Source organism: Hyperoodon ampullatus (assembly GCF_949752795.1).
Source record: "Hyperoodon ampullatus genome assembly, chromosome: 19".
Lineage (NCBI taxonomy): Eukaryota > Metazoa > Chordata > Mammalia > Artiodactyla > Ziphiidae > Hyperoodon > Hyperoodon ampullatus.
Window position 1 is genome coordinate 7,416,441 of NC_136932.1, and position 132,479 is coordinate 7,548,919.

The 132,479-nt window shown below is 45.4% G+C and overlaps 4 protein-coding genes and 2 pseudogenes across 7 annotated transcripts in view; 4 read left to right on the top strand and 2 right to left on the bottom strand.

Annotated features, from left to right (window-relative positions):
- The window catches only part of RND2 (Rho family GTPase 2), a gene marked incomplete at its 5' end in the record, with an annotated part of 3,341 nt that extends 2,961 nt beyond the window's left edge, over positions 1–380 (top strand). The window contains one exon of the mRNA XM_079726133.1: positions 1–380. This exon is cut by the window's left edge and continues 387 nt beyond it.
- A 13,160-nt stretch (positions 381–13,540) lies between these two features.
- On the bottom strand, positions 13,541–73,543 carry BRCA1 (BRCA1 DNA repair associated; the record flags this gene model as incomplete). Its single annotated transcript, XM_079725929.1, has 22 exons — positions 13,541–13,665; positions 14,524–14,584; positions 14,970–15,043; positions 16,599–16,653; positions 20,593–20,676; positions 23,450–23,490; positions 23,983–24,060; positions 26,713–26,800; positions 29,101–29,411; positions 31,616–31,803; positions 33,442–33,568; positions 39,839–40,010; positions 46,387–46,475; positions 46,888–50,337; positions 51,473–51,549; positions 52,904–52,949; positions 53,896–54,001; positions 55,629–55,768; positions 56,582–56,670; positions 57,883–57,960; positions 66,542–66,595; positions 73,464–73,543. The coding sequence occupies 22 exons, from the start codon at positions 73,541–73,543 to the stop codon at positions 13,541–13,543; spliced, it is 5,613 nt and encodes a 1,870-aa protein (XP_079582055.1).
- LOC307067371 (NADH dehydrogenase [ubiquinone] 1 alpha subcomplex subunit 6-like) lies at positions 34,338–34,858 on the top strand (annotated as a pseudogene). The gene has a single exon. The product of its transcript is annotated as an NADH dehydrogenase [ubiquinone] 1 alpha subcomplex subunit 6-like (transcript).
- A 4,791-nt stretch (positions 73,544–78,334) lies between the features above and the next one.
- Positions 78,335–102,685, top strand: NBR1 (NBR1 autophagy cargo receptor; the record flags this gene model as incomplete). Of its 2 annotated transcripts, XM_079726373.1 has the most annotated exons (21): positions 78,335–78,436; positions 81,031–81,093; positions 81,810–81,828; positions 82,615–82,637; positions 89,002–89,196; positions 89,525–89,602; positions 90,105–90,319; positions 90,804–90,971; positions 91,629–91,838; positions 92,478–92,637; positions 92,732–93,022; positions 93,845–93,994; positions 94,487–94,562; positions 95,088–95,198; positions 95,455–95,619; positions 95,848–95,925; positions 96,868–97,288; positions 98,056–98,150; positions 98,841–98,898; positions 99,658–99,763; positions 100,875–102,685. In XM_079726373.1, the coding sequence occupies 21 exons, from the start codon at positions 78,335–78,337 to the stop codon at positions 101,046–101,048; spliced, it is 2,958 nt and encodes a 985-aa protein (XP_079582499.1). In that variant the 3' UTR covers positions 101,049–102,685. The 2 variants fall into 2 exon arrangements, with proteins under 2 accessions (XP_079582499.1, XP_079582500.1); XM_079726374.1 differs by lacking the exon at positions 95,848–95,925.
- On the bottom strand, positions 87,013–87,646 carry LOC307067372 (thyroid transcription factor 1-associated protein 26-like; annotated as a pseudogene). The gene has a single exon. The product of its transcript is annotated as a thyroid transcription factor 1-associated protein 26-like (transcript).
- Positions 102,686–104,141: 1,456 nt separating the features above from the next.
- Positions 104,142–108,360, top strand: TMEM106A (transmembrane protein 106A; the record flags this gene model as incomplete). The annotated part of the gene is made up of 7 exons (XM_079724636.1): positions 104,142–104,349; positions 104,886–104,949; positions 106,132–106,285; positions 106,799–106,939; positions 107,031–107,074; positions 107,595–107,648; positions 108,240–108,360. The coding sequence occupies 7 exons, from the start codon at positions 104,142–104,144 to the stop codon at positions 108,358–108,360; spliced, it is 786 nt and encodes a 261-aa protein (XP_079580762.1).
- Positions 108,361–132,479: the final 24,119 nt, after the last annotated feature.

Consider the following 132,479-nt stretch of genomic DNA (forward strand, 5'->3'; position numbering starts at 1 on the left):
CTGGGCAGGGAAGCTGGAGGCAGAAGGGTACCGCCATTCCCCACATGCTCATTCAGCTCCTCTCCAAGGCAAGTTGAGGGAACTAGCAGAACAGGCGTCTGGGCTGGGAGCTGGGATGGGGCCAGGGGGTTGGGGAAGCTGGCATCAAGCAGTGACCTTGGTTGAGTCTCCGTATAGGCAGGGTGCCTTCCCTCCCCACCTTCAGTTCCCATATCCTGGTCCCGGCTTCCTTCCCCAAGGAAAGTGTCCATTCTCTGACCTTCCCTCTTCCTCCCCTCTCACTTCTACAGCCGGTCTCACTCATCCTAACCTCCAGGCAACATGCACTAAATTAAAAAGCAAGTTGAGAAGCCTCTCCCCCGATTTACCCACCAGTCTTAGCTCCCTCCCTCCCTTCCCCCAAGAGTCCCCAAATAAAGCCCATGTCCATGGAAAACGACTGTGGCTTTAGTTTTGTTGCTTTCTAAAAAACCAATCTGCCAGTCTCTAGCAGCAGGAGGGAAAGTTAGACTTCAGTAAGAACTTCCCTGTCGACGCCCACAGATGGCGCAGAGGAAAAAGCTATGGGTTGGATCGGCAGTGTCCTTTTAGGAGCCAGAGGCGGGAGAGAGAGAGAGAGATCTTGGGAATATTCATGTCAGTTAATGAGCCAGACAATCCTAAAGCCGTTAGGGGGTTTTAAAGTGGACTGATGTGCAATTCATTACTCAGCCCAACTGGGGCCCCCTGCTAATGTGGGAAGGGTCCTGCTGAAGTGGTCCAGGCCCCTTGCTCACCGTGTCCAGCCCCAACTTGGAATCTGCTGGTGCCCTGGGAGCTGTGGGTGTAGGGAGGGCATCAGAAGCCTCCACATCAGGGTGACCCTGTACAGAGTGGTTTCCCAAGGGAACAGTAGTTGGATTCTGGGGTCTCCTTGGAGGCCGGGGCAGGGGCTCTCTCCCTCTTTCCATCCTGAGCTCCTTGATGATTTTGGAGGGAGCACAAGGTGTGAGTTGAGGGTCACACCTCCCCAACCCCCTACAGAAGGAAAGACGGTGGAGGGGCCGGCCAGAGCACTTGTTGTCAGGAAAGACAGTGCTGGTCTGTTTTCTCCGGAGTCTGGTTTCACATTGTCCTGTATTCCCTCCCTGGCTCTGATCCCACTGGCCTCTTTTCGGTGACATTCTCCCCCAGGATCCGTCCGTGGCTCTCCCCTCCCCCAGCCCCAGCCAGTTCTTCAGACACAGTCTGGGAGAGAACACAGACCTTACCCTCCCATCTGCTGGGATCCCCACCTAATTCACAGCCCATCTTTCCCTCATTCATTCAGCAAATGTGTACTGAGCACCAACTGTGTGCCAGACACTGGCTGGGGATTCTGAAAGGACCCGTCTCTGTGCTCTGGAGGCCAGCCCGGTGGGGAAGAGAGGTACCCCAGGTGTGATGGTTCCTTGGTTGTGGAAGCTCCTTACAGCCTCAGAAGCCCATCCTCTGAGCCAGGTCCTTGAGGGTTGAAGAGGAGTTTGCCAGGCAGGGAAGGGGTAGGACAGGCACTGTGAGCAGAGGGTACAGCATGTGCGAACACGTGGAGATGAGGAAGAGCACGGCACGACTGGGGCTGCCATGGCAGGGAGGGCGGAAGACAAGGCTAGGAAGGTACAGGGAGGCCGCTGCAGGGCCCACAAAGGAACCAGGGCTTCACTCAGAGGGTGTGAGGCAGCACGAGGGATTTCAAGCAGAGAATGAAGGGACCAGATTTGGTTTTTGCGTAGATGGTTATCCGGATGAGGTGATGGGGGGCTGGGGTGGGGGTGGGGTGGGGGGGCGCAGGGAGGGCGTCTAGGGGGTTTGGCTCTGTGATGTGTCATTTAAAATAGCTTCTCCCTCGGGACTTCCCTGGCGGTTCGGTGGTTAAGACTCTGCGCTTCCACTGCAGGGGGCACGGGTTCAGTCCCTGGTCAGGTTAACTAAGATCCTGCATGCCAGGCAGTGTGGCCAAAAAATAAACAAATAAAATAGCTTCTCCCTTCCCTGTGCCAGGGCCCAGTCTTGAGAGGAAAGGAAATCCCCACCCACTCCTGGCTCATCAAACACTCCTTATCCTCCCTCTTCCTCCAAGACCCTGTCCTGGTCCATCTCAGCCAATCTTTTCAAGGATTCTGGGACAGCTTCAAGGGCACCAGGCACCCTACCCTCTTAAACTGAGACCTGGTTAGGGGCTGACTCCAAGATCTTCTGCAAGGATACTGAGTCCTGGATTGAGGGTGCCGGGGAGCGCTGGGGCTCAGCTAGGCGGACCTCGGTCTGGTCCCAGAGGCCTGACCCTTCCCCCACAGGGGCCTGTCTTGGGATTTTTGTCTGTGGCTTCTCATCTGCACTTTGGACTTTGGTACAAACCAGGCTCAAAGTACGGAGTGTTTGCACTCCCCCCTCTTCTCCCAACCTCCCTCTCCTGCCAGGCTCAGGGAATGCAAACACATTTCAATATTTGCCTAAAAGAAACATAATTAGGAAGATAAATCAGCTGGAGGAACCCCTCAAGTTTAATACATTTCCAGTACCACCGGGAACAGATTTTGGTCCCCTCTGCACGTCTGGGTTGCCAGACGTTTTATTTCCACAGAGGGGTCTGTGCCTCTGGGCTGAGGAGCCCAAAGGGTGAGAGGAGGGAATATGGGGGCTGTTCCTAGATCCTCAAAGGCCCCTGCAGGCTGGAAGGAGGGGACCTTCCCCCCACCCCAGATGCAGGAGTCAGACCCAGCTTCCTCCTCTGCAGCTGCTTCCCCCACAAATTGGACACCCCTTTGGGAAAAAATGTAGCCTCGTTAATCATGTAATGAAATAAACAACTGATCACATTGTGATGCTGCCAGTGTTTCTTAACCTCAGCAATCGGCCGGCCCTGGAGGGAGGAGGGGGAAGTGGGGGGGCTTGGTCTAAACCTGAAACGCTTCAGCTGAGGGAGGGTCGTCATCCCCGTATGACGCCAGCCTTTCCGGGAGGGTCAGTCATGAAAAGCGCTTGATGTTTGGAGGCAGAGGTCCGAGGGCCTGGGTCCTAGCTCTGCTGCTTCCTCCCTGGGGAGCCTTTAGTGAGGCCCTGCAGGCGTCTGAACCTCAGTTTTCACACTTGGAAAAGGGAGCTGAGTGCCACGTCTGCCTCACTGTGTTGCTGAGGAGGATTCAGAGAGGAGAGAGGATGTACAAAAGCTGTTTGACCCCTTAAAGGGGCTGAACTGATACCCACCTTTATTCTTTACACCTTGCACATCCAGGCTTGAGCGCCTCTGAACTGGGCCTGATGGAATAAGGAAAGGCTTCTCGGAGAGGGCCCCTCGTGCTGGGATTCAGACTGGAGGAAGGCCAGGACACAGGAAGGAGCCGGTCAGGTGTCTCGTCCCCATACCTATCCCGAGGGCTCGAGAGAGAGGTCTGGTGACTCCTCCAAGGGACGTCCTTTGGTCCCCATTGTTCTGAACTCCCCCCATTACCTTTTCTGAAGTCGGGGTGAGGGCACCAGGTGGCCATGGTGACCCCACTCCAGGTACACGCAGGCTGGTCCTGCGGGCTGAGGGAGGTGGGGGGGAGGGGTCATGTCCCGCAGGTTCCCGGTGGACACCAGGACCGTGGCAGGCAGTCCTGGTACAGCTGTCCCCTACACTACCCTCTCTTCCCCAGGAAAGGGGTTCAGCTCTTCTGAGAGTCCCCCCCTCCGTCTCTGCCAACAAAGGGGTTTCTTCTACACAGTGCAGCCCCCTCCCCGCTTTCCTCCCCCGTTCCCCCGGGTTCCCGGGTCTCTCGCCACGTCTAGCCAGTCCCCTACTCCCTCTCCTCAAGGCCGGGGGTGAGGGTCAGACAGAGGGGAGGCACCAGGTCCAGGCATGTGGGGTGATTCCCAAGCAGCTACCCCTGCCAGCAGCCAAAGAGACCAGAGGGACACGTACATAAGTGCCCCTCCCCCCCAAGAAAATGCCTCTGCTGTTGACTCCTAAATAACAGACGTCTGTCTGCATATTAATGAGATTGGACGAATAATTGGGGAGTTTTTCATTCAGTGTCAGAATGAACCCAGAGGCCTTATGTTCATGCACACAGACACCCACTCACGGACTCTCCCCTTCCCCCAGCGCACAATGAGACAGAGGCAGCTGCTGGCAAGCTTGAACCACAAAGGGGAGGAGCAGACAGGGAAGTGGGCGGGGCGTCAGCAGGAGGGAGACTGCCACCGTCCGGGTCCGTCAGGCTTCTCCCTCTTGACTGCTATCTCCCCAGTCCCCCACTCCCACCAGGGGCAAAAGCTTGCATTTGTGAGATTTCACCACCGTGCAGAAGGGGCCCAGAGGAAGGTGGGAGCCTGAAGGTAGGGAGCGGGGAGGCAGGTGCTGCCCAGAGGGGAGCAACAAAGCAGTGGCCTCCTTCGGCAAGGTTGTTACCTCCCGTGAGCCTGGAATCAGGGGGCCCTTACCCTGCTTAGCCCCTGTGCCAGGGTGTGAGGTGATGTTTGAGTCCGATAGCTGCCATCTGCCAGCTGGGTGCTCTTGTGCAAATTACCCGACCTCTCTGAGCCTCTCATTTTCCCGTCTCCAAGAACACCATCTTGCAAGACTGAAAGGAAGAAATGAGATAAAATGTGTCATGTGTCTGTCTTAGTGCCTGGTTTACAATGGGCCCCCACACATATGTGTTTTCTCCCCACCTATCCCTAAAACACACCAAGACAGTTTCAAAATGGCTGCCTCTCCTGCCAGACACACGCTTGTTAGGGCAGGGGCGAATGAGAAGGTTAGTAATTATCCTGGCTGCCTAGAAACCTGGGGGTAAAGATACAGAGAGGAGCAGGAACAGAGAAAGAGATTAGATAGACACAGGAGAGAGAAGTGATGGAACCCAAGGCCTGGAACAGAAGGATAGACCACAGAGATACAGAGCCGCAAGCTGGGAATGGAGAAGGTACTGCAAGCAGTGGAGTGAGCCCTGGAGTGAGAGTCTAGAATCTACACTGTAAATTCCAGAAGCCCTGGCTCCGCCATGCTCACTGTTTGACCTTAGCAAGTCTCATCCCCTCTTAGCATCTTAGTCTCCTCATCAGTAAAATGAGGGCTTGAGTTGCTCTCTGGGTCCCTTCGCACTGTGTGAGAACAGGAGCCCCAGCGGCAGCGGGTTGGTTGGGGGGGGCGCAGGGGAGAGGCGGCATTGCCCCCGCACCCCCCCCCCAGCAACTTACTATGGCCCATCGGTCACTCTTGCTCTGTGTCCTCCCTCCCTTGGTAAATAGATCTGCTGCGCCAGCAAACAACTGTCCATTGTGTCCTAATGAGGGCCGAGCAGGGAAAACCAATCACTTATGATGCAAATGAGCGGCGGCTGCGGCCTCGTCGCTCTCACTGAGCGCCTCTCTTCAGCGCTGCCCCAGTTGGGCCTTTCTCCTTGGCCCCAGTTCCCATCTGGTCCTGGAGGAGGAGGGTCAGGCCCAGACCGCCCTTCCCATTGTCCTTCATTGCCACTCCCGGCAAGGGGGCTCTAGCCTCACAGCTTCCGCGAGGCCCCGCTTCTCTCCCCACCCCCAAAGAGCTCCCAGGGCAGCTCGGTTTTTGTTTTTATTAAGGTGAAATTCACATAACATAAAAGTAACCATTTTAAGGTGTACAGTTCCGTGGCATTTAGTGCATTGACACTGTTGTGCAACCACCACCCCTCTGGGCATGGGTGTCATGCGCCTCTGCCCATCTCCACACCCTACAAGCTCCAGTGGCACAGGGAAGCTGCGGAGGCCTCAGCAACGGGTCGAGAAGCAATGGAGGTTGGTGTTGGGCTAAAGGCTGAGAAAAGCCCAGAGCTGGCCTGGGCTGAAGAGGACAAGGCCTGCTCTTTAGAATGGAGCCCAGGGAGAAAGCTCGGGCTTTGGCGGGAAGGGAGAGATCGTCACTGCTTTCCCCAGCACAGCCCTGGGGCCACATCTTTAGGAAATGGCCTCTTGAATCGCTGTAGAGATTTTTTTCCTTAATTTTTCCGACATCTGGTTGGAAACCAGAGGAGGTTCCAGCACAAATCTTGGCTTTCATGGCTTTCAGAGTCTCTGGGCACTTGGGGATGGCCCCACCAGCAGGCGTCTCACCTCGGCAGCTGTGGAGCGCCGTGAGACGGCCCCCAAAGCCCTCTGCCTCCAGGAGAGACCTCTCCTCACCAAGACCCAGGCTTCACCAAGGGAAGATTTTCTACCCACTTGGCACTAGTTTATGGCAGAAGTCCTATAGCCTAAGAGCTGGGAAGACCCACGTAAGTTGTAATTTGAGTTTCTCTTGCCATTTGGTTTTAGATTGTTTTCAAAAGATGGCAAACATCTGATTACCTGTGTGTCTGTGTTACCTTTGGATTCACCTCTTTTTCCCTCTTCCCTGATCTGGGACATGTAGTAATGCTTTAAACAAACAAACAAACAAAAAAACCCACAAAAACTCTTCTGGAATTAACCAGTGCCAACTGCTGCAGCGTTGCAGAGAAAAAACTTTACAGGGTCACAAACTTTCTTTTATCTTCCCTGGCCCCTACCCCCCACTCAACTGGAGTCCACAATCCCTCTCTCAGACAAGACACAGCCCAGACACCATAATGAGAGCATTTTCATCTGTGTTCTAACGAATAGGGAGTCCTGGGCTAGTCAGCTCCAGGTCTGCCATCAATTCACTGGGTGACCTTTGACCAGGCCCTGGACCTCAGTTTTGTTTTTGCTTTTGTTTTTTTTTTTTGCTGTGCGGCTCAGCTCGCGGGATCTTAGTTCCCCAAACAGGAACTGGACCCAGGCCCTTGGCAGTGGAAAGCATGCCAAGTCCCAACCACTGGACTGCCAGGGAATTCCCATGGGCCTCAGTTTTATTACCTATAAAGTGGGGATAACAATCTCTACCCTAGTGATCTCCTAGGGAACAAGCAAGGAGAGAGAAATAATGGTTGTGCCAGGGCTTTGAACTTGCAAAGAGATTATCATGAGCATCCTAATTATTTCTCCAGTGATGGCGGCATAGCAGTTTATCTATCTTGAGTATCTAGCCTGGAGGAGGCCCTGCTGGAGGACACATGGAGAGGAGATTTCCTTCTCTGTCTGCGTGGGTGTTGGTTTGATTCATCACAAAGCAGTAGGCTTCATGATAGGCAAAAGAGAATCAAGGAGGAAATCTGTAGGTGTGGACTTAGAAGAGGAAGAGTGATTCTTGGACGTTTAGATCTCTCGTACGTACTGGTTTTGGAGTAAATTTGGGTACTAGAAAAATGGGTGGGAGGGATTGAAGGGAATTAGCACTCTCAGTGGCAGAACATGGCTTGTTTTCCAGGACTAAAGTTCTTGAGGGTGGGGCTAGCAGCTGGATAAGGCCTTTACTCAATGAGTCCATTCATTCATTCTTTAACTCTTGCATTCAGCAAATATTCATTGAGTACCCAACAGGGTGTCTGTCAGGAACAGAGCTGGGTTATAACAAAGATAAAATGATACTAATCCTACCCATAAGGGCCTTCTAGTCAAATAGAGACAATAGAGTATGTGCAAAATAACTTACTGAGGGAAGAAAGTATCATAAATAAAGCAAAGCTTCTGGGATGCTCAGAGCGGGGAGATTCTGGCCTGGAAGTGGAGAGGGCTCTGTGGAGGAGGTGGGCTGGGCAGTATTTGGGCCTGCAGAGTGGGCAGAGCAGGACTCACTGAGGACAAGACAGAGTGTGAGCAAAATCTGTGGGTCCCCATATCTGGTGGCCAGGGTGCCTGAAAGGAAACGGCAGGTGAGGCACTGGTGGGTATGGATCTCAGCTTAGAAGGGAAGCCTGAGGAGACTGGGTGGGTCAGAGAAATAGGTCCTTAGAAGATTCTCCCAAATCTTCTTCTGGATCCTCCCCCTAATTCTGCTACTTGGGGGCTCTTAACTGGGACTTCTGGAATCTCCTGGCTTTTCACCTGGCCAAATCCTACCCAAGAGCCAGCTTGAGATGCTTTGCCCCTTATACTAAGCCAGTGGTTCTCCAACTTGAGCTTGTTTCGGAATCACAGATTGCTGGCCCCACGTCCAGTTTCTGATTCAGTAGGTCCGAAGTGAGGCCCTGGAATTTGCTATCTAACAAGTTCCTAGACCATGTCGTTAGCCCCCACTCCCATTCCCCATCCGGGGACCATGCTTCGAGAATCCCTGCATTAAGCTGCACGTCAAAACTGCCTTCGCATTCTGGGTGCCGACACTAAGTCTCAAAGCTCTTGTTTGTTGGCCCCCATAATGTGGAGGCGTGAGGTGCCTCCACAGCAGGCGGAGCCCACCACACAGCCCACAAGGGGCTTCTGAACCAGAAGACACAATTCTGCAAGGGTTATCGGTGGCCTCCTTGCTCCACCCATTGAATAGTAAGCTCCTCCTCCCTCCCTTCCACAACCCTAGCATACACAGAGTCCACTACGAAACCGGGCACGCAGTGGCCCCCTCAGTCATCAACCTTGCTGTTATCACCTCCTAGGACTGGTTCCCAGCACAGTTCAGCCTCACACACATCTTTGTTTGCATCAAAGTTTTGCCACCTCCTTTTGTGGTGTGATCTTGGGCAAGCTGCTTGACCTCTCAAAGTGCCATTTTCCTTACTGGTAAGTTGGGAGTAGTGCCTGGAGCTGAGGAGTGTGGCACGTGACAGTCGCTTATGATTATTATTGTTGTTGCTCCTGAGAGCATGCAAGACCGATGGTCCACAGACCCCATTTCTCTTCCTTTTTAATTGAATCATCTCCCACCTGCCTCCCGTTCTGCCCTCCCTGGGCCTTTCCTGTCATCACTCTGTCTCCCTGCCTTTCTCCCTCCAGGCCAGCTTTCCCTTCTCCCCTCGCAGGGCCCGCTGGAGGCGGACTCTTGCTGGGTAAGGGTTGTCCGTACCTTGATCTCCATCAGTCAATAAAGGTAAATTACAAAATCATTTGTTTTACTTGTTCTCATTACCTGGAGGGCTGTCTGAAATTGCCTTTCTTTGGAAAGCCACATGTGCATATCTCTATGCTGGAGTCAAAAGCTGCAGCTGTGGTTTCACTGCAATTTAAATATTAATAAAACCTCCTAAACCTCTAGCTGTTGTTTTAAGCAGTCTGGCTCTTCTCCGAGGTTGCTAATATAATTTAATCTTTGTCCTTTGCTTTGTATTTGTTTAAAGAGCCATTCTGGAGTCAACTGGAGCTAGCTGCTGCAACTTTGTAGATAAGAACCACTCACCAGCGTGGGAACCTTAGTTTTCCTTAACAGGCCCAAGATCTTCCTAGGGACGAAAGAATAGACAGTAGGTAACATTTTATACCAATTAGCAGCCCCTTACACTAAGCCACTGGTTCTCAAACCTGAGCTTGCTTCAGCATCACAGACTGCTGGGCTCTTCCCCTAGTTGTGACTCAGTAGGTCTGGAGTGAGGCCCTGGAATCTGCATATCTAACAGGTTTTGCCTGCCCCCGCCCCCTCCACCCCATTCCCCATCAGGGGACCATGGTTTGAGAATCACTGTCCTAACCTGCATGTTAAACTGCATTATCCTTCTGGGTCCCTGAAACTAGGTCTCCAGAGCTCTTGTTTGCGGGCCCCCATAATGTGTGGGAGTCTCTCCTGTTTCCCATTTCTTCTAGCCCCTCAAACCATTACTTAGATTTTCCTCATCGTTGAGACTCATTTCAGGATCTGCTTCCTCCTGCACCTCCCCAATCCCTGCTCTCCACAGCTCTCCTTAATTTTCTATTTGCCTAGATCCATTTCTTTAATTTTCTCCTTGGTCTGGGCAGATTTAAAGCCTGTTGGAGGGAGCTAGGCATCCCTGGAGTACGGTACAGGGGCCTCCGCCTCAGCCATTTTACAGCCGTTGATAAGCAAGCTCCCACAGCCCCTGGGCAGTGAGCCCCATTCTCTCTCAGGTTCTGCGGGTAGATCTGCACTTCCCCCTCACCCTGCCCTGCTCTCCTCACTGCCTGCCTCTGGGGCTGCCCTTATCTGCTCCTCGCAGCCTTCACAGGATACACTCTGGGCAGCCTGGCCCCTTCCACTCCAACCCCCCAACACTGATTCCTTTCTTCTCCCCCTGCATGTTTTTGAGCCGATACTTTGTGGATGATCCTGGTTGCATTTTCGGGGAGGGACATTATCTATGAGCTCTTCTCTGGGCCCCCCTCCCTGCGTCTGCATGATCATCCCTCCTCTTCTCCTTCTTTCCAGCTTCTTTGCAGAAGTTCATTTCGTGAAATGAGATAAAGGCAGTACAGGAACTAGTTCCCAAAATGCAGCTGTGCCCAGAAAGGGCTGAAGACTGTGGGATGGAAAAGTGGGAGGATATCTTAAAGCCAGAGGTCAAAAAAGCAGGTAGCTTTACTCCATCTTCAGATAAGACTCTTAAGCTCTGCCAAGCATCCTGAGGCCAGGGCCAGAAGCTGACTTCCGGGAGAGGTTATGCAGAGCTGGAAAGACAGACTGGGTGGACATTTGTTGGGAGACCTTGAGAGACAATTACAGAAAACTTCTAAATGTGTCTTACTTGTCTCTGCTTTCACCCAGGATTCCTGGGAAGGCAGGATGTACTACACAGATGTTGCTTTTTCTATTAACCCATCAGTGACGGGGGCAGCAGGATGAGGCCTAGCTTACCCCCAGGGTCCAGTAAGCCATGGCTTGTCACTGGAAATGAGACATTTTTGACCGAAGACTGGGAAGCACTTGCTTCTTGCCTGCCTTTACGCACTCCCTGCCAGGTGGACAGGAAGCTGGCGTGGGCCCGAGAGAGGTCACACAGTGGGCAAGGCTGAACTGGCAGGTCCTGACAGCTGAAAGATAAGAAACCCTAAGCTGGGAAGCTGGATGGGAGTGGACAAAACAAGTAGCCGTGATCCAAGCCTGTAAATCCCCGTGCCCAGGGCTGCTTTCCCAGGGAGAGCTGCCACTTGGAGGCAGGAACTTTCTACCGCCTCCCACCACAGGCCATAAAGCCAGAGTGCTAGTTCCCCTCCCGGTCCGCTCCTCTCCCCAAATTCCCTTGAGGCTTGAACCAGTGCCTTCTGACCTGGGGTCAGTGACTGATGCAGGTGGAAAGCTGAATGATGGGATGGAAAGGGCATGGGTTGGAATCTTCGCGTTGTCATTTATTAGCTGTGCAAACTCTGAGCAAAATCCTGTATTTCCAGTTCCTATTCTTCAAATGAGGTGACAAATACCCACTTCACAGAGCTGTGATGAAGACTAAATGAGATAAAAATGTAATAATGGCAGTTAGTTCCATTTTCTCTACTTCTCCCCTCACCTACCCACCACCCTCCTTACAAACAAGGCAGCATTGCATCCTCTTTGCCTCAAAGAGAATTCCAATCTCTGAACAGGGTAAAGACCAACAAAAGATGAGACAGACTGTTTTCAGTGGATTAAGCATGTTAAACAGGAGTGGTTGTCAGAATTCCAAAGATGTCCTCCCTAGATTTCTGGCCCCGGCGTTAGTTATTCAATCAAACACTAAGCTAGGTAATGCTGTGAAGGGACTTTGCAACTGTAATTATGGTTCTGGACCTTATGATAGGGAGATCATCCTGGATTACCTGGTGGGCACAATCTCACCACTTGAGCCCTTAAAAACAGAAATTTCTTTGGCAGGAGTTAGAGAGATGAGGCAGAAGGGGAAGTCAGAGAGATTCCAAAAGTGAGACGGATTTGATCAGCCATTGCTGGCTTTGAAGATGGAGGTATGGGGTCATGAGTCCAGAATGTGGGTGGCCTCTAGAAGCTAAGGATGACCTCTGGCCGGCAGCCAGCAAGGAAACAGAGAGCTTAGTCCTAGGAGTGCAAGGAACAATTCGGACAACATGAAATGAGCTTGGAAACAGATTCATCCCCAGAGCCTCCAAGAAGGAACACAGCCCTGCCCTGCTGGCACCTTGATTTTGGTCTTATGAGACCTGAAACAAAGAAACCAGTTGAGTCAACTTGGACTTTGGACCTACAGAACTGTGAGATAATAAATGGGTGTAGTTTTAAGCCACTAGATTTGTGACAATTTGTTATGGCAGCAGTAGAAAACAAATATAAGGTGTTTTTTTTTGTTTTTTTTGTTTTTTTTTTTGCGGTACGCGGGCCTCTCACTGTTGTGGCCTCTCACATTGCGGAGCACAGGCTCCGGACGCACAGGCTCAGAGGCCATGGCTCACGGGCCCAGCTGCTCCACGGCATGTGGGATCTTCCCGGACTAGGCACGAACCCGTGTCCCCTGCATCGGCAGGCGGACTCTCAACCACTGCGCCACCAGGGAAGCCCTATAATAAGGTTTTGAAGTCCCCTTGATAATCCTAGGAGGTAGGTACTATTATTATCCCCGTTTTACAGACGAGGAGATGAAAGTACAGTGAGAAAAGGCTCTGAGAAAGTCTGCAGGTGTGAGCCTTCAGAACAGTCATACTTGGTGGAAGTGTTTGCTACCAAGTTTATTTCCAGGTGAAAAGCACATTTACAAAACATATTTTGTACAATCAAGACTTTACTGCCCGCACACACTGGGGGGCTAAGGAAGACCTCGTCCTTCCAACAGCTACAAACAGTCCTGGATAATGAGTTTATGAAAAACACTTTCTCTTCCTTCAGCAAACAAAATTATTTATGAATCTGTACAGTTCAGTAATAGGGAGCAAAGGGAAAAAAATTACCTCAAGGAAAGCAAACAGCTCCTTTTCTGGTGGGATCCATCATCTTACAGACATGAAATATTCATATCAGAGATCTTATATTTCAAGAGGAATGGGTTACGTATCAGAGCTACAACAATAAACATTTTATTTGTCACTAATGGGGAATTAGAAGATTCTCTTTGGACACCAGAATTCTTGAAAAGATTCTGCTGTTTCAGAGCACATCAGTGCTAAGAAATTCTTTAGAAGCCCAGCAACTATAGCCCAGACTTTTGGAGATCAGGGTCAGCAAGACTCCCCTCTCCTCTAATTAACCCTCAAATTTCATATTATATCCATTACCGCCTCTGGATTTCCTCCCCAATGCTCCACTCCAACACTTGAGAGCTGTCCAAGGACTGTTCTGATTTTAAGTCACGGCACAGATCCCCAAGTACTCACCGTCCATTGAAGGATCTGACTCCTGGACTTTAAGAACACAAGGGTTTTGAGAAACAAATGTAGGGAAACCAGCTATTCTCCTGAGACCAACCACTCTGTGCCTCCAGCTCGAAGCCTACAGCCCTAGGACAGCCCCAGGACGAGGAATAAGGCTGATAAATAATGAATCAGCATCTTGCTCAATTGGTGGGGTTTAAATGGTTTTAAATTCTTTTCAGGTGAAAAATTACCACAATTTTGTGCTCGTGGCAGATTTCAAAGGGAGACTTGAAGCAGAAAATCTTTAAGGGACCCTTGCAGAGCCAGAAGTTCTTTTCAGGCTGATGTACATAAAATATTTAGGAATCGGGGCTGAGGAAGGACTGAAGAGGCCTTTCCCTGGGCCTGGAAAAAGGTCATTTCTTAAGCTCATTCTTGAGGTCCTGCAGAGACGGGCCCTATCCCCTATATACATGGCTGGCTGGAATCAGCAGCAGCTCTGGGGGACCTGGGGTATCAGGTAGGTGTCCAGCTCCTGGCACTGGTAGAGGGCTACGCTGTCCAATACCCACTCTCGGGTCACCACAGGTGCTTCACACATCTGCCCGATGACTGGGGACAGAGAACACAAGCAGAGATTAGTGTCAATTCGCATTTCCGCAGACCAGACTCTAGTCAATCTACTCGGGGCAACTGGTTGGATGAGTTCTTAGAGTGACTTAGGCAGGAGCAATATCACTGATCTTCAGCATTGCTTCAGGACATAGAACCTTACTCAAAAGCCTGAGGACTGACTGCTGGTGAAAGCCTACAGCCTCTGGCAACTTTATTAACATGAGCTCCAATCTGTTAAAGGAAAAGTCACCAGAGAGAGCAAAACAGCATTGCAATTTAATGACGTGGAAACATGTTTGCCACATCTTAAGTGAAAAAGCAAAACAGTATGATGAGCATGACCACATTTGTATAAAACATATGTGTGTGCATACATACACACCCAGGCCTGGAAGAATTTTCTGGTGATCATCTCCAGGTGGTGGGATTGCTGGGATTATTTTGTTGTGTTTGTGCTCATTTATATTTTATGTGATGACTTTTCATATTTAAGCACCCCCCCACCGGAAACAGTTCATGCACTACTTTTATAATGCCAAATAAACAAACAACAAAAGTTTTAAAAGGACATTTTAGCCATTCATTCGTTCATTCAACAAATATTTATTGAGCACCTAGAATGTGCTGAGAACTATGTTAATCAAGCACTGGGTGACCTGTGTTGAATCAAACTCTTCCCACCCCATATGACGCAGGTACATGCCTATGGGCTTCCGGAGCCCCACACAGGTGCACCATCCACTCCAGTTGATCTAAACAGGACATTTAGACCTAAAATCACCACAGTAATCTGCACACTTAACCTGGGCCCTCTATCCCATAGTCCTCTGGATGAAGGCTTACAGCAAGACTCACCATGGAAGCCACCGCCCTCTGTCCAGGCATCCGGCTGCACGACCACAATGGGTTGAGTACCCTGCACCCCCAGAAAGGAAACAGCATTGAGGGTATCAGAGCAGGACTTTTGCGACAGTCACTTCACCATTTCTTGATAGTTTGCTGAAGCAGACTACTCTGGGGGCAACCACACAAAGGAGGGGGATGGGAACATGTCAAAAAGGAAGGGTCAGAGGGAAGGAGCCTTCCCTGGGTCTGTTTAGTGTTTGTAGCTCTCAAGTCCCTACTTATCCCTTACAGATGGAGTCTTCTGGCACAGGTACGTGGTCAGAGAAGCATCAGGGTGAAGTGAGGCTTCTAAGGCTACACTGGGGGGTGCATAGGGACTGAAAGGTGCTGCCTTGCTCAATCTCAGGACAGGATATTGTGTCTCCCCCCCCGCCGACAGGACACCAAACACTTACCTGGCTGAGCGTGAATGATGAGGGCTCCTTCACCACAGAAGCTCCACACAGATGCACCATCCACTCTAGTTGATCTAAATAAGACATTTAGACCTAAAGTCACCTCAGTAATCTACATATTAAACTGGGCTCTCTACCCCACACTCCTCTGGATGAAGGCTTACAGCAAGACTTCTCAGTGGGAGAGTCCCTGTTTCTCTGCTCCAAAGGGACGGAAAGGCCTTAAACTACAAATTCTAAGTCAATTTGCTACAGATATGCTACCTACTTTGGTTATCAGTCCCCGTAAGGCCACTTGGTAGATAAGGTCTGAAAGTCAAATGAAACACTTGGAAAGAAAGAAAGAAAAAAAAAATCGAAGATCTCTTTTCCATTAATTTGCTAAACTGCTGGCTAAGACACTGTGAAAAAATACCTACCCGCCATCCCTCCTTCCTTGCCTAATTCTGTTGGTAATTGATAATCACAGCCACTGACAGCACCATACTTGGTGGTAATTACTGTAAATGTCAAGAGATGGGAAGATAATTCATTCAGTCAAGAAAAAATAAAAGTCATCCTGGACAGAGACTCAGCACATCAGTGGGGAAAGGCTATACACTGAGCTGGAATCAAATCACTTGAAAAAATCAGAAGAGATCTTAGAGATGTTCCACTTGGACCTGGAAAAGCAGCAGAAATGACCACTGGGTGGCTCCTGGTCACCTCTGGGTTCTCTTTACCATCAGCCCATTTCTGAGGATTGCTGAGGTGCTCCTGTTTGGCTGAGTGAACCGAGGTCAATTAACTTACCTCCAAAATGATAGCTGCTAGAGACCCTCTTTTCATTATACAAAAGTACAAAAACACTGAGAAAGCTTTGAGTGGCACTTGGAAATTTCATGACCACCCAATCAATAACCAATAAAGACAGAAGCAAAATTACTTTGCCAGGTTCTCTTGCTGCCACTCATCTGTCCCAGATCAGATGCCAAGGCTGACTTCGGGGGAGTAAGAGGACCCGATACTGGGGGCAGAAGTGGGTACAGCGGCAAAGGTGGGTAGCCTTTGTTTGGAAAAGAACGAACCAAATCTAGACACACCCCAGGGCCTCAGGGCCTCACAACTTCTGAGCTGAGCCACATAGCACTCCTCAACATAACATCACATTCAGTGTCAAATTTAATTAGAAAATGTTCATCAAGGGTCTTCCGCTGCTCTGGGCCTATGTGGGGCCCCAGGCCCACAGGGCTTATGCAGCTGTTGTGCTTTCACCTCTGTATCAAATGAAGATGGCTTAGGAGGAGCAGAATTCTTTCTTGACATTTACAACCCCAAAAGGTGTCTTCTCCCTAACTTATTATTCCCCCCCTTTCTTAGACCAAAGGGCAGTAAGAGCAGCTCTACCCTACTGAGCACAGAACATATCGTGTCCTAGATCCTAACTCTTCACTGCCTTCTAGCTCTTGAGAAGGGGCACAGGGCTAGTTTTTTTGCCATGGGCTAATATTTTGGGGCAGTTCTGTCTGATGAGTGGCAGAGAAATAGAATAACCTCTGGAATATCTCACCCATATGAGGGAACCCCAATTAAGATGATGACGTAGGGGAAAGGCTGGTGCTGGATTCGGCAGTTCTCCCAGTCTCTTACCTGTGGGCATATTGGTAAAGGGTCCATAGCAACAGATTTCTAAGCCCTTGAAGATCTGGGAGAAGAGAGGGACAGAGGGGTGGAGAGAAAGAAACATTAGTTATAAAAGATATGGTTTTTATTAAAAGCAACATAGAGACTCTCAAAAATGAAGAACATTCCTTTTTTAAAAAAAATTTTAAAATTTTATTGGATTATAGTTGAGTTACAGTGTTGTGTTAGTTTCAGGTGTACAGCAAAGCGAATCAGTTATACATTTATATATAGCCATACTTTTTTTTTTTTTTTAAGATTCTTTTCCCATATAGGCCATTACAGAGTATTGAGTAGAGTTCCCTGGGCTATACAGCAGGTTCTTATTAGCTGTCTATTTTATATATAGTCGTGTGTGTATGTCAGTCCCAATCTCCCAGTTTATCCTTCCCCCGACTTACCCCCTGATAACCATAAGTTTGTTTTCTACATCTGTGACTACTTCTGTTTTGTAAATAGTTCATTTGTACACCCCTCCCTTTTTTTACGATTCTACATATAAGCGATACCATAAGAACTTTCCTTTTCTTTTCTTTACCACCTGATAATTTCTGCTGCTACTTCCCAGAGACAATCAGCCCAATGTCCAAAACACTGATGGATTTTAGACTTTTTTCATGTGTGTATGTATTTGATCTACTCTATAGTCATTCTTTGTCATTCAAGGGCTGGGCATCCCACCTTGCCACCAATCAGGTCAAGGCTCTTCCCTGATGACCTCTGCAGGTAATTTTACTTCTCGTTAGAGACAAGAAGAAAAAAACTGGTCCTCCTTTATGTTTAATAAAAGGCTTGGATGGCAAGAGATTCAAACTATCAGCTGAAGTTTGATGTTTATCCAGATTTGATATACACATCAATACTGACCCTGACCCTAACTGGCAGAGAGGTCTATGTTTATTTTATGTGTACCCGCTCCTTTTCTCCTGGTCCCAGAACATCTGTTCCTGCCTTCACACTGCTCTACGAATGGCCCTTGTTCCTTCAGCAACCTAAGTCGTTTTTCATCGAGAAGGGAAGCCTGGTTCTGCTTCTCCTCACTGAGCTTACTGCCTAATTTCCAGGAGACACAGATCACACTGCACCTTGCAGGTACCTCTTCCACCTACAGTGCTCAATAGACTGTCCAAAAGAACTTTCTGTTTTGGTGGAAATATTCTATATTTGCCTTAATAAGGTGGCCATGAGTCACATGTGGCTAATGAGCACCTGAAAGGTGGTTAGGGTGAGTGAGGAACTAAACTTCCTATTTTATTTAATTTTAGTTAATTACAATGTAAACAGCTTTGTGGCTGGTGGCCACTCTGTTAGACAGGCAAATTCTTACACATGCTTTGGCACCAATTCTTAGGGAAGGACTTAGGTATCATTTCAAAGAACAAATCTAAATTTGTGTCAGTTGGCTGGATACATACCATTTAGGTAACCTTTGTTCTCTTGACCCTTTTTCTTTCTCCCCATTCCACTACAATGAAAATTGTCTAGGCCTAGAACTCACCTCCCTTCAAAGAAGAGAGACTGGGGTAGAGAAAAATCAGGAAACTAAAAACACATGATGGCCTTTTAGGAAATGCCCACTCCCCACCCCCCACCCCATTTCAATCTCAGTCAGAGGAACAAGGACAGACAGCAGGACAAGTCTGTTTCTGTTGTACGTGACAGCCTCCATCTGTGCCATTCTCTCTATCTGTATGAATAAACTCCATCTCCAACCTGTTGGCAGGATCTAGATGCTCATAATGCTAAAAGTTCTCCCCAGGTGGCCAGCTGGAGCCAAATGTTGACACAAAAAGTACAAAAGATTAGGAATTAAAAAAAATTTATTTATTGTATTTATTTTTGGCTGCATTGGGTCTTCGTTGCTGCGCGGGCTTTTCTCTGGTTGCAGCGAGCGGGGGCTACTCTTCGTTGTGGTGTGCGGGCTTCTCATTGCGGTGGCTTCTCTTGTTGCGGGGCATGGGCTCTAGGCATGCGGGCTACCGTAGTTGTGGCTTGTGGGCTCTAGAGCTCAGGCTCAGTAGTTGTGGCGCACAGGCTTAGTTGCTCCACAGCGTGTGGGATCTTCCCGGACCAGGGCTCGAACCCGTGTCCCCTGCACTGGCAAGCAGATTCTTAACCACTGTGCCACCAGGGAAGCCCAAGATTAGGAATTTTTACATTCAGGCTGACACTCACTGATGAGGATGTCTAGTTTTGAGATTAGAAATTTGAAGTTTCACCTCTACAAATACATTTCTCTTCCACAAGAAAACACTACAGTGACACGTGGTATCTTCAGAATGACACTACTTTGACCAGGCACGTTCCACAATTGCCACCCCAAATGCAGGGCAAAACTCCAAATGCTGGAATTTCCTTTCAAGGAGGGAAGAATCTGGTGCTGATTCTGCCTTGTATCCAGTGGAATAAAACATATGACTGGCTCACACGAGCTCCCCTCAGGTGCAGGCAGAAAGAGAAACAGGGCCAGCAGCTTTTCTTGGCATCTGGAAGTTACTTGATAGGCTCAGAGGGTGAGGGTGGGCTGACCCCAAGGGTTCAGAGCTCCAGGGCTTGATTTGTGATCATCTCCCAAAGCAGTTTTCCTTAGAAAATCATCTCTGTTGGTTCTCTCTCAAGTTCTATAAAGGAACAGGAGGTGCTCCGTATGTGGATGTTCTGACATGCCCAGTGGTACACACTTGAAAAAGGAAGAAATGCAGACCAGGAGCATAAGCACTCAGCCAGTGACCCAAGAGCAGCCAGCTCAGGCCTGACAGGCTGGTGTGAAATCTTGCCTGGATTTCTCCTTGAGAGAACGACATAATTTTGGCTACATCATCTGTTACAGTATGATCTGGGGAAGAAAGTCACTGAATCTTCCTGGGCCTCTAGTCTTTCATTTGTAAAGCTGTTAGAATAATCAATTTTTCTCCTGAGTGAAAACTTCTATAATGTGTCAGGAAACTATGGTATTGTCATTAAGAGCTCAGATTCTGGAGGGAGACTGGTTCTAGTAGGGTTCAGCTTCTAGTTGGGTTCACAACTAGCTGTGTGAGCTTGGGCAATTTACTCAACCTCTTTGAGCCTTAATTTTCTCATCTATAAAATAGGCATAATTATAGTACACGCTTCCCAGGGTTGCTGTAAAATTGTTAATTAGTTAAGATAGTGTCGAGTGTTTGGAGCAGTCCCTGGATATAGTGAACATTACACAGATGTCAGCTATTGATTATCAATCACTTTCTCTTCTGTGCTTCCACAGACAGCCTGGGTACATCCCCCTCACAGCACTTACCACACTGCTGTAGAGAAAGACACCACCGTGAAGTAGAAAGAGCAAAGGTTTTAGATTCACATCTGTCTCAAATCCCAGCTCTGCCATTTATCAGCTAAGATTTGCACCCTAGAATGAAACCCAAATTATATAACTTCTCTAAATCTCTAAGCTCCCTCATTCATAAATCGGATAACAGAGTTGGCCCACTGGCCTACTGTATTCAGCAAGTTCCGCGTCCACAGATTCAACTAAACTGCCAATGGAAAATATTTGAAAAAATTTTTCTTCCAGAAAGTTCCAAAAAGCAAAACTTGAATCTACTTTTTGCAACTATTTACATAGCATTTATACTGTACTAGGTCTTAGAAGTAATCTAGAGTTGATTTAAAGTATATGGGATGATGTTACATGCAAATGCTATACCATTTTATAAAAGGGACCTGAGCATCTTTGGATTTTGGTATCTGCAGGGGGTCCTGGTACCAATCCCCCAAGGGTACTGAGGAATGACTGTACTTATTTACTCTGCTGGGCCGGAACAACTAAAAAAACCTAAATGAATGCACCTACTTGGTATTCTAGCCGGGTAAGGGGCCATCTTGTAAGGCCCCTTACAAGATGAATGAGACCATCTCCACGAAGTAGGCAGGAATGCAGAGGGGTGGGTAGGTTTTTTGCCAACATGGGGGAGGAGGGCTTTACCTTCCTGTCCTGGGATTCTCTTGCTCGCTTTGGGCCTTGATGGTTTCTTCCATTGACAACATCACCTCTGACTTCAAAATCATGCTGAAAGAAACCAAGCCCAAACCACAGGGGTCAGAGAAAGAGAAGCTTCCTTCAATGGAAACAGAGGAGATATGTCATATTTAAGGAATCAAATATTGCCAGGCAGTTTTGAACCCTACCTCCCCCAAAATCATCTTTTCTGGTGGACTGCATGAAATGACCAGCATCTCAGCTGCTGAAATCAATTCACTGAAGCAAATCTTTGTGGGCAGAAACTAACAACTGGCTTTTCACCTCACTGGGACTTAACATATTTTAATTTGCAACATCTATCTCCTCTCAGAACATTCACTTAGCATTTAAACTGCTAATACTGTGCCGTTATAAAGATAACTGGAGAATTCCTGATCTCTTAAATCAATGTGTATTACCACCTAAAGAAATGAGGGCTTCTCAGATTTCCATTGAGAGATTTACGGTTAATGAAACCAATATAATAAAATATACATTTAATACTGAAGAAAGTAAGAGGCTTTTCATAATCACTATTTGGACTGGTCAAGGCTGGGGGAATGAAGAAAAATAGGATTAGGGAGGTTAGAGGTTTGGGGAGAATTCTGGGGAAGAATGCTTAGAAACAATTCTTACTGAAACTCAGATTGCAGGGGAGACCACATCTGTTGCCAAGAGAATTATGAAGAATAATAAAGTCATGGGTATAACCACAGGTTGGTATTAGGTGAAAGAGCTCTTAATATTTCCTAGTCACGTGAGTGAGAAGAGTCTAGTGATAAACATGTCACCTATTTGAAGATGACCCTCAAATTTATAGTCCTGATTTGTACCCCTGTGCCTACTAACCTCTCTACCCGGAGGTCTCATATAAATCCCCAAATCCATGCACCTAAAACAGAGCTCTTGATTCTACTCCTGCCTCCTGCTCTCCGGCCTCCCAGGATGCTCCTCCCCCATGTCTTCCTTATCTACTTTTTTTTTTTTTTTTTTTTTTGTGGTACGCGGGCCTCTCACTGTTGTGGCCTCTCCCGTTGCGGAGCACAGGCTCCGGATGCACAGGCTCAGCAGCCATGGCTCACGGGCCCAGCCGCTCCGCGGCATATGGGATCCTCCCAGACCGGGGCACGAACCCGTATCCCCTGCATCGGCAGGCGGACTCTCAACCACTGCGCCACCAGGGAGGCCCTTCCTTATCTACTTAACATCACTAACATCCACTTCATTGTTCAGGCCAAAAATCTAAGCGTTACCCCAATTCCTGTCTTTACCTCATCTTCCAATTTAACCTATTAGTAGGTCCTATATCTTCCAAACATCTCAAACCAAACTCTTCTTACCATCTCCAGGTCTCATTACCCTGTGAATAAAATTCAAATTCCTTACCACGACTTACACCAAATCCCACCTGATCTGGCCCTTGTCTATGACCTTCTCCAACCCCTTGTCTAACCTCTACTGCCTACATATGATTCACCAATTACAACTCTCCAGCTATACTGGCCTGTTTTTCTTTAATAAACCAAGCTCATTCCCATCTTAAGACCTTTATGCTTGCTGCTATTCTGCCTATAACATTTGTTCCCTACGTTTTTCTCTTTTTTTTTCGTTTTTTAAAAAATTTATTTATTATTTTTATTTATTTATTTATTTTACTTTTGGTTGCGTTGGGTCTTTGTTGCTGCACGCGGGCTTTCTCTAGTTGCTGAGAGCAGGGGCTACTCTTCATTGCGGTGTGCAGGCTTCTCATTGCGGTGGCTTCTCTTGTTGCGGAGCATGGGCTCTAGGCGCGCAGGCTCAGTAGCTCCGCAGCATGTGGGATCTTCCCGGACCAGGGCTCGAACCCGTGTCCCCTGCATTGGCAGGCGGACTCTCAACCACTGCGCCCCAGGGAAGCCCCCTACATTTGAAGGCCAATTCTTTCTTGTCTTTTTGGTCTCAGCTCAAGCTTTTCAGAAAGCCTTCTTGGGTCTCCTTACCTAAATAGTCAACCTCTGTCCCCAGTCAACCGCCAGTCTGTTGTTCTGTATATTTCTTCATAGTGTTTACTGGTATTTTAAACACATCTTTATTTATTATGCATCTCTCCTCCACAGTACATGAATCCCACCACAGCAGGGACCTATCAATCTTATTTACTGCTGTATCCCTGGTGCCCAGCACATAGTAGGCTCCCAATAATATAAGTCACTGAATGAAAGTTAAAACCAACAGAAACATCAATTAATTAATTATGAATACGCTGAATAGTGCATAATAGTTTAAAACTGCTTTCGCTAATTTTATTTTGCCTGATCTGTTGTCACCAGCAGCTCTAAGATGGCTGTTCTGAAATTATTCCTCCTCCTACGCTCTATCTTATTTACCTCTCACTGTTCTCAGTATCAAAGAGCAAAATAAAATCTCTTTGAAGGAATCGGGTTTCTAAACAGATACATTTACATATTAATTTGAAGGATTCTTTTCAACTGTGAAAGAGTTTTCTATAAAGGTGTATGCATGTAAGATTTAGGTGGGCCTGTTTCTCTCTAGTTGTGGTGCTCAGGCTCACTAGTTGCAGTACACAGGCTAAGTTGCCCCGCCGCACGTGGGATCTTAGTTCCCCAACCAGGGGTCGAACCTGCATCCCCTGTACTGGAAGGCGGATTCTTAACCACTGGACCACCTGGGAAGTCCCTGCTTGCATAACGCTTGATGATCCACATCATCAAGGAAAATCTTCAGAAAGTAGTGCAAGGCAGGAAGCAGATAAATTTTCATGACTCAGTATGACTCAATGGCACCAAGTTTTTCTGATTAGTTTGTAAAACAGAGTACCTACCTCATCCAGCATCTTTCTTTCTTTAATCGACTGAGTCACCCCTAAAGAGATCACAGAAAAGACAGGTCACACAAGAGCAGAAGACCTCCTTTCATGGGGGTAGATGGTAAAGTGATTCACATAAGAGTGTGGGAGAAATAACACTGAATAGAGGTCCTCTCCCTATAAAGCCACAGCTCCTTAATAGATTTCCTTCTGGAGACACCATTGATGCTTAATTTAAACATTATAAAAGTGCCTGCTGCACATGGATTTCTGCCTACAATTAAATAAATCCCTAGTTCATATGCTAACATTACCAGGAGCAGATTAGGTCCTATTAGTTATAAAAAGAAATACATTTTCCCCCACATCACCAGCTATCTGAACAAAGAGCTATGCATTAAAGATAAAGCTAGTTTAGTGTTACCACTAAAGACCTTTTCGTAATTCAGATTCAGCATCAGCAAAAATCTTGGGTGTTAAAATGTTAGGTGTCAAAATGCAATTCTGAGGTGTTAAAGGGAGGATGGGAGAAATTATATGGTACTTACAAAAATAGCTAACTACCCATTTTCCTCCTGCAATTCCCAGAAAATATTTCAGCGTCCGTTCACACACAAACTCAGCATCTGCAGAATGGAAAACATCCAAAGGATTAGAAGTTGAAAACAAAATCAGGAAGGGCTTCCATAAGAAGCTAAAGTGCCCCAGCTCCTTATGCTACTTGAGATCAATCTGGATTGATGATTCCAACACCCCTGGTGATAGACTCAGAGGCTGGAAGCACCCCTAATTCTAACCAGCAGGTGTGGATCTTTGGAAGTCTGGAGAAGGCTGATATGAAGTTAAGACCACAGGAAATGTCTGCCCTATCTTCTAGATGCCAAGGCCAGCTAAAGATGTCTGTCATTGTGCTCAGGGAATTACCCATGTCGGTAGTATTGATACACGTGGACGGGGAAGATCTATTTTACTGGATGACGATATGTGAAAGGAAAAGAAAACAGTATTGTTGAAATCCTAAATGTGAAATGTCAATGATGAATTTTCACCCCCAGAACTTCTACTTGGGGGATCCTAACCCCCAATTCTTAATTCCTCTGTAAGGCAGAAAAATATAGTATTTTCATAGTTTTTCTCTTTTCAACGTATTTCAGAAAGCAGTAGCTGAAGTATCACTTCTGCTTATTTTTTAGTGTTTTAAAGGCCCGTTTGAAGGACTAAGCAAACTCAGTAAAGAACACTTAGTTTTAAACAGGAGAAATGTATTTAACTAAATCCTAAACACAGCAGGCCATCTGCCAGTAGTAGCAACAGCCATTCTCCCTAACCGAATTCTTCACACATTAAAAAAAAATCTTTTCTCTTTCTTCACAAATTTTTTTTTTTTTTTTTTTTTTTGCGGTACGTGGGCCTCTCACTGCCATGGCCTCTCCCGTTGCGGAGCACAAGCTCCAGACGCACAGGCTCAGTGGCCATGGCTCACGGGCCCAGCCGCTCCGCGGCATGTGGGTGGGATCTTCCCGGACCAGGGCACGAACCTGTGTCCCCTGCATCGGCAGGCGGACTCTCAACCACTGCGCCACCAGGGAAGCCCCTCTTCACAATTTTTAAAGCTTTTTGTTGAACTGTTGTGAAGGTTGACTTAATAATATGTTTTAAACTCAGAAATCTTAGCTCATTTTTAGTTTAAAAGTAGCAAATGTATTGCCTTTGAGTTTAAACACTGAACTACTTTAGATTTAATTTGCATTTTAAAGTTTTCTTTTCACCTATCAGCAGCCTTGATCCAAACCCATAGCTTAAGATATATTCAAGTTTAATGACATTCATCTCTAAAACAGTTTAGTTCATGGTAACTTGTTTTGGCATCAGATTCCTGTGAGCATTATCCTCTGACCCTGTAGTATGATCTTTACACAGTAGAAACCTAAGCTCTTAGAGGTTCTAGGGTAGCATGTCCCTGCCAAGGAGTCTGGACCCTATGCTCAAGAACCTTCAGCTGTATGAACAGAAACACCCTGGAGAGGACCAGAGAGTCCATTTTGTTAGGAAGGTTTTAAGAGTTGAGCTTCACTCTGCATCTTCCGTGTGCCATAGGCACCAGTCTTTGCCTTCTGGAGCCCATAAGTGAACCTAACTCCTCCTCCAGATAAGAACTCTTCAGATATTTCAAGACACTTGTCTTGTTCCCTTAAGTCTGCCCATTCCTTCATTTGTCCTTCAAATGACATTGCTTTGAATTCCTTTTCCCCATTCTCTTCATCTACCTCTGGATAAACACTCTCCAGTTGTCAGGGACCAGCATGAAAAGAAAGCATGGTGCTCAAAACAGAGCACACACCTTCCAGGTGTTCGCTCCAGTGCGGGTGGGATGGGGTGTCGGGATCATCACCTCACTTGCTCTGGACATCAGGCTTGTATCAATAAGGCCCAATTTCAAATGAGCTTTGTTAGCAGTCCTGAAATGTTTACTCAGATTTAGCTTCCAGTCAACTAAAAGCCTCCGAGGTCTCCCTTGTCATCACACAAGTTATACTTAAGATTTTTTTTTTTTTTTTTTTTTTGCGGTACGCGGGCCTCTCACTGTTGTGGCCTCTCCCGTTGCGGAGCACAGGCCCCGGACGCGCAGGCTCAGCGGCCATGGCTCACGGGCCCAGCCGCTCCACAGCATGTGGGATCTTCCCGGACCGGGGCACGAACCCATGTCCCCTGCATCGGCAAAAGGACTCTCAATCACTGCGCCACCAGGGAAGCCCCATACTTAAGATTTAAAAAGGGGAAGGTGTGGGACAAATGAATTTTTCCCTTCACTGTTTTCTTTTTCACATGCTAGGCTATCTCAGAGCTGATAACTGGACTTGTTTCCTGTAAAACTCTCAACCACACTCAAACTAGGTGTTGGAGTGGAGTGAGGACATGGGGCTAGGGTTTCCAACCACCCAGATTTTGAGTGAAGACTCACTTCTGCTCATTCCCCTCTTGGCCCCGTTTGTTCCTCCAGGACTCGGGCTCTGCCTTCCCAGAAAGCCCTCACCCAGTGTAGTCCAGGCCGGGTGGACTAGGAGAAGTGATTCATCGTTCTGGCTCACCACTCTCCAATCTTAACCCAAAATAAAAGGGGGTCAGGAAACAGCAAAACTATTATTTTTCTTTCATCAAACAATAACTGATTGACTATTGGAAGACGGTCACCCATGCTATGCTTAACAAACATGCCCATTTCTTCATGTAGTTTTATGCAACAGATGCAGCATATTCTGTAAAGGTTCTTGGTGTACCTGTTTTCATAATGACATGAGTAGTCTCTTCAGTAATTAGATTAGTTAAAGTGATGTGATGTTTTCTGGCAAACTTGTGCACAAGCACCTGAAATCAAATCAAATATTACATTATAATAAATTACATCTAGAACACAGCTTGAGTATTACTTATCCCAGCTTTGAACCTCCATTTTTCTCACAAAAGGTACATCCTTTTTATTCTAATATGAAGTTTCAAAATAAATAGTAATTTAATAAAAATTATGTACAAATCAGAGGAAGAAACTCTAAAATAGTCTGTGCTAACAGACATGGAATTATAACCAAGGATTCAAAATAATATTAATTTTCCTTTTATAACAGAAATCATTTGATTCCCTAAGACAGTTTCTTTGCAGAGTGACACCCTACTATGCTGTAATTTAGATTTATCAGCCTACACTTTATAAGCTGAGAGGTAACTTGCCTATACAGAAAGTTATGCTCAGATATGTGGCTTAAGAACTAGATTCAACCTGCTGACAGTTTTAAAACGTTCAAGTCAAGATGCTTCTAAAGGTCAGTACAAAAACTATCAATTCCTCTTAAGGAGAAGGATTGGAAGAGACTCATATTCTTCCCAAAAGAAATCTAGAGCCTTCTAGCTATTATCTATCAACCAAATAAAAAATCAATAGGCAGTAAAAGAAATTAACCAGATCCATTATAGACACATTTGACATAATCAGCAGCTACTGCTTGGTAAATAACTTTGTTTACCAAGGGCCATCATTTGCTAGCCATCACCACCCACGCCAGTATTTCCATCATTTACTAGTCATCACCACCCACACCAGTATTTATGTGCCTCACGAGATTGCAATGGAGGGTGGGCTGTCTTTCTTTCATGCTGCCTCACTCCATACTGCCACAGGGCACTGAAAAAGGCAAGCTGGAGAAGCTAATGACATCCTCCTCCTTTTGCCACTGCCCTTTGCCAGGATCATTAGCAATTCTGAACTGATTAATTGCTGAAATCCCAGCCTTGAAACAGCATTCAGTTAGAAGAGCAACTGCTGAAAAGATCATCTTAATATGGGCTTCGGAATTAATCATGTGCAATACAGTCAGCAGCTTTCATAATAAATTTACCACACTTCGGCAAGTCTGAATAGAGCTGAAAAGTTTTCTTCTTTGCTTGTTTAGAGACAATATGTACCCAAACCACTTAGAGTCTCATTTGCAGTTCAGGATTGCCCATGGCAAGAAAGATTAGATCATTTTAGCCTTCTCGGAAAAGCTGATCTCACAAAACAAAGGAATAAGGAATGCTAATTTTCAGTGAATAAATGGGTATTTTAGATGTGTTGACAAAAGATCAAGAGCAATATAAACAGACATAGGTATGAATTTTTAGAGCAAATAGCTGTTCTGGGCACATGGTTGTGAGATGAGAATTCTGGCATTATTGATGAGAATTTATTCATTGTATCTACTAGGGCAGACACAGCTTACTTTGCCCTTTTAGTAGTGGGACACATCTGGTCACAGAGGTCATGCTGAGCTGCTAACCTATGGAGAAGCTAGGATGAGAAATGGTTTCTATTCCAGGAAGGATATATTAAGAAAGATACTTAAGAATGACTGAATCATTTCTCAGTGTGCAATAAATAGCATCCACTATTGAATCTGTTTGATACTCTGGTGTGTTATCATGGTTTTAAAGAAATCTTCGCTCAATTAATGATTAATTGATGGTGATTAATTAAGGGGAGATAAATTTCCTATGATGTCTGAAATCTATGCTCAATCCAAGTAGAAACAAAGTTTCAGTGGTCTTAATACTTTAATGGGTATTTTTCCACAGCACAAAACAATTCCTGTTTCTAGCAGGAGATGTCAAAACCCTAACAGGGATGGGTTATTGTAGGGTAGAACTGACAGGGCAAGCTATTGGATAACAGTGTTACAAGCCAGGATAAAGATAAATAAACACTGGAGAAATGCCACTATCTGGCCATGTACTTGGAACCAGTTTAAATTTAGTTAATCATGTTGGTAAGTTCACTCAGATGTGAACAAAGGTGGGGAAAAGATGCCTTCTGCGGAGTACAGCCATACCTCCTTGCTTTTTTAGACAGAAAGGAAATTAAAATTAAAAAGCTCTGTATTATACTCAAAACCATAACCTTTCTGCTAATATTTAATAATTATTTCCTTTACTAAATACATACAAAATAATCCATGCTATAGCTTTATCTAGGTATTAAGTTTTCAGAAATTAGTAATGGAAATGAAATTACATAGTAATGAGCTTGTTTGCCAGATTTCTTCCTATAGGTTATTCACAGCTAGTACCCATTTAAAGCCATTGCGGTATGTTAATGAAGGCTCAGTCATTAGGGAAATACATATGGATACACTCACAAATTCTTTTGGGGTCAAGCCTGATGCCACCATAGAAATTCTTCTGTTGCTTCTTTGTGTTGAAGATATCAACTCTGGCTTCTCCCTGCTCACACTTTCTTCCCTCACATTATACCCTGCAGTATTAGTAGTATGAGCAGCAGCCGGACTCCTGGAAGATTCTTCTACTTGAAATTGGGGTAATTTCAGTGCAGAGGCTGAGCGTGGCATGCTGCAAACATGAGCTGGCTCTGGGGCTCTGTCTTCAGAGGGATCAGACTCAGGGTCATCAGAGAAGAGGCTGATTCCAGATTCTAGGTGAGGGGTTCCCTCTGAAAGGAATGAGGAAAGAAATTTAATCTATATGACAGTGAATTTTGAATTATAACATCTAGTCTCTGCTAAGAATTAAAAAGACAGATTAAGTTAGGTTAAGAGAAAAATGGGTACATTAATAACACTGTTGGTAGATGTGCAAAGCAGCTTAACTTTTCTAAAGGAAATTTGGCATTATGTAGCAATAGCCTTGTGTGTTTATACTTGCAGTCAACAATTCTAGTTTTAGAAATGTATCCTAAGGACATAAAAGAGGTCTGTAAGTATAGTCATAGGAATGTTCACTGCAACATTGTTTATAACAGTAAGGTTTTAGAAACAAACTAAATGTACAATGAGATTAAATAAATTATGCCACATCCATTCCAATGAACTACTCTTCACCTATTACATTTAATTACAATAAAATGGAGAAATGCACACACTCATGTTTGTTGTAGCATTACTCACAATAGCCAAGAGGTGAAAGCAACCCAAATGTCTATCATTGGATAAATGGATGAAGAAAATGTGAGATACGTATGTATCTATATCTATCTACACACACAATGGTTTTAAAAAAGCTACAAACATGGATGAACCTTGAGGACAGTATGCTATATGAAAAAAGTCAGTCACAAAAGGACAAATACTGCATGATTCCACTTACATGAGTTATCTAGAGTATCTAAACTCTTAGAAAGTAGAATGCTGACTCCCACGGGATAGGGGAAGGGGGAAATGGGGAGCTGCTATTTAATGGGTACAGAATTTCAGTTTTATAGGATGAACAAATTTTAGAGATCTATTGCACAATAATGGGAGTATACTTAACATTACTGAGCTCTTAAAAATGGTTGAGGTAGGGCCTCCCTGGTGGCGCAGTGGTTGAGAGTCCGCCTGCTGATGCAGGGGATACGGGTTCGTGCCCCGGTCTGGGAGGATCCCATATGCCGCGGAGCGGCTGGGCCCGTGAGCCATGGCCGCTGAGCCTGCGCATCCAGAGCCTGTGCTCCGCAACGGGAGAGGCCACAACAGTGAGAGGCCCGCGTACCGCAAAAAAAAAAAAAAAAAAAAAAAAAAAAAAAATGGTTGAGGTAAATTTTATGTTTTTTTTACCACAATTAAAAATAAAATTAAAAATTAAAGAAAGATACCATTGATTTTTAAGATGCTACCCTATTTCAGTTTTAACATGAAATATGTTTGCACCTTAGATATTAAATGCAATATTATAAGAAAGCCTGCTTTCTATAATTTCTGTCATTTATCAGTTTAGTTCTTAGGGGATGGTTTTGATTCAAATGTATACTTCTTTAAAAAATTTTTATTTTATATTGGAGTATAGTTGATTTACAACGTTGTGTTAGTTTCAGGTGTACAGCAAAGTGATTCAGTTATATTCAAATGTATACTTAAATCTTTGGGCTGCTTGTGAATATTTTGGCACTTCCTATATCACTGAAACTTAAAAAAAAAATACCAAATACAAATAGTTGACTAAATACAATCAAAATGATTTTTGTTTCTTCATCCATGATGATATCATTAACTTTTTCACTTAATAAATCATCAGATATCATTACCAAATTAAAAACAGACCATCCCTGAAACATTTCAGAAAATGTCACTCCATCAGCAAGTAAGCACAGCTAAGTAGAATGTATGAGGTTCCTAAAATGACCCTAGTGAACATGGCGAAAAACATTTAGATGTCCAAGAGCACCTTTTATGATAATGTGTTTTTCAGGATTAATTTAAAACTTTCTTTACTGATTAAAACCTTGATTTACAAGCCATAAAACACACCATTCAGTTACAGTGATTTATAAGGCATATAATATATAGCAATTTATATTCATTAATTCATAAAACAAGAGCTTACTTTAGAGATCTGACTCATTTTTCAATAAAGGACAAGCCTAAAACTTTACCCTAGGACCCTAGAACTCTCATCTAACAGTTGAAGTAAAATATTTAGAGAGCACCAAGACTATCCCATCCTCAAAACTGTTAGAGTTAAACCAATATAGACTGATTAACAGTGGCAATAATGTTCAACTTGGATTAACATTCAAGCTATTTTTCTAATGGGTTTAAGTATAACAGATGCATTCATGATAGACTACCACATTTGAAAGCTGATTCATCAGAATATCTTTAGGTTAATACTCGGAGTAAAATAAAAGTGTTTTCTCCATCAGAGCAGATGAAATATTACCTAGATCTTGTCTTGGCAGAGAAGACAGCTCCATTAAATCCTGGGCCTCAGACTCCGTCAGCTGTTGCTCCTCCACATCAACAACCTCAAGCTCCTTTTGAGGTGGGCAGTTTCCGTTCTGAAGACTCCTTGAGTGGCTGTGCATATACCGACTATTATCTGACAACTGCGATTTAGAAGGGGAAGACCTAGAAAAAAGGATGAAAGGAGAAAACCATCACTGTAGCTTGTGAAAGGACTAATCATACTTCCCAGGCAGCCAAGGCATAAGTGAAAGAGCTCACTGTCAGAGATCGGGAATGACTAGCAAGAGGGAACACGAGAGATGGCTAGGAGTCTGGGTTCACGATGTCTGCCAACATGTCAGGGCTGACATATAACATCTCTCCTTAGGGTCTGGCCTGAGGCAGTATATCTCCTAGCCATTTAAAAGCATGTCAGCAAATTTCACCAAATTATCCACTGCCACTCACTCAAATTCTATACACTATTTCAAATGAATGTATGAGAATCAGCTCTCTCATGAAAATAAGCTGATTAATTTTGACATTGCTACACTCATTCTTTCTACCCAGTTTTAGCAGAATTCATAGAATCATCCCTACCTCCTACCTTTTCAATGCCCAGAGTCATTCTAAAAATAAAAGCCAGCTATAATATATTGTTAGAAGAGCATATGCACACAGTAATTCCTCTACTCTTTCAGGTGTTTAGAACTTTGCTGAATACGATACTTATCAGCAGATTTAAAGGACCTCAGAGATCAGATAACTGATGCAAACAATTATTGGGTATTTAGTATGAGTCAGGTACTAAAGCTAGACTCCATGGATTAAAGATGAGCAAGACCTGAACTGTTCCTCAAGCAGTCTAGTAGAGGAAGTTCAATCAATGTGTAGGTTTTTTAATAGGAGTCTCTATAGGGTATACTGGGGTGGGGGTGGAGGAAGAGGAATATTTCATCTGAGTATTAAACGGGTGGTTAGCTCAATCGGTTAAAGCACAGCAATGAGGTCATTACCTCTAATCATGGGTTTAGGGCCTATGGAGGTCAAATCTTTTCATTCTCTATCACAGCCATCAGGCCATTATCACAGCCTCAAAAATATATCCTCAGTCCAATCCAAGATGCTTGGAAAAGATGGTGTGATTAGATTATTGACAACTTGTCACTATTCCCAGAGAGATAAGTGAAAATATACATACACTTGGTAGAAACTCAATAAATATGAATTCCTTTTCCTTTCTAGAGTCATGAGATGTGTGACTCTATCAGTTCTGAGACTCTTATCCTGAACTATCAATTTGGAATAATAGTCCAGAACTTGTCCTTTTACTTTCACTGTGTTTTTATAAAGATCAAATGAAGAAGTAGATAAAGTATTTTTAAAACTATAAAGTGTTATATTGTCTTATATCAATAGTGATGTGAACAACATCCCTGGAAGATATTCTGAATATTTACTGGGGTAAATTAATAGCTAAACTTTTTCTAGGAAGGCAAAAACTTCAATTAGGGCAAGGGCGGCCTTGGAGAAGTCTACCATCAGCCTCCAGGCCTGTTGAGGTTTTAGTTCTGTATTTTATTCTGACCTTGAAAAGGGACAGATCTACTGTGAATTTCTCATGTTGTAGCTCATGCCTTGTACAGGTCCAAAGAGCCTACATACAATTAAACAAAAGAAGTGTCCTAGGGCAATGAGAGGTTAGATATGTCTGTGTACAAAAAACTAGAGAAAGTATGGTGAAAAAAAAATTAACACTAAAAGTTTAACGTAAGTACAGGTGTTACTTAGCTACCAAACTTGACATTTATTACTTCTTACCTTTCCATTCTTGGTTCTTTATTTTTACTGGTGGAACAATCCGGAGATACTTGAAACTTGTCAGCAGAAAGGCTTTCTGGATTCTGGCTTATAGGATATTCACTACTTTTCTTTGAAGTTAATACTGCTGTAGATGGAATGAGAAAACAAAGAAATCTACTTTACTGCTTTGTCCTGGTGGTGATAATTCAGGTGAGAATATCAATTTTTTCAAAAGCAGCAATCTGTGACAATCAAATTGGTTTTTTTTTTTTTTTTTTTTTTTTTTTTGTGGTACGCGGGCCTCTCACTGTTGTGGCCTCTCCCGTTGCGGAGCACAGGCTCCGGATGCACAGGCTCAGCAGCCATGGCTCACGGGCCCAGCCGCTCCGCGGTATATGGGATCCTCCCAGACCGGGGCACGAACCCGTATCCCCTGCATCGGCAGGCGGACTCTCAACCACTGCGCCACCAGGGAGGCCCTCAAATTGGTTTTTTAAAAAATTAATTAATTAATTAATTTTTGGCTGAGTTGGGTCTTGTTGCTGCGCGCAGGGTTTCTCTCCTTGCGGCACAGTCTCGGTAGCTGTGGCACCCGGGCCTAGTTGCTCTGCGGAATGTGGGATCTTCCCGGATCGGGGCTTGAACCCGTGTCCCTTGAATTGGCAGGCAAATTCTTAACCACTGCACCACCAGGGAAGTCCCCATCAGATTGGTTTTTAAACAGGTATATCAGACAGAATTCTATAAACACAAGTGATACAGCACCAAATGGAACTCAATGACTAAAAAATAGTAACAACAATAAAAGGAACACTTTAAAACTGGGTAAATAAAGATACCCAGCTGAGACAAGGCTGAAAAAATAATATATTTATATTTTTTGGCCCTGAATGATAAAGACATAAGAATAGGAAATGAATTTTTATCTCTGCAGCAAACTAAATCGTACTCAAATCACCTCAGACAATAGGGAAGAGAAAGTACTAGAAAGCACAAAGCGCACTCTCTTCTCCATCCCTATCACCTCCACATCAAAGACTGTACAGGGCTTTAGCACGACGAGCGGCCTCCGCCAGGCTGCTGCTGCAGCCAGCACCTCGGTGAAGCCCATTTTCAATCGGGACATGAACGAGGCTAAGCGAAGGCTGCGTGAGCTCTACCGCGCCTGGTATCGGGAGGTGCCGAACACGGTGCATTTATTCCAGCTAGACATCTTTGTGAAACAGGGACCGGATAAAGTCCGAGAAATGTTTATGAAGAATGCCCACGCCATAGACACCAGGGTGGCTGATCTTCTGGTCATTAAGGGAAAGATGGAGCTGGAAGAAACAAAGTGTGGAAGCAGCAGACACAGGTCATGCGGTTTTTCCATGAAACAGAAGCACCAAGGCCAAAGGATTTCCTGTCCAAGTTCTGTGTTGGGCACGACCCGTGAAATCACTCAATGTTAAGGTGCATGTTGATATTTAAATATTTTAGAGCACAAATAAACTCAATATATGATTAAAAAAAAAGATTGTATAGGATGGGGGTTTGAGTTTTTGCATGTGTGTGGAAACGAGGGAGGGGTCAGATGAGAAAGAAAACAGAGGTGACATTTTGCTTCACATTTTCAATTACTAAGAAAATAATAAACCGAAAAACCAATACAAACAAAAAAACAAGGTGCCAACTGATAAGGAACCTGGAAGTAATACATGGAACTAATGATGAACTGGCACAAGAAAGGAAAAAACACAGGACAGACCCAAGGCACAGTTCTGGCACGTTAGTACATCCTTTTTATTCATTAATTCCTCCAAATGTATTAGTGTGTCACTGCTTCCTAGGAAGTGGCTTAAAGGCAGAAATATTTAAAAAGCAAAAACAAATACTTAAAAATTACAAATGTCTTCTATCCATTACAAAGTCACTGATGACTATAATTTATTTTGAGCTTTTATTAGAAAAGCCAAAATCCATAAATAAAGGCAGGAAAATTTAAACAAAGAGCTGTATTAATTAAACTATTTTTTTAAGACACTGGGTAGCCTGGGGGGAAATAATCATTGATTTCCTGAGTTAATCCTCAAATACATTATTTATAGTTTCCTTTATAGTCTTCTTTTCTGGCCCTGTGAGTTTCTAGGAACACAAGAACCCTGCCTGGAGCTACTGTAAGGTGCTGAAACAAAGAAGGGTCTAACCATGAACCAGCAGGTTTTTCTTCCAACTGGAATGTAAAGTTTTTAATATAGGCATCATTTCCCCCCTAAATACAAGGTGATCACTGATAAAAGGTAATGTGCAATGTCTAAGGAATCACACCAAACAGAATTAATTATTTTTTTAATAAAAAAAAAACTTATTGAAGTATAGTTGATTTACAATGTTGTGTTAGTTTCCGGTGTACAGCAAAGTGACAGAATGAACTATTGGAAAGGGCTTTTTTATTTTTTTAAGTGAAAGGGTGGGGAGGGAAAGGCCTCAGACACAAAAATAGATATTAAAAAGTCATTCCACCATCTGGACATTTAACATACAAGTTCCCCTTTTCATTACAATGGGGCCCAAGCTACAAAGAAAATAAGCTAACCTGAGTTAGGATTCAATAACTCAATAGTACCTAAAAAATACAGGGAAAAACTTTTCTGCTCTTCTTTTTCCTTAATCCTTATTTCATAGATGCAGTGATCCAGAGCCCAAGTACTGGAACAGTACTGTAGTCCCCCCTGAAATCATTCCTTCATCTGTGGGTCTTAATATGTTATATTCTTCATGGGTAGGAAATATGGGCCAGACCAAACATTTAATAAATTTACTGACTGCCTATTAGGTGCTAATAAGCATTGTTGAAAAGTATTGGGAAGAATCAAAGAGAAAGACATTGAAAAGGAGGAAAGAGATATTGAGAAATGATAAACTATAAGCTTTCAGGAATGAACGTACTGTAGCGCAGAAAAGCTCAGATGTGTCTGAAAATCATTTCAGCTGTAATGGACTACGATGTTACAAATGTTAATGTTTGCTTTATGAATGACAGGTAATTCAGGAGGAAAAAAACAAAACAAAAATAAAAACAAAGTGCCTGATATGAAATAGCTTTACCTGCAGAGGGAGGTACACATCATTCATAATGGGTAAGAATACACGTTTGCACAAAAATATTATGCAGGCTTGGGAATGACCCTTAGGTAAACAGTAGGGCAGATCTAGGCTGAGGGCAGGACATTTGATGTAAAGATCCTGGAAAAGGAGCTTTCATCATCATTAAGAATACGGATTCTTAAAAAATAAAAACTGGGGTTTCCCTGGTGGCGCAATGGTTGAGAGTCTGTCTGCCAATGCGGGGGACACGGGTTCGAGCCCTGGTCTGGGAAGATCCCACATGCCGCAGAGCAACTTGGCCCGTGAGCCACAACTACTGAGCCTGCGCGTCTGGAGCCTGTGCTCCACAACAAGAGAGGCCGCGATAGTGAGAGGCCCACGCACCGAAATGAAGAGTGGCCCCCGCTTGCTGCAACTAGAGAAGGCCCTCGCACAGAAACGAAGACCCAACACAGCTAAAAATAAAATAATAATAAAAAAATAAAAATAAATAAAAATAAAAACTGGTGAAATATGATTAAGTCTAGAGTTTCGCTCATTACTAGCAATGCGCCAATGTTGGTTTCTTCGTTCTGACAAAAGTACCATGGTAATGGAAGATGACAACATTAGGGGAAACTGAAACTAGGTAAGGGGTAGAGTTCCTGTAGGAACTCTCTGTACTATCATTGCTGCTTTTCTGTAAATCTAAAGTTATTCAAAAATAAAACATTTATTTAAAGAATAAGTCATTTTAGTACAGCTGAAGGTAAACAAAACTGCTTTTCTCAGGATTAAGAAGTTTGCTTGAATTTCAGTTAGACTCACACCAATTTAAGAGGGAAAAAGGCACAAAACTTGAGCTGCTATTAAGTTGATGCTCAAAATGTTTCAGAAATAAAGCCACAAAATTCCAGAATCCATACCCAGAAATTTTCTTTCAGTAACTCTATAGAGTGGGCTTCAGAGTTTTAATCATGTGAATTAAAATATTTATTGAGCACCTACTGTGATCCAGGCTCAGGTGTAAGGGTTCTCTGCCCAGATGGAGACTACATTCTAGTGGGAGGTAAGGAGGAACTCTAAACAATATGCAAAACAAATTAGATATTGTTAAAAGTTAAGGGCCTTCCCTGGTGGCGCAGTGGTTAAGAATCCGCCTGCCAATGCAGGGCACACAGGTTCAAGCCCTGGTCCGGGAAGATCCCACAAGCTGTGGAGCAACTAAGCCCATGTGCCACAACTACTGAGCCTGTGCTCTAGAGCCTGTGAGCCACAACTAGTGAAGCCTGTGCGCCTACAGCCTGGGCTCTGCAACAAGAGACACCATCGCAATGTGAAGCCCGCACCCCAACAAAGAGTAGCCTCCGCTCACCGCAACTAGAGAAAGCTCGAGCGCAGCAACGAAGACCCAACGCAGCCAAAAAAAAAAAAAAGGTTAATAAGGGCTATTGAAAAAATCTAACAGTATAACAGGGTAAAGTGGGGCCGGAAAAGTCAGAGACTTAAAAATTACAATAAAAAATACCGTGGTTGGGCTTCCCTGGTGGCGCAGTGGCTGAGAGTGAGCCTGACGATGCAGGGGACACGGATTCGTGCCCTGGTCCGGAAGGATTCCACATGCCGCGGAGCGGCTGGGCCCGTGAGCCATGGCCGCTGAGCCTGCGCTCCGCAATGGGAGAGGCCACAACAGTGAGAGGCCCGCGTACCGCAAAGGAAAAAAACAAATACTGTGCTTAAAGGTGATCTCCTTGAGAAGTAGCATTTGAGCAATTTGAACAACATATTCAAGTTGTGCAAATATAAGTGGGCATGGCAGACACTCTCTGTGGAGTTGGGAGAGGAGACACTTCTTTTTAAATGGAGAAATTCTCATAAGCCTCTCTTCCCTCCTCTCAACATTTACCCACCTACTTCAAAACTCTGAGGATATTATAATTTCATGAGAAAGTACACCAATGAATAAGTTTACCACAAAGGATAGAGTAAAAGCTCTTTCATTAAAAAAAATGTTTTATATAGAAATTCAGAAGAAGTTTTCAGTTTTTCAAATCCATAGTAAAATAGAATACATAAAAGTATAGCACTTATGAAAAAAAAAAGCCACAAAGAAACATTTTGTGTACAGATCTTCAGGAAAATATACCCCCCCACAACAAAGATGAGATAGTAGATTCACACACATATTCAAAGCCAGACAATAAAATTTTATATCTGGTGCATTCAAATTGAAAGTCTAGTCTGTTTTTAGATTGAAGGTGGTGAAAGCACCAACGAGAATTGTGATGGTGACGAGACTTGGGGCTACATTATCTGGGAGATGAACTAAATGAAGATAGTTACAAAGAATGCATTTAAGGAAATACATTTTGAACCACTGCCATAGCAACAGAGTTCCTAGCTTCTCATGCATGAGCTACTTACTGTTTCTCTCTGAACATAAAAACACTACAAGGCACACACTCCGGGACCAACGCCACTCTCCTGAATAATTAAGAGTAGAGTTCCTAGAAAGACTCAAAGGAAGGCCCTTTGGCCCCCTGTAGGCCTGAGGAAGGGAGAACGAAGAAGGACTTTAACACTAAGTTAGCTGGGTAGCTAGCACCAGCTCCCCCCTGGAACCCAGGCCTATGCCTAGCCTCTCACTGCGTGTCTGTGTATTTGCCCCTGTTTAAAACCCTGCCTGATGTGTTGTTTTTCACAGGCTTTTTCCAGTTAAAACTCAAATTTTCATCTCACTTTCCTTCCTTTATGCCAGGTTATTTCTCAGCTTGGTGCTCACTTCTTATAGGGAGTCAGCTCAGAGCAGCTCCCCCTGCCCAGTTACTCCAAATGCCTCGTCTTGTTGATAACAATCATGCTGTTATAAAGCACCTGTCTCTGCCACATAATTGGGCTTTCTGTGGATCAAGGTGCAGTTCCTGAAGTATATATAGACGTCTCTGTCTATAAACCAGAAAGTAGATTAAATAGGGCTTTGTGATCTGACACCAGTGCTATAAGAAACATGTCTGAGTGGTTTTTTTATAAACTTTCTAAAATGATGGGGTTACCTATTTCCAATCTGCCCCATGACACTCAGCTTCCTGTGGGTGCCCCATAGCATTTCCTTACTGTGGGTACTCAGATGACGATGCTTACTGACTGTCTTGGGCCCGCTGAATGGTAAATTAGTTGTAAGCAGAGACTAGAAGAAAGGCTCTAAGATTTCCCACGGAGTGACTCAGCAAATATATGCTGAGCAAAGATCATAAAATGTTGGAGCTGGGTCCATACTTTTCAGAAAGAGATAAAGGCTTAGGGAAGGAAGAATTTTGCTTAAGGTAACAGTTTGGCCAATATTACAAACCTTTTTCTGATGTGTTTTGTTCCAGATTTAGCAGGTCCTCAGGGGCACAAGAATCAGCTATGAGGGAAAGGGAGGTGTGAGAAGCCTGGCTCCCGTGCTGCTCTAACACAGCTTCCAGTTCGGCCATTTCCTGCTGGATCTTTAGCAGGTTATCTTGCATGGTATCCCTCTGCTGCAGACACAAGAAACAACACCAAGAAAGTTATACTCTTTTAGAAACTTGCCAGAAATCAAGAACATGTTACACCAATTAATTTTACCACAGGACTTGAAATCACCTGGTATGGAATTATAAGTTCTGCCTGAGCACCTTTTTAAATTTTTATTTATTTATTTATCTATTTATTTATTTGTCTATGGCTGCGTTGGGTCTTCTTTGCTGCGCGTGGTCTTTCTTTAGTTGCGTTGAGCAGGGGCTACTCTTCCTTGTGGTGAGTGGGCTTCTCATTGTTGCAGCTTCTCTTGCTGCAGAGCACGGGCTCTAAGCGCGTGGGCTTCAGTAGTTGTGGCACGTGGGCTCAGTAGTTTTGGCACGTGGGCTCTGGAGCGCAGGCTCAGTCGTTGTGGTGCATGGGCTTAGTTGCTCCGCGGTATGTGGGATCTTCACGGACCAGGGCTCAAACCCGTGTCCCCTGCATTGGCAGGCAGATTCTTAACCACTGCGCCACCAGGGAAGCCCTGAGCACCTTTTAATCTGACCATATTCATGCAATTAATGCCCATGAAATTATTTCAGAAAGATGTTAGAGGGGGAGAAAAAATTCCTCAAACTCTCCCAAATAGGCTTGTTTTATTGTGATGTCCTTTTGAAGTTGGTTATTTTCTTTTAAAGCTAGGGAGTGAAAAAATAACGTACTCAAAACACTTTCGGTATTTAAAATTAGCATGATTCTGTTAACATCTTCCACAGGCTGCATTTCAAAAATTTGGTATTGTGGCACTCATAAGAGATTTGGGTTAGTCCATATAAAAATGTCTAATCTCTGGCTTGTGAGGTCTCTTCCTTTTCTGGGATTCTTTGAACATTTAGTTTCTAACAGAATAAGCAAAGAGCTAATTCATTAATTTATCTATTTATTCATTCAACAACTATTTGTTGACCACCTATTATGTGTTAGGCACTGGGGATACAGCCCTAGAATGGTGCTGCCATTCTAGATGGGGACGGGGTACCTAGAGATGGCTGCAGAGAAGAACCGGCTATATGGAAGGATCCAGCAGAAAGAGCCCTCAGAAAGCCTGTAAGGTCAGTTATTGTTTTCAATTCAAGATAATGGGCTCCTCTTGCTTATGAGGCTCCTGATGTTTATTTCTCCATATGAAGAAGAAATCTGCTAAGTCTAAGGCTTTTTTTGTTTTGTTTTGTTTTTTTAGTGTTTATTTATTTTTACTTGTTGACAGTTTGCTTTATTTATTTATTTACTTATGGCTGTGTTGGGTCTTCGTTTCTGTGCGAGGGCTTTCTCTAGTTGCGGCAAGCGGGGGCCACTCTTCATCGCGGTGCGTGGGCCTCTCACTATCGCGGCCTCTCTTGTTGCGGAGCACAGGCTCCAGACACGCAGGCTCAGTAGTTGTGGCTCACGGGCCAAGTTGCCCTGCAGCATATGGGATCTTCCCAGACCAGGGCTCGAACCCGTGTCCCCTGCATTGGCAGGCAGATTCTCAACCACTGCGCCACCAGGGAAGCCCAGTCTAAGGGTTTTGATAAGTGAAGTATTTTGTAAGTAAGGAGCTCTCCAAAATATACATTTCTTCATTACTTTTAGAAGGAGCATGTATGGTTGCCAGCAAACCCTGGGGAAACAGATTGTTTCACCCTGTGTCTTCTGATCCTCGCAAATGACTTTGCCCTCTACTAAAAACAAGCCATCTACTTTCTCCTGTTCACAGTTTTTAGGAGGTTTTTATGACTGGGAAATGCATTCCCTGCTCCACTAAGGCTTCCACTGCACCCTGAGGCTGCTCTGCTGCCAATGGCCACAGCAGCACCATTGCCACCACGTGGTGTCTTGTGAGTAGTTCCATCACTGATCAAATCCTAGCCAAGGGCTCACCTCAGTAAATCTGGAATGAAACCAGGATACCTGATAAGCTTCAAGGAGCTCTATCAGTCACTACTGCCACAACCATCACATCTAACTTCTGCGGCCATTAAATAGGTAAGAAAATCAGAAAAGTAATGGGAGAATTATAGGTAGATAACTTTCCTTTGGGTTTTCCCAAAGCAGTTACTTTATAACTTGGACAAATTCCCCTGCAGGCAATTGGCCTGATACATTTGGGAGACTAAACCCAAATTGGTTACCAAGTTTTCTTGATTCTAATTCTTGTGTTTCTTGAATTAGTCCTACTTTTCTTTTCTATTCCCACTGTGCTACTCTGATATCTACTTTTAATACAGCTAAAGTTCCCTAAAAGCCATGTTCATCATGTCTCTTTTTTCCATTAGGAGCTTAGTTGTATACAACTGCTCATATAAAATGTTAACACTTTCTGAATACTGTATAATTATTACTCGTTATTGATCTCATGATAAATTCCAAATTCCTAAGCACAGCATTCAAAAGGGCCTTCACGGGCTTCGCTGGTGGCGCAGTGGTTAAGAATTCGCCTGCCAATGCAGGGGACATGGGTTCGAGCCCTGGTCCGGGAAGATCCCACATGCCGCGGAGCAAGTAAGCCTGTGTGCCACAACTACTGAGCCTGCACTCTAGAGCCTGTGAGCCACAACTACTGAAGCCCGCATGCCAGAACTACTGAAGCCTGCACACCTAGAGCCTGTGCTCTGCAATAAGAGAAGCCACCACAATGAGAAGCCCACGCACTGCAACGAAGAGTAGCCCCCGCTCGCCGCAACTAGAGAAAGCCCGCGCGCAGCAACGAAGACCCAACTCAGCCCAAAATCAGTCAGTCAGTCAATCAAAAGGGCCTACACACTCTAATCTTATCTCGTTTCTCCCCAAAACCACCATGCATGCCCTGTTTTCCAGTCACATGGGACAACTTTGTGTTTCCTGGTCATGACTTCACACCTCTGTGCCATTGCCTCGATTTACTGCCTTTCTTCTCTTTCCACCTGGAAAAAATTCTCATCTTTTAAGGTCCAGCTTGAATATCTCCTTCAGAAGTCCCCACCAATAATACATCTCCTGTCAGGAACAGATGACCCTTCAGTGCTTCATTTATACTGCTAGTGCATTAGTATACCGAAGTGGAATACCTGTTCCTCCTAGATGGATAGAATCCTTCCTTAATCATTTTTGTATCCCTAACATCCAGCAGGCAGTAAGCATTTAGTAAATGTTTAATGCAGAAATGAATTAATGAATAAATATAGTTAATCAGTCTTTGATAAAGAACAGATACTAATGATACCAAATTAGGATTTATCTCCTATATATGTCTCCCCAGTTCTGTATAAACAGACCTTGGGAAAAGATCCCACTTCAATCATTTTGCTTGTTGGAGCTACTCTAGATTTAAGTTAGCCCTGAAATCTGACTTTGGCTCTGTTTTGGGTAGATGCTTGATAAAAACAGGTTACAAAATGAATCTTGAACAAATAAGACATATATCTCTGGGAACAAGATCAGAAATATAGAAAACAAGGAGGTAGTTTATTGAATGTCAAATATCATACAATATGGCTAAGGCAGATGGAATCAGAAACCGAACACTACAACTCTAAAACACAAGGGATAAAAAGGTGAAAGTCATGTTGACAGAGCCCCAAATCCACACTGAGAAAGGATCATAGTAATTGCAAACAGAGAAAAGGCCTCCTAGGGAATTCCCTGGCGGTCTAGTGGTTAGGACTCTGCACTTCTGCCGCAGGAGGCACAGGTTCGATCCCTGGCTGGGGAACTAAGATCCTGCAAGCTGTGCAGCACAGCCAAAAAAGAAAAAAAAAAGAAAAGGACTCCAAAATCTTTTCATTAATTTAGTCACCATGGCAATCCTGCAGAAGTGGAGGATACAGGTGACAATTCAGGCACAGAACAGGCAGTGGTCTCAGAGGTTTCTTCCTGACTCCAGCAGGCTTCAGTCCTAGAGTGGTTTGCTGTGTTGAAAACAGGCAGTAGAAGACAAGCCCTCTATCTATAGTCCTCATAGCAATGCCAAGACTCAGAAGTTTAGAACTGGATACTACCCAGTGTTGGCAAAGGTATAGGAAAATGGGAGCTACCAAGTACCACAGGGACTGGAAGAGCACAGCTTGGTTCAGTCTTTCTAAAGGACAATTTAATAACATGTATCAAACAGAAAAATTCCAGTCCTAGGAATTTATACTAAGGAAGTCATTGGGGATGTGGGCAAATATCTAGCTATCAAGATAATACTACAGGGACTTCCCTAGTGGCACAGTGGATAAGACTCTGCACTTCCAATGCAGGGGTCCTGGGTTCGATCCCTCGTCAGAGAACTAGATCCCACATGCATGCCGCAAATAAGAGTTCGCACGCCACAACTAAGGAGCCCGTGTGCTGCAACTAAGGAGTCGGAGAGCTGCAACTAAGGAGACCGCCTGCTGCAACTAAGACCCAGTGCAACCAAATAAATAAATAATTTTTTAAAAGACAATAATACAGTGCTGTACATGATAGCAAACTGTGTCTCTTGCCCTGAAACCCTCATACTCAGCAATAGGTTGAATAAATCATGGTGTACACAAGGAAAGAATACTATATAGTAGTTAAAAATAAATTCATTGAAGAAAATTTGGTGACAGAGTAAAAACAATGTAAGTATGTAGAGTACCATCTGAATGTTTTTTAAAGATAAGGTACACACACACACACACACCACTGTGTACAACAGGAAGAAGAAAGAATATATACCAATAAGTTAATAGTAATGATTTTTAATGCATAGAATTTAATTTTAAAAATAATTAATACAAGTTCATGGTATAAAATTCAAGGCACAAAAGGATATTCAGAGAAAAGGCTTCCTCCTTCTCTTTCTCCCAATCATCTATTTCCCCACCTGAAGGCAACAACTATTACCTATCTTTTGTATATCATACCAGAGATAAATGTTAATATTTACCAAACCAATCTCTCTCTTTTTTTTTTGTTTTAAGTTTTGGCTGCGTTGGGTCTTAGTTGGGGCATGCAGGATCTTTCATTGTGGCAAGTGGGCTCTCTAGCTGTGGTGCACAAGCTCAGTGGTAGCGGTGCACAGGCTTAGTTGCCCTGCGGCATGTGGGATCTTAGTTCCCCAACAGGGATGGAACCCGTGCCCCTGCAGTGGAAGCACGGAGTCTTAACCACTGGACTGTCAGGGATGATTTTTATTTATCTGTATTTTCTAAGTTTTTTATGATGCACATATACAATATTATAAGACTATCGGTTTTTCTCAGTTTTATCTAATCTGGCATTTCAGGAAGTTCAGAAAAAAATGTCATTTTTTGCTAGCAGCGGAAGGTGTATTTAAGGTTTAGGTGAGAAAAAGAAGTCATGGCAGGATGATTCAAGGTGGTCCAGATATCTCCATTTTAAGAATGTACATACTATAGTTCAGAGATGATAAGTAAATTGCCTAGAGTAACACAGCCAGGTACAGAACTCTCACCAATATTACCACCAGCAACCACTGTGTCCATATTCTAAAAAAATAAGTTGAGGGTCTTCCCTGGTGGTCCAGTGGTTAAGACTCTGCGCTCCCAATGCAGGGGGCCCGGTTTGATCCCTGGTCAGGGAACTAGATCCCGCATGCTGCAACTAAAAAATCCCACATGGCACAACCTGGCGCAGCGGAAGGAAGGAAGGAAGGAAGGAAGGGAGAAAAAAGAGCTGAATGAGCCTGAAGTTTTGAATGTGAGAACTTAGAAAATTTTGGTGCCACTCCTACAAAATAAAAATTAGGAGACAGAGCCAGGTTCTGTGAGGAATATGATGTTAATTTTTAGATGCTGTGGTAGAGAATGCTTTTTCTAGGAGACTCTTCTGCCTGGAGTACTGAAATATTCATGTTACCAAATGTTGTAGATATGACAAAGCTGTTACCCCCCTCACAAGTCACCAAAATATTGGATATTGACCACTAGGAACAAGAAGTAAAATTGTGTACTTTTTAAAGAAAAAAGATGACGTACAGGCACTGAGGAACAAATAACTATACGATTTAAAAAGAAAAAACAAAAAGAAGTATCCACCAAACAGTGAAAGGCTAGATAGTGTCTAACAGGAAGAGAACTCTAGGTGTCAGTTTGGTACTGAGAAGAAACACACCCCTCTATTTGATACAGTAGTGCTTTCATATATGTTTTTGCTATAGGGCAAATGGGTTTTGAAGGTTTCACTTATTCATTAAATTCAGTATTTAGTGTTCTGCAGTGAGCATGTTGGTACGTACGTGTGTGTGTGTGTGTATGAAATAGGAGGTAATGTGTTCCATCTCGGTGCTTACAATCCAATTTGAGGAGAAAAGGTCCCACACACAACTGTTACACCATTAATTCTAAGAGGTGATATAAGCAAATGTAAGAACGCGGGATGCATAGCACTGAGAACACCACACACACATCCCCATGTGCTTTTTACCTGAGTGGTTAAGATATCGCTCTGAGAGGACAGCCCCAAACAGTCTTCAGAGAGGCTTGTTTCACTCTCATACTCGGATGCTGCTTCACCTTAAATGATAATAAAAATAGAGATTCAGATGTAAAAACAGACAGGCAATACTCCAACTTGCAGTACCTGTTTCTCCTCATTGACAGGACAAACTTCACTTTCATGTCACACAAAATGATTATACTCTTTGTTTGGGGACACTGGATTTCCTCTCAGGAATCGTAAGGATGAAAACCAGAAGCAAGTCCACCAATAATGAGGGCATTAAATCTCATTCAAATAGAAAAGATGTTCTAGCTGAGTAAAGGACTTTTGAGGAAAAGCACCTTGGGAAGAACATGTTTAAAGTTTAAGAAGCAGTTACTTTCATTGTACTTGGAAACTCGTAAAATGTGCTCCCCCAAAGGCATAAACATTTAGCTCATTTCTATAAAATAGACGGGGGCAAACACAAAAACCTGGTTCCAATACCTAAGTCTGAATCCACACTCTGCTCTTCTTGGCGATTATCCTCTTCCAAGCCAGTTTCCCGCTCATCATCATCTGAAACCAATTCCTTGTCACTCAGAACTTCTTGGTTTTCAGACAGATGCCCCACTTGTTTGGAAAGAGGATCCAACATCAATAAAGGATCCTGGGTGTTAGTATTAGCAGTGAAGTCTTCCACTGCACTGCACCGTGAAGAAAATAAGCTATCAGAACATCTCACTTCCTCATGAAGGTGATGTTCCTGGGATGCCTTTGCCGATGTTACCTGGTCACTGCAGTCATTTAAGCTATTCTTCAATGATATTAGGTTCTCTTTTGTTTCCTTAGATAGACCCTCTGTGGCAACAGCATTATGTCTGGTAGATGGAGACAGTGTATTGGTGGTTACTTTACCAAGTAAGTGTTGGAAGCAGGGAAGCTCTTCATCCTCACTAGACACATTCTCTTCTGAGGACTCAGCCCCTCTTTCGTGACCCTGAGCCAAACATGTATGATGGGCTAAAGGGCCAGGGCTCCTTCTGAATTCTCCTTTTTGGACACTTTGGCTAAAAACAGCAGATCTTTCCTTAATGTCACTTTCAGCAAAGTTGCTATTTTCCTTTATTTTGTCATCATTTAACAAATCATCAGGTGTCTCAGAACAAACCTGAGAAGCCTGGCTTCTTCCCATAGGTTGTTCTAGGTTATCTGAAATTGGACATGGGGAGAAATCTGCATTAACGGCCTGAAATGTGCCTTCATTTTCTCCTTGCCTTTTTATTTCAGGAAGTTGACAGTTACTTACAGGAAGACGACAGTTACTTACAGGAAGACTTTGCTTATAGACTTCGGGTTGCATAAGACCTAATCTGAGCAAAGCACTTAATTTAGGTCCTCTGTTTCTATCTAGTTTTGCTTGAATGTTTTCACCACTGGAACCTACTTCATTACTACTGGAACCTACTTCATTACTACTGGAACCTACTTCATTAATACTGCTTGAGCTGACTTCTTTAAAAGTGCTTTCTCGAATGTTATTTTGGCTAATTGTGCTCACTGTACTTTGAATGATGCTCTCGTTTTCCACTGCTCTTTCAGGTGACATTACAGGCTCCTCAAACTTTTCCTCTGACAGGTTTTTCTTACATATAGTTTTAACAGATGACCTGATGGGAGAAAGTGATGGTATAAGATATGGGTTTTGTGAAATCCCGTGTTTATTTGCAATAAGGAGCTCAGTTTTGTTGCCTCTGAACTGTGATGACTGACAAAGCCTAGTTACTCTTTTTGGGCTATGTTTGGCATGATCGCTCGGCTTCTTATCTTTTTGATCAGCCACAGGGAAGTCCACAGTTGTATTAGTTGCCCGCACATGCTTGATTTTAGACTCACTCTTTCCCTGATTTTCTTCTTTTTGTCTGCATTCAAGAGGGACTGTTGGACTTTGTTCCCTTAAGGACCCAGGGTGGGCACAGACTGTTGCACGTTCCTTTTCTGGATTTTCTGGATTTGAAAACAGAGCAAACGTCTGACGCTTTGAAACCTTGAACATATTCTGCAAATACTGCGTATCAAGTTCACTATCTTCCATTTCTATGCTCGCCTTCTCAATGTGGTTAACGTCATGTCCCAGTGGATCCTGAAAGTCCTCTGTGTCGTTCCTAATATCTTTAGAACAACCAGGGATAAGTTCCTTGGGGCTTTCAATTGCTGCACACAGACCCACATGTTGATTTGGTGCTGTCTTTGTCTTCCCTAGGGTGTCAGCTTCCAGTAATGAGATACTATCCTGAGTGCCATAATCAGTATCAGGTACCAAGGAAATACTGGTACTCTCTACAGGTCTTTCAATTTGCAAACCTTTTCCTCCACTTAATGTCAGATCTTTGGGGTCTTTGGTACTATTCGACACTTGAATTGTTCCTAGGCTCTCCTCTCTTTGAAGGCTAGGATGAACAAACTCTTGAAGTTTATTAGAACTGGAACAGTGAGTAAAAAAAACAGGTATGTTTGTTAAATTTAGTTCTGGATAAGTGTCACTGGCAAGTCTTTTATTTATTTGTTCGTGTGGCTTGTTACTCTTCTTGGCTCCAGTTGTAGGTTCTTTGTCTCCCATGAATTGAAGCTTTTTGCCGTGCCTGACTGGCATTTGGCTGGAATGTTTTTTCTGCATCTCTTCACTGCTAGAAAAACTATCAATTTGTAGTTCAGTATGAGTAGGTGGGCTTGGGTTTCTACTGACTACTACTAGTTCAAGTGCATGAATCTTCCTGGTAGAGGACTTCCTCCTCAGCCTATTTTTAGGTGCTTTTGAACTATGGATATTCAATTCTAGTTCCATATTCCTTATACTGCTGCTTATAGGTTCAGCCTTAGTTCTGAAAGCAGATTCTTTTTCCAATGACTCTGTTAGGTTAGCATTTTTCTCTTTCTGAACATAACCACCTTTCATTTCAGTCTCATGACCATTACTAGTAATATTCATCCCACGACCATTCTGCTCTGTTTGGTCAGTTCCCTCAATTATTTTTTCAGGAGTCTTTGGAATAACTGGCAAATCGACTTTCTTGATAAAATCCTCAGGATGAAGGCCTGATGTACTTCTCCTTTTACGCTTTAGTTTATTTGTGAGGGGGTGCTCTTGTGTTATCTGAGGTTCTACAGTAGATGCTCCTATAATTAGATCTTCAGCTATGCGGCTCAAGTTACGGAGGCTCGCCTTCCTCTGATAGGTTTTCCCAAATATTTTATCTTCAATATTATTCTCTACTGGTTTGGAGTGGACTCTTTCACTTTCACGTATTAAAGCACCATGAGGATCACTGGCCATTAAGTCTATTTTCTCTGAAGAACCCAAATATCCATCAACTTCCTTTGGAACTTCCACTGCATGAGCTACTTCAGTGTTTGATTCAAATCTCCCATCACGTGAGTCGTTAGAAGTTAACATTTCATCACTTCTGGAAAACCATTCATTAACTTTCTGTATGCTACTATTCACTGTTATCCAAGGAGACTCTTGGGAATCTCTAGGACTGTCAGAGCATGCAGGTTTCTGCTTATTCAGTTCTTTTCTCCCATATAGGGGATCAGCATTCAGAACCACCTTTTTCTCTGTACTGGGAGTCTGCCTATCATTACATGTGTCCTTACTTTCAGCCCATCTGCTCTGTTGGCTCTTTGCTAAGACAGGCTGTTTGCTTTTATTACAGAATTCAGCCTTTTCTACATTCATTCTGTCTTTAGTGAGTAATAAACTGCTGTTTTCATGCTGTAATGAGCTGGCATGAGTATCTGTGCCACATGGCTCCACATGCAAGTTTGAAACAAAAATACCCTGATACTTTTCTGGATGCTTCTCAGTTTCATGCTTCCCAGTGGTGGTCAAATCTTTATTACTGAATTGATGATGTTCAACCTTTGTTATGTCCTTCTCAGAAAACTCACAAGCAGCTAGAAAAAAAAAAAAAAAAACCCAAGGTGTTTAAAAACGGAATTATTATGAAAAAAATATGTACTTAATACAACTTTGTTGAGGGGGAATGAAGGAACTGGCTATTCTTAGAGAAACCTCAACTATCAAGTATACTGAAGATGTAGCTCATACTCTTCTGCTTAATTCCTATTTATCTAGATTCTCATTATTTCCACTCAAAATAGAATTTTAATTTCAGAATTCTCCCTACTCATAAACCATACCTCCTATTTCGCTAAACTCTAACAGTGCATTAAAAGCACAGTTTGAGACTCACAGACATGGAGAACAGACATGTGGTTGATAAGGGGGAGGGAAGGTGGGGGAGAGATGAAGGGGGAGTTTGGGGTTAGCAGATGCAAACTAGTATATATAGAATGGATAAATAATGAGATCCTACTGTATAGCACAGGGAACTATATTCAATATCCTGTGATAAACCATAGTGGAAAATATTACAAAACATGTATATATGTGTAAAACTGAATCACTTTGCTGCAGCAGAAATTAACACAATATTGTAAATCAACTCTACTTCAATCAAAAAAAAAAAATGCACAGTTTGGGCATCAGACATATAGTGCTTCTGTTCTATCTTCAGACTCATACTCCCTCTATCTAAATACCAGTATGCAAAGTATGAAATAAAAACACAGCAGTTAAAAGTAAAGGCAACATGGGCTTCCCTGGTGGCACAGTGGTTGAGAGTCCGCCTGCCGATGCAGGGGACACGGGTTCGTGCCCCGGTCCGGGAAGATCCCACATGCCGCGGAGCAGCTGGGCCCGTGAGCCATGGCCACTGAGCCTGCGCGTCCGGAGCCTGTGCTCCACAATGGGAGAGGCCACAACAGTGAGAGGCCTGCGTACCACAAAGAAAAAAAAAAAAAAAAGTAAAGGCAACAACCAATTACATAGGGTACTATTATAACCATATCAGTCTAGTGCCATTGTCAGGCTGTACCATGACATCTGAGAAAGAACGATATTCTAACTCTGCCAAGAAATGTTGTGAATTATAAACGTCCCACATGGTTCTTCAGAATAATCTAATTACAGTACCACAACTACCTATTCTTTCTTTAGTGCTTGTTAAGTTGGAAGACTTGCCATTACCCTTTTTTGCAGGATTCAAACTGGCTTCAGCCTTGGCTCCTTGAGGGGTGATTTCTAACAATTCATGGTCTCTTACACTATAGGGAAAAGACAGAAGCCTTAGTGAGAAACAGTAGTTTATATGCGCAAATAGTTGTCACATGATCAAGTATTTTAGCTCCTCTAGGTAGGGTTGCAATAAGGGTGATCAATCTGATTCACTTTTTGAAATCTGCGCTCTCCTTTGGTAACTTCTAGTCAAAATGAAATGGTCAAAGACTGAGAACATACAGTCACAAAAATCACAGCAGTAGTATAGAACATTGCTTTATGGACATACAAATGAGAACTAAAATTTAAATGATGGCCAAATAATAGCTAAAAGATAGTAAAGAGAAAACCAACAAAACTTAAAATATATCTTAATGAGAATACAAGTACAAAGTTATCTAAACAAAGAGAGCACTGGGATGCAACAGACATTCCAATAGAATGCAAAAGCTACCACTTTGCAGCACTGCCTTCTGTGCTTCTTTTCAGGCTAAAAACCATTTTCTCCCAATTGAGAGATCAGGAAAAAGTCATTTGCAAACAAAATCTGATTGGCAATGACACCATCACAGATCTTAGGGTCAAGCAATAATTCCTAACGAAAGCAATTTGACAACCCAGTTGGGGGCTGCTTGTAGATTATGGTTTAATTTATGTAGACAAAGTTTGAGTTACAGACAGAATTAAGGAACAGAGGAAGGAAAGAATTGAAAACTGAGTACTCTAATGTTTTCAACGGCCACAATTATCACTGAGTGAACACTACCATACACGAGGAACTAAGCTAGGGCACAACCATCTGCTGGAAGCAAGTCTGTGCATAGTTCTACTGTTACCTTAAACTCTTTCAAACTCTTTACTAAGAAACCAACCAACGAAGCAAAAAGGATGTTTTCTGGACTTCCCTGGCGGCGCAGTGGTTAAGAATCCGCCTGCCAATGCAGGGGACACGGGTTCGAGCCCTGGTCCGGGAAGATCCCACATGCCGCTGAGCAGCTAAGCCTGTGTGCCATAACTGTTGAGTCTGTGCTCTAGAGCCTGCGAGCCACAACTACTGAACCCGTATGCCACAACTACTGAAGCCCGCGCACCTAGAGCCCGTGCTCTGCAACAAGAGAAGCCACCGCCATGAGAAGCCCACGCACTGCACTGAAGAGTAGCCTCCGCTTGCAGCAACTAGAGAAAGTCCGCATGCAGCAACGAAGAACCAATGCAACCAAAAACAAATAAATAAATATGTTTTAAAAGGATATTTTCTCAGCTATAAAATGAGGAGATTAAAGTAGATGGTCTTTAAGGTCTATTCCAATGCCATGATTCTAACCTAAAGAAATACCAATCCTTAATATTAACTAGATACAAAAATGCCAGCTTCATAGAAAAAGGCTCTCTTTGACTCACCTGAAATAACTGGCCTTAGTAATTGTATCTTCAGAAGAATCAGATCCTAAAAAAATTCCCCCAATACCCCCAAATAACAAATCAATAAAAGGATTTTTATTGAGGGTTAAACTCAAAAAATACACTTGTTGCAAAACATATCTTCAAGAAATATTTACTGAGCACCCACTACTTGGCAGACACAATGATACATATGTCAGGCAATACAGAGAAGTGGTCATAAGCACAGGTTTGAATCATGACTCTGTCACTTACTAGCTTTACGACCTTGGCAAAATTTCTTAACCTCTCTGTGCCTTAATTCCCTCATCTGTAAAATAAGTATAATAGTAGTAATCATCTCAGGTTTGTCATGCATCTTAAATGAGTTACACAAGTAAAACACACCAGTGCGTGCACTACAGTAGGTGCTCCTAAATATTCTCTATTATAATTATTTTGATTATTTTTATGAGGCAATACCTGTTGTCTAGGAACTTATGATCTTAAAAGGGAAAAAGACAAAAGAAATTTCGAAAGAATATGATAAGTGCTATGTCAAACATTAGTGCTTGGGAGCTCAAAGGAGGGCCATTCTTTCCAATTATAAATATACTCTAAAGGATAAGACATAGAGAGACCTGTTTGAACTGAGCTCAGCTGTTCTTAAAAGTCTTTCTAGTCTAGTACAAGTCATCTTAGATCCCTCCAATGCTGTAGCCCACTCATCACATTCTTCCTCAGCCCTACTCTCCATATTTCCAAAGTATATTTACACATACTTATAACCAGACATCCTTTCTTTTGCTCTCTTTACAAAGGAAGGTTCTTTAAGGTGAGACCTGCATCTTTTACATTATTTATAACACATCATAAGGCTAGTAAAATTATTTTATTTTCACTTCCTAGAGCTCCCTGTCACTGTGTAAATTGTGACCAAGGTTTTTGGTAAAACTCTTAGACAAGGAATCCAGCAACTATTATTCTAAACTTACAAAATCTGAGACTCTTACCCAAGTCAATGTAGACGGACTTATTCTGAGGTTGTATCTGCTGCTTTGTCCTCAGAGATCTCACAATTCCAAGGTCAGAGAGCTGGACACTAAGACTGGTTTCCTGCTAAGCAGTAAAGAATGATCAACAAATTGTTGGCCAGTCCTGTGCTTTTTTTTTTCTTAACAGAAACTCAAAGCCATGGACAAAACAAATAGATCATTATCAATTAGCTAACATTTATGACATCTCAAAAAAAACACTTCGCAGACTACACACCAGAATGTATGAGCTTTGTGTGCTTTGAATACTTTTCCCCTCTCTCTGTTGTTCTAAATTTTTCTAAAATAAATATGTATTATCTGTGTAATATTTTTAAAGATAAGGAAAGCATTTTTTTTTCTTTTTGGTTTTGTTTTTGTCTTTCTTTTTTCATTATTTATTTATTTATTTATTTTTGGCTGCATTGGGTCTTCGTTGCTGCACTCGGGCTTTCTCTAGTTGCGGCGAGCGGGGGCTACATGGGCTACTCTTCGTTGCGTGTGCAGGCTTCTCATTGTGGTGGCTTCTGTTGAGGAGCACGGGCTCTACGTGCGGGGGCTTCAGTAGTTGCGACATGTGGGCTCAGTAGTTGTGGCACATGGGCTCAGTAGTTGTGGCTCATGGGCTCTAGAGAGCAGGCTCAGTAGTGGTGCACCAACTTAGTTGCTCCGCGGCATGTGGGATCTTCCCGGACCAGGGCTCAAACCCGTGTCCCCTGCGTCGGCAGGTGGGTTCTTAACCACCGCACCACCAGGGAAGCCCCAAAGTAAATTTTTAAAAAGGATAAATGAAAATAAAGAAAACCCAGCAAGCCTAAGAATATTCAGTACAGGAGAGAATATTTAGAAACGGGACCTTGCTCTGATGAAGCTTTCCTTCTTCTTTTTAAGCCCTTCAACATCTACCGAAAAATGAATGCTGGTACTATGAGAACTATTTTTTTTTAATTAATTAATTTATTTATTTATTTTTGGCTGCGTTGGGTCTTTGCTGCGCATGGGCTTTCTTTAGTTGTGGTGAGTGGGGGCCACTCTTCGCTGTGGTGCGCTGGCTCCTCATTGCGGTGGCTTCTCCTGTTGCAGAGCACAGGCTCTAGGTTTGCGGGCTCTAGAGTGCAGGCTCAGTAGTTGTGGCTCACTGGCTTAGTTGCTCCGTGGCATGTGGGATCTTCCTGGACCAGGGCTCGAACCCATGTCCCCTGCATTGACAGGCAGACTCATACCCACTGCGCCACCAGGGAAACCAGAGAACTATTATTTTTAAGATCTTCATTATTCATTCACATATGAATAACAACAGTGCAAATCTCTGCATTTTCTTTGACAATTGCACTTTTAACTTGAAGCAATTTTCAAATGTTAAAAACCAATTTTTTTTTTTCCAGGCAACTTTTCAGAGGAAATAAAATAGAAGATATTTCCTTGTCCCTGGAGAACTGCCATAAGACGGTTATTTTAAAAACTAGCAAGCTGACCACCAGTGTCCTTGTGTCTACCTTAGACAGATATGAACAAAAATATGTTCATCAGAATGAACAAAGCACTAAAACCGGGGACCTTCTCTTGTCTCCTCTAACTCTTGTTTGGCCACTTAATTTACCATCTTCCCTTGTTTACTGACTTTTTATGTAAATCCATAAGCATATAGCACACTCACCAACTCACAGTGCTCAATAAAGAGATGTTATCAGAATACACAAAAATGGCCTTACCAAGGTAGGATTTTCAGGTTCACTCTGTTGAAGTCTTTTGGCCCGGTTTCGGTAGCCCATAGTTTGAATGATAGAAACTTCCTCCTTTAGATGCTCAGGAGAGTTATTTTCCTTTTTTGAAAAGTTATAACTGTTTGCAACTGTGAATTACAAAGGAAAACATTATTTTTGCAGTTAGAAAAAAATGTATTAATTGTAAGCAAAGAACCAAGAGAAAGCCTGTGTATGCTCTTCGTTGTACAATATTAAAACAATGCATTAAAGGTTGCCTATACTTTTTTTAAAAATGAACTTCAGAAGTTCTACTCCTAGGAAACGAACACACAGACCAAAGTTATTTCTACTCCTTTTTTTCCCACCTTAATACTAACAAATTTGCCTATTAATACCATATTTCACTGAAACTAAAATACCAGTGATATAAAATGCACCATTATTTTCTGTACCACTAAGAAAGAAAACACTAAATTAAACAATGACACACCATTGATGGTAAATTGCTCCCAATTTTGGAGATGTGCAAATAAAAAACGTGCATCTTAGTATGGATAAAATAAGGTGTGAGACCAGTGGGAATGATTTAAAAAATAGATTACAGGGGCTTCCCTGGTGGTGCAGTGGTTGAGAGTCCACCTGCCGATGCAGGGGACACGGGTTCGTGCCCCGGTCCGGGGAGATCCCATATGCGGCGGAGCGGCTGGGCCCGTGAGCCATGGCCGCTGAGCCTGCACGTCCGGTGCCTGTGCTCCGCAACAGGAGAGGCCACAACAGTGAGAGGCCCGCGTACCGCAAAAAAAAAAAAAAAAAAAAAAAAAAAAAAGATTACAGATAAAGAGCTAAAGTTAACCTAGACCAAAAGGTCTTACCACATATTCATATAAAATAATTCCACAAACTTCCATTTTAATAGATGGCCACTTGAGCATTGGCCCCTGGGGTCATGCAACACTTACTCTGCAATCCTGTGTCAAGCTCAAAAGCATGAATAATCTTCAATAGCTCTTCAACAAGCTGACTAAATCTTGTACTTTCTTGTAGGCTTCTGAAAGTAAATTGTTTGAAAGACACACTTAGCAAGTGATTACCAACTTTTTAAGGACACTAAAATAAGGAAAGACATGTAAACAAATAAAAAAAGAAGTAGCAACAGTTAAAAAAATAACTATATGAAAAGAACAGAGCTATTAGTGACATTTCACTAATCAAAACATCATTGACAGCAGAATAAACCACATAGCATATTGATTGTTTTTATAATTTGTTTTGGCCATTCAAACTTACCAAAAGCCTATAACTATCTAAAATAATAGTACTGGGCCTCCCTGGTGGCGCAGTGGTTGAGAGTCCGCCTGCCGATGCAGGGGATACGGGTTCGTGTCCCGGTCTGGGAGGATCCCATATGCCGCGGAGCGGCTGGGCCCGTGAGCCATGGCCGCTGAGCCTGCGCATCCGGAGCCTGTGCTCCGCAACGGGAGAGGCCACAACAGTGAGAGGCCCGCGTACCGCAAAAAAAAAAAAAAAAAAAAAAAAAAAAAAAAAAAAAAAAAAAAATAAAATAATAGTACTTTGAATCCACAGTAGATATAAATCCATTGCATTGAGAACTTATGATTCTTAACATCTGAATCCCATCCACCCAAACTGCCACTTCTAGCTCTCAGGGATTTCTGCCTACTCATGATTACATTATTTCAAAATCACAGACAGATAACAATGTCCAAAGAGAGATTTTGGTTTAGGACAGTTGTAGGACAATATAATTTATTTATTCATTGACATATCTGAGTGACTACTATGTGTCAAACATTGGAAAAACAGTGTTGACTGAGACAGACAAAGCCAGTGCCCTAATAGAGCTTACATCCTGGCCAGAGGGACACACAATATATAAATGCATTGCATATGTGTGTGTGTAAATAAGTAGAAATATACGCAAGGAAGAAAAATAAAAGCAGGATCAGGACAATGGGGTCAGGGTGGTACAGTCCTATATTAGATAAGGCTGCAAGTTCTTGCATCATATAGAAGGACTAGAAAAAGGCAATGAATTGCTAGTACCTGTATAAGGCAGATGTACTGTAAAATTTTCAGAAAAATGACTTGAGAAATAATTTACCCTGTCAGCTAAACATGCTTTTTTATATATTTTTCTACTGATGAGTGGTTTGATAGGAATACCAGCTATGTTATTAAGGAATTTCTACTTTTTCCTGTTGTTGTCACTTCCAACCTCCCAACTACCCAAATTATATACCTTCTGGTTATATCATTCTTACACAAAGGACACTGTGAAGGCCCTTTCTTCTGGTTGAGAAGTTTCAGCATACAAAATCTGTAAATTTTAAAGAATGAAAAGAACAACTCAAGTTACATTTTTTTTTTTTTGCAGAGAGAATATTCAAAAAGCAAATAGCCATGAAAAGATAATCTCACAACTGCCCTTAAGAGCCATTTTAAAGATAATGGCAGGTGAATTACAACCAGTGGCCTTCTTTAATTCTTTTTAGATGCTGTATAATCAGAAAACAAACTATATAAGCAAAGATCTATGAAAACTGAACTTACATGCATATGGCTTACTGTTATGATCAAATAAAACTTATTAAAAGTTAATATGGCATATTTAATGATATACTCATAATTATTTCATGCTGCATAATCAGACATAAATGGTAAGTGGTTCAAGTAAAATGATTATAATTAGTTTTAAAACTCAGCACCTCAATACAAAAGTTACAGTAATCAAGACACCATGGTACTAGCATAAGGATAAACATATACATAAATGGAATAGAATGAGAGTACAAACATACATCTATGCTACTGTTGATTTTCAACAGTAGCACCAAGACAATTAAATGGAAAAGGAATAATCTTATCAACAAATAGTGCTGGGACAGCTAGATATCCACATGCAAAAAAATGAAGATAGACTCCTACCTCACACAATACAGAAAAATTAACTCAAAATGGATCACAGAACTAAATGTAAGAACTAAAACTATAAATGTTTGTGACCATGGGTTAAGCAATGATTTCATAAATAAATAAATGGCAAAAACACAAGCAACCAAAGAAAAAATGGGTACACTAGACTACATCAAACTTAAAAACTTTGGTGTTACAAATAATACTATGAAGAAAGCGAAGGGACAATCCACAGAATGAGAGAAAATATCTGTTAATCATATATCTGATAAGGGACTTGTATCCAGAATATATGAAGAACTCTTAAAATTCAATAAAAAAGAAATAACCCAATTAAAAAATGGGCAAAGGATATGACGAACTATTTTTTCCAAAGGAGATATACAAATGGTCAATAAGCACATGAAAAGATGCTCGATATCATTAGTCATTAGGAAAAAGGAAATCAAAGCCACAACGAGATGCCACTTTATGCCCACTATGATGGCCCTAATTAAAAAGACAGATAATAAGTATTGGCGAAGATGTGGAGCAACTGAAATCCTCATTCATTGCTGGTGGAAATATAAAACAATGCAGTCACTTCGGAAAACTGCTTGGCAGTTCCTCAAGATATTAAACAAAGAGTTACCATAAGACTCTGCAATTCTACTCCTAGGTTTCTTTCCAGGAGAAATGAAAACATAAGTCCACATAAAACTTGTACACAGGACTTCTTCCCTGGTGGCACAGTGGTTGAGAATCCGCCTGCCGATGCAGGGGACACGGGTTTGAGCCCTGGTCCAGGAAGATCCCACATGCCACAGAGCAACTAAGCCCGTGTGCCACAACTACTGAGCCCGCATGCCACACTACTGAAGCCCGTGCGCCTAGAGCCCATGCTCCGCAACGAGAAGCCACCTCAATGAGAAGCCCGTGCACCGCAACGAAGAGTAGCCGCCCGCTCACCACAACTAGAGAAAGCCCACGCACAGCGACGAAGACCCAACGCAGCCATAAATAAATAAATAAATAAATAAAATAAAAACCAAAACAAAACCCCTCAAGGCTGGAAGAAAACATGCTCCTTTTAATATTCACAATGCCCAACAGAGTATCTGGCATAACCAAGCTGCTCACTAGACATCTAAGGAATGAAGGAGGCTCATTCAGGGTTTTAGAATGGCTTTGGATAAAGAACAATTTTCTTCTTTGTCTCAGACGTTGAATATGGCTAAGAAGACTTGAAGATCATATGCAACATGTTCAGAGTCAGCTTCCTTTTTTTTTAAATAAAGATTTTAACATTTATTTATTTAGGCTGCGCCGGGTCTTAGCTGCAGCATGCGGGCTTCTTAGCTGCAGCATGCTGACTCTTAGTTGTGGCATGCGGACTCTTAGTTCTGGAATGCATGAGGGATTCTAGTTCCCCAACCAGGGATCAAACCCAGGCCCCCTGCATTGGAAGCACTGAGTTTTACCCACTGAACCACCAGGGAAGTCCTGAGTCAGCTTTCTTAAGAAAGGAAAATACTGCTCCCATTGGCTGGTGGTGTCCATAAAGATCAACATTCCCATAGGAAGAAGACAAAAGAAGACTCAAAAGAGAGGTAGAATGGAAAAAAGGGAAGAGAGCAGGAGTAGCTGTGGTGATGATTATTAAAAGCAGTGATTCACTGATACAACCAATATTTACTACATGTGCAGTATTGTTCTAGATGCAAGAAATTCAGTGGAAAAGGAAAACAAAATCCCTGCTATTATAAAGGACATAATATTATGGCGAGGGAGGTGACTGGGGAAGGGAATAGAGAAGATACCGACATTGAAGAGAGCCAGGAAAGAAGATTTAGGGAGCTGAAAAGGCAGTGGGAATGGTGAGCCAGCAGACACTTAGAGAGCACTTTTTACTGGCCAGGTCCTTTAACATGCATTGCTCTCTCTCAGTCTATACAACCCTGAAGTATTATCTTCATTTTACAGTAGAGACTTGTCCCAGATCATACAGTAATCAAGTAAGTGGTAAAGGTGATACTGGATCTAGGATTGAACTGTAGCAAAGCCCATGGTTTTTCCACCAGAGAAAGTAAATGTAGGTAGGTTTGGTCAAGGAGACCCAGGGGTCCTTCTTCACTTGTATAGTTGCTTGAACTACCACATTGCACTTGACAACAATTCTATAGTTTAGGGGACAGGGGTATCAAAAAGCTACCTGCTCTGTATATAAAGCCCATTTAAACATTTATTTATTTATTTGGCGGTGCTGGGTCTTAGTTGTGGCATGGGGGATCTTCGTTGCCGTGTGTGGGACCTCTGTTGCGGCATGTGGTATCTTTAGTTGTGGCATGCGGGAGGCATGCGGGATCTAGTTCCCCGACCAGGGATCGAAACTGGGCCCCCTGCATTGGGAGCACAGAGTCCTAACCACTGGACCCAGGGAAGTCCCATAAAGTCCATTTAAAGAGCCACAAAATAGAGGCTACCACTCCTTGAGAAGATGCAAATACTACCTGCACTCTACCATAATGGCTCTAGGAGGCATCAATGCATCACACTGGCAAATGGTACAATTCAACAATTCAGAGTAGAGGTAGGGAGGTAATTCCCTAAATATAGTACTGCAGAATACAGCAGCTAAGATACTGCGTGATAAGCCAAGCTATAGATGTTGCAGCCTGTACAATAATTACATAAGTAACACAGGAGAACCAGATACGTAGAAATCAACCAAGATATTATGAGTTCCAATCTTTCTTTATGCTAGAAAAAGAACAAACTCATAAAGGTTATTAACTAAACTCAAAAGAGAAAATAAACTTGTACGTGACTTGAAAAGACTGAGCTAAGGAAAATATTGACAGATCAACAGAACAGTGGCATGTCTTTCAGGGCTCAGAAGAATTTATTAAACTCTGTTTTAGAACCCTGGGGAATCTATGTGATGCACTAATTAAATGAAAACACATATACAAGTTCTACAAAACGTTCTTAGTGAAAAGGTCTAAGAAAAGTTTTGGGATTCTTGGGTTTCTAAAGCCCAATGGTTAAGGAAAGGCAATACATTTTTAAAGAAAATGCAGTATGTTTTCTAAAGGGCAGCTTCAGCTTTTTAAGAAAACGCTGATGGAGAATAGTAAAATCACAGTGCCACAAACAAACTTGGGGGACTTTTCAGAGTACTGATTTTTGAGCACATCTACACCCTGAACAGTTTAACAAGTTATGGAAACTCATCTAATTTTGAGTTGCTTGTCCAAGTCTATCCTGGCAGGAAGCAATGAATTAATAGTTCTAAGTACAAGCAAAATAAAGGCAAGCTGACTTTTGGCTACCTTCAGTTATATTGGGTGCCCTGGCTTACTATCAACAGAGCTAAGATAATAGACAAATATGGTCCCTTGTTAAAGGAAATAAAGACCCTGAGAGCTCCACAGCTTAGCGTCTCAGCATCCACTTATGTTGCTGGTCCCACCAAACCTTGTCAGTTTGTATAAATAAGGTTCTGTTTTCTTTTCTTTTTTAAAAAATTTTATTTATTTTTGGCTGTGTTGGGTCTTTGTTGCTGTGCGCAGGCTTTCTCTAGTTGTGGCAAGCGGGGGCTACTCTTCGTTGCAGTGCATGGTCTTCTCATTGCAGTGGCTTCTCTTGTTGCGGAGCACAGGCTCTAGGCACGTGGGCTTCAGTAATTGTGGCACATGGGCTCAGCAGTTGTGGCGCATGGGTTTAGTTGCTCCATGGCATGTGGGATCTTACCAGACCAGGGCTCAAACCCGTGTCCCCTGCATTGGCAGGCGGATTCTTAACCACTGTGCCACGAGGGAAGTCCTAAGGCTCTGTTTTTTTTGTTTTGTTTTGTTTTTTGCGGTATGCGGGCCTCTCACTGTTGTGGCCTCTCCCATTGCGGAGCACAGGCTCCGGACACGCAGGCTCAGCGGCCATGGCTCATGGGCCCAGCCGCTCCGCGGCATGTGGGATCTTCCCGGACCGGGGCACGAACCTGTGTCCCCTGCATCGGCAGGCGGACTCTCAACCACTGCGCCACCAGGGAAGCCCCCAAAAGGTTTTTTTAAAAGGTGAAATTAATATAGTTATATATTTTTAACCCAATTATGGCTAAAATTTTATCATTTCAAAATATAAAAATATTAATGAGATATTTGACATTCTTTTTTTGTAGTAAGTCTCTGAAAGCTTGTGTTTTTCCATACTTACAGTACATTTTAGCTCGGACTAGCCATATTTCAAGTGCTCAATAGCCACATGTGGCAGCTGTATTGGACAACACAGCTCTAGAAACTAACTACTCAAAGTGGGACTCATGGGTCTGTAGCAACCACATCACATGGGAAGTTCCTAGAATCTCAGCTGTACCCCAAACCTGCTGAATCAGAATCTGCATTTTAACAGGATCCCCAGGAGATTCTTAAGCACATTAAAGTTTGAGAAGCAGTGCTCTGGAATGATAACCTTTCCATACACTTATATGGAGGATACTAAGAGGGACTAGACCAAGGAAGGCTGAGGTTTAAAGACCAGATAGACCAAGTAAGGCAAGTCTTGGGGTCAGTTAACTGAGGAGATCCAGATAAGTGATGAGTCAGTGTCGGGGACGTTTCACGGCTGGATACATTAGATCATGACACCAGGGAATTCTGTAATCTAGTAATAGGTCAGTATGTCAGAGGTCCAGAAATAGGCAAGAGATGGATAATCTAGCAAGTAGATTGAACATAGTCTCTCAGGAGTCTAGCAGCAGAAATGAGAAGTTCAGGGTGGTAGTTATAAGGGAAGAAAAGTAGCAGGGACCCAGTCATAGGAGGCTGAGGGTTAGTGGTAAGATTCTCATCCCTAGGAGACAAGAGCCTTGACTCAGGGGACTGGGATACTGGGCAAGGAACCTAGGCAGAATCTCCCAGATGAAGAGCTCAAGATAGCTTCTTGGTGGGGGAGGGATAAATTGGAAGATTGGGCTTGACATATACACACTACTATATATAAAATAGATAACTAATAAGGACCTACTGTATAGCACAGGGAACTCTACTCAATACTCTGTAATGGCCTGTATGGGAAAAGAATCTAAAAAAGAGTGAATATATGTATATGTATAACTGATTCACTTTGCTGTACAGCAGAAACTAACACAACACTGTAAATCAACTCTACTTCAATAAAATTTTTTTAAAAAGATAGCTTCTTAATTGTTGGAACTAAAGTACAAACCAGAGGTTTGATTAAAAAAACAGAGCCTTGGGGCCTCCCTGGTGGCACAGTGGTTGAGAGTCCGCCTGCCGATGCAGGGGACACGGGTTTGTGCCCCGGTCTGGGAAGATCCCACATGCTGCGGAGCGGCTGGGCCCGTGAGCCATGGCCGCTGCGCCTGCGCGTCCGGAGCCTGTGCTCCGCAACGGGAGAGGCCACAGCAGTGAGAGGCCCGTGTACCGCCAAAAAAAAAAAATAATAAAAAAAATAAAATAAAAAAACCTTTTGGTAATGTGGCTACTAGAAAATTTAAGTTAGATTTATATGGCTCAGATTATATCTCTTTGGACAATGTGGTCTAGATCTTTCAAAAAGTATTACACATTTCATCTGTTGTTTGGAAGCTGCAAGCTAATGCATGAATGGCCTAAGTAATATTTTCTAAACTGGTACCATTGTACTTTCTGTATATCTCATGAAAGATTTCAGAACTACAGGCTTACTCCGGTCAATAAAGCTGCATTATCGTTAGCAATTAGAGTTCACCTTGAGAAAATACAATTAATGCTTGGGGGTATTTTTCTGAGCTTTCTTATCATATAGATCAAGGTGTTATTCAGACTATAAAGGTATTACAGAAGATATTTCATGAAAAAGTTGATCTATCACACAGGCATTATACTAAACTTTTAATTCTAACTTATCACTTAAAATATGGCTGGCTAGGGCTTCCCTGGTGGCACAGTTGTTGAGAGTCCGCCTGCCGATTCAGGGGACACGGGTTCGTGCCCCGGTCTGGGAGGATCCCACATGCCGCGGAGCGGCTGGGCCCACGAGCCATGGCCGCTGAGCCTGCGCGTCCGGAGCCTGTGCTCCGCAACGGGAGAGGCCACAACAGTGAGAGGCCCGCGTACTGCAAAAAAAAAAAAAAAAAAAAAAAAAAGCCTGGCTATTCTGCTTTTCCTATCCTCCATATTAGGAATTGCAAGCCTTCTTCACTCTCCTCCAGTTGCCAACTTTAACCTTCTCAATCTCAACAGATGTCTTTACCTCCAACTTCACTGAACAACAACTATTTCTCTTTCTAGCATCCATTTTCTAGTTCCAATCGCTCTGCCTCCTCTTGGATCTTTCTCTCTTGCAAATATCATCTCCCCTCTGAGGGCTCCTTCCTTTTGTAATACAACTCCTCTATGTATATGAAAAGTTAGTTTCTTTTCCCTGAACATATTCTTTCTTCTCTTCATACCTTTGCTCATATTATTTCCTCTGCCTGTAAAACTGCCTTCTTCCACAAGCTCTCAAAGTAATGAATGTTCATAATTTAATCTCTTCTTTACACACTATAATACCGTATGTTCATTATTCAAGGGGACAGGAAAGCATACAGTACATTTCAGAAAGATTCTTGTCAAGAAACAGTGAAAGTCCCAGCATTTAAAAGGTTAGTCTTCAGCTATCTGTAACCTTTTAAATAGTGGGACCTTAAAATTTTGTTTTATAAAGGTACTGATCTATAAAGAAAATGGCCCTATACCACAGACAGTTTGAGAAGCTTCCCTCTAGAGGCCACAAAACTAAAAATTCTTGAAGGAGAGATAAAGCCGTGCTGCCATGACACCTGACCAAGGAGAAGGGCCTGAAGAATGAGAAGGAAACTGTTGGGAACAGATCTAGGCCAGTGGCGTGACCTGGAAAAGGGGTGACAGTGGAAATGGGCTCTGGATCCTTGCTGGGACAGATAAATAGCAAGAAGGTAAAATTCAGAGGAAGGAAGGGGCTGGCCAGCTGGCAGACTTGTGCTCAGAGGATATCCCTCCAAAGGGAACAGGTTTCCTCCAGCTTCAGCCAGCCCTCATTATCCTTAATGCAGAAGCTTTTCATGTTTTCTAGGTTACAGAAACGTTCCAAGCTGATGAAAATTATGAACTGTCTTCCCAGAAAACTGCACAGGCCCATATTTTTAATACAATTGAGCTTAAAATTCAATATAATTCTAGGAAATTCATGAAAACCATTCATGAATCCCAAGTTACGAACTCTTGAATCTAAAACTTCCTTAGAGGATACGTAAGAAATTGATAATTGTGGTTTTTTTCTGGGGAGGGAAGGGAGAGGCAGGGGTTTGAGGTAGGAGGGAAAAATACTTTGCATCATTTATGCTAGTAAATGCATTACCATTGACATGGCTTGCCTTTTCAATTAAAAAAGAAAAAAATGCTCCAAAAGAAATAAGTTGGCATTCAGGGCAATCATAGCTTAACATCAAGGAAAGGAGAAAACCCCCTGTTCCACAAAATTACCTACCAAACTTTTTCTGAAATTATTCCATCAAGAAACATATCCATTTCAAAGGGCAAAATCCTTAAAAATGTAAATATAACTTGAATCATTGGTATGAATGAATTTCAGCCTAAATATAAACTGATATCAGGTCCTTTCCTATTTTCACAAGGATTATGAAGCAGGCAAACACTGAACCTTAGAGGGCAGAGAGCAGAAGGACATGCAGAAATGAACAGAAAGGAGAAACTGGGACAGTTGAAACACAATTTGCTTATTTCGTAACTGCTTGCAATCTGCTTTCACCCCTGGACACAAAAAACAAACAGCTGTTCAAAGTGATTTCATATCCCACTAGATAAATATGCCAATATTTTACCACAAACTATGGCTACAAAAACTTATGATTCGTTTTCACATAATTGAAGAAGCTAAAGCTTTAATAAAGCTAGGTGTTTCCTGTGTTATGAAGGATAAACACAAAAGCTAATAATGGAGCCACATAAAACATTCAAACTTACTTGCAAAATATGTGATCACATTTTGTGGAAACAGGCTCTTTGATCAACTCCAGACTAGAAGGGTAGGGAAAAAAAAAAAAAAGAAGAGAAATGAGGTTCAATAATTCATTTAAAAATAAATGAACAAATGAATTCTTAATAAAGAAGTTCAACTTTAAGCTGCTATAACTAGTCAAAGTAAGGCTTTAAGTTCATTCAATAAATATTTATTAAATGTCTGCTGTACTAGGAACCAAAAATACAGCAAAGAATATGATCCTTACCCTCACTGAGCTTTCAGACATCAAAACAGAATATATCATTCTTTTCTATATTCTATGTTATCTTTAGCATTTAAAAAATTAGCTGATATTATTTCATATTAGTTTTCACTGATACCTTTTTTGAGCTATCATTGTGGGTGCACATCCTATATGTTAACTAAACTTTAAGCTCCACAAAGACAAAAACTTCTTGTATTTCTTTTGAATTCCCTCATAGCACTTTTTTGGCATGTGACTGCCTTTTCATTTTTTATTTATTTTATTTTATTTTATTTTTTTTGCAGTACGCGGGCCTCTCACTGTTGTGGCCTCTCTCGTTGCGGAGCACAGGCTCCGGACGTGCAGGCTCAGCGGCCATGGCTCACGGGCCCAGCCGCTCCGCGGCATGTGGGATCTTCCCGGACCGGGGCATGAACCCACGTCCCCTGCATCGGCAGGCGGACTCTCAACCACTGCGCCACCAGGGAAGCCCCTATTTTTTATTTCTTAATATGGAAGGCTTCAAGCATTTACACAAATAAAACAGTAAAATGAACTCCATGTACCATAACCCAATTTCAGCAGTTATCAGCTCACAGCCAATCTTATTTCATCCATACCAAAATACACTCAAAGCCAAGATTATTTTAAAATAAATCCCAGGGGATTTCCCTGGTGGTCCCGGGGGTAAGACTCCACACTCCCAATGCAGGGGGCCCACGTTCAATCCCTGGTGGGGGAACTAGATCCCACGTGCATGCCGCAACTAAGAAGCCTGCATGCTGCGACTAAGAACCTGCATGCCGCAACTAAAAAGATCCCGCATGCCACAACGAAGATCCCACGTGCCGCAACTAAGCCCCGACGCGCAGCCAAAATAAATAAAATAAATATTTTTTAAAATCCCAGCTGTCATAGCATTTCATCTATAAATATTTCAGAATATATCTTTCAAAGATAAAGACTTTTTTAGTTTAACCATGAAACCATTATTACTCCTAAAAAATAATTTCCCTAGTATCATCTAATATACAACGAATGTTCCAATTTCCCTGTCTCATAAAAATTTAATAATTAAATTCATTTAAATCAGGATCCAAATAAGATCCACACATTGCATTTGGTTGATATATCTCAAGTCTCATTTACAGATTTCTACTCTTTTTTTACCTCGTCATTTATTTTAAAAACTAGGTCATTTGACCTCTAGAATTTCCCACATTCTAGATTTTGCTGATTATAACCCTATGATGTGGTTTAACTTGTCCCTCTAACCTCTATTTCCTGTAAACTAGACCTACAGGCTCAGTCAAAATTGGGTTCAATTTTTTGGCAAGAACACTTTAGAGATGGTTCTGTGTACTTTTATTACATCACTTCAGGAGGTACATGATGTTTGGTTTGTGATTACTTTGTAAGAACAGTGTAATAAGTAGTCACTGAAGAAAATTTAGAAAATAATAAACTTAGAAAAATATTAAAATCTCCAGAAAAGAAAATACATCACTCAAATTCTCATCCCTACCCATCTAACCACAAATCTCAAGGCCCTCCTGAGATTAATTCATTTACTAATACAACAAGTATTTATTGTGCATCTACTATGTGCAAGCACTGCTCTTGGAGATGCAAATACAGCAGCGAACAAAATAAAGCTTGCCCTCACAGAACTTACATTCTAGTTGTGGTAGACAGTTGATTGAGAAACAAACATATATGGGAATAAGTGCTAAAAAGAAAAATAAAGCAAGGTAAGGGGACAGGGAGTGCAGTGTGTGGGGGGAAGGGTATATACAGGGTGGTCAGGAAAGGCCTCACTGAGAAGGTGACACTGGCAGACAGCTGAGCAATGTGAGGAAACAAGCTGTGCAACAGTTGGGGGAAGAACATTCCAGCAGAGGGAGCAGAAAAGACAGACTCTGAGCAGGACCATGCCCAGGGTTTTTAAAGGACACCGAGTAGGCCAAGGTCTAGGATGGATAATCAAGGGGAAGGTACTAGTAGAAGAGGTCAGAGAGGTAGGTGGGAGCCTGAGCATGTAGGAACCTACAGGCTATTTTAAGTCTTCAGTTTTTATTCTGAATGAGAGTTTCAGAAACTGATTCTTGGTAAAGTTCAGGCAAGACATCAAAGAACAGGTAACCTGTGTATGTGATAGGAATGTGGTTCATTAAATGTTTAACTTTTTAGAAAAGGATCACAAGAAAAGCTGGGGGACAATAGTCTCCTTATGAAGGGTTTGGTAACACAACTCTCGCAATCATGGGGTTTCTGACGCAGCACAGGGCAATGAAAAGAAAAATACCAGAGTAAGTCAGAAGACTGGGTTTCTACTACAGTTCTCTTTGTTAGCAGAGTGATCTCAGGCCAACCACTCTACCTGAACCTCAGTTTCCTTCTCGGTCACCCACTCTACCAGTCTCTTGAGGCTATTCTGAGAATAAAATTAAATGCTACTTGGGAAAATGTTTACAACCTGAGATGACTTGTACCAATGTTAGTATTATCATTGGGACTGAAAGTGATTTTAAAAAGAAAAACAAAGAAAACCCTGATTTGTTAGTAAATCACTATTCTTCAGATACGCTAGACAGCAAAAGAAATTCTCAGTAAAAGAGAAGTTGGATTTAGCTATGATACCAGATGGCTTTCATTCTCACCACTGACTCAATTCTGAGATAATTATATTTCAGTATAGTAATTAAAAACCAAGCTATACAAACATTCTGTAAACACAAACTTTGAACAGATGAAAACTCCAATACATAAAAAAGTAATTACTGTTGAAGGAAAAGCTTGAAGAGAGAATGGGAATGAAAAGAAAAAAATTAAAATGTTCTCTTCTAGGTCCTGATGAAAGTAAATGTTTACTATAAAAGTGATTCAGGGACTTCCCTGGTGGCGCAGTGGTTAAGAATCAGCCTGCCAGTACAGGGGACACAGGTTTGAGCCCTGGTCCGGGAAGATCCCACATGCCGCGGAGCAGCTAAGCCCGTGCGCCACAACTACTGAGCCTGTGCTCTAGAGCCCGCAAACCACAACTACTGAAGCCTGCGTGCCACAACTACTGAAGCCTGTGCGCCTAGAGCCTGTGCTCCACAACAAGAGAAGCCACCGCAATGAGAAGCCTGCACACCGCAACAAAGAGTAGTCCACACTCGCCGCAACTAGAGAAAGCCCGTGCGCAGCAACAAAGACCCAACTCAGCCGAAAATAAATAAATTAATAAATAAATAAATTTATATTGAAAATAAATAAAGAATAAAATAAAATAAAAGTGACTCAAATATTTAAAACCTTTCAAACCAGGAAATATTTTAGGCCTACTGCATATTTATATTTAGAGCTTCCAACATGGTAAGTGATTGGAGAAAGAAGCTAGGTTATGTTCAAAAAACAACCACCACGCACTGCGATACACATTTTAGCAAACTCTTTGAAAGTCAAAGAATTTGTATATTCATGTGTAAAGAGTTAGAAAGAACTACCAGTTATCAGAAATAAATGACTCAGGGGCCAGGAGAAGGAATTTTAGCTTGAGACCTCAAAGAAGCTGGAAACCTACCCTATAGTTACCATAAATAACATTGTTTCCATTCACAGTCAGGAATCATTTATTAAGACATTAACTGCAAATTGTACTGTTCTAGGCAATGTTAAAAAAAAAAGTGAACTAGGTATGAGTTTAAGGTTTAACAACCAGGAAGAACAGTCTTAGTTTAAAAACCCAGGTCTATTTCTAATAGAAAACAGATTGAGGACTTCCTTGGTGGCACAGTGGTTGAGAATCCGCCTGCCAGTGCAGGGGACATGGGTTTGATCCCTGGTCCGGGAGGATTCCACATGCTGCGGAGCGACTAAGCCCGTGCGTCACAACTACTAAGCCTGTGCTCTAGAGCCTGCGACCCACAACTACGGAGCCCACATGCCACAACTACTGAAGCCTGCACGCTCTAGGGCCTGTGCTCCACAACAAGAGAAGCCACTGCAATGAGAAGCCCGTGCACCAAAAGGAAGAGCAGCCCCCGCTCACCACAACTAGAGAAAGCCTGAGCACAGCAACCAAGACCCAACGCAGCCCAAAGAAAAAAAAAAAAAACAGATTGAAAAAATTAATAAATAAGGAGCTGGAAAATACACAGTAGTTGACTGAAAATAAAAATTTAACATTAACTTTCATTCTCACATCTTTAATTTTTATGTATCTGGGTTTTTCATTTGATGGTTTACTTTGCCAGAATGAGAAAGAACATTACATTATTATGACTGAGTCCCATGGAAATGTAAAATAAATGGACCCAAATGTCATATTATTAAGGACTTTTTGATCACTCCTTATAATCATCATGAGTAAGTTTTATGCTTTTTCAAAAGCAATTTTTTTTCCAATTGTCATTTCCTGCTTGCCTGGCTCTGATGTTTCATACATTAAGCTGTAAAGTTCATTTAGCTTTGGTTCTTGTTTAGCTGAAAAGTTGAGAGGCGGGGGAGCAGAAGGTAGGTTACTTATAAATCTTGTTTCTCTCTGAAAACACAACTTGCATTTTTTAAAATCTTATTTACTTGACTCCAAATATGAAAAATAACTTTCATTAAGCACAAAGGTAAAACTTTTCAGTTTACTTTTTGAATACCCACCACTATCACCATGTTAAAACCCACTAACTTATCAAAGAACCAATTTAGTTTATTACTTAATACCTTCAATAAATGTTTACTGAGTGGCTACTATGTCCCAGATACTGTTCTAACTACTGAAGATATGAAGTAAATAAAACAAATAAAAACCTCTGCCCTTGGGAGTTTATATTCTGTGGGGGTTGAGAAAAAGGATAAATAAATTATACAGAATGTCAGATAGTTTTAAGTTATGTAAAAAATAAGCATTATGGAAAACAAGGGGGATAAGGGATGTGTTGAGGGTGGGAGTGTTACAATTTTAAATTGGGACTGTCTGCCTCTTTGAAAGATGGTATTTCAATCAAGATTTGTGAGCCATGCAATTACCAGGGGAAGAATGTTGCAGGCAGAGGGTGTAGCAAGCATAAAAGCTCAGAGGCAGGAGAATATGTCGCATGTCTGAAGAGCACTGAAGAGGCCAGAATGACCAGAATTAAGAGAACAGAAGGAAGAGGATAGTCAGTAATCCTCCTAAATTGCCTTTCTGGCTTTTTACCAAGAAATTCTGAGGTATGGTTTTTAATTTATTTTATAGATTTAAGAGATACCATTGAGGTCAGCTAGTGACTACCTGGGGTTCATAACCTTTGTTGTACCATGGACCCCCTTTGGCAGCTGGTAAAGCTCATGAACCCCTTTCTTAGAGCAATGCTTTTAAATATATAAAATACAAAATATAAAATTACATAAGAAACAATTATAAGAATACAGTTCTATCTATAGGCCTCCAAGGGTCGTGGAGGGTCAGCAAGTTAAGAGCTCCTGAATCCACACAAGATAACTTTCTGGGGTGATGGAAACGTTCTATATCATTCATTCATTCATTCATTTATGGCTGTGTTGGGTCTTCGTTGCTGTGCGCAGGCTTTCTCTAGTTGCAGCGAGCGGGGGTTATTCTTCGTTGCAGTGCGTGGGCTTCTCATTGTGGTGGCTTCTCTTGTTGCGAAGCACAGGCTCTAGGCGCGTGGACTCAGTAGTTGTGGCTTGCGGGCTCTAGAGCTCAGGCTCAGTAGTTGTGGCGCACGGGCTTAGTTGTCCATGGCTTGTGGGATCTTCCCTGGCCAGGGCTCGAACCTGTGTCCCTTGCATTGGTAGGCAGATTCTTAACCACTGTGCAACCAGGGAAGCCCGGAAATGTTCTATATCTTGACTGGGTTACTCAGATATATATACACTTGCCCAAACTCATAGACTTGTACACTTAAGCTCTCTGCATTTCACTGTATGTAAATTACACCTCAATCTAAAAAAACCTTTACTATTCTAGTCTCCTCCTTATTTTGTAGATGAAGGAAACAAAGGCTCACTCAAAAAGTCTAAGAGGGGGGAGGGGCAGTATAGGGTTCGGGGGTGAGAGGTACAAACTATTAGGTGTAAGATAGGCTACAAGGATGTATTATACAACATGAGGAATATAGCCAATATTTTAGAATAACTGTAAATGGAGATTAACCTTTAAAAATTGTATAAAAAATAAAAAATTTTAAATAAATGAATAAATCTGGGGGGTGGGGTCAAAGAAACTTGCTAAAGGCTTTGAGGACTCACAGTATTCTTATTTAAATATAGTATAGGGCTAGTTTCAACCAAAGGTTCTCCCAAGACCTACCCACTCACTGACACCAAGCATTTGTGATTTTATTTTGCCGTTATTAACTATGTCCATTCCAAGTGATCAAGCTGGTTGTAGAGATGGATGAAATGCCCAAATGCCACTTAAGCCAAACCAGATCCTTGCCCCAATATAGAGCCAATCAAGACAGTCTGTGGACATTCAAGACAGGGGGCTGTGTGTGTTGAGGTGACACAGAGGGAAGGTTAGAGTGGAGAAAAAGGAGTAATTTCTTATATTCCTAAAGCTCTTCAGTTAAGAAAAGCAGCAACTTTAATAGCTTAATCTTAAAAAAATTATATTTTTTTCTCCTTTCTATCTAAGGTCAATTCTATTCATTTGCATCGGATATAAGGAAGAATCTCAAATTAATAAACTCTTGACTTACCAGATTGGACACTCTAAGATTTTCTGCATATCATTAAGGACATTTTGTACTTCTTCAACGTGATCCGCAGAAAAATCCATTTCTTCCTGTTCCCATGAACTTTAACACATGAACTTAAATATATATGTAAATAAATCACGTTAAAAGGTTTAAAAGCTTGGTTTCATTAAGTGCCATTTAAGATTGGAATGCTTTAGTATCAGATCAACCATAGAACTAATGACAAAAACCTTATTTTTAAAAAATTCTATAAGTTTTTTGTAATTAAGACCATTTAAATTCTCTATTTTTTCACATCTAGCCTCCAATCACTTTCTTTTGGTCTTTTCCTTTCTCCAAGAACGGGAAAGCCACAGTGGGGTGACTGACTGGGTGAGTGGTGGTAGCCACCTAATTCTCCAATCATCCCGGCTGTTTTCTTTTTCTCGCTTAAAATCAAAATCAACACTAACCAATGCTCCCCACCCCTGTCCTTCCCCAGTGTTTCCCACTGGCCTGCACTCATCTCAGGATCCTCCTCAGGCACATCCATGCCAGCAGCGTAGGGAGGCTCGCCCCTCTACTTCCTTCTTGTCCCTTCTCAGAAACACCTATGAATCCAGTTCTTAACGGCTCTTCCTCCCACAAAATTCTGTTTCCTCCTCTTCCCAGACACATTCCTGCACCCCGTTTTCCCTCTGGGTCTCCATCTCACATATACCAGCCCATCTTTGTATACCATGATGTCCCCCTCAAGACCCATTCCAGTTTCCACCATCAGGATTCCCCCTCGGAGACACCCTGCCCCCTCCCTTATCTTCAGCGCCTCCCCCCGACCGTGTGACCCACAAATTACCCCCCTCCCCACGATCTCCCCAGATTCAACGTCTTAGGCTTCTCAGGTTCCATCTTCCGCCCGCCCCTTGGCAGATAACACCCATCTTGCTTCGCCTTCAGGAGTCACCTCTCCCCTGCTGTCTCCACACCTGTTTACTGCCTGTCCCCGGAGCACCCTGTGGGCCCCTCTCCCTTCCCCAGGTTCTCTCACCTTTACCCAGAGCAAAGCGTCTGTGGTTCCCGGGCCAAGAGGCCCAGTTCTCCGAAAAACCCCCCGGACCGCCCTTGGTCAGGAAAGCTCACACAGCGCTGTCGCAGTTTCGATTAATCTGTAATTCCCGCGCTTTCCTGTTGCCATGGAAACCGGTCGCCGCGCCTAGCGAGAGCCTCTCAGAACGCGAGAACGAAACACGTTACGGAAGGGCGGAACAGAAAGAGCTGAGTCTCTCGGGGTTCCTCATTGGTCACCCATTCTTTCCCTGCGTTACGTAATTAGAAAGAGACGGAAGAGGACGAATTCTGCTCGACTTTTCTAACAGGGGCTTGACCCCTTATCTCTACGCTTCCAGTTGCGGCTTATTATGTCACAGTAATTGCTGTACTAGGGTCGGAATCGCTCCCTGAGGCCCGAATATGAGCGCAAGATAGTGCCTAAAAGAGTCGCAGGAAGTGGCCCCGTTCCCTCACCCTTTCCGTCGCAATGGAAGTCTCCAGTTTTGGTAAATAAAAGGGTTGTGGGGGAAAAACTACGATTTCCAGCACGCATTGCGGATCGAAAAGCCTTGGCCACAGTGTCCCTTGGAAACTGTAGTCTTATGGAGAGGAGCTTCCGACACGGGAAGCGGGCACGAGTCTCACGACAGCCCAGTTGACAAATTGAAGAGCTCCGCCCGCTTATGCACGTCAACAGATATGGATTGGAGTGTTATGTTTTAGTATCTTGAGAGCGGATAATAGGCTAAAGAACCTACAAATCCTAGGAAGACTACAATTCCCATCCATCCCCGCGAGTCTCCGGCAACTCGTCCTCTAAGGTCGGTGACCTAAGGTCCGGCGCAGCTTTTACCTGGGAAGGGGAAATCGGCCCACGGCTGCGCACTCGTAGTTCCGCCCCTTTGCCCCAGTGTTTGTTGTTGTTGTGAGGTTCTGGCTGCTCCTGCCCCGCCTCCGCCAACTCATCTTCGACCAATCAGTGTGGTGGTAGTTTTGAGGGACAAGTGGTAAGAACCAATCATCTTGTCGGAAACTCAGAGACGCAGGGGACTAGGCCCTGTCTCTCTCCGCCATGTTAGATTCACCCCGCAGGGATAGCCCCTGAGCTGGCTGCGGACGGTTCTTGGACTGGTTTCGGGCAGGCGCCCCCCGGGGGCGGGAAGCTGGTAAGGAAGCAGTTGCGGTTACCTAGGGGTGGTGTCACGTCGCACTGAGAGGGCTTGGGGAAGTTCAAGGGAGGAAGCCTGCAAAGAAGAGGGGCGACTTTTTCTGTGCCTGGGGCCAGCCGATCTTTTCAGTGACCGGATGGGAGAGCTGTTCGTGTTCCGAGGGGCCAAGGGGGCGGATACCACCGGAGGGATGGCGGGTCCGTGGCTTAGAACGCCTGGCTTCTGCTGAAGGACGCCGAGACTCCCCAGCACAAAGAGGGCCTAGGCAAAGAAAACGAGAGAGAGTCTTCAGGGGTTGGTGATACTGTCTTGGGGACATGGAGTGCCAGGAAAAGATAAGTGGAAGACTAGGATGAAGTTTTCAAGGAAATAAAAAAGACACTACCCACACAGCCTCCTACTCCCCCTCATCCCACTTTTGGGGAACCTCATAAGGAAGTCTCCTTGGTCAGGGACCTCTGGTATTGGAAAGGCACCGTTTTTCCTTTTTTATCGAACACGCAGCTTTCAGGTTACAAATTTTAACTCCAGGATAGCTTGTATAGGCCTCCGGTGGAGACAGTAATCAAAGCTCAGGTTCCCAGGTCAGATTCATTAAAGGGATTTTTGATATCCTGGAAAAATCGACATAGAGGAAAAGCTGATCTATGCCAAGCAAAGATGAGCCAGTGGCATGAACTTAATATAGTGCCAATTAATGAAAACTGAAGGCCGAGGCCCCAGCTACCTGACTTTACTAACTACAGGGACAGAGGGTACTAACGATAGCTTTGGTATTTCCACAAGTTCAAGACTAATGCTCTTGCTGAAAGAATTTTCACATATAAGGCAAACAGAAATAGGCAGCTCTTTATGAAGACCTGGATATGGTCCAGCTAAACTAGAATCTCCCACTTCCTGTTTTCTCCTCACCAGCCAACCAGTTGGATGAGCTCCAAAGTATCTAAACTAATTTCCAACTGTGTAATTTGAGAAAAGGCAAAGAAGATTAGTTTCCATTTAGACTTTAAAAAGTGTGGAAGTGTGTTTCTCAGAAGTTGAAAAGTGAGAATGTGTTTTAGAATATCCACTTTTGGCTGAGTGAATCAGTCACCTAATCTCCCTGATTTTTTGCCCAAGATTCTGGGGAGTTGCCAGGAGTTCTGTCCAAATTTTAAGGACCCCAAGAATTGCATTCCATATGAATGAAATACTAGATGTCAGCAGGATTGGTGCTGGAAACTATTTTGGTGGTGAACTTGGCTCTAGGTAGACACAAAGAATGGAAAATGTTGGAGGATGTTTGTCTTTGGATTAAAAAAAAAAATCCCTGATCCTCAGAGAGTTCAAGATCGTTTTTAATGACAGTTGTATTGTTTCACAGGGCAGTTCGTTACACTGTGGAAAACAGGACTATTTCAGGCCCTGATTTATTATGATAATAACTTTTATATTTGAGCACCGTTTTCAAAGAAATAGCATGCACATTTTTACTTGATCCTTATGATAACATTGTGAGGTTAGCAAAGCAGAGGTCTTAGACCTATTTTACAGATTAAGGAACTGAAGCTCGGAGGTTAAAAGACTTGCTCACACTTACATGGCTAGTAATGTGCCAGAGCTGTGTCTGGAACCCAGCTCTTCTAAACCCCTGTGATCCCTCCCCTCATTACACTGTAAACTCCTGAGACTTAATCTTGTTCTTCTCCAATGTCCTGTGCCTAGAGCAGAACCTGGCTCTTTGTAGATGCTTAGTCAAGATTTACTGATGAATATGTTTTTTAAAAAACATATAAACATATAAAAAAGCTGGCCTTTTTCATTACAACTTACGTTTAGATTTAAACCAACTATTTTTTCATAAAGTCAAAAAAACAGTCTAACAACTCATAAGTAATCAATCCTTAAAATTCTTACCTTTTAGAGGTAAATATTCAATTATTTTATGGATGAAGTGAGTTTGGTTAAAACATTAGTTGACTACAGTCAATCCATATTGGGGGGATGGAAGGGTATAGATGAAATGAGGGTAGTTTCGAGTTGATCATTGTAGGTAGATGTTCACTACTCTCCACTTTTATGTATGTTTGAAATTCTCCATAAAAGAAAAAAAGTAGCCTACAAAAAAAACAAAACACATGAACTTCGATGAAGGTTGTTAAATGCTACCCCTGTATAGTTTCTTGGCGAGTGGTTCAGCCTCTAACTTGTTAAATGGATCTAATAGAGAACCTTGGTTGCTCAATTTAGGAAAGGGCTGCTTTTCCAAGAAAAATATAGACCATCACTTTCAGGCTTTAGGAATGTAAATTCCCCAAGGGTGGAGACCTACATTTACTCATCTTGGTAACCTACTAGTAAATATGTAGCAGTAGGTATCTTTAATTAAGCAATCATTATAAAGTTCATAAAATCCTAAAGGTTTTACAAATGTTAGATGATTTCTGTGAATGTGGCCAAAATTTACATTCTCTCTGCAAACATATGGCAGTGAGATTTGTTTTAAACCACCCACTAGACTGTAAATAGCAGAAGAGCAGGGACATTATCTTCACACCCACTGCTGTGTCCTCCTAGCCTAGCCTGTATTAGGTCCTCACAAGTATTTGTTGAGTGAATGTTTATGCAGTTTATAGAACTCTTTCTAATGTGTTTTCTCTCTCTCACCCATCCTCTCTTCTCTAGCCCCACAGCATGGAACCACAGGTTACTCTAAATGTGACTTTTAAAAATGAAACTCAAAGCTTTCTAGTTTCTGATCCAGAAAATACAACTTGGGCTGATGTGGAAGCTATGGTGAGTGTTACTTTGTTTTGTTTCTCCATCCTTTAAGCATAAATATTTTTTCCAGAGGTAGCAATTTTTAGTTGTGCTTCCTAGCTGTAAAGTCTGTCATATTTACCATTTCTGGGCCTTTTGGAAAATTATTTTTGACAGGGGCTTGGGATTCGTATAGGAGATGTGCCATGGTAGAGGAAACAAACAAATTCGTTCTGAGGAGTTTAGAAAGGAAAGGTAAATTTATTTTTTTAAGTGAGATAGGACTTAGAAATCCTGTTTATTTTAGAAACAGCCTGAGGAATGAATTGGTGTGGACTCCACCTGAACGAGGCCTGAGGTGAATGTTCTCTTGCTTGAGAGCAGATAGGTTACTGTGGTTTTTGAACCACCAAGGATATAATTTGTGTTTTGCAAGAGCTGATCGATTGCTTTTATTGCTAGGTCAGAGGATGAATATCTCAAAGTTGAGCAGGAAAAACTCGCAGGGGTGTTCAGATAGCAGCTCATCTATCACTTTCGTTGTTGTTTGTGCTTTTCCTCTTCTTGGTTTGCCCTTTGTACTCTTCTGTTTTTGTTTGATTTGCAGTAGTGAATGTTTTACTTCCTGTGTAACTGTGTTTGTCTAATGAAACTCTTTGGTAAAAACCTAGTTTTACCTGGTTGGTAAAAACCTACTTTTCTCTGGTTATGTGTTATGGTAACCAAAAAGGAAAAGAAATGGTGGAGAGACCTCAAAAGATCTGATCTCATCCTCTGTCTTCCAGGAAAAATATTTCCTTTATACTACCCTGGACAGATAGTTATCCAGAAAGTTGGATCTTGTTTGTCAAATGATCTGAAAATCAAACACAGCTATCTTTTTTTTCCTAGTAGTTAAATGAGCTGACAGCTTGCCTTTTTTCTTTATTGTAAATTTTAAATTATAAAAGTGTAATACATGCCCATTGTAAGAAGTGAAACAATCCAAACATATATAAAGAAAACGTTAACATCCCTCCACTCCCCACACCCTCCACCCGCTATTCTAGCCTCTTTGGGGGTAAGCAGTGTTAACAGCCCTGAATGTATTTCCCACATTTTCCATGTTCATACAGTTATCATACCATACTGTGAACATTATTCTACAACTTGCTTTTTAAAAACAAAACAGGAGAAAAACAAGTAGTGGTTTACTAACGTGCATACCTCCTGTATACATGAGTGATACCCAGGAAAACTGAGTAACTCTACAGCTTGCTTTTTTTAACCCAGCCTGTATTATAGACACAGTTCTCAATGAATAGACAAGGATCCAAGCTGCTGGTGGTGTTAATACAACAATTTAACCATCCCTTATTGAAAGATTGTTTCTAGGGTGTTTTGTGGTTTTTTTTCAATTGAGATATAGTTGACATATCACATTATATTAGTTTCAGGTATACAACGTAATGATTCTATGTTTGTGTGTATTGCAAAATGATCACCACAGTAAGTCTAGTTAATATTCATTACCACACACAGTTAAAATTTTTTTTTCTTGGGATGACATCTTTTAAAATCTATTCTTTTAGCAACTTTCAAATATACAATATAGTACATATTATTAACTGTAGTCACTGTGCTGTACATTACATCCCCAGGACTTTATTTTATAACTGGAAGTGTGTACCTTTGACCACCTTTACCCATTTTATCCACCTCCCATTCCCTGCCTCTGGCAACCACCAATGTGTTCTCTGTATCTATGAGTTTATGAGTTGTTTATTTCTCTTTAAGATTCCACGGTAATGAGATTATACGGTAGTTCTCTGTCTGATTTATTTCAGTTAGCATAATGCCTCAATTTCCAAAAGGTTGGGGTTCTTTTTTTCCTTTTACCACTATAAAATAAACTACAGGAGATCCCTCTTTGTATATATAATGTATACACTGTTCTATAGGATAAAGTTTCCCAAAGTGAAATTAATGGGTCACCAAGCATGTGACTTTAAATTTTCATAGATACTACTATATGCTTTGCAGAACAATGGTAGGACCCCACAGAAGCACACGACAGTGCCCTGGATCTTTATCCACATTGGATGTCTTTGTTTTTGTTTTTGGCCGCAATGCGTGGCTTGCAGGATCTTAGTTCGCCAACCAGGGATTGAACCTGGGCCCTCGGCAGTGAAAGCCCGGAGTACTAACCACTGGACTGCCAGGGAATTCCTCAACATTGCATGTTACAGCTTTAAAAATTGTGTTGCCATTCTGTTGAGATGACATCTCATTGCGTTAATTTAGGTTGTTCTGACTACCATTAAGGTTAAACATCTTTTCATGTATTTGTTAGGCATATCTGATTTCTTCGGTGAAATTTCTGTAGATTTTGGCCCACTTTTACCAGTTAAGATCTTATGATTAGCAGTTGCTTCTTGTGTATTGCAGATATTAACCCTTTGTCTCTCGTGATTTGCAAATATTTTTCCCAGTCTATTGCTTGTCTTTTGACTTTGTTTTTTTTAACCATGTAAAATGTTTAATTTTTATGTAGTGAAATATGTCAATCCTTTATTTTATGACTTCTAGGGTTCTATTACAACCTGCCTTTTTGATAACTTGATCATATAGTGTGTACATTTCATTTGCAGGTAAAAGTTTCATTTGATTTGAACACTATTCAAATAAAATACCTGGATGAGGAAAATGAAGAGGTAAAGTATATTATGGTACCCATGACCCGGTATCCAGAATAGGGATCTTATTTCTCAAGAGGGATGTGGAGCTCAAAAAGTTCAGAATAGTGTTTATCTCATTTGTGTAGGAGTTTAAACATATTTGATAATTGCATGTTCTAAGCTGATTTGTGCCATCTGAGATGGAGTTGAGAAATAGGGAAGCGACATTGAAGAAGAAAATCTGAGAGATAACTTTTAAAACTGTATAGTGATCTTATGTTCAACTATATCACAAGCTGCTATTTAGTTTCTAGTAATAAAAATAATAATGACAAACCCTTATTGAGTGGTTACAATGTGTCAGACTAACAACAGTACTGTTATCATTATCTCTGTTTTACCCATGAGAAAACTGAGGCAAAGAGAGTTTAAGTAACTTGCCCAAAGGCACAAAAGCTTGGAAATAGCAGAGTAGGGTACTACTCATACCCTCTGATATACATACTTTATACCCTCTGGCTCCAGAGCCCAGGCTCCTAGCCACTGTATTATGCTGCTTCTTAACTACCTGAAATCAAGGAGGATATAATAGTTAAGCAGTAAAATTACTTAATTATTCACATTTAGTTCAGATACTGGAAAAGCTGAACACCTGACCTGAGGTTTTGTATCTGTCCTGTGAGGCTGGATATGCTGAATTGCTCAGTTGATGAGAGGTTCATAATTCACTGTTGCTTTTTTTCCTTTTACAGGTATCCATCAACAGTCAAGGTGAGTCCCTAAGAGAACCTATTCAGCTTTATTTAAAAGCCTTAATCTGATCATAGGCATTGGCATTTCCATTTACGTTCAAATCTTGTTGCAGTATTTATTTTAGAGTAGAATTTGGTATGCAATAAATGCACTCACTTACCCATAGGCATTAGTTACATAGGAGATCTTTATTTTTTAAGTTTTTTGTGTATAGGTTGGTGCCTTGATTGGACCCAAAGGACAGCTTTAATGAGAGGTTCTCTTACATTTAAGATGCTCATGTTTTGAAAAACGTGTTTCCCAATTCAACACATTTAACTTGTTTTCCTGGTATCGCTTTTGTCCTTGACTTGGTATATATGTTAAAGTCAAGTTATAAATAAGATGGTTGGTTTTTGGGAGCATGGGGTGCATTTTCCCACAGGAGCAATGTTCTATTTGAAGATGAGGTTCCCAGGCTCACCCCCAGAAGCTTATTTTAACCAGCTGAAATGAGAGTATTAACACCATCTTTGAACTTCCTTGAGTCTTGAGCTTCACTAAGCCTAGTGTGAGGGAGCTGGATTGAGTTTTTGTAACTGGAAGACTCTAGTAGCAGAGAGAGGGATTTAAGGGGGAGAACTAATCTGCAGGTAGCTTCTATTTATGATGCGGTAAGAAGGGAATTTGTCAGCAAAAAGGTAGTAGCTGTTCATGTGTAAGGACTGTAAGCTAAGAATTCTTAAAAGTAAGAATTGTCTGTGCTTAATAGAATCTTATGAGCTGGTAAAAAAAATCACAGTATGTATATTTTTGTCCTTCTAGGAGAATATGAAGAAGCACTTAAGGTAATGATCATTTCATCTTATTTTCAAATACTTTTAAAAATGTTTATGGACTAAAACTTGAGCCTGAATTCCATTAGCCATGTGGAGAAACTAATGACTATAAACACAGCAAAACACATTTTTAGGGAGACTACAATGAGTTCAGCATACCACGCAGCAAAAGGTACCTCCTAATATAAAGATTCTTTCCAGTATCATTGCATCTCATTGCTGGTCTTGATGCCACTGTACTGGCATTTCAAAATTGAAAGAACTCTCTGAAATGATGCTCTCTGGATCACATTTTTTTTATCTCCTTCCTTCACCTTGTTCCCTATCGAATATTACACTATAATGTGGAAGAATTTAAGGTATAAACCATCCAGTTACAACCTCTTGTATGTCAGTGATGAATTAAGAGTATTCCTCGAGGTCCCTTATTTAAGGTGTGCTAAGCTGACCTTTCACTGACTATCCTTTTTGAACTTCTAATCCAGGCTGAGCCATTTTCCATAATCACTTTTTGTCTAGGGAGGGAAAGGCAAGATTTTTTTTTAAATCAGGAGCTGGATTTACCCTTCCTGGTTTTTGGTCAGAATTGCTATTCTGAGTGCCACTTGTTTCAAAAGTTTAGCCAATGTCTTCTTGGTTTTTACTCAGAAATCCTCATTTACCAGCCAGTCTCTTGGTTTTAGACATTCAGGCCCTTTCCTGGTTTCTCTTAGTTGAAATACCCGTCTCTGTTAGTAATTCTTCATGCTTCGTAATTTCCCTCTGCAGGACTTGGGATGTGTGTGTATATATAAGTATATAATATATATAAATATATATAATACTGATTTAAAAATCAGATTCTGCAACGTACATTTTTTTTAATCTGTGCCAAAAATGCGTTTTCAGAGAAAATCTTATTTTCATACTCAGACTTTGTATTGTCACTCATTTGTATAAGTGCACTTCGTTACAGCACGGGCCCTGCCCCCACCATTTGGAAGTGTCACACACGCACAAAAAGCCTGTACAAAAGACTGGCTTCCCTTCTTCCTGTGACCTTGACCTCTCCCACAACTTCCTAACACGTATTAATTTATGAAACTTTTTCTCAGCGCAGTTTTATTTTGCATGTCCACTGGATTACAAACTTTATTAAAAAATATAGAACAACAACAAAAAGAAATTTCCCTCTGCCCCAGTTTTCACATGGTCTTCCTAGTTCCTCTTTTTTTTTTTTTTTTTTTTTTTTTGCAGTACGCGGGCCGCTCACTGTTGTGGCCTCTCCCGTTGCGGAGCACAGGCTCTGGACGCGCAGGCTCAGCAGCCATGGCTCACGGGCCCAGCCGCTCCGCGGCATATGGGATCCTCCCAGACTGGAGCACGAACCCGTATCCCCTGCATCGGCAGGTGGACTCTCAACCACTGCACCACCAGGGAGGCCCCCCTAGTTCCTCTTTGCTTTTTTTTTTTTTTAAATTTATTTTATTTATTTATTTTTGGCTGCGTTGGGTCTTCGTTGCTGCACATGGGGTTTCTCTAGTTGCTGGAGTGGGGGCTACTGTTCGTTGTGGTGCGTGGGCTTCTCATTGCGGTGGCTTCTGAATTCTGAATTCCATTAGCCGTGTTACGGAGCACAGGCTCTAGGCACTCGGGCTTCAGTAGTTGTGACTCGCGGGCTCTAGAGCACAGGCTCAGTAGTTGTGGTGCACGGGCTTAGTTGCTCCTCAGCATGTGGGATCTTCCTGGACCAGGGCTCGAACCCGTGTCCCCTGCATTGGCAGGCTGATTCTTAACCACTGCGCCACAAGGGAAGCCCTTCCTCTTTGCTTTTAAGCTGTTGTAACATGATGTCTCCCAACACCCCTTTACTCTTCTCCAATCTTCTGGCTTTTGTTTTTCCATATTCAGAAGCTACAGTAGTTTCATTAAAAAAGTCATTTAAAAACTTCAGAATTACTCTACCTTTTTCACAGCCACTATTAGTTTACCTATTCTGTCAGAAATCTTGGATCTCAGCAGTCTAGAGTTTATATAAGCCTGTCTTGCCCTAGGAAGCAAGACTTTTTCTACATACATTTTTTTCTGTAGTAACATATAATACTTAAAATTCCATGTTTATATTTTGACACAGTTCATTGTAGTTGTTTCTTGAGCAATTTTTTCCACAGACTCTACCAAATATTTTAGAAAAAGCTTCTTGGTTTATGGTCTAGAATAGGAGTTGGCAAACTATAGCTGGGAAGCTGGCCATATATGTATGTGTGTATGTATATATATAAATATATATATATATATATATTTAAAATTTTTTGTAAACATTGTATTTCATCTGAATTTAATATGATACAAAAGTATTATATGCTTGAACCTGTCACTCAAATAGAAGGTTCTTTCAGCTCTCCAGGCCAACCTTCTTTTAGAGGCAAATAAATAAGAAACAAATCACCTCACACCTGTCAGAATGGCTATCATCAGAAAGACCACAAATAACAAATGTTGGCGAGGATGTGGAGAAAAAGGAACACTTTTACACTGTTGGTGGGAGTGTAAATTGGGGTGGCCACTGTGGAAAACAGTATGGAGGTTCCTCAAGAAACTAAAAATAGAGCTACCATACAACCCAGCAATTCCACTCCAGAGTATATATCCAAAGAAAACAAAAACATTAATTTGAGAAGATATTTGTACCCCAATGTTCATAGCAGCATTATTTACAATAACCAAGATATGGAAGCAACCTAAGTGTCCATCAACAGATGAATGGGTTGGGGTTTCCCTGGTGGCGCAGTGGTTGGGGGTCCACCTGCCGATGCAGGGGACATGGGTTCGTGCCCCGGTCTGGGAGGATCCCACATGCTGCACAGCAGCTGGGCCCGTGGGCCATGGCCACGGGGCCTGCGCGTCCGGAGCCTGTGCTTCGCAGCGGGAGAGGCCATGGCAGTGAGAGGCCCGCGTACCGCAAAAAAAAAAAAAAAAAAAAAAAAAAAAAAAAAAAAAAACAGATGAATGGGTAAAGAAGATGTGTACACACACACACACACACACACACTGGAATACTACTCAGCCATAAAAAAGAATGAACTTTTTCCATTTGCAACAACATGGATGTAACTTAGAGAAATAGGTCAGGGAGAGAGAGACAAGTATTGTATGTTATCACTTATATGTGGAATCTAAAAAGTAAAACAGGGACTTCCCTGGTGGTCCAGTGGCTAAGACTGCACTCCCAATGCAGGGGGCCCGGGTTTGATCCCTGGTTAGGGAACAGATCCCACACAGTGCAACTAAGATCCGGCTCAGCCAAATAAATAAATAAATAAATATTTTCAATAAATAAAATAAACTAGTGAATATAACATAAAGAAACAGACTCGAGGGGAAGGAATAGTATAATGAATCCATGTGCCCGTTATCATCCAGAGTCAACAATTATTAATATTCTGCATTATTGTTTTCATCTACTCCAACACAAACTTTTTTTTTTTTTTTCTTTTTTTTTTTTGCTGTACGTGGGCCTCTCACTGTTGTGGCTTCTTCCGTTGCTGAGCACAGGCTCCAGACGCGCAGGCCCAGCAGCCACGGCTCACGGGCCCAGCCGCTCCGCGGCATGTGGGATCTTCCCGGACCGGGGCACGAACCCTCATCCCCTGCATCGGCAGGCGGACTCTCAACCACTGCGCCACCAGGGAAGCCCCCAACACAAACTTTTTAGGAAGCATTTTAATGCAAATTCAAGACATCATATCATTTCACCATTAACATTTCAATCTCTGAATATAAGAACTTAAAAAAAAACATAATGGTGTTTTGTAAATCAACTATACCTCAATAAAATAAAAAATAAACTTTAGGAAAAAAAAAAAGAAACAGACTCATAGATACAGAAAAGAAACTAGTGGTTACCAGTGGGGAGGGACAAGAAGGGTAGGGGATTAAGAGGTGCAAACTACTATATATAAAATAAATAAGCTCTGAGGATATATTTTACAGCATGGGGAATTTAGCCAATATTTTATAATTAAGAAAGGAAGATAAATCACATTATGTAGAGTATATATAGATAATTTGCTTTTACAAAAACAAAATATTTGGACATTTTATATTCAGTATAGCTTAGCAATCCAGTTTCTGTTGACAAATTTAGTTAACTGTTAGGAGGTATAGTACATATTCAAGAAAACTTAATAGCCCGCAGATATTTTAACCTTTAAGGATGACATGTCTGATTTAATTTTGTTTTGTTTTTAAAGAAGATACTGGTGGGAATCCCCTGGTGGTCCAGTGGTTAGGACTCCGAGCTTTCACTGCCGAGGTCATGGGTTCTGTATCTGGTTGGGGAACTAAGATCTCACAAGCCACGTGGTGTGGCCAAACAACAAAAAGAAGGTCATACTGGCCCTTTTTAATAGAGGCTTTGAGCTGCTTCTCTCTCTTTTTTCCTCCTAATTCTTGTTCTTTAACAGCATGCTTAGCTTGTACCTGTTCACGTCCTTCTTGTGCTGTTTGATTTGATGTTTTCTTTTTATTTTTCTTTGGAATAGCAAGAGAATTTACTCTTATGCTACATTGTTCTTCTGGCCGAGGCTGCTCAAAGCTGCAGTGTTCTTCAGACAAAGCCTGGTCAATACTCTATTGCTCTTCTGGCAAAGGTTCATCTATGTATTCTTCTTACAAAGGCTGGTCAACTTGTTCTTCTGATAAGAACTGGTCAGCTTTTCTAGGTGGCTTCCTGAGTCTTTCCTCTACATCTAAGTAGAGGTGTCTGAGATGATCAGGGTATAAACCTGTGAATTGCGATTCCTGTGAGGTTTGAGCCTTCATTTCCCGCCGTAGCAATTTCTTATAATTTTTCTGACTTTTTAGTTTTCTTCCAAATGTAAAGCCTTCCCTCGCGAACTTTCCCCACGAAGGCCTACAGATGGTTGATGGTTAGGTTGCCATGTGCTCTGTTTCACATTCTTATTTCTGAATCCTGCCAGTAAAACTCCTTTGTTACGTGTCCCCAAAATCCCTGTCTGCCACCTTGCTGCCAGCATCACCCTGGCCACATATTCTTATAAATAAAGTTTTATTAGAACACAGTCATGCCCATTCATCATGCATTGTCTGTGGCTACTTTTGTGCCACAATGGCAGAGTTGAGTAGTTGTGACAGAAACTGAATGGCCTGCAAGCCTAAAATATTTATTATGTGGCCCTTTAAGAAAGTTTCCTGGGTACTTTCTTGGTGGTCTGGTGGTTAAGACTTTGCCTTCCAATGCAGGGGGTGTGGGTTTGATCCCTGGTCAGGGAGCTAAGATCCCACATACCTCACAACCAAAACATTAAAAAAATAGAAGCAATATTGTAACAAATTCAATAAAGACTTAAAAAAAAAAAACTAAAAGTTTGCTGAACAACAAGGATGTACTGTATAGCACAGGGAACTATATTCAGTGTCTTGTAATAACCTATAATGGGCAAGAATCTGAAAAAGAATATATATATATATATATATATATAATTGAATCACTTTGCTGTGTACCTGAATCATTGTAAATCAACTATACTTCAATTAAAAAATGAAAAAAGAAAGCTTGCTGATCCCTGACCTCAGATAATAGCTTTCAGACTTTTTGGACATGGAATGCTGTTTTTAAGTGGAATCTTAAGAAGTCTAATGTGTGAAAATAGATAAAGGAAGAACAAATCTTGTCACTGGGTAACAAGTGGGAGGAGCTAGAACCCCACGGACTTGACCCCCTAATCTCTTCTTGGACGCTGGAGTACCTTCATGGAATCTCAAATGCTCCTTGAAGTAGAGTTTCCAAAATAGGATATTGAAGAAGATGCTCTTCAAAAAGAGGTGACCACTTAAGCATGCTTTCCAAAATACTATTCTTAGTGGGAAGGTAGACGCTTAACTTTGGACATAGCTTTAAGTTTCCTGGGTCTAGAATTGACTTTTGAAAAGTTGAAATTAGAATCCGTAAGTGGAGTCCTACATGAAAACCAGTTAATAGATGGTAACTAGACAAACTGTGGTGATTATTTCACAATGTATACAAATGTCAAATCATTATGTTGTAACCTGAAACTAATATATGTCAATTACACTTAAATTTAAAAAATTAAACAGAAAAGTAGTAACCCAATTAATGAAAACACCTCACCTAATGAAGAGCTACACTAAAACCCTTTTGTTTTTAACAAAACCATTCCTAGTTAACATTCTTGGCAAAGAAACAGCAGACTGTTAACATATTTGTCATTTGATTTAATAAAAGAAGCATGAATCCTGATATTTTCCAGCATATTTTACCACACCTCTTCTGTTTAGCTGTCTTTGAAATTTTATTTAGGAAAGGAGAATCACACAATATTGTTTTTAATTTCATAACGTATGCTCTCAGATGGCAGTTAAGCAGGGAAACCAACTGCAGATGCAAGTCCATGAAGGCTATCGTGTTGTCTACGAAGCCCCACCCCCAGTTGGAGCAGAAAAACGACCAGTTACAAGGACAGGGAAGAAGCCACTTGCACATTATTCTTCACTGGTGAGAGTCTTGGGATCAGACATGAAGACCCCAGAGGAGCCTGCAGCACAGGTACAAAGGGAATGGACCTGTCTCTGTGATTTTCTAACCTACGTTTCATTGTCTCTAGTCTAAGATTTGAGCTGTTCATCAAAGATTTGGGAGCTGTTGTGACTGTCTCTCTCTGACTTTTTGAAACTAGTAACAGTGGTTACTTCTGGAGAGGAGCATGAATAGGGTGACATAAAGACTTCGGTTTTTCCTATACTCTTTCATGCTCATTTTTTTTGACCATATATTTATATTATTTGGCAACAGAAACCTCAAAGTAATACATTTCAGGAGATTTACTTTAAACAGAAAAAGAAAAAAAACTATCTCCGATTGTGTTTACTTGCAGCAGTTTCCACCTGCTCCACGTGACGCAGACCAGCCTCAAGACAAGCCCCCAGACTGGTTCACAAGCTACCTAGAGACAGTGAGTGTTCTTTCTGGCTTGGGTTTTAGCGGCAGTGTTGGAACAGGTGGAATGTGGAAGAAACAGAAAGCTAAATCCAGATGGCTGCTGCCTCTGGTACAGGTGAATGAAGAATAGTAGCTAATAATATCCAAACTAGAGGAGTTCCAGTCAAGAAAGTTCCTAGCTTTTGCAATAATGTACTAGAAAAAGGGGGGAGTTTAATTCTAAGGATGTAAGGGAAAGGGACAAATTTCTGCGCTTGAGAAGGAAGAGTTAGAAATTTACCCATCAGTGGATTGTTTGGTATTTGATTTGAACCAGTTTAGCTACGGAAGGAATAGACCTTTTTTTTTTTTTTTTTTGCTTCGTTTCTGTCCCTTCATTCAGTAGCTATTACCTGTTTATTATGCTCTTATGTTATACCAGAGATGGTGAGGTTTCAGGTCTATTTGATATTTTCATGCCTTTTTCCAGTCTTGGAACTGAGGGGTTTTTTCCTCCCGTCTTCTCTGTATTCTAGTTCAGAGAGCAAGTGGTTAAAGAAACGGTTGAGAAGCTTGAACAGAAATTACGTGAGAAGCTTATCCTCCAGAATCCATCCTTGGGTTCCTGTCCTTCAGAAGTCTCAATGCCTATTTCAGAGGAAACACTGTTTTTGCCAGAAAACCAGTTCAACTGGCATATTGCTTGCAGCAGCTGCCAAAGGAGGATCGTTGGTGTGCGCTACCAGTGCAGGTAAAGCAGTAACTTGGCAATGAACAGCTCTTAGTAGAACTTAGAGCAGGCGGGCCTTCTAGCATTCGGGAGGTAAAGGGTGTGCTCACCTCTGAGCATCATCCATCGCAGCTCTGGATTGGAAACAAGCTACTCTTCACCCACAAGAGAAAATAAGCATTTGAAGGGTATTCAGATTGTTGTGTTCATATATACTTTTGAATTAAAAGAGCCAAAATTAAGTTCCCCAAAACAAAATTGGATCCCCAAGGATTATCTCCATATTCCAGATGCTTTCATATCTCGTTTTCTCCCATAGATAGTCCTTTGAAATAGATACAGGTGAAGTGTTATTATCCTCATTTTATTCATGAGGATTGAGACATGGCATGGATGGGTGATGTGCTCAGGTTCCCACCTAGCTGGTAATAGAGCAAATAAGGAAGTCTGGGTCCCTATCGCCCAACCTCAGGTACTTCCCACTGTTCCTTTCTTTTCTTCACAGCCTCTGCGCGTCCTACAATATCTGTGAAGATTGTGAATCGGGGCCATATGCCCACGACTCCAACCATGTCCTGCTGAAGTTGCGGAGACCTGTTGTGGGCTCCTCTGAACCCTTCTCCCACTCGAGGTTCTCTACCCCTCGTCTTCCTGCTGCTCTGGAACAGGCCAGGTAAAACCATATGTGCATGGGATGCTTGTTCTCTGTTTGGTTTCTTGGTTTTGGTGACAGGGTGTGAATCACAAAACTACAAATAGTCTCCTAGGAAATCGCTGGCTGTCCAGTGGTTAGAACTCCACGCTTTCACAGCATGGGGGCACAGGTTCGATCCCTGGTCGAGCAGCTAAGGCCCCACATGCCGCATGGCGCGGCCAAAAACAAAACAAAAAAACAAACAGTCTCCTTAGTTCCCACTCCTTTCCAGTTGATGTGCAATGATGGGGATAATTATCCTCCAAAGCTAATGAGATGGAAATGAGAACTACAGAAAGAAATTAAGAAACTAACCTAGAAGCTGACGCTGATAGAGACCACAAGTGGCTCAAAATAGCTTCAAGATTTTTAAAATATTTATTCATTTATTTATTTAGGCCGCACCGGGTCTTAGTTGTGGCACTCAGGATCTTCATTGTGGCGTGTGGGAATTTTTTTTTTTTTTTTTTTTTGCGGCATGCATGCGGGATCTAGTTCCCCAACCAGGGATTGAACCCGAGCCCCCTGCATAGGGAGCGCAGAGTCTTACCCACTGGACCACCAGGGAAGTTCCTGAATAGCTTCAAGATTTGTTTGTGAGATTTGTTCTTTAAGACTGTGTTTTTTATCTCACAGACTCCAGAAACAGGTTGACAAGAACTTTCTTAAAGCAGAAAAGCAAAGGTTGCGAGCTGAGAAGAAACAGCGTAAAGCAGAGGTCAAGGAACTTAAAAAGCAGCTTAAACTCCACAGGAAGATTCATCTGTGGAATTCGATCCATGGGCTCCAGAGCCCCAAGTCTCCTTTGGGCCGACCCGAGAGCCTGCTGCAGTCTAACACCCCAATGTAAGCCCAGGGCCAGGGCGGGAGCCAGGACTTTAGGTCCAGCCCTCTAAAACTGGAACTTAAGCCTACTTCTGTCTTATTTATTGGTAACCCATAACACCCAAACCCTTAAAACTTCCCATTTTCCAATCCTAGTGTTCTTAAAGGGTGGTTTGGTAGTTATCTTTGACACTTGCTTTGTTGCCTTCTTCAGAAAAACAGAAACCAGGAAGGTTCAGAAACTGGCTGGTGTGACCTCTCTTCACTGGAGGCAGTCTGGATTTGAAGCAAAAGAAGCAAATATTTTAAGAGCCCAACTCTTTAGTTAATTTATGGACCCTTTTAGTTATCCTCCCCATAGTTTTTTAGCTTAGGAGTCAGGTCCCCTTGGGGTTTTTTTGTTTTTTGAGGTTGTTTTTTGGGGTTGTTTTTGGCGTGCGGGATCTTAGTTCCCAGGGATTGAACCCATGCCCCCTGCAGTGCAAGCATGGAGTCCTAACCGCTGGACTGCCAGGGGATTCCCATTGTTATTATTATTTTTAAGTCAGGTGCATTGGTACATCCTCCAGGGTCACTGTCTGCGTCTCAAACCACAGTATTGGGTATTCAGAAGACATCACACCCAGCAGCAAGTGATTAAATATTTGAATTTCTGTTCAGGCTCCCTTTGCAGCCCTGTGCCTCAGTTATGCCAACCCTCAGTGCAGCATTTGTGGATGAGAATTTGCCTGATGGGACTCACCTCCAGCCAGGAACCAAATTTATCAAACACTGGAGGATGAAAAATACAGGAAATGTAAAGTGGAGTACAGACACAAAGGTATTTTTCCCCACAAAACGTGAAGATGAAGTGATTTGAGGTGGCAGTGTGTTTAACTGACAGGCTTTCTTTCTCTTGTCACTATTCTTTTCAGCTCAAGTTCATGTGGGGAAACCTGACTTTGGCTTCTACAGAAAAGAAGGATGTTTTGGTTCCCTGCCTAAAGGCCGGCCATGTGGGAGTTGTGTCTGTGGAGTTCATTGCCCCAACCCTGGAGGGAACATACACTTCCCATTGGCGTCTTTCTCACAAAGGCCAGCAGTTTGGGCCTCGGGTCTGGTGCAGTATCATAGTGGATCCTTTCCCCTCCACAGAGAGCCCTGATAACATTGAAAAGAGCATGATCAGCTCAAGCAAAGGTGATGATCTCACCTGCCAGCAAGAGGTGAGCATTGGAAGGGTGACTAAAACCAAAAGAGCCCACTCACAGCTGGTGGTTCTTCCAGAAGTCTGGAGAAGCCAGCTTCTCCCCTCCTTCGAACACATCGTGTGCTTATATTGGGCCTAGTCCTCAGGGTCTTTGTTTGCATGTCCTTCGCATCTTGGTGCAGGCGTCCCTCAGTGCTTTCGTATCTCTGTAGTGATGTGTGGCCAGCCTCTGTGCTGCACGAGGAAAGCAGAGCTGCCTGGCCTGTGGACCTGCTGAGCTGATGCCTTTGCTGCTTAACAGTCATCTCTCCTGTATATCCCTTGTGTATGTTTCCTAAATACTAATGAAGTCTTACCCTGGTTGTTACTTGGTGCACAGTTTTTTAAGGCAGCTTCCCTGTTTACTACTTAAATTTAGTTACCCAGTGTTAATGTTCTGGTTTTGACTGTTGTTTTTATGGTTAATCTAAGCTATTGTCATTAGGGGAAGCTAGGTGAAGGGGGTAATTAGTAAACTCTCTGTACTGTTCTTGTAACTTTTCTATAAGTCTAAAATTATAACAAAACAAAAAGTTTTTGCACAGGCTCCGGATGTGCAGGCTCAGCAGCCATGGCTCACGGGCCCAGCCGCTCCGCGGCATGTGGGATCTTCCCGGACCGGGGCACGAACCCGTGTCCCCTGCATCGGCAGGCGGACTCTCAACCACTGCGCCACCAGGGAAGCCCAACAAAAAGTTTTAATACATGCAGTGCTTTTGTTTTTAGGGAGGCAGCCGTCAGTTTGCCTTTTGAGTTCTGTTGAGGGCCTAAAATGTGTCCCAATGGTTTCTCTCCATAGGAAGCTCTTCTTCCGGCTAAAGAAGAAATTCCACCTGGTGAAACAACTGAGCAGACAGAAGGGACAGGAACCTGCATCCCACAGAAGGCCCAAAATGCTGCCAGCGAGAGGGAGCTCTACATCCCATCTGTGGACCTTCTGACTGCCCAGGTGGAAGATTGAGCACTTTGAGGGGCGAGGGACAGAAAGCCCTGGGGAAAGAGTTCTTAACTTGTTGAAGAAAAGGCGGTAGAGCCATAGGTGGTGCCCAGGAAGTTAGAGATATGCCCACTCTGATCTAGTCAGATGCACTGAATGGCAAAATCATCACCAGTGGAAGCAGGCTTCTAAACTAAATGTTTCGTCTTTGAATTGGGAACTTATCTTGTGCTTCCCACAACTTCCCTCTAGTTGCCTCCTCTTTTCTGCCTAACTGGTTCACCTTCACCCCCACTGCATTTGCTCTCTTTCCTGCCATTTGGTTATTTGAATGCCTACTTCCCATTTAACTCTTCTTGTTTTCACTTGACTGAGGTGAGGCATGAATTTGAACAGAGTTGAATCTGGGATGATACAGAACTCAGTGGCCTGCAGGACCCATCAAGACAAAACGTGGCTCTAGCGTGTGCTGCGAGTAGCCTAACCTTGCGCCTTGTTTTTCAGGACCTGCTGTCCTTTGAGCTGTTGGATATAAATATTGTCCAAGAGTTGGAGAGAGTGCCCCACAACACCCCTGTGGGTAAGAATGTCGCTCGGTCCACCTTGTTTATTTTATTAACAGGCCCCAAAATACTGCAGCCCTGACTCTGGTAGTCAGTATTTTATTCTGAGGAAATAGTTGGCAAGGATTTCTCCCACAGTGTGATATTAAAACTGCACCCATTGGTTCATTTTCCTTCCTCTCCCTGTTGTCAGAGGCAACAATACCAGTTTGTGCAAAGTTTCCCCACCATAAAGGGACCCTCTTCTCCATTTTTCTCTGGATATTTGTGTCCCTTTGTTCCTTTGCATTCATGGCTCTGTCTTGGCCATGGTCTTCCAAAGCCAAACAACCGTTTGTGATCCTTCCTGCATTGATGGATCTGTCTGAGATACTTGTGTGCCTAATGGTCTGGAGAAATTCTTTAGATCGCCTTGAAGTGTACCTGGGTTTATTTTAGCCATGCAGGAGGCAAGAAGCCCATGAGCTGCTGCTTCTGGACACTGACTGTTGATGATGTGATGCTTTTTCGTGGTTGATGGTTCTCCTGTCTTCATTCTCCAGATATGACTCCCTGCATGTCTCCTCTGCCACATGACAGTCCTTTAATAGAGAAGCCAGGCTTGGGGCAGATACAGGAAGAGAGTGAAGGGGCGGGATTTAAAGAACTTCCTGGTAAGGGGTTAAATATTTGTAAAGTATCTGCATCCCCCCTTCCATACCACACCCTGTTGTTACACGTACCCCCTACTAACCTTACCTTGCTGTGTGAGTGGGTTTTCTGTAGGATCTCATTTTTTGAAGTCTCCTCACCTTCACATGGCACCGATAGCCGCTATTCCTTGGCATCGCATCAGCATGGGTACATGACTGGAGAAAGATCTTCAACACTTTAAACACCAATTGCAGACAAAGTTCATGTCTTTTTCAGATTCCACAGTGTCGGTAAAGAAGAGGGCTGAGAACATTTCTTCAGTGGAGGAAGCAGAAGATGACCTGAGTGGGACCCAGTTCGTGTGTGAGACTGTAATCCGATCCCTTACCTTGGATGCTGCCCCAGATCACAAACCACCTTGCAGACAGAAGTCCACGCACAGTGAGTGTCCCTGAATCCCCCCCCCCACAAACTGAGGTGACGCCTGACTTGTGACTGCCAGACCTGAGCAGACAGAAGTGCTCTTCCTTACTGAGAGTGGAGATAGCGGGATCTTTGTTAGAATTCGGATATGGTGGTTTCTTTGGGCTCCACATGTGCTGCCTGACCATTTTATTTATAGCATCAGGAGCAAAGCACCCACCATGACTCATTTCTGTACTTCTTCAGGGGCAGAATTTCAGTTACACGCCACAGAGGAACAGCAGCCTGTTGTGCTGCCTGGATTCTGCAGTAAGGAGTCTTCTTGTAAGTTGACAGAGCCCCTCAGCAGAGACCCCCACTGGCAGCTGAGTTGTCTCCTTTCTCCAAGGGCAGCAGTCAGGAAATAGTGGGCAGAAACAAGAGCACCAGACTAAGTTTCTCAAGGTTAAATTCCGCTGTAATAAATTTCTTTGTGGCAGAAATTTCTAGATGTCAGATAGGTAGAACCACTGTCATGTATTTCAAGTACTATCCAAAAACTCAAATTCTACTACATCAAAATAATGTGAAAAAATGTCTTGTGTTTATTATAGTGAAATTTGACCTATACCTTTAAGCATGATTTATCTCACTTTTTCATTTATATATCTATATTTAAACTGTATATTTTTAAAAATATATGTATTTCCTCACACATACTTGTGTACAAATGCATAACAAAAAAGTCTGGAAGGACTTAACGCCAAAGTGTTCACAGTAGTTATTTCTGATAAGATTATAGGTACTTTTTTATTTCTTTTTTTGTTTTCCTCATCCATGTTTGCCAATTTTCTATCATGACTACTCATTACTTTGCAAAGAAGAGGAGGAAAGTAGTCATACAGTCCTTAAGTATTTACCACCAAACATTTTCTCTTCTTATAGCACTGTTAGTATATCAGTTTTGATTTGAACCCGTCTCAGTATGTTAACCGTCACGTGAAGAGGAACAGGGATGGATGAGGCCTCCTTGCTTTAAGATTCATAGTGTTCTCAGAAGCCTCGATGTTTCTGCCAATGTTGTTTTTGTGAACTTTGGTTCTGTTTGGCTTTGCGTAGGTTTAGGATGTGGCCATGACTGTGGTTTCAGCAACCCTTCCCTCTGGTTTGCCCCCGTCCTCTGGGTTTCATAATTATAGCTCGTGACCTACAAGGCTTGGTGGGGTAAGGGTAGCACAGGGGCTGCTTTTAGCTTATACCTTAAAGTTGGTTGCTTTCATCCTTTAGTGAAATTTGCCCCACCCGAAGAGGGACCACTTGGAGACAAGAGGGAAGAGATTGTCCGTATTGTTGAAGAAGAAGCTGTCATGGAGGAGGAGGAGGAGGAGCTCAAAGATGAAGTTCAGAGTCAGTCTTCTGCTTCTTCGGAGGATTACATCATCATCCTGCCCGAGTGCTTTGACACCAGCCGCCCCCTGGGGGACTCCATGTACAGCTCTGCCCTCTCGCAGCCAGGCCTGGAGCGAGCGGCTGAAGGCGAGCCTGGGGTTGAGGCTGGGCAGGAACCAGTCGAGGCTGGGGAGAGACCCCCTGGAGGGGAGAACCAGCCACAGGGGCACAGCATCAATGACATCCTTATGACCTCACAGACTCTGGACACAGTGCCCCTGACCCCAGAGGTGGTAGGGCCTCCGCCACGGCTGCCCAGGTATCATCCACACCCCGCTCTGCTGGGCTGTTCTCCAGAGGTGGAATAAAGAGAGAGGACTCAACCTGATCTCAAAACCTGTTTCTTTGTCAGCAAGGGAAGAGTCTATTTCCCGTAGTAAAGTCTGATGAATAAACGTTGTACTTCCCAGTATTTGTGTATTCTCGATTTAAAGAAATACTTGTTTCAGTTAACCTTAATTATCTGAGTATAATCTTATCTACTTATGTTTTGATCATTCAGAGCCAGTTTTTAAACACAAACATCCCTGGACCTTCCTCCCTGTCCTGTTGACTCATGGGCAAAGGCAGCAAAAACTCATTCTCATTCTAATCCAAACAAAGTAGAATAAGAAGTTTAATCTGTTATGGAAACAACTATACTGCAAAACCAGATAGAAGTTACTGTTTTTCTCTACTGGTTCTGTCTGTATCACTGCTCTCTCACAGTATGGAAAATGGTGGAGCCTTGACTATAATTTAAAACATTCTCCCAGGGAGCTAGATATTTTCTTTTATCAGCACCACTTGATACAGGGGGAAGTGACCAGACTGAAGCCAGTCTTTATAGCTTGACTGTGGCTGAAGAGGAAAACCAGAAGAAGAATGAGCGCTTCTCACCTGATCCCTAAATTCAGACATGTGATCTGGATCAGAAATGTGAAGCCTCTGTAGAGAATTTGGCACTGCTGTGCTCTGTTTACTGTTTCTCCACAGTTACTGTAGGCGCCTTTTCAACTTACTTTCAATATTGTGTCTTTCTGAAAGGAGTCCTCCGTATGCACAGCAGCATGGTTCCCCAGGAGTGGATTTACCAGTTACCGTACCAGAAGTTTTTTCAGTCCCTGATCAGAGCAGAGGAGGTAATGACCAGCCTGAGCTTTCTCTTTTTCTGTGCTCCTTTCTAATGGAAGCAGGTATAAATAGGCACTCTATCTTTGTGATTCTTGGCAGTTTTTAGAAACATGCCCTTTGACTTTTTCTGTGCTCCTGCCTCATACTCTTTCTGTTCTATCTTCTAGCTTAATATTTATTAAACGAGATCCCATAGAGGTTGGCATTGTGCTATAGTGGAAAGAACACAGGCTTTGGGGCCAGACTAGTCGAGGCTCCAGCCTCAGCTCCACCTTTCTTCACCGTGTGACCTTGCAGTGGTTCAGCAGGGTTTTAAGACCTAAAGGTCTGTTTCCTTATCTACAAAATAAAGAGAATAGCACTTTAAAGTTGTGAGTAGACCCTCAAAGTCGCTTTCCTCTCGTCCTCAAAAAACAAAACCTGAAAGTACTTAAGAACTAATAAACTATTGTGATAGGATTATAGAATTAATTTTTCTGATGCACTAAACACTCACCTTGCATTGCATGCTGGACAGTTTTCTTTAACATTTACTTAAACCACCTGCAAAATTTCTCAAATATTTAAAAAGGAAAAAAAAAAAGACTTTAAACATTGCAATCAGATTGCCACCTGCCTCAAAAATAGCCTTGCAGTGAGTTAGGAAACACTAGGTGTTTATGGATGCTGCATCTAACCAACAGCTCTTTTGCTTTTAGAGCTCAGAGGCTCATCAGGACTTGTAAACAGCAGACAGAAGAGCTATGACCACTCAAGGTAACTGGGGCGTCCTTGTGCAGCCTCTCCTTCAGAAGCAGATGGATATCCTAGTACTGCCTCCGCTTACACGAGCCTCTCAGAGCATGTGCCACCTGCCGAGAGCGGAGAAGGAGAGCCCGCATTCCTTCCTGTTCTTATTTCTCCTAAAGCTTGTGAGCAACACTGAGCAGAGGGCTAATGGTGGTGCTTAATAAGAGTGTTCACATCCCAGACCAGGAGGAAGTTCCCTCAGATTCAACCCCTGCTTAGTACCAGAGAAGAAGGCAGGAAGGCCCAGCCCGCTGTGCATCTTTATAACGTTTCCTTAGACACACCTGCCTCTCTGCTCCCTGTCATCTCAGAGCAGTGTCACGGCAGGCTCCTCCCTACGTACAGCGTTCAGAAAATCACCTTTCCTTTGGGAGGTGTTTCCTCTGAGATGAGAACTGAGCGTGCAGACTGCCAGTACCTCGGTGTGCTGCTGAGCACATTAGTTTCCAGCTGGGGCCGAAAGCTGGCACGCTAACCAGGGTGATGTGCTTTCTGCAGTGCCCATACCTTGCAGCAAGCAGTAAGAGCTGGGCCCTACGTCAAGCCCAGATTTGTAGCTAGAAAACTGATAGAAAAATAGTCCCACTCTCCTTTTACATCTGATTTTTTTCTCAGGGAAATCTCATTTTCTTCCCAGGATTAGAGCCCAGATTATCTGTAGGAAGATAAGGATTCCTAAAGAAACGATTGTTTCTTTAGGGAGACATTTGGCTTTCCCCCCTGCAGGCACCACCATGGGAGCAGCATTGCTGGAGGGCTGGTGAAGGGGGCTTTGTCTGTTGCCGCCTCTGCATACAAGGCCTTGTTTGCTGGACCACCGGTCACTGCACAGGTCAGTGTGTTTTATTTTCCTGAACCGAAGCCAAGTCACCAGTGAAAACAGTGGCGTCTGCCTGGGTTGGAGAGAGTAGCATGGCATCATAGCAAGCATGAGCTTTAAGTTTAGTCTTTAACACACAACTCTGCCACTTTCCAGCGGTATGACTTGGGCTGAGTTACTTAAGGGAGGAAAGAAAAAAGACCTAACGTTGGTCGCGGACCTACTGTGTGTGGGGTCGCTCTCCCAGGTGCCAGCACGACAAGGTGACTCGGACACCAGTTCCTGCCCAGAGACAGTGGGAAATAAGCAGACGGACATTTATCTGTGAAACTTTTGAAAATTGCAAAGCACTATAGAATTTAAAGAATCTTCCATTCAATTAAGAAAAAAAAACCAAAAACGTTTATTGTGCAGCGTGAGATGCTGTGCCAGTGTTCTCACACCAGTGGAACACCTCAGCCTGGTGTCGGCCCCATGGTGGGGCCAGGGAAGGCGTCCTGGTAGATGACGCCTGAGCTCAGTCCTAAAGGACAAAATGAGTGTGTGCCAGGAGAGAGGGTTAGAGAGGGCGTTGTAGACAGAGTAGCCAGTACAGAGACTTGGAAATGTGAACCTGGAGGGTGAATTTGTGCCAAGCAGAGAAAAGACCAATGATGTAGGTGGGATGCTGTGTTAAGTGATTTTGGATTTTATTTTTAAGACCCGTGGGAGGGACTTCCCTGGTGGTCCAGTGGTTAAGGCTCGCGCTGGCTATACTTTCTTCCCGTTTCCCATACTTTCTTCCAATTACCATCTCTTCTCTTGCGTCTTCTTGCCCCATCGCCACAGTCACCTTTAACTTCACAGGGCTTCCAGAGTTCGTTAGCATCTTTTCCTTCATCTCCTTCTAAAGACAGTTCACTAGTCACGTGGTTCAGGGTGCAGACATACCTAATCCAAAGCAGGGCCTTCCCAGTCCTTCTTATCCCCTCAGAAGACCCATCAGTATTGGGTGGACAGGAGTGCCATAGCCTTGCACCTGATTACCTAGTCTTTTGAGTAAATCTGGAAGATGAGTATGCCTTAACAAGATAAACACAGATTATACAAAAAACGTTGTTCTGCTTTTCTTGACTCTACACAGCCACTAGTTTCCGAAGATCAGACAGCAGCCCTGATGTCCCATCTCTTTGAAATGGGCTTCTGTGACAGGCAGCTAAACCTAAGGCTGCTGAAGAAACACAATTACAACATCCTGCAGGTTGTGACAGAACTCCTCCAGATCAACAACAACGACTGGTATAGCCACCGCTACTGAGGAGTGACCTCGTATTAAACAACTTGGCCTGCTGCTCAGAGACGATCTTTATTCTGTTTTGGGGGAGTGGGGTGGAGGCCCTTGCTTGTTTTTTAATCTGATGAACCTACCTAGAGCCCGTCATTGAACGATCAAGACAATACCTGCCTTGCGGTATTTTTTTGGAGCAAATGAAAGGCCAGAACTTAAATCTTCACGTTAGACGTTAGATGAATCGTAGGAAGAGCATTTTTCAATTGATCTGGATAAAACTCTTATCTGTTTTAGCGCATTGAAAAGTGCAACTTAAACTTCCTATAGAGGCATTTTTCTTCCTGCTTGTATTGAAGTTGAGTATTTTTCTTTGCTTAATGTGGATGTTTTTAATGAGGGTATCTGTTAATTGTCAGTTTATAAAAGAAATTAACCTTGGAAGTTGTTTTCCAGAATTGTTCTCATAATTTTTCTAACCTATCCCAAGCTTCATAGCTGTGTGGTATTAAAATAACAGCCAGGGCGCGATGGGAGTTTTGTTCCTCTTCCCTTCTCAGGGAGAAAGTCGTTCCCCTGCAGGTTTTAGTAACCGGCACTGTTGTTTTTCAAAAGAGCCCCAGTGATGCGTTTAAAGAATAGCCACCTTCTGGTCTCCCCGCTTCTGAGAAAGGAGCTGGGAGTGTGCTCATTGACCCAGCAGCGCCTGTTGAGCAGTGTCTGTTGTAGCAATTTTGCATACATTTTATTTTATTTAAGGGAGAAAATTTAGGTAGTGTGAAATATTTTGCTAATGCTACAAAGAAGGAAAGAAACTCTTCTATTAAAGGGAAAAGTCAATTGAACAGTTACCCTTTTTCTTTATGTTGGGGGGGCAGGTCTTCTTTACAGTAGAGTGGGCGGGGGTGTACAGGAACATGAGAAAAGTGAAAGGCAGGCTCCTGTGTGAATCTCGGTAAAGTTCAGGGGTGGGCAAGTGAGTGGGTGTGAGGCTTAGGAAATCCTGATGGCCTGCTGAATGTTTGCAATCTGTTCAAGAGAACCTAGAATGAGAAAAAAGAGGCGGGTGTTTTACAAGACTTGGATGGGAGCAAACTCACTGAAAAAGTTTTGGTTTAACCGCAGGGTGAGTGAGTGGGAAGGAGCTTGCTTACAGGGGTCCCGGTCCTCACTCTGTTTTACAGAAGGGAGTCTTGGGTACAGCTGGTAAAGAGGTAACAAAAAACACTACAGATTTTAGTCATAAAAATTATTTGCAGAAAAAGAAGAATCTGACCCCCAGCCTGAAGGGGGAAGGATAGTAAAATAGTATTACTTAACCTGGTTTGGTATTGTAATGAATGGTGAGTTAAATTAATCATTGGCCATAATGATGTTTATTTACAGTATAACTCTTGAATGCTGTTAAATAAGCCAGGATTCAGACTGCAAGCCAACCAGCGTGTTTATTATTTAAAATGTTTTTATGGGAGTGGGTGGGGGGCTTCTGGGTAGAGGCTGAGCGGCAGGGTGTGCGTAATTAATTCGGTTGATTTGGGACGGGATCTGTCTTGACCATGTGAGTTGTATTGTAGGGGTCCAGGAGGGCCCTGGGGTCCGGTCGTCTGTCCCATTGTACTTGTACCCTAACCGCTTAAAGAATGGTGAAATAAACTTTGAAACTCCTACCTGGACTGGCCGGTCCTTTCGTCCGGAACCTCGCGTGGCCTTTGAAGAACCGAGAAGTTTCCTGGCCGCTGTGTCGAGAGAGGCCGGCCCTGGGAGGGAGGGGCGGGTCCGGAGGAGCCGGGGCGGAGCTTGCCAAGGCTTTGAGCCGAAGCTTGGGGCGAAACCCCGGCTCCCGCACTTTCGGTTCTGCTTGGCAGGCGTTTCTGTCGCTGCGGTCGCCCGGGGGTAAGGCGATTCGGGACCCTCCTTCCCTTCTTCCCCTTTGGCATGCAAGGGCCCAGGCCCCTTCTGTGCCTCCTCCTGGCCCAACACGCAGGTTCCAGGCTCTACTCACGGCCTCCCGGGGTGTCTGGTGGGACTGAAAATCCTCCTTCAGTGACATCCTAGCCTCTCGGTCCGCTCCGACCCCGCAGCCCGTGGCCGAGCCCCAGAGCAGGGCGTGAAGCCTCTGGGGAGGCCGGGGTCGCTGCTCCCCGCCTCCTCCAACGCGGTGCAGTCGGTCCCGGGACTCTACGGGAAGGGGACTGGTGGCCCCTGCAGCCACCCTGCCTTACAGGCCCTCCTCCCCGAAGAGGTACTCCAGAGATCACTAGCCCTCTTGCAGCTGAGAGGAGCCCAGGATCTCAGACCTGAACCAGGTGAGGCTTCCTTTATTTTAAGCCCCGAAGGTCTGAGTTCGGCTCACCTTGCCCACTCATTTGCCACCGGTCTTTTGGGAAGGATCTGGAGTTAGCTGTGACTCATCCTGGTGAGGGACTGAGCCTGAAATTGCTACCACCCTCCCCCAGACATGCTTTCCCACCCAAACTCGGAAAGCAGGCGGAAGAGGTTTGTGCTCCCCTCCACAATCATTTTAGGGTTTTTAGCCACACCTGTGGCCAGCCTAGCCTCCTTTTTCTTTTCTCGTCCCGAAGACCCCCTGCCTTCCTATTTCGCCAGCACCTGTCTAGGCTCGGGAATGGAAACTGTCCTCCCACACCCAGGCTGGAGACCTCGGGCATTTCTTCCCCGGGTGCTCTAGAGACACGTTCAGAGTCATCTTGTCACAGAGGATGAAGGGGCTCTCCTGGCTGCTGCCCCCAAGACCTATCTAACTTCCTTCCCTTGCAGTGAATGACAGCTCAGCAGCTTTTCCAGAACAAAATTAAGCGCTCTGCCTTTCACTTATGAAAGTCCCTTAAAGTGAAATAACTTCTGCTTTGCTTTTCCCTCTTGTAGGCCGACTGAGCTCTCCTACAATAAGAAAAAAGAAAAGAGTTGAAATGCATGGAGATTCCTGATCCGAGTCGTGTGTGATTGCTCGCATTTCCACAGCCTCACTTCCTTAGGCTTGAGCTTGCTGAAATTGTGGCGGGGCTCCTTGCCAATCTCAAGAGCCTAAAGCCAGAGGGACCCCCAGCGTCAGTGCTAACTGAACGTTGTTCTTCTCTCATCAGTGAACAACACCCCTGAGCAATGGGTGAGACATTCTCCCAGCTGGGCTCCCGGGAGGATGAGAACCAGTCGATCCTGCCCTCTGCCCCAGCCTTTGGCAGCAAGGCTGCCAGCTACTCCAGCACCACCAGCAGCAAGGCTTTTTGTTCCTGTGTGCCTTGTGAAAGGGCTGCCGGTGTCAGCTTTGTGACTTGTCCCACCTGCCAGGGCAGTGGGGAGATCCCTCGAGGTGAGTGGCCCCAGCTCTGGAAGTCACCTGGGATCCAGGAAAAGCTCTCCGCAGCCAGCTGGTCAGTGCCAGGCCCCTCTGAGTCTCCTTGGATGGGGTTGGGTCTCCCAGCTCCTAGTCCCCGAGTTTCAAGGCCAGCCAGGGAGACGCTAACCCTCCCCCGGGCTCGCTGCAGAGACCCCCTCCTGCCCTGGTTGTACCGCCCAAACCCAGGGGATTCCCAGCCTCTCTGCTCTCTTAGCAGCACTGCCTTAGGATTCAGGAAGTTACAGTGACGTCTCCAAAGAAATCGGGCTTCCCTGATTGGTGGTGACGTGCAGGAATGCCTCACACCTGTTAATGAAAATCTCGCGCCTCCATTCTAGAGATGGCCAAGCTGAGCTGCCAACAGCCCAGTATCCCCAGTCCTGCTCTGAGGCAGAGGTGGCATGCTTCTGACAGTGCTCTGTGGGATGGAGGGGTGCTTCTGGCAGGCTGGCACAGGAAACGTTGGTCATGGACACTTCTTGGCCCTTCCTCTCACCCTCTTTCTACAGAAGTAGAGAAGCAGCTGGTGGCCCTCATCCCCTATGGGGACCAGAGGCTGAAGCCCAGGCACACGTAAGCCGCTCTTCCTATCCCAGCTCTGTAGGCATTGCCCCTGGGGGCTCTTCCTCTTTGTCTCCCCCAATCCCCCTTCCCCCCACCCAGTTTTTCTCCATTGGTCCTCCCCCAGAAAGTCTGAGCCTCCCTGGCCTCAGACATATTAGCTCCCTGTCTCCAAGGATTGTCCTAGTGTAAGAAGCTCGGGGCACAGCAGATGCCACCTGAGGCCTCTTGGTGTCCTGAGCATCACTGCTTCCAAGAAGCGTGGCTCCCTTTTGAGGACAGAGAGGACCTCTTGACTCTGCAAGTCCTTCCAGGAGGGAGGGAGTGGCTGTGGTTGCAGCTGGTTTGGGGAAGTGATTTCTCCTGAGAACTTCCTTTGCTACGGCAGCTCAGACCTGCTTGTTCTTTTCCCCGTAGAGATGGGAAACCAGCTGCTCTGTGTTCTGGGACACTTGAGAACCTCAGAGGAGGCAGCCCTGAGTTTCACTGGGGGGCCCATGACCGTGTTTGTCATCTGGGTCCTTTGACATAGATCCCTGCAACCTCCTCCCCGGGTCCTCAGCTTCCGTGGGGGAGCCACCACCCAGCCTGCCCCCACCAGTGCACCAGAAGCCGAATCTGGCAGGGCCCCTTAGGAAATGCTAACGAGGTGCTCTCTCTTTAATGCATATCTCGATTTTGAATTAGATGGACAGATGATGTCTTGTTCTGAATATGAATATTAAAGTTCAGAACTGTCAGAAGTCACGTGGGCTTACTTCTTCCAGTGAGAATAGCTAGCGTTGGTTGAGCCTTTGGCTATGTGCCAGGGCCAGGGATTGGTGCCTTGTCATGCATTAGCCCCTAACAGATTGTATGAGGTGGGTACAATTATCCCCATTTTATAGACAAGGAAACTGAGGCTTAGGGCGGTTGAGTGGGTTGTTCAGAGTTGCTGGGCCAGTGGGTACACAGAGCTGGGAATGGAAGCCGGGCTGCCAGCCTCTCAATCCGGTGCTCCTACCCACTCTGGGCCACATCTGAGCCTAGGTCGGTCCTCCGCATCTGGGGAGCTAAGTGTACAGTTGTGGGGGGGGCGGCGGCTCGGAGGAGAGCCTTATATAGAGAGAGAAGAGTGTCTGAACGCCCCCGGCCCAGGCCGCCTTGGTGTCCAGACTTCTCCACTCCTCTGCCCCGGGTCCTTTTTTCCCACAGGAAGCTCTCCGTGTTCCTGGCAGTGTTCATCTGCCTGGTGACCTCATCCCTCATCGTCTTTTTCCTGTTTCCCCGGACTATCGCCGTGCAGCCTGTAGGCCTCAACTCCTCCACGGTGACTGTTGGCGAGGCCGCTATCCACCTCAATATAACGGTGGGTGGGTGCCTGTGCCCCTGGTCTCTGACCCCACCTTCCTGGCAACACTCCTCTGTAGCCCTTGTCCAGTGTCCTCACCCTGGGCATCGGTAGCCAGGGATCTTATGGCACCCAGAGGATGTCAGAGGGCTGGGGAGAAGCAGCAGCAACCATGAGCCCCCTAACAGACTGTGCAGGATTGGACCTGTGAGGGGTTAGAACTGACGCCAGAGCCATAAGTCACCGGGTGCAGTCGCGGTGGTGTGCCTGAGACTCCCTGGGTGGGCAGGACTGAACGGAGAGAGCCTTGCAGGGTGAGACCGGATTTTGAGCCAGCTTAACGTCTTAGTTAAAGGTGACCCCTGGCCATTAAGAGCCCCTCCGAGGGGCCCCTGGCCCCGGGGCCTCGGCCGCTGCGGCCCACGTTGGGGGTGGGGCTCGGTCAGGCTGCGGGGTTTTGAAACCGTTGGACTTCTTCTTGCCAGGGATGGTGCCACCCGAACCCCTTCCTTTCCCTGTCCTCCTCCCCAGAATATCTTGAGCATCTCCAATAACAACTACTACCCCGTCGCTGGGACCCAGCTGACCACTGAGGTGCTGCACCAGTCCCTCGTGGTGGGGCAGGTCTCCCACAGCCTCCTCCTCCACATCGGCCCTTTGGCCAGTGAGCAGGTGACTCCCTCTTGCTGGCCAGACCTGCCCACAGGGGTGTGGACGCGGGTGGCTGGAGTTGGGGCTGACCCTGTACCCGTTTGGTTGACAGGTGTTTTATACAGTAGCCAACAGGATATGGGATGAAAACACATAGTGAGTAGCCCTGGATCCCTTCTCCCTCAGCCTCTTTCCTGGTTGGAAACCCAGTTTGAATTCCCACCAGACGTTCTGATTGCTCAGCAAACCCTGCAGTCAGCGTGTGGCCTGCACTCTTGTGGCCAAGCCTGCAGTGTACAGGCATTCAGGGTCCCCAGCCTCTGCCTGTTTGGACCTGGACTGGAATGAAAACCAGGCTAGAATCTGGTTCCTACTTACGATATATGACCTTGGGCTCTTCAGCCTGACTCACCGTTTTCTACTGAGGAAGAGGCCAGCCCGTGCCTGGGCCAAACCAGTGGGGGTTGGAGGAGTGATATTGCAGCAGGGGCGACATGCTCACCTTGGGCAGAGGGAGGGGGAAGGGCTGGGGGTGGCACGTGGGGCCCCTGATGGAAAGGAGGCGACGGGGGCTGCGCCGGCAGGTCTCCTCCGAGCTGTCTGACGGGCCGCTCAGTGTGTGAGACGTGGGCCCGGGTTCTCTCTCTCTCTCTCTCTCTCTCTCTGTCTCCCTCAGCAAGATCTGTACCTGGCTGAAAATCAAAGTCCACCACGTGCTTCTGCACATCCGGTAAGTAGGGCTTGGAGCCCTGGTACCCGCTCCCACGTCTGCCCCCCACCCCCACCCCGTGGGAGGAGAGTCATCGCAGCGAATCCCGGGAGTCTGTGTCGGCTCTTGGCAGTAGCAGGTCCAGCCCCTCCCCTAAGGCCCACCTTGCTTATGAGCCACTGACAGTGACAGCCACAGATCTGCCCGGAACCCTGGGAGGGGGGCAGCTGTGCCAGGTGCCTCGGCAGAGTGGGGAGCAGAAGGAAGGGCCGGGTTTGGTCTGCGGAAGCCAGCCCTCCCGAGAGAGCAGAGCGGGGCCAGGGCTTTCCTCTTCTTCCCAGACCCCTGTGGTGTGGAGGAGTAAAGACGGTGAAGCGCAGACCTGGGGGCGGGCGCTCTCCAGCCGCCGTCTTGCTCCTTTCCTCTGCCGCCACCAGGTCTCTCCCCTCGCCTCCCTACTTCCTTCCCTCACTCCTACCCCAACTGCAGATCCTTAGATCGGTGGAAGTGGACGCTGGGTGGGGTCAAGGCTCAAGTCCTGTAATCTTCAAAATAAAACGGGTGTGTTTTTTGGGGGGAAAAAAAGAGAAAAAAGCCCTGTTTCCTCTCCAGGGGCACCCTGACCTGTTCCTACCTGAGCCATTCAGAGCAGCTGGTCTTCCAGAGCTACGAATATGTGGACTGCCGGGGAAACGCATCCAAGCCCCACTTGGTGGTCCCTCGCCCGCCGTGACCTGTCTGCTGTCGTCGAGCTCCGGGCACCTGCCGGCCTGGTCTGTATCTCCCACCACTCCATGGCACCCAACAGGACGAGAGTGACTTTGCCAGAGGAAAAGCCCTGCTTTATCATACCCTCCCCCTGTTCACCCCCAGCAGAGGAAGCTTTCTGTGGACGTTAACTTCATACACGCACGCGCGCGCGCGCACACACACACACACACACACCACACACACACCCCACACACACCCTCTCTGATTTCCACAGGAACGGAAGCTTGGTTCATCTAGAGGCCAGCACCAGATATTCCCCTTGGTCTGTCTTGAGGAAAGTCTGACCTGACATTTCCTCAGAGCCGCCTCGGCGGCATGGAGTGGCACCCACACTGTCTGTGCTGAGCAGCTTGGTTGCCCAGCTCGTCCGGGGAAGACCTTGGTCCTGCCTGAATGTGGAGAAAGCTTTCATTTTGTCTGGCTTTTAATACATGGATCCTTTCCAAGTTCTCCACCTGGTAATGAGAAAGTGACTTGGGGGACAGCCAGTGTTGTCCCCAGGGCCTTTTAGGGGACCGCAGGTGCTCTCCTATGCCTCCCTGCTTTGGTCGTGTGACAGGGTGATGGTGATGGCCTGCTTCTCGCCTGGTAACTTGTGCCCCCACCCCACCCATCTGACAGCAAGATTGGCCAAGGCCCTTTGATCTGCAGCCTTCCTGGTTAAAGACTGTCTGGGTCCCCAGGAAGTCGGAGGTGTTCTGCAGCCCAAGCTTCTCTCCCGAAAACAGTTTTATCGTTCTCTTCGGAGCAGGAACCAAAGTAGGAGGGGAGGGGAGGGAGGCACCGGGCACCCCCTGGGCCTGCACAGGAAAGACAGACAAAGCCAGAGTCATTTTAAAAGGTTTTTATTGAAGGAGGCCACACGCCTGAGCCCACGTGAAGGGACACAGGCAGGTCAAACGGTGGGTGCAGCTGCTCTCCCGCTGAAAACCTGCAGAGGTGAGGCCGAACCGCTGGGTTCCGCTGCACCCCCAGCCTAGTCCCAGGGCGCCCTCTGCTCCCAGAGGCCTCTCCTCTCCTTTGGGCACTGACGGTATGGAGCCGCCTATCAGTGGGGACCCGTCTAGGCCGTCCCCTCTTTGCTGTCAGATGACAAGAAGCCCCCGGCAGCCCCCAGGTTCTTTAGCCGAGCGGGAATTGCGTTTGCTCACCAAGGGCGGTTACGGGGTTTCCATCACTCAGGCAGGCAGAGAGGTGAGCCTGAGTGGCAGGGAAAGCCGAGTTTGCAGCTGGAAGGGCGGAGAAGGGGACGTGGGGCCAGAAGCTGGTGGGGAGCCGGCCGGGGGGGATGAGGGGAAGGAAGGAGTTCGTGCTGTCCACGTGCTTGCACGCCTGGGTGACTGGCGTCGAGGTGGTGCTGGTGAGAGCACGGAAGTCCACGAGGGCCAGGCTGGAGCTCACGCTGGGTGGAGTTCGCCAAATGTAAAGGATTTATATTGGGGTCAATCGGCTGTGCTTAACAATGTTTAAGAAAGGAAAATAAAAGGCTCCTGTGAGCGGGAAGGGAGCTGGTGGACGCTCCCCATCTCACAGCCTGTTTCTTCATATCCAAGTGGGCATCATCAAGGTCCCTTCCCCAGTCCCTGAGCCCCTCGGGCGCGCGCCCGGCCTCTCTGCCTTCTGGGAGACTGCTCCCGGGGGCTCGCTTGCTCCCTTCCTATCGTCGCGCATCTCTGAGTCCCTCCCGACTTCGATGCTCCTGTTCTGTGCGGCCCCCACTCCTCCGCTTCCCGCAACCGCTCCTCGCAGGAAACACTGCACTGAGAGGCTCCTTCAGTCTCACCCAGAGGCGACACTGCAGTGAAAGGCCCCAGGCATCCCCCTCACCAGTCAAGAGTGGAAGAGGGAGCACGGCTGGGGGACCCCAGGTGTCAGTTTCAGGAAGTGGTGAGGGGGATGCCTGGGGCCTCCAGAGCCTCTGGGTTGTCTCTGCGACGTGGAAAGGCTGAGACCCGGGGAGGAAGAGGCCTGTGGATTTGGGGGGGGGGGCAAGTCCCCCTCTTCCCCAGGTCAGGTGTCCTGTGCCTGAGGCTACAGTCCTCCTTTCCTCTGAGTTCTTTCTCTCCATCCCTTCCAACCGTCCTCCGTTCAACAGCGGAGTGCCCACAGTGGACCAGGCATGACACCGGACTTGGGGGAGGCCCCTGCGTGCCACTGCTTCCTGATGCTGCCCCAGGTCCCGGGTCTGCTCTGGTGTGATGCGATCCACGCTTCCCCAGGTGCATCTCAATAAGCATCGGCCGGGAGGAAGGGCTGGTGTCTCCGGTGAGAGTCGTAAACCTGAGCCCCCAGCAGGCCTATCACTGCTAAATAAGGGCCGGTGGTGGAGCGGTAGACCTGGGGGCCCGAGGCCAGGTTCCCCCATTGGCTCTGCCTGGAGAAGCGTGGAATTGCCCTCCACTTTCTTCTCGCACCCTCTCCATCCTCTTCGTGGGTCTTCCCGCCCCCTCCCCCTCATCTCGGTCTCACGGGAGCCCAGCCAGCCTCTTGATTCTTTTTTTTTTTTTTTAAAGAAGATGTTGGGTGTAGGAGTTTATCAATTAATGTATTTATTTTGGCTGTGTTGGGTCTTCGTTTCTGTGCGAGGGCTTCCCCTAGTTGTGGCAAGCGGGGACCATTCTTCATCGCGGTGCGCGGGCCTCCACTATCGCGGCCTCCTTTGTTGTGGAGCACAGGCTCCAGATGCGCAGACTCAGTAGTTGTGGCTCACGGACCTAGTTGCTCCGCGGCATGTGGGATCTTCCCGGACCAGGGCTCGAACCCGTGTCCCCTGCACTGGCAGGCAGATTCTCAACCACTGTGCCACCGGGGAAGCCCCAGCCCCTTGATTCTTTCCAGGAAGAACTCACGTTATTCCCAGCTAGCCTCCCCTGCCAGAGTGGATCGGGAGGGCTTGGCTTTTGAAGTGGAGATGCTGCTGGGAGGTAAGAAGATGGGGCTGCTCATCTGATGTTTGCTGATGGCCAGTGGGGTCTTGGGGGTCTGTCTCTGCATCACCACTGCTGGCTGTAATTCGTTGACTGAGAAGAGGGAGAGACAGGAGGCAAAACAGGTTAGTTAGCAGCTCCTGGGCCTGCCGGTTTCAGAACATTGTCTTAAGCCCTCTGAAGCCAGAGTAATCAAAGTGAAATGTAGCAGCCCGGTCCTCGTCTTAAAGGGCCGGGATCAGGTTCTCCCATCCTTTGCTCCTGAGTCAGGGGGAAAAAAGGCTTCTTTCCAAAGCTTATCCTGTTGCATGTAATTCTCAAGACTCTCAAAAAAGAGCCTTCCTGGGTTTGACGGTCTACAGTGAGCCAGGCTGTAAGCTAAGTGCTTGGATGCTTTGCCTTTTAATTCAGTGCTCATGACACCTCTACTGAGGAGGTGGTATTATCAGTCTCATTTTATGGGTGGGGCAGCTGAGGCTCAGAGATCTGAGTCGTGCTACCTACCGGAGAGTGGTGATCCCGACAGAGAGCACGACCTCTGACCTCACGTCTTACCGTCCTCCCGCTGCAGCTGGCTCTACCCAGTCGGCATCTCAAACGGCCCCTTGATGTTGCTTCTCTGGCACCTGTCCCGTCTTTCCAACTAGATCGTCAGCTCCTTCACGTACACTGAGTGCTGAGCAACGGGGCCTACAGAGACATGTTTATGGGGGCGTGGAATGGAGGAATGGGCCATCCAGAAGTGACTGAATAACTTCAGTCCCCTCTCCGGATTCCTGCCAAGGAAGCCTTTCTAGACTCCACCTGCACTGACACGCGAGCACACGCAGACACGCAGCCAAACTGTAGCCGCCTTTCACACTCTGAGTCCGTCTCACCGTGAATCGTGGGTACTTGGTGTGTGTCTCTGGGCTAGATTTCCTGAAACCTGATGATGAAACGAAGCACACGTTACTCATCTGGCAGTTCCTGAGAATGGCACGTGCCACAGCCGGACTCTTTACCACGTGTCTGGGGGGCAGGCCAAGGCCCCTAGCTGGGGCAAGGCAAGGTCCCAGCCCCCACTGAGCATTCTCCACTAGGAAGCCGACCGGTGCTTCCCCGTTCCAGACCCCCCCCAGGGTTCAGGATATCCGTTGCTAAGCCTACACCTTCTATCCCACCCTCTGGCCGCCCTGACCCCGTCTGTCACTCTCACTCTGGAGAAGGGACCGACAAATTCTGAGCCACCCTCTGCTGCGGAAGTCAGCGGGTTTCTCTGCAGCTCTCGCTTGGTGCAAATCCACTCAGAGAGTGACCCCCCCCAAGTAAAGGTGCAGGCTGCCAGGGAGGGTCAAAGGGTGGGGTGACAGATGTGGCTCCTGGACTATAGCCCGGGGCTCTCTCCTCACCCTCTCCCGCTCCCAGGCATCTCACTTACCTGCACCTTGAGGGTTCGTCACCCCTCCTTGGAATCTGTCCCTGTGGGCGCCTGGCCTTTGAGAATCCTGGAGAACGTACCGGGAGGTGCGCTGAGTAAGAGGGTCTTGGGCATTTCGTGGCTTTGGCTGAGGCTGCGGCGGCGGCTGCGCGGGTGGTGACTGTGATGGCTGGGGTTTTTTTTTCAGATTGCCGTTCCTCTTCTTGGAGTTTCTTCAGTTCCTGTCAAGAAGCCCCCCGCGAGTGGCATCCTCCTCCCTCCCCACCCAGTCACCCCCCTGCCAGAGACACTGAGGGGAGCAAGGCAAGGGAATCCAGAGGTGGAGGTGGCTGGAGGGTGTCTGTTCCCTGGAGTTGGAGGCTGAGGCTGGAGCCTGAGCTCTCTCCCCTCACCCACCCACACCCAAGGACTGTTTCTGTAGCAACAGTGCCCCCCCGCCCCCCCCCCCCCCCCCCCCCGGCACAGCCCCTGCCCAGGAGACAGCAGCCTCTGGCCACCTACCTCCTAGCTTGGGAGCTACGCGCGCACTGAAAACCGTTTGCAGTGCCAGAGGGTAAAGAATAATCTCTTGCAAATGCTTTGAAACAGCACTGTCCGATGGAAATATAATGAGGGCCGCATATAATTTAAAATGCTCTGTTAGCCACATAACAGAGTAAGAAGAAATAGGTGAAACTGACTGTAATAATATATGTTACTCCACCCAATACAGCCAAAACGTAAACCCAATATGAAAATATTAATGAGATAGTTTATAGTCTTTGTTTTTGTATTAAGTCTTCAAAACCCGGAGGGCATTTTATATTCAACAGCACATCTTGATTTAGACACTACATTTTGATTTAAAATATTTGATCTATATTTAGAGTTCTGAAAATTTACAGTCAAAGAAGTAGGTTCACATATCTACATTGTTCCAGACATACTTAAAAATGTTCCAGTATGTAAAATGAAATGAAAATTTGTCTTAAAGAGTATATTTAAATACATTAAATGTATGTAACATTTAAAATTCAGCTCCTCGGTCTCACTAGCCACGTCTCAAGGGCTATAGCACCCAGGCTGGTGGCCACCCTAGTGGACAGCGCAGCTTTATAACCTCCCGAGCCTGACCCTTCAATCCCACGTGAGGCCTCAGCCTAGTACAACAGCAAAGCTGAGTCACCCCAATACACACACACACACACACACACACACACACACACACACACACACACACACACAGTGTACCTCCAAGACATCAGAGGACCTTGCTTTCCTCCAGCCCAAGCAAAACAACGTTCACCAGGTAATGGACAGCTTCCTTGGGGTCCGTCGTCTTCCCTCCCCATCCCCTCCGTGTCCCCGGAAGGACCCTGGTGAACGGGGCCCCTCTCACGCACCTGCTCTTGCTGCTGCTGCTGCTGCTGCTGGGTCGTCAGCCACCTCCTCCGGTCCAAAGCCATCTGCCGGCGACGGGCCTCCCAGTGGTACGCGCTGCCCATGATGGCGGCGGTGACAGAAGGCCCCAGGCAGGGGCTGGGGGCAGGCAGAGCTCAGGAGGCTGCCACTGCCCCCACCACTTCCGTCTCCTCCCACCTCACCCCCCTGGCCCGTGACCAGAACCACCTCACAATGCGGCCGCTACCGGGGCAACTGGGCAGCACCCCACCACCGCCTGTCTTGGGAAGGAGTTGGGTGTTCTTCCCAAGCCTCCTAGAGAGCATCTGTACCTTTCTCTCCAGGGCCCTGGGCAGGTAGAAGACACCTTTCCACCTTAGCCTTGCGTTTCAGTGGACCCCGGGGACAATCCCCGAGTGGCCTGGCTTTCCTCTCTGGTTTCCTTCTCCTACCCTTCCCAGGATTCCAGCCTCCTCATCTGGGCCTCTGCTGACCCCTCCCTTCCCTCCTCCCTCGGTCCTCCGTCTCCCCCGCCGTGCTGACTCAAGAACATACAGGGACTTCCCTGGCGGTCCAGTGGTTGGGACTCCGCGCCTCCACTGCAGTGGGCTCAGGTTCCATCCCTGGTTGGGGAACTAAGAGCCCGCGTGCCGCGTGGTGTGGCCACAGAAGGAAAAAAGAAAAAGAAAATCGGAGACCCAGCCAGCTCTCACTGGGGTCTGAGCTCTGTGAAGGCAAAGTGGCTTATTAGAAAGTATCCTGGGGCTTCCGCGGTGGCGCAGTGGTTGGGAGTCTGCCTGCCGATGCGGGGGACACGGGTTCGTGCCCCGGTCCGGGAGGATCCCACATGCCGCGGAGCGGCTGGGCCCGTGAGCCATGGCCGCTGAGCCTGCGCGTCCGGAGCCTGTGCTTCGCAACTGGAGAGGCCGCAGCGTGAGAGGCCCGCGTACCACAGAAAGGAAAAGTAAATAATAATAAGAAGAAAGTACCCTGGTTCTGGGGATTTAATATGCTGGGCTCAAGCCTACCTTCTCTCTCTTCCTCTGACCCTGGACTCAGCTTACCTCTCTGGGCCTCAGTTTCCTTGCCTGGAAAACCAGAAGGGTAGCACTTGTTACCTTCCTCACAGGGTTCACACAGGACCACGTGGGTCCATGCATGAGGGGTATGTGAAATGAAATATAAAGTTGCTCAGCTACAGGTTGGTATTATTTATTATCCTACCTGATTTGCATCCTGTTGGGGAGGAAAAATTCGTCCTCTAGCCTTCTAGGTTCTGTGGCTGGCCTAACGACCAAACTGACATCGGACAGACTAATAGGAGAAAAACAAGTATAATTACATATGTTCGGGGATCCCATAAGGATATGAGACCGAAGGGCAGCTGAGGCTTGCATGCCGTCCCGAGCTAAAGGAATGCGATAAGGGCCTAGGGCTTCAAAGCAGAGAAGGGTGAGTCACCGGACCAAAAGAAGGGTAACGGGATGTTTGCCCTGCTGTGCAGATGGGTCTCTCAGGTCAAAGTTGTCTCTGATAGTAACTCTCTCTGAGGCAGGCCCCTATCTAAATTCTTTTAGGCAGTTGAGGGGGAGGTAAAAAGCTCTTCCCGTGTCTTTGGGGCCTCCGTGGCCTTCGACCCGAATAACCCCACCCCAGGCCAGAGTGGCACATTCTGGGGGGAGACTCATTTTGAACTCCTTGGGTGTCCAGGAGGTGGAGTGGCCAGGGGAGGGTGTCATTTCATGAAGCCCAGGGAAAGGCTTCTGGGGGCAGGGACTGGGTAGACGGTGGGTCTTTCCCCAAAGAGATAAATTCTTCTAGAAACAGCAGAGGCTGGGTCCAACTGGAAGCAAGAGAAGGGTACAGGTGAAGAAGGGGCTTCCACCCAGCCTCAGCCTCAGGCACTGTTGATGGGGGAGGGAGGGTGCGGGGTGCGGCCCTTGACCCTGAAAACAGGTTCAAACAGAGAGTCTGAACCTCAAACAGAGAGTCTGTCTGTCGATTCAGGCAGCCAGTCGAGTGGAGTCATCTAGCGCTCTGGAGTCAAACAGACGCAGGTTCAGTCCTGCCCGTGTCACCGACCGCCTGGGGGAACTTGGGCAGGTCACTCAGCGTGTCTGGGCCTTTCGTCTGAAGGTTGTCAGAAGACACTAGAGGATGCTTGGGAAGTGCCCGCCGTCACGGTGGGCATCTGGCTGTGGCCAGCTGCTAGGGGTGCGCCAGCTCTGCTGAGGGTCCAGTGGGACGTGAGCCTTGCTAGAAACCTTTCTCCCTTTTTCAAAGACGGTGCTACTCCGTTCTCCTCGTCCTAGCGCCCAGGGATGTCATTTGCGACAAGAGATACACAAGTTTCTCCAGATACAAAAAATGAAATGGAGGCTTGTCACTGGACATTTATTTTCGCAGCACATTTATCTTCCTATAAACGAATTCTGCAACTATGTAGGTGGAAAGTGCCTATTTTACGAGAAAGGGAAAGAGAAAGGCACTTGACTGTCTCAGTCATTAAATGGGCAAAAGAGGAAGTGGGTTCCTGTTGGTATCTCTTCCTCCCTCGATTTGCCTCTTACTGTCCTCCTACCTTAGGAAGGACAGGGCTCAGATGTGGAGACGCTCAGGGTGGGGGAGGTGGGCTGGGCTGAACCTGGGGAACTGTTTCCAACCCTCTGAGCCAGTGGTCCTGCGAGAGGAGGGATTTTCAGGGCAGATCTGCCAAGACCGCGCCCTCCCCACTCTCCTCTCCCTTTCTGAGCCCCTCTCATGCCTTTCCTGTGCACGCTGCCTCTCGCACACCCGCCTCTGACCTCAGAACTCCTTCCGGCTCTAGATTCTACTCCGTAGCCCACTCCACCCCTGTCAATATGGATTTTAGCTCATATCGGCCCTCAGGGAACTTCCAGTGCTGTCAACTGATTGTAGCCACTTGCATGCTGGAGTCCAGCTCCAGCGAGTCCAGGGATACCCGAGGGATGGATAGCGTCGGAGAAGGAAATAATTCTATTACACTTCTTAAAGTATCAGCATTGCATGTTTCTCTTTCTCATGTCTTTATTCTTCATTCTTCTTCTATTGTTTACAATCACAGGTTTATATATTGTAGTTGATTACATTACCAATACGTGGCCAAACAATCTTAGCACAATCAAACCTCAAAATGTTCTATAAAGATTAAAAAAAAAAATCCCCTAGTTTCTAGATGTCCTATTAAAATATTTCCCCAAGTTCCCATTAATCACAGGTTATTTCTTAGTAACCAAGCCAAGCAGTTATATGATTACTTTAATTGTAAAAGTTGGAGCTACTTGTTCCTATTTCTCTACTTGCATGGGCAACCTTTTACAATGGTTCCATGAAAATATTTACAATATACCCTGCATGCCCTTTCTCGTTGTTTCCTTCAACTGAGACAGTGTTTTCTCCCTATCCTAGCAACCAATTCTGCTCTAGTCATTTGCTTTTCTATAATTAATCTTCCTTTATAATAGAACCATAAATTTCCTATGTCATCAGGAACTCCAGCCCATGGCCATAACTCCATACTAGAGGGTGTTTCTCATAAAAACATCCCCTTAGTTCCAGGCTCTTAATTCTTTACCCATTTCCCCGGGGCCTTAGTGGGTACTTCCCATTCTATGGTAGTTTCAGGAGGGGGAGTCCTAGAGGAATTTTTCTTTCACATGGAGCAACATCCCCCCAAAATTGCCCCTGTAGGTAAATTTATTATCATAAAACATAACAACGGAGCTGTAGTCCACCTTCCTGGCACGGCGCTGCCTTGCAGTTTCGCCTTCCGTTGCTCATGACTTTGTCATGGTGCAATGGCTCCAGGATGGCTTCCGACACTTGCACATTGCGTTTCTAATAGAGCTTGTTATCCTACAAGACCCAGACTCTTTTGCCGTGGAAAGAACAGGGTATGGTTAGAAGCGTGGGCCAGGTACATCGTATGAACCACCGGCTGCATTATGTATCAGGCGCGCGAATGGGATCTAGCGGCGGCTCTACCGCTCTGATCAGTCTCCTCCCCTGCAGGGTAGGGGTAATACTAATACCTCCATCCTAGAGGTGTTGTGATGACGGAAGGAAATAATCCGTGTCACCCATCGGGTTCAATAAACAGAGGCTTTTATTATTACAGTAGTTCACGAATTTGAGATGCCATCTTTTGTGAGAGGTACCATTATTTTACCTAGCCCTCAGAAAGACAGGACGAAAGAAACAAGGAAAGACGTGCTGCGACGTAAACAGCGACAGTGCTTTATCCTGGCATCGAATGTGAGACGCATCCTGGTTCCTGAGATGTAAAGATGTGAAAAAGATGGGCATCCTGGAATGGACAAAATCAGGCATCACTGTGGAGCGTGACGCCGCCTTCTGTTGGGGGCTGTTGAAAGACCGAAAGGAAAATGTGGGGATTTGCTGGCCTCCGTAATGGCAGGCAGGCAAGTTGTGAAAAGCCCAGTTCTCGGTTGAGTCTAACCAGTTTGATGGATCCAGTCTAGCTGGGCAGGAAACTTGCTCTCCAGCGCACAGACTCTTACGTTGTAGCGCCAGGACCCCGAGCACATTCGGGGTGGGGGCAGGGGGGTGAGGAGCAGACGGTCTGCTGGTCCACGCACACCCCTGATGCCGTTGCTGGGAAAAACAATCTCCCTTTCCGACTGCAAAGTCAGACAGACCGATCCGGTTCTGTTGCTAGTCCTAAGAGTGAAAGCTTTTGTTCTGTGACTGGGAAGCCAAGGAGAAGGCGGGAGAAAGGAGAATTGAGGGCGAGAGGGCGGGGTCAGAGAGGAGGGAGAGGAGGTCAGAGAAAACAAAATGGTATCTCCCTCCCTGTCTCTTCAACTAGGGAAAGCTGACAAGTGATGAAAAGAAACCTGAGGGAGCCGTCCAAGAGGTCAGGGTAAAACTTGAGGTGAAGGCAGGGCTGCTGCAGGGCCAGGAGAAACAGATGCAGTGAGGCCTGGACTTGAAGACGCTGTCCTCCCCAGCCGGCAGGGCACCCAGCAGACCTCTGATGCCCAGGGATGGAACACTTAGAAGCACCTGGAGTTGGCAGCCTTGGCACGGGCAGACCTTATCTGAGTGTGCAAGGCTTCCCCGGCAGCAAAGAGCAGTGGATGTGGTTGAGTGGCAGCCAGAGGAGAGGAAGGGAAGAACACGGCAGATGCCCCTTGCGGACCACAGGGACGAGGTCATGTTCACCTGTGTGACCCCAGGACCCACACAGTGACAGGCACAGAGTTAGGTGTGATACCAGAGAATCAGTTGAATCAAGACTCTTAAAAACAGGATATCAGAAGATTGTTTTTTAAAAAAAGAGAAGTCCAGGGCTTCCCTGGTGGCGCAGTGGTTGGGAGTCCGCCTGCCGATGCAGGGGACACGGGTTCGTGCCCCGGTCCGGGAGGATCCCGCATGCCGCGGAGCGGCTGGGCCCGTGGGCCGTGGCCGCTGAGCCTGCCCGTCCGGAGCCTGTGCTCCGCAGCGGGAGAGGCCGCAGCGGTGAGAGGCCCGCATACCGCAAAAAAAAAAAAAGAGAGAGAGAAGTCATATATATATATATATATATATATATATATATATATATATATATATATATATATACACACACTTTTTAATATGATAAATTTGGCATCTGAAACTGATGAGAAGATGGACTATTTCATATATGAAATTGGGACAACTGGGTAGCCATCCAGACAAAATAAAGTCAGATCTATACCTGAACTCAAATACTAGGACAAATGTGAAGTAGGTTAGAGATGGAAACGCAAAAAGATCAACAGTTCAAAAGGCGGTGGGCAGGGGATAGGAACGTGCAGCTCACAGAAAATAATAATGGATCTCAAGCACGTGAAAAGCTGTACAACCTTGCTCGTAGTGAGAGACAACATTGGATATTATGCAAAAGTTTGATAACATGATGGTTGGGCAAGGCTGTGGGAAACAGTCACTGGTTGAGAAGTGGGCACTGGTTGTGCCCTTCCAGTCTCTGTCTCTGGCTGATCGTTTCCAACTCCCTGGCAGCAATGATAACTGGGTCCATAGTGAGATTGTAGGACACTTGGACAAAGGCTCACCAGCCAGCCACGTCCTGGTGTTGCCTGAACTTTTGTAGGCTAGGCACTTTGGTCTGTACACATGGACGTGAGCTGGCTGAGGGGCACTGACTCACGTTCACTGAACTCACGAGAAGCTGGTGCGTGAATTAGAATGCTAAGTCGTTAGTGTACAAAGGGAGATACTCCTTTGCAATGACAGAACATGCATGTCTGCAATCCAAGGTCCCTCATTCTAAAGATCAAAATACCTAGGAAGCTAAATTGGTGAGCACAAGATGACCTGATAAACACGGAAGCAAGCAGAAATGTAGTGGGACACAGTGAGGGTTGTAATAATTACCACGAGCCAGGAGGTCTGCTCATCTCTTTCTGTGTGGACAAATCGCATTATTTAATATTGACGCATTCGGGTGTTCGACCAAATTCATGTGTTCGTGTGTCTAGTGTTATGTCAGGCCCTATTCTAAGCACTGAGGAGATCAATGTGGACAAAACAGACAAAGTTCCCTGCTCTGGAGCTTACATGCCGTTAGGCTAGAAGGCAATAAAGAAATAAATGTGTAAGATGTCGGGTGACATGTGCTATGGAGTCAAATAAAACCAGGTGAATGAGGGAAGATTAAGCACAGGACTATATGTTAATAGTCTCATTTTTCTAGACGAAGAGGGTAAGCTACAGAGAAGTGAGTTGCCTGTGATATTTTCCCTTATGTTTGGTACTTACAGGGGTACCATATTCTAGGCGTGTCTCGTAATTCTTAAGATTATGTCTAATAATTTCTCATTTCCTTATCTCCAATTTACAGGTAATGTGGCTCCATCGAAGACAGACTGTTGAGCGGGGAGGCCAAGTCACGCACCAGGTCACACGATTATTAACAGGTAGAGAGGGATTAGAGACTAGGTGTTCCAAGTCTCTGCTCTTAACCGCTGCACCAGACAGCTTGTTCCTGTCTCTCTTCAGACAGGCCTGTGTGTCAGGCTCGGCAACACTTCCTCTCATGGTGGGCGGGACACCCAAGAACCACTTCTCTTTCTTTTGGTGCCCTTTTCTAGGTCCCGCGCTCTTCGTAGATGGATCCGACCTCTTCCGCTAACTAGCTGTGTGGTCTTGGGCAAAGTTGCTCGCCGTCTCTGTGTCAACCGCTCCATCTGTAGGTAGACTTTGCAAGTCTGATAGAAGGAGAGCGCTTAGCGCAAAGCCCGGCCCAAACAATAAATGTTTCCTATTGTGTTGTTACAGGCAACACAGTTGCTCAGTTGTTTCAGTGTCACAGCCATGACGCCTTCACTGGAACCTCGTTGGACACTAGGGCCCACATTCTAGACTACCAAACCAAGGTCGCCTCATTAGCTCCCTTTATACTCCCTCAACCCCACACGGTAGGCACTGAGGTTTCCACTTCTCAGCTGGGGAATTAAGGCTCTGGAGGTGAAGGAGTTTGCCCTGGTGGCCTGCAGCCGGGGCAGGGCGGGGGTCCTGACAACCAGGGCAGCAGTGCTCGCCGGGCGCGATCTCGGGTCCCAAGTTCTCTCCGCAGCCCCTGCCAGGCGACACCGGACAGGCACTCCTGGACTCCCAGCCTTCGACCGGGTCTTCGGCCTGGACAGAGTCAGCCCGTGGGACCCTATGGTCTTCACAGTGAAGACCAGATGACGTTTTTCGTACTCGGACCAGTCTGCTGCAAATCAGTTCCACAGCCGCCCTCCTCTATTCTCCCAGCCCCAATTCCCCTGAATTCTGTGTTTACGCGAGAGCCGGTGCCAAAGAAGAGGTCCGCCCCAGCCCAGCCTCCGCTCATGCGCGCGGAGGCGGTTCCGAGGACTGGGCGGATCAACCCGCGCGGCTACACCTACCCGCGCGGAAAGGGCGGGGCATGCAAATTGAAAATGGCGCTCCCGCCCGAGGACGACGAAGCTACCGCAGGTACAGGATTCCTCTTCTACAATGCAGAGAATAAAAAATCTTCACGAGAGTGTGGTGTGGTGCCACCCACAGTACTGTCACCGAAGCAAAGGAAGTGAGACCTCGAGTGAGCCGTGACAGGGGTCGCACTGAGTCTAATATGGATGAGAGGAGGACGGTGACAGCGATGGGCGGACACTAGGTATCGCTTCTCGGCCTTTTGGCTAAGATCAAGTGTAGTATCTGTTCTTATCAGTTTAATATCTGATACGTCCTCTATCTGAGGACAATATATTAAATGGATTTTTGGAGCTGGGAGTCGGAATAGGAGCTTGCTCCGTCCGCTCCGCGCATCGACCTGGTATTGCAGTGTTTCCAGGACTGGTGCACCCCTCCTGGGGAAATAACTGGAGTTTAAAAAGTAAGAACTGTGTGTGTGTTTTCAGAGTGTACGGTTGTGGGTTTTTGTGTTCGTAGAGTGTAGTGCTTTTCCTGTGGTGGAAGTTTTTTGTGTCTGCTTTTTCCCTTGTAGATTCAAGTGCAGGTTACGGGTGATTGCGTTGTTTTCAAAAAGGCGCGTAATGATTAGTAGGAGGAAAGAGAAGGTTCGCTCTCTCTGACAACTAATTCACAATTTGCTACTGGGCAGCGGGAGAAGGGAAGAGTTTGTTTTCCCGTTGTGGAAAAACCCCAACGCGCTTTTACGTCTTGTGAGGCTGTGGGGTGGTTGGGCTCTTCTTTCGGTCATCACCGGGGAGAAAGAAAAAAGAGTGGTCTCCGCACGGGGTTAAATACCTCCTTCCTAGTGTTACCATGAGAATTAAGTAAGAAGAAATGTGTGAGATACTCAGCCATGGGGCGGGCATACACTAAGTCCTCTGTCCCTCGTAGCCGTTAGTTTGGCCCGGGAAGCCAGTTTACTCTTCCTCAGAAAGCATACAGAGTATATAACACATTCACATTGAACACCGAAAAGTGCGCTCTTTTTCCCTGTGTGTGTGACTTGAGAAATCAGTGCTTCTCAATTTTTAATGTGCACAGGGATCATACCCTGTGGACCTTACAAGAATGCAGATTCTGGTTCAGTGTGGGGGTCACGGACTGCGTTGTGCCCCCAAAGTTCGTATTTTGTAGCCCTATTGGGAGGGGAGGCCTCTGGGGCCGATGAGGTTAAGAAAAAAGGTGATGAGGGTTGGGGTCTTCGTGTTGGAATCAGCTCCCCAATGAGGGGAGGCACCGGAGAGCTTGTTCTTTCCCTCTCTCTCTAACCACATGAGGAGAGGGAGGGAAGTCCACCCCTCTGCAAGCCAAGAGAGGCATCTCCCCAGAACCCTGCCAGGTTGGCACCCTCCCTGATCGGGGCCTTCCAGGCTCCAGAAGTGTGAGAAAATACATTTCAGTTCTTTAAGCCACTGGCCTGTGTGGCACTTTTATTTTGGCAGCCCCGGCAGCCCTAAGACCGGAGGTCTGACTTGGTGCCTGCATCCTGCGTTTCTCACCAGCTCCTGGGCGATGCGGATGCTGCTGCTCACAGACCGCACTTTGAGCGGCAAAGGCCTAGAACAGATTACTAGAAAGTGACCCTAAAGGCTGTATATTTTCCCTGACGATGAGTACTTTCAATGTTCTCCCGTACATCTACAACGGGGATCTGTTATGATAACCGGCACACCCCTCACCGCTCTGGCCTGTCAGAGGCCCTCAGCAAATCGTTGCCCCAGAGAAGAATGGATGAGCCCAGGGTTGTGCCTGACAGTTGGCTGCCGGGCCTCGGGGGAAGACCTCTGCCCTTGGACGACCTTTGGAAGCCTCGTGGGTGAGTCAGGCAGCCTGTCTCTCCTCTGAGAGTTGGGGGTGATAACACTTCCTCAGGGTCCTGTAAAGGTAAAATGAGATTGTGACCAGGAATGTGCCATAAGCAGTGCCTGGCTCACACACAGAGGCACTAACAAACCGTCGGTGAGTAGATCTGAGCCCCACGAACGGTTTCTTGCCCTCTGGACTGGAACTCCTTGATGCAACGCTCATGTTGGCCTCCTGACCTGGAAGCTGACCAGACTGTCCCGGTCAGGGCAACCAGCGGGCCCGGGCGGGAGGATAAGAATGGTGGGTGGGGTGGGGTGGGGTGGGGTGGGGTGGGGTGGGCACGGAGAGATGAGGGAATTTATTTAGAGCCCCTTTTTATTTTCTGGGACATGGAAAATACTTCCGTGGCTGGCCTTCACCCATTTTTTTCCCTATTGAATGGTTGTTCTTTTATAATAACTTCTAGGAGCTCGTTATGTGTTAGAAAGAGAAGTAGTTTTTCTGTGACTGGGGTTGCAAATATTTATTCTTCCTTGTTTTGTCATTAATCACCTGTAAGTGGTGTGACACCCCTGGGCAGGTGCTGGGAGTAGACAGAGGCAGGCCAGAAGGCGTTCCTGCCCTCAGGGCGCCTCCAACCCAGGATGGGGACTAAGACACCTGCCCAGATGGCCAGAACACCAAGCAGGACAAGGAGGAGGCCAGTGAGAGATGAACAGCTGGTTGGGGTGTTCGGACCACAGCCACCCTTTCTCAGGGAAGCCAAATGAGTTGAGCAGAAGGTGGTCTGATGCACACAGATCGGGACAGGGCTCATGGGATGGGGGGGCCTGAAGAGCCTTGTCAAGCACATCACACATTGTCTCATTTGACCTTCATCCATTCGTGCAACAAATATCCACCGAGTGCCACGTACATACGGAGCACTACCACAGGTGCTGAGGAAAGAGCAGCAAACAAAACCTTTACCATCGAGGTGAAAAGCAGTACAGCACTCATATCTGTACCTGCGTGAGTAGACCTACATACCTCTGTGTCTGTGTGTCCGTATCTATGTGTATGTATATCTATGCCACGTGACAATCATAGGTGTCAATGACGACTTGGCAGCCGGCAGAGAAATAAGACCAGGTGAAGTGGGACGTGAAACAGGAATGCTCAGGATGGGTAGGTGGAGATAGTTGACAGCACTGTAAAATGGAATTATTTCTATTTTACAGGCAAGAAGTGACTCTCCCTAGAGTGTACTTATCAAGACAGACCCATGTGCTTGCATTTCCACGCGTAGCTTCACAAGTCCGCTAATCAGAGAAGCATTATCATTATCCCCAGTTAAAAAAATCATGATCCCCAAATTAAAAAAAACCGAGGCCCCAGTGTTGAGTGAGATGCTTGAATGCGAACCCTGACTTTGTTTCACATTAGCTGTGTGACCTTAGGCGAGTTGCTTGGCCTCTCAGCAGCACTTCAGTCTTTAGCAGCGCCCCGTGGCTCGAGGGATCCCAGTTCCCCGACCAGGGATGGAACCCGGGCCCCGCCCCCACCCCCGCCCCCCACCCCCCACCCCCCACCCCCGCAGTGAAAGCGCCGAGTCCTAACCACTGGGCCGCCAGGGAATTCCCTCACACACTTCAGATATTCTTAACTTTACGTGTTCTTTTTTTTTTTTTTTTTTTTTTTTTTGCGGTACGCGGGCCTCTCACTGCCGTGGCCTCTCCCGCTGCGGAGCACAGGCTCCGGACGCGCAGTCCCAGCGGCCACGGCCCACGGGCCCAGCCGCTCCGCGGCATATGGGATCCTCCCGGACCGGGGCACGAACCCGCATCCCCTGCATCGGCAGGCGGACTCCCAACCACCGCGCCACCAGGGAGGCCCAACTTTACGTGTTCTTAGTCACGTTAAAAAATAAAGAGAAACGAGTGAAATTCAGTTTAATATTCTCTTTAACTCAAGATACCTTGGGAATTCCCTGGCGGTCCAGTGGTTAGAAGTCGGGGTCGGGGTGGGGGGGTGGGGGGGCCGGGTTTGATTCCCGGTCGGGGTTACCGGGAGCTGCGGCGCGGCCACAAAAGTAGAACAAAAAACAAAAACAGATATCTGAAATATCACTTCAACACGTAATTAATACGGAAATCACGGAGATATTTGACAGTTTTTAATACTAAGCCTTTGCAATCCCGTGTGTATTTCACACTTAACAGCACATATGGATTAGGAGGAGCCACCTTCCTAGCGCTCCCTAGCTGCGAGTGAGTGGCTAGTGGCTGTGACAGCTCAGGTCAACAGAATGGGGATGAGAGTGGAGGGAAACGAGTGAGGCGCTTGCCTTGGCCAAAAAATTTCAGGGAGCACCAAAAACCCAGTAATCAAAATAAATCTCTCGATTATCTTAGAATCCAGGTAAGATGCGTTGTACCAAAATCTTACTTACCTTGATTGCTGAAGTGGCACTCCCTTAAATGTTTCGCCCGCCCGCCCCGAAGGCTAGTTTCCCACTGGCCTCACCTAGTCCTGGCCCCGGATAATACTACTAATACCCACCCCGTGGAGTTATGGGGAGAATCGAATGGGTTAATACACACGGAGCGCTCGGCAGAGGGGCGGCCACTGGGAAGGGCTCAGGCAGCACCCGCCATCAGGCTTTCCCTGCGGCGGGGTGAAACGACCCACTGGGTTTCAGTCGTACATCAGTGATACCTTCTAGCTCTTCTGAGATCCAGTGGAAGAAACAGAAACTCCCCAACTAAAGTGAAGCTCTGTTAGGAAGGGGGATGGAAAAGGTTTACGCTGCCTGGGCAGCCTGCAAGCCTTTCCCACAGAGAAGCGTTGCCGCTGCGAAACTTTATCCCCGCTTTGCCAGAGGCCTTAATTTATTTATGGGCCTTGATGCCCAGAGCGTCCCTGGCAGTCCCTCTCCTCTCTGGTGTCCTGCCACCCCAGGCCAGATCTTCCCCCTCTTCACCCCTGGATCGGGCCAGGACCCTCCTAAGTGCTTCTCCGATTCAGTCTGTTTTGCACACCTTTTGTTCCCTCAACAAACGTTTACTGTGCACCTCCTACAGGCCGGGCACTGGGCTAGTGCTGGGATACAGAGGTGAAGTGCTGACGAGGGTCGCCGCCCTCAAGGATCTCGGATTTCAGTGGCGGAGATACAGGACTGCCCCCAACGAGTGGTGAATGGTGGACTTGAAGTCCGGGGTGGGATGAAATACAAAGGAGGGCCGCAATCATCCGGGGGTGGGGTGGGGTGGGGTGTGGTGCGGAAGAGCCCCTGAGGAAGGCTTGCTGGGGCAGCTGAAGCCGAAGCGGAGCCCAGAGGCTCTGCATAAGAATTAGACAGGCGAGGAGGAGGTGTAGGGAAAGGAGGTCTCAGGCAGAGGAAGCTTTCTGTAGGAGGCCCGGGATCTGGGTTCATTCGTAGAAGCACCGACCGACGCAGGCGCTTGAGTTGGAGAGAATCCCTCCAGCTGCTCAGCCCGGCCCTCCGCATCCACACACCTCCTCCCTTCCCCACTGTGGGCCATCCGCCTTCCGCCTGGCAGGGAGATTACCCCACCGGCCCTGGGAAGCCCCCGTCTAGATCTTCCGCTCCCCGGAGTCAGAATGAGCGCCCCATCCGACCCTACGAAGCGGAGGCCTATTTAACACATTGCAGTCTGGGCGTTTCTAGCGAATGTGTCTTGCGACCTCGTCTTCAGGAAAGCTCTCAGCCAACGGCTCCTCCCACAGGCCCCTCTAGCCGCCCACCCCGAATCCCCTACGGTTCGGTCTTTTTGTTTTGTTTTGTTTTTTTGGTTTTTTGGTTTTTGCGGTTCACTGCTGTGGCCTCTCCCGTTGCGGAGCACAGGCTCCGGACGCGCAGGCTCAGCGGCCATGGCTCACAGGCCCAGCCGCTCCGCGGCATGTGGGATCTTCCCAGACCGGGGCACGAACCCGCGTCCCCTGCATCGGCAGGCGGACTCGCAACCACTGCGCCACCAGGGAAGCCCCCCTACGGTTCGGTCTTTTGTCTCCGCTTGCATTGATGCCAAAGAGGAGCTCCCCCGCAGCAGCCCAGAGGATAAGGTCAGCCCGCCGGAGCCGCGCCCCCTTGGGCGGGCGGGGGCGGGGCATGCGAATTAGAAATGGCGCTCCAGCCCGAGAACGACGAAGCTACAACAGATCCAGGATTCCTCTTCTACAATGTAGAGAATAAAAACTCTGCACGAGAGTGTGGTGTGGTGCCACCCACAGTACTGTCACCGAAGCAAAGGAAGTGAGACCTCGAGTGAGCCGTGACATGGGTCACACTGAGTCTAATATGGATGAGAGGAGGACGGTGACAGGGATGGCAGGCTGTTGGGTATCGCTTCTCGGCCTTTTGGCTAAGATCAAGTGTAGTATCTGTTCTTATCAGTTTAATATCTGATACGTTCTCTACCCGAGAACAATATATTAAACGGGTTTTTGGAGTTAGGGGCCGGAGTAGGAGCTTGCTCCGTCCGCTCCACGCATCGACTTGGTATTGCAGTGTTTCCAGGCCTGGTGCACGTCCCCCTCCGGGGGCGGTAACTAAGGTTTAAAAAGGAAGAGTCGTGTGTCGCTGTGCGCTCCTTTAGCGAAGTTTTTTTCTGTCTGAGTGGACCAGAGCTTTTCCGTTCTCAGTAGTGTTTTATGAAACGTTTCACGTCTTTTTCTCTTGTAGGCTTGTTTGTATAGGTTGATACTTGTAGGAAAAGGAGTAGTTACTGGAGTAGAGGAAAGAACCCGCTGTGCCTGCTGAGAGAACTCTCACAGTTTCCCACTTTTCAGCGTGGGGAGGGTTTACGTACTGGTTGGGGGAAGGCCCCACGACCAGAAGCTGACTGCCCTCTCCCTGCCCCTGTGTGCTTTGGCTGTTTTCGCATTCACCCTGCCGTCTCTCTCCGTTTCTTTTTCTGTTAGTAAACTGAACGTCCCTTTCTCCATTTTTTCTCTCATTTCCCCCAAATTTTAAATCCTGTTTATGCGCTAAGAATTTCTCCTCTTTTCTGCCTTCTCTCCAAGTGGAGCTTTGTGCTTTTGCTCAAACTTGGCGTCCTCTGGAGGACATAGTTTCTACCCCACACCCTTCTCAGGGGGCCTGTCTCCCACATTCCTCCGTCTGTGGAAACTAGGAAAGGAGCGGAGAGGGTATTCCAAGCTTTCTCTAGCTGCTCCCAGACCGTTTTTCCACGTCATCCTCAAAGCAGAAAGAAAACAGTAGCTTGAGTCTTCTGTTCTTCCGTCTCTGCTTCCCCCGGCTTCTTTTGGTGTCTCCAGCATTACTCCCGTCCTAGTGTTTCCTGACGTCAATATCCACAGGCAGAAAAGGATCGCGCGCGAGGGCAGCTCCCGCTGAGAGCCACGAAGATCCACCCGGAATGGAGGTTTAAATGATGGGCTTTCCGGGCTTCTCTGGTGGCTCAGTGGTTAACAATCCGCCTGCCAGGGCAGGGGCCACGGGTTCGAGCCCTGGTCCAGGAAGATCCCACAGGCCGCGGAGCAACTAAGCCCGTGTGCCGCAACTACTGAGCCTGCGTGCTGCAGCTACTGCAGCCCGCACGCCTAGAGCCCGCAACAAGAGAAGGCACCGCAATGAGAAGCCCGCCCGCTCGCCGCAACGAGAGCAAGCCCCCGAGCAGCAACGAAGATCCAACGCAGCCAAAAATAAATAAATAAATTTATATTAAAAAAAAAAAAGTGATGGGCTTTTCACTTAGGTGTGTGTGTTGGTTGTACTGTATACAGCTGACTGACAAGGAGAGGTCACTGAAGGAGTTTTATTCCTTACAGTTCCCAAGAGAAAGAGAGGGCACGCCACACCCTGCAGAGAGCCACATCGGGACTCGGCCTGGCCTGCTTGGGTGGGAGGCAGGAGAGGAGAGTATATGGCCTTTATCGTCCTGGGGAGGGGAGGGGAGGGGAGGGTGGGAAGAATGGGCAGAGGCAGCAGGGTAGGCAAGTTTGAGCAAGGTTCGGATTGGACCATTAGAATAGCATTCGGTGAGCTTTGGGCTGCAGGGCTGTTCTCTAGTTGTGAGAGGTACCGGGCCCTGGGGTGAGAGAGGGCAGGGGAAATACTAGCTGGAGGGTGAGAGTAACTAGAGGAGGCAGTTGCAGATACGGGTGTTGGAAGATTGCTTTGCAGGTGAACGGCAGGCTCCCGAAGCAAGTGGGTTGCATTTCTAGGAATTAGTTAGTCCTGCGAGGGGCAGTCTCTTCCAGGCCAGCAGGCAGGCCCTCAAGATGTCAAAGCACCGTAAATTATAGAAAAATTTAAAACACGATTAATCCAGTGGATGATCATTTTATTTGAACTTTCCAGTCTCGGGATTACCTAGGGGTAGAGAAGGTGGAAAGGCAAAGAGGGCGCTAGGAGAAGCATTCGACATACACCTCTCCTACCAAGGCATCCGCCCCCGCAGCACGAGATCAGATTCCAATGAACAGTATACATTGGGGGTTATTCATTCAAGAAATATGGATTGAGGGACTTCCCTGGTGGCGCCGTGGTTAAGAATCCGCCTGCCGATGCAGGGGACACGGGTTCGAGCCCTGGTCCGGGAAGATCCCACATGCCGCGGAGCAACTAAGCCCGAGCGCCACAAGTACTGAAGCCCGCGCGCCTACACAACAAGAAAAGCCACCGCAATGAGAAGTCCGCGCGCGGCAACTAGAGAAAGCCCGCACTTAGCAACGAAGACCGAACACAGCCAACAGTAAATAAATAAATAAAGCAAATAAATAGATAGATAGATAAATATTTAAAAAGAAGAAGAACAACAAGACCTAGAGGAAGGTTTAGGAAATTATTGTATAAATCCTTTCGAGTCAAAATCTGAAAGATATTGTTTTAATTGACAAATATGATATAAAAAGAACCTTCCATGAAACCTTTAAGCAATGGAATCATCACCTTAAGTAAAGCCAAAGCCAGATATCCAACAGGAGAAAATGTTCACCGCTTCCATTACAGACAAAGGGCCAGTCCCCTGAATGTGTAAATTGCAGATCCACGCCCTTAGGATAAAGCCCAACCGAGAATCCAGGAGGAAAAAGGGTCGAAGACCCCCAACAAGGAGTTAGTTCACAGAGAGAAAATAAAGGCGTCTCCGAAACAGGAGAGGACGCTCAACCTTATTTACCCAAGATTAGAAAACTGCAAATCCAAACTATGCCGAGGTACCATTTTCACCTATGAGATCGACCCCTCCCCCTTTCCCCACCCCGCAGCAAAAAAGCATTCTCAGGTTTGATGCCACGTGGGGTTGTTGGCGAGGCTGGGGAAAGAGGCGCTGCCGTGCTCTTCCGGTCACCGTCCGTGATCTCCCGAGCTTCAAGGCTCCGTTGCAGTGAGGATGGCTGGGACCGCGACGGCCCTGCACCACCGCGAGGGCACGAGGGCACAAGGGCACGCGACCGGCCTCCGCAGAGCGCCGTGCACGGGGGCCGGGCGCGATTCGCAGGCCCTTCAGTCCGTGCACGTCGATTTGAGCAAACTCCGCGGGAGTGAATCACGCTGCGAAAACGGAGATGCTCAGTTATTGATTTGCGACGGGCAGTGTGGCATTCCAACGACTGTCACCGAGGGCATCCCTTCTCAGGACGACACCCCACCACCACCACCAGGGGACCCGAACCGTCGGGCAGAAGACGGGCGGGAGAACACCGACGCGAGCAGAGCGGCCCCGAGCAAGGAGGGGCGAGGGGGTGTGGTGGTGGCGGCGGTGGCGGTGGCGGCTGAAGGGCCGCCGTAATCATGGCGTGTGTCGGGCACTGGCTAAGCGTGGAGGAGGCACTCTTTACTCACTGAACGGTTGTTGAAGGTGCCGTGCGTGCGTGGGGGAAGAGCGGTGGACAAAAGCAAGTTCTTGATTGCTGGGGCTCGAACCGTGACAGCTGCTACCGTGTCAGCGCTCCCCTCGCATTCTCCGGCTGCCGCCCCTGTCTCCGGTCTGCGGCGGGAGGTGCACCGGCCAGGAGGCCAGGAGGCGGGCTCCGGGCGCGAGGAGCCGGTCCGGAGGGTGGAGTCGGCCCTTGGGAGCCGCGCGTCCTCGGGCGACAGAAGGCGGAGCATGCAGATTAGAAATGGCTGTTCGGCGCGGGAAGGACGGGACAATCAAGTACACAGAATTTCTCCTCACGAAGGTAGAGAACAGAAAGTCTGCACCGGAGTCTAGTGATAGCACGGTGGACGATGCAAAAGGAGGCAGACGAGGCGTGAGGACGAGGGCGCTCACCGTGGCTTGAATAGGGCTGAAGGGAGAACGGCAACGGCCAGAGGCGGAGAGGTGGTATCGCTTCTCGGCCTTTTGGCTAAGATCAAGTGTAGTATCTGTTCTTATCAGTTTAATATCTGATACGTCCTCTATCCGAGGACAATATATTAAATGGATTTTTGGAGCTGGGAGTCGGAATAGGAGCTTGCTCCGTCCGCTCCACGCATCGACCTGGTATTGCAGTATCTCCAGGAACGGTGCACCCCCCTTTCGGGGACTAAACCACCTCGTGAAAAAAAGATGTCGCTTTCCAGCTTGCTACCTTGTGCAGTTCGCTGCTGTGCAGCCGCCGCTGTGACCA